This window comes from Haemaphysalis longicornis, unplaced genomic scaffold, assembly GCF_048455015.1.
Source record: "Haemaphysalis longicornis isolate Haplotype H1 unplaced genomic scaffold, Haemaphysalis longicornis Haplotype H1 scaffold_3, whole genome shotgun sequence".
Classification (NCBI taxonomy): domain Eukaryota; kingdom Metazoa; phylum Arthropoda; class Arachnida; order Ixodida; family Ixodidae; genus Haemaphysalis; species Haemaphysalis longicornis.
This window is the reverse complement of record NW_027526335.1, coordinates 121340381-121484243: the sequence shown is the minus strand read 5'-3', so window position 1 is coordinate 121484243 and position 143863 is coordinate 121340381. Positions and strand designations below refer to the sequence as shown.

The 143863-nt window shown below is 48.5% G+C and overlaps 3 protein-coding genes across 3 annotated transcripts; 1 reads left to right on the top strand and 2 right to left on the bottom strand.

Moving 5' to 3' along the window:
- Positions 1-40521: 40521 nt before the first annotated feature.
- On the bottom strand, positions 40522-42596 carry LOC144175407 (uncharacterized). Its single transcript, XM_077704488.1, has 2 exons — positions 42456-42596; positions 40522-42105 (listed from the first exon to the last, which is right to left on the bottom strand). Exons 1-2 carry the CDS (start codon positions 42594-42596, stop codon positions 40822-40824), a joined length of 1425 nt encoding a protein of 474 aa, XP_077560614.1. The 3' UTR covers positions 40522-40821.
- Positions 42597-64673: 22077 nt separating this feature from the next.
- Positions 64674-135211, bottom strand: LOC144175061 (oxysterol-binding protein-related protein 1-like). Its single transcript, XM_077704105.1, has 25 exons — positions 134708-135211; positions 133388-133473; positions 131776-131850; positions 130842-130953; positions 130624-130709; positions 125060-125204; positions 123039-123151; positions 122216-122289; positions 121362-121425; positions 120651-120752; positions 119870-119998; positions 118574-118789; positions 115860-116052; positions 99416-99542; positions 93751-93826; positions 92540-92674; positions 88376-88473; positions 83812-83988; positions 83223-83301; positions 82920-83038; positions 77980-78259; positions 76520-76642; positions 72816-72939; positions 70291-70381; positions 64674-65683 (listed from the first exon to the last, which is right to left on the bottom strand). Exons 1-25 carry the CDS (start codon positions 134865-134867, stop codon positions 65587-65589), a joined length of 3081 nt encoding a protein of 1026 aa, XP_077560231.1. The 5' UTR covers positions 134868-135211; the 3' UTR covers positions 64674-65586.
- Positions 135212-135379: 168 nt separating this feature from the next.
- LOC144175062 (ATPase inhibitor mai-2, mitochondrial-like) lies at positions 135380-142691 on the top strand. Its single transcript, XM_077704106.1, has 4 exons — positions 135380-135503; positions 135915-135960; positions 139323-139412; positions 142386-142691. Exons 1-4 carry the CDS (start codon positions 135445-135447, stop codon positions 142515-142517), a joined length of 327 nt encoding a protein of 108 aa, XP_077560232.1. The 5' UTR covers positions 135380-135444; the 3' UTR covers positions 142518-142691.
- Positions 142692-143863: the final 1172 nt, after the last annotated feature.

Sequence of the window (143863 nt, the reverse complement as noted above, 5' to 3'; positions counted from 1 at the left end):
CGACGCATAGGGGGTTCACGTTGCAGCGTTGGACAGCGGAGGAACGGCGCTGGAACGATGGAGCGGAGCGGCGCAGGCACCGCGTTTTATTGGCGGTGAGCTCGACCACGGGCGGCGCTGCGAAGCGCACCTCTGTGACGTCGGCTTAGGGATTCTCGCATTTTTCGTCTGCTTCACTCGGCTCGCTCTCCCTGCTGTTTCTTTGCGCTCGATTGACGTCTGATGCTTGTCCGCACCAGATTTTGGGTGTGCGTAACTTTTTATCATAATAATAGACTTAAAATCGCATACACTAGCTCAAGGCGCGAGTTAAAATATAGTTTTGGATACCGGTACGGAAGAAACATTGCCAGAGTCGCCCCATTCCTTGCGAAGCCGGTCCTGTGTGGAGCGCGAGGAGTCGGAGCTAGGCATCAGTTTCTGTATCGAGCAATCTTTCGAACGAAGAAAACAGCCAGATGCTAGTAACTGACAACAGCGAAAATACAAGACCAAAACAAATTCCAGGCTTTCGGGGCTGTCGGCTTTGGCCGAAGGCGTTACGATTCCCAGTAATCATATGTAAGGTAAAACAGTTTTTGCAACCTTGCCGAATGCTCGAAAGTATTGTATCTCATCTCTTTATGTTGTCATGGTATGAAAGTATGCCGACATGCACTATGGGCTGCAAAAACTGTAGGTTGAGTTCCAAATAACCCACTGTGTGTACAGGCGCGTGCTGGTTTTATACCAGGCTTCTAACTAGCAAGGATATTTATTGAGCAAAAGACACACGTCTATACATTAACACTATTTTGTTCAGACCTGGTGGGATATTTGGGTACATTTCCCACCGCGATATCTTCCCAAAATTCAGATATGCTTTACAGGAAAACTGCACTCAAGAGGAGGAGGTGAAGGAGGAGGAGCAAACTTTATTTAGCCGTAAAATCGAACTGATTAGTGGGCCGGGTCCTCATTCCAGGACCACAGAGTAAGAGTAATTTTCTTCAATTCATAGAACGCCATCCCGAGTAGACCAGAAGTTGTTCTTTATGCCTGGAAGGGTTGGAAAACAATGAAGAGCTGCTTGGAAATAGTCATTGGTTCGATTCTTGTAATATATGCACGTATACCCTTTATTGCGTTCGCTAGCGAGTATATCAAGCCTTCAACACCGTAATGATGTCCTAATTGTTCGGGTTGAGAGTGAGTTCATTATGACAACGATGGTTACTATAGAAATTCGGAGCACAAAAGCCGCCTTCGAGTACTCTAGATAACGTTGTCTGGGGCGCGATCACGCTGGCGTAGCACAAACCTTCTCATTGTATTTGCATGCGAATAAACAATGCATGCTGCGGATATGCACCCTCTTGCACGCAGACATAACGAAAGCCAATTTGTGAAGAAGGGAATGTATGCCATACAGCCCGAAGAAAATATCCACACGATCTTTGTGAGCCTCCTAAACATCCCCTAACCTACTAATGATAATTAATGCGTTAGGCACAGAAAAAAAAAACATTCATGTGTTACAAGTCAACGAAAACGAAAAAAATAGGACAGCTGCTTTATTTCCTGCTGTGCGATGCGCTTGTAGGGGCCCGCTGCTTGGTACGTAGCATTAGAATGTTCAGTCTTCATAAGAGCATCTCAAAAATACTGTAGGGAAGCCCACGCATTTTGAATATTTACCGAGAAGCCCTGAGCGCTGAACCTCGCGCATAAGCCAGAAATGACGAGTTACACACGATCTTCTGACCGATGCTCCTAAGAAAGTTGTTCTCTCTCTCCTCGTATGTTGCAAACCTGTCGGGGACACAGCTTGAAATTGTTCAGAGGTGTCAGAAGCTAGCAAAAATAACTGAATTACTAGAAATACGCTTTTTAACGCATTAAAGCATCAAAGCGGGCGATTTCTAGCACAGGTCTGCTGCCCCTCACGAGCGGAGCGTAGCAGACGACAGCGGCGCCAGTCCCTAAGCTGACGTCAGAGCCAGGGGGCGCCACGCAAACATCTCATCGCCAATAGCGCACATAACGGTGAGGGGACGCGCCGGCGCCAGTGCGTCTGCCGCGGCTATGACGCAACACAATCCAACACAATTCACTTTAATCCAATCCAATCCTAATCCAATCCAATCCAAATCCAAATCCAATCCAAACCAAGCCAAGCCAATCCAATCCAATCGAATCCAATCCAATGCCCCTCGCGAGAGAGTGTTCGCTATCGGATAGGAGAGGGGGTGAGCGGCGGAGAGCGCAAATGGCGCGGCGAGGAGAATGGGGGAGGGGTGGACGCCGACAACGCCAGGATGGATGCAGGGACAAGGCGAGTGAATGAGATGCGTTCGCATCTAAAAATTCAGGGGCTCACTTCAGATGCTCCGTAGTCGAAAAATTTAAGGCCAGGGGATCACATTCACCCTAAATTCTTTTTCAACAGCGGATCTGTTTTAAGTCGAGCCTTGTCGAGTCGAGGGGTAGGTTCCCGAACCCACCGATAGAGTGAGCCCCAGTCTCACCGGGATATTTTAGGCGCCTTAACCGGATAGGTAAAGAAACCTTGTAGGCAACGAAATTTAAGGTAGTAGCGAATTCAAGGTAGGTAACGAAATCTTAGAAACAGCAAACGATTACGTCTACCTTGGGAAATCCATAGGTCCTGATCTTTATCATGAAAAGGATATTACCCACATAATAAGCATGGAATGGGCTGCTTTTGGTAGGAATTGTGATACTATTCTGATAGTAACCTTCCTCTGCCACTCAAAAAGCTATTATATAACGAATGTGTTCCTCCAGTAATGACACATGGTGCAGAAACTCGCGGTCTCCCTGGACGACTTGAAAGGCAATTTGAGTCGGCCCAATGAACTATGGTAAGGAGAATGCTAGGGGTCACATTTCGGGATAGGGAAACAGCCGCGTAGATTGGGGAACAGACTAAGGTGGAAGACATTCTAGCTGAAATTAAGCTAATAAAATGGGCATGGCCGGGTCACGTCATCCGCGTGAGGGTCAACAGGTGGACTATCCGTTTAACGGAGTGGCTGCCAATACACCGCAAACACAATAGGGGTCGGACGAGGACTCGATGGAGGGATAAGCAAAGAAAATTTGGGGGGACAGGGTGGACTCAGCTAGCGATCAATAGATGTGGCTGGAGATCTTTCGGAGAGGCCTTCGTCCTGCAGTGGGCGCAGCTAGGTTGATTATGACGAACCTGGATGGGAACGGACCAATCAGAGCGCGCGCCAGAGAAAACACGGTATCGGCGCGCGTACTTTCGCCCCATGCACTCCGGGCGGCGCAAGCAGCAGCGGAAGCTCGCCAGAGAAAGGCGGCGCCGAAGATGCACAAATCCTGAGTTTCGAGTGCAGGAGCCGAAGCTAAGCGGCAAAATTGAGCCGTATCGACAAATGTCGCGTCGACAAAATTGAGCCTTGCGGCTAAGACAGCTGTTTGGAAAATGCTCTGTATATATCTCGATCTAATTTAGGTATTTTGAAAAAAAAAATACTGAAATTATCCGCTGGGACGACTCTGTCCTCACACTGTTTCTACTACGTGTTTTTTTTTTTCGTTTACTTTTTTATGTGCGTCCAGCTCCGCTGGCCATCTCTCATCACGAAGTGAAAAGGCGCTTTTTTTCCCCTCTGGTTGTGCCGCTTCCACATTTCCGTGCTGCCCAAACACCAATACTCCTCCGTGTCCGACTCAAATCTAAATCAGCGTCCCGAAAGCATACGAGCACTCAGCAACGCAACACCAGAAACAGATTAGTGTCGGATTAAGATGTATACTACCAACTGACGGTGATTACTCGTCGCAAACTGACCTCGTTACCATGGCCGACGACAGCCAGAATCCAACGCGCCGTGTATAGTATATATACGAGGCTCTCGCAAGCAGACGACTTTGTCTGCTGCTTTGTCTCCATTGTGATGGGCATCCCAGCAGCCGCTTGCAGCAACTTCGAGGCCTTCTGCCGACCGTCAGGAGGCGGGGGGGAAGAAGCATTAGCCAGCGGACTTGCATTACCGCGCGGTCGACGGAAGCGAAGAAGGATTGGGACGTGCCGTGTTCTGTAAGAAAGAACTGTGGAAAGACGCGGCGCCTGCAGAAGCGTGCAGAAGCCGGAAAGCGCGCCCGGCTGCTTGCAGGCGCGCCGTCTTTTCTCCCCCGCCATGGGAACAAGACGACTGGGAAAAATGCTCAGCACTCGTGCGTGCAGCATGGACCGGCAGTTTGTGTGCAAATCCTAGAATGCGTACGGACGCAACAATGGCAGCGTGCCTTCCCCTGCCGAAAACGGAGAGCGCTATTGCTCTGGCCAGTCTGGAGAGCCATAAACTTCTCTAATTAGCAAATAATAAAAAAAAAACTCCAACAGAAAACTCATCAGTCCTTCCACTTTGTGAAGAAGTACCAGCAGCGAAGCTCGCGAGTGACGATATGCGTTGACCGGCGCGCAGTCACGAAACGAAACACGTTTGCTTGTTGTAATTTGCGATTGAGCATACTTTGTAGGCAATTAGCTGAATGAAGCGTAGAGGAACGAATAGTTTGATCTATGGTACAAACATGAGGTTGTCTGTTTCGCTCCCGTAGAAGCCCAGGTATTCACAGCAGACGAGAATTCCACAACACTCCCAATCTCACGACGAATTACGTAATTACGAAAGGTAGATTAAACTAGAAGTAAAGTTAGAGATGGGTCAGCGACCAATTTCAGCGTACTTTTTTCTGGGATGTCTGCATTACATTGACATATTCAGTGCATTCTCGAGAAACTGCAGAAGAAAATGTTATCACGTCGACGAGACGCGCGGACGGATGAACATCAACCACCGCCGGAGGGTAGCTTTATACAGCTTTGTTGTAACAACAAAGAAAGCGTTTGAACGGCTGGTTTCCTCCGTTAAAATGCAAAAACAAGAAAATCAATGTCCCGAACGTTGGGCAAAGCAGATCCGAACATATCAGCAGATTCTGAGTTGAGCACATTTTTCGGCACTCCAGAGGGCGAACAAAGGCAGGTGTTCTGGCTCGTGCGTTTAAATATCCACGTTCGTTGCAGCTCAGATATGTGCCGCATTACGACTTGGGATGTGTTGGTGTCTTTGTAACTGAAAAAACAAACAAGAAAACACGCAGAGCTTAAGTGGGCAGCCTCGAAGACTGCCTCGACCAATTTTATCGGAAACTTCAAACAAATAATCCAAATATCAGAGAAAACATATGAAGCAGTCGTGACTCCGCAGCCACGGTCCAGCTAATTCTCTACGACGTCACAGAACCTTGTTTATACAGTCATGTTTCGTTAATATGGATGCCTCCGTTCCCCTGGAACGTGAGTCGACCATAATAACGTATCAAGGTCCAAAATACAAACATTAAGGAATAGCCGCTCCAGAAAAGAACGCGATTTATTCCGCCAAAAAGGAGGTGATGTGGGTTTGCACTGATGCCTTCGATCCCACTGTACTGTCCGGAAAGCGCACCACATCGGCTACTTCAACTGCGCGTTCTGCGTGTCCCTTCTGTTCAAGGTATGCGATAGTCGCCTCAAGGCCACGGTGAGCTTCACGTCGAGTGACGGTTGGTCTACTTCATCGGCTGCTTCTGTCGGCGCAGAGCTTTCTTCGAGTGGATGTGACTGTTGAGTTGAGTGGATCTGCCGACAAGCTCCGTGATCTTCTCGTCCTTCACATGTAGGCAGGCTCCCAGACGTTGGTCTCTTCCTTTATTTCCAAGGAGGCCAATATTGCTTTATCTGGGTATTTTGCACCAGAGCTTCCCGAAGCGCCGTGAGTGGGAGGTCATCCCTCGGACAGTCCTCTTCTATAGCAGAGCTGTAGACAAGAATACCTGCGTGCCGGCAGCAGTTCACAATTTTTTGAGGCATCACCACGTCCCATGCTTTCTTTCCTACCCTGCATCCATAATAACGGTACAAAAAAGCCTGTATTTTCCCGTTTCGTCCCCCAAAATAGCTGTCCATACTCCGACTCCGAACCGCGGGTTTATATATTAACGGGGCAGAACTGCGTGGTGAGAGACCAGTCGCCGAAAATTTCGGCCATTTGCGGGGTGTCCATATTAACGGGGTCCATATTAACGAGACATGACTGAACGATTGGCGGCCACCAAGCAAAGCCACCGCCAAGAAGCATGGCCTCTACATCACATCACTTGTATACTATTTGAAGTTAACACAATGATAAATATGTTTTTAGTGGGCATTCTCGATTTACCAGTCCTGGACGGTCCGCGGGAGTCCCAGGACTGCGTTCGGACCGGAACTCCCATAGGAATACACAGGAAAATCGAGCTCCGGATCGCGTCTCGGGCAGTCCGCAGACGATCCGGGATTGATAATCGAGGAGGCCCAGTGCTGGCCCTTTACGCCCCTCCTGCTCCCATTACGTCACTGTAGCGCGAAATTTGAATTTTTTTTTCAATATTTCTTGCTGTTATTTTTTTTACGGCTAAGAAACGTCTTGCGTAGCTGGACTGGAGCTGAGTGAGTTATTGAGTGCTAGTTCTTTCAAGCTGAACGGGGTTGTATTTTGTCTTCATGGGCCCTTTAAAAAAGAGGAGGGAAGGTTCAGGGGACAGGATGACTTTAGAGAAATTCCGAACATTTCTCACTTCGTCAAGGCACCTGCCACCGGCTCTAAACCTGTCACGTTTTGTGCACTCAGTTGTATGCGAGAGGATGTGTAAAAAGTGGCCCGGCGAGGCGTGTGCGAAACTGCCCTTCTGTTTTACGGCCAGCGGTAGAGATAAGCCACTTTCCCGAGAAAAAGAGCCAGAGAAGCAGTCGGTTGATGCTCCACGTTTGCCGTAATTAATGCCCTCAGGAAGCGGTGGAGCCCGCCGTGCAGTCGTCTCCTGCAACGCGCGGACCCTGTGAGAAACTCGGGAAAAGTGTATTCGCGTGCCCTTGCTTGCTCATCCTCCGGCGCCGCTTCGTTTCGCTGGAAGCGCGCAACTTTCCCACAGAAGGCTGTTTCCGTGACCAATGCGTGGGGAAATCGCGAGAGATCGCGCTTCTCTCGGTTCTTTGTGGTAGGAGTTGATTTGATTCCAACTGAGTATTCGCTTGTTTTGCTCTCTCGTTTTTGCGCACGGGATATTATATAAGTATGTATGCATGTGTGTGCATGTATGTATGTATGTATGTATGTATGTATGTATGTATGTATGTATGTATGTATGTATGTATGTATGTATGTATGTATGTATGTATGTATGTATGTATGTATATACGTATGCATGTGTGTATGTACGTACGTCATAATCATCATCATCACCACCCTATCTACGCCCACTGTAGGGCAAAGGCCTCTCCCATTATTCTCCAATTACCTCGGTCCTGTGCCAACTGTGACCAATTTATCCCCGCAAACTTCTTGATCTCATCTGCCCATCTAACTTTCTGCCGCCCCCTGCAACGCTTGCCTTCTCTAGGGATCCACTCTGTTACCCATAATGACCAGCCGTTATCTTGCCTTCGCATTACATGCCCTGCCCACGTCCATTTCTTCTTCTTAATTTCTACTAATATGTCTTTAACACCAGTTTGCTCCCTGACCCACTCCGCTCTCTTCTTGTCCCTTAATGTTACACCTATCATTTTCCGTTCCATTGCCCGCTGAGTCGTTCTCAATTTAAGTTGAACCCTCTTAGTCAGCCTCCAAGTTTCTGCCCCGTAGGTGAGTACCGGTAAGATGCAGCTGTCATACACTTTCTTCTTCAGCGACAATGCTAGGCAGGCTGCTATTCATTATCTGAGAATGTCTGCCATATGCACCCCACCCCATTCTGATCCTTCTAATTATCTCTGCCTCATGATTGGGATCTGGGGTCACAACTTGGCCTAAGTAGATATATTCGCTTACCACTTCCACTGCCTCGCCACCTATCTCAAACTGCTGTGCTGTCCCGAGGTTATTGATCATTACTTTAGTTTTATGCATATTAATTTTCAGGCCCACGGTTCTACTCTGTTCGCCCAGTGCGGAAAGCATGCTTTGCAATTCATCCCCCGAGTTACTTAGCCAGGCAACGTCATCAGCAAATCTGAGGTTACTGAGGTATTCTCCATTAACCCTTACTCCCACCTGTTCCCAATCCAACGTTCTGAATACTTCTTGTGAGCATGCTGTGAATAACATTGGAGAGATTGTGTCTCCCTGTCTGACACCCTTCCTTATAGGTATTTTACTGCTCTCCCTATGGAGGATGATGGTAGCTGTAGACCCATTGTATATATCCTCTAGTATTCTTACATAATGCTCATCTACCCCCTGGTTCCGTAATGCCTGAATGACTGCTAGGGTTTCGACCGAGTCAAATGCTTTCTCATAATCTATGAAGGCTATATATAGGGGTTCAGTATACTCAGCGCACTTCTCTATCACCTGATTGATCGTGTGAATATGGTGCATTGTTGAATAACCTTTACGGAACCCTGCTTGTTCTTTAGGTTGACTGAAATCTAAGGTTGCAGAGATTCGGTTAGCGATTACCTTGGTAAATACCTTGTAGACGACTGACAGTAAGCTGATCGGCCTGTAATTTTTCAAGTCCGTCATGTCGCCTTTCTTATGGATTAGGATGATGTTCGCGTTCTTCCAATATTCCGGAATGCGTGCATGCATGCGTACGTACGTATGCATGCATGAATGCATGTATGTGTATACATATGCCTGTGTATACACAGACCCGTGCCTCCTTGGTGAGAGCGTCGCACGAGTTATCGGAAAGTTGGAGATGCCGGGTTCCTACTCGAAATACATATTTTTTGCATTTCAATTTTTTTTATTTTGACGCTCAGAACGAAACGAACAGACTAACGACGTCCCCGACACCTCCCTTGGCGTTCATGACTGTTACAGCGGCTCCACGCACACGCACGCTCACCCACACTTACTGAAGCTGTCCCAGAGCCCACACACCGCAACGTCGCTCACCATTCCATCACGTTTCCACGTTCGAGGCCCTGCTCAACATCAAGTGGGTTAAAGCTTCATCTCAACAACATGGAGAGTGGACCTGGAGATGGGTTGCTCTCTCTCTCTCTCTCTCTGTCTTTCTGCAAGTTTCAGTTTCAGTTCAGTTTCTCAGTTTCAGTTTATTGTCATGTTGAAAATACACTGTGAAAAAAGACATATACAGGTTATGTCATATAAGTTGTGCTTACTTTCAGCGCCGAAGTAATACGGTTCCTCTCAGCGAGGTTACATCATTACGTACTGGCGCCTTGAAACGCCTGACAAGACGCAATTCTGACACGAGATGCGCATCTCGTGCCACTGACCGTACATGGGCTAAACAGGCCATGGTATTAAGGACCGGTTTGCTTTCATATTTTTATCCTTCCCAATACACTCAAAAAAAAAAAAACATGCGCGGGCAAATCATTTTTCTGGGATGGGGCCCGTTCCTTTATTTTCTGGTGCAGGTCTTGGTTTTCATTTTCTTTCAAAGGTAATCTTCCTATGCCTCACTGATGGCGAACGTCCCGTCACGGAAAGCACTGCAGGAGAGCCCACTTAACATAATGGATTCAACACGAAGCTTTTTCTTTTCTTTAATGCATGGAAATTTTAGAAAAAAAACTCAGTTCCTTCTGACGGCGACCGTCCACTATCTAAAACTCTAAGAACCCCTACAACCTCAACCACCGCGAACGAATCCCTCACGTTAAGAAAGCTGAGTGTTTCAACCATCGTCGCCGAAGAGGCGTTTGATCTTTTATTTCTTCGTGCGGTACTTTTTGAAGATGACGTCCAAACTGTTCTATTGGTAACTATTTTATGCGAAAGCACTAAATGACCTTTTGAGCGGTAAGGCCGGTGTCCAGCGTCTAGTACAGTTTTTTTCCGGTGCAGGGTACCCATAGAAGTGCATTTTTATGCTTGTATGTCATCCCGTTATTTCTCTCTCTGTTGTATCGCCCACACCTGCTCAAAGTCTGGCATCCAAGCTAGAAGTACCCTGTAAATAAATAAATAAATAAATAAATAAATAAATAAATAAATAAATAAATAAATAAATAGTAGCCACACCGCTCCTACCCTCTTATTGTGTCCAGTGAGTAACCCAGACCCGCAGAAGCGTGTTGGTCAACGCTAGCGAAAGCATTAAATGTCGAATTGAAGGGAAAAGACGATGGACAGCGTCTGTAGCAGCAAAGCGGCTCTAAAACCTCCTATTGGATAACCTCGGCAGTAGTGTAAAGCGACCGTCCACGCAAGTACGCCTCAGATACCCCGCAGCGGAAAATTCGAAGTAGCTCACACGGCCGGGTTCAAGTGGACACTATGGTTTTCGCCCTCACAACTCATAAGACGTGCCTTGGTGTCGTCGAATTTTTTTTTTGCTTTTGTTCGAGTACACGCAGTTAACTCCTAACCTTTCCGTATTTATAAGACTTGCTGCAACATTCCTTAATCCACATACTGCCATGGTTATCAGTTACACTCGGCAGCGTTTATTGCCTGCGGAGGGGTTCGCGGATGCGCACAGAAGAGGAACGTCAATACAGCATTGGAAGCTTTTCTGCGCCTGTTTTCCTGTCACGTATTTGTAATCGAGAAATATATTTCTCGATTACAAATGTTTCCCACATTACAAAAGCAGGGCAACCATTATGTCCACGTTCCCTCGTGATCGAGAACACGCTGCTGTTTGATGCAGAATCAACGCGCCGGCGAAGCATAGAGTGTCCTTCCGTGTCATCAAACCCACAAAGACACATTTGCGTCTGCTTTCTGTGTCGATTGCACAGCACCTCAAGTGCTAGGGCACACTGCCGACGAGATTGAGATAGGCCAGGCCAGAGACGGGGCAGTGCTGCGGACCAGCCCATACAACACCCTGTTGGGCCCTCTCCCATCTGTCGTGCTCTCAAGAATCGAATGAGAGAGTCCTCTCATGCGGAACGGCCGTATGGTGACACTCCCGCCCTGCAGCGCTGTCGACGGCAAGGGCCGTTCCTTCTGACCTCACGGTACAAGCACGCGCATAAGGTTCGCTGTCGCAACACCGCCCCCCCCCCCCCCCCCCCCCCCGCACATCACTCGACTCGGGCGATCTAGTTGTGGTTCTGAGAGTGACCTCCAAGCACACAGCTGAGTGCGCCGTGAGGGAGAGAGCGAGGGCGTATTATGAAAAGAGAGCCTTGTGGATTGAGCCCTGTTCCGCATCAAAATGCAGCTGCTCTTCGTACTTTCCTTTCTTCCCGCCTTTCCCCCTCGCAGGAGGAGGATATCGCGGTCATATCGCCGCCGCAGCGACGCAGAACGGCCTCCACGGTTCCACGGGTACAATGACTTCTTTCAGCGCGGACCACGACGGCGATGTCTGCCGAGAGCGGTTCCCCTCGAGCGAGCAAGATCGCCGCTGCCTCCTCCTGGCTCACCGGCGGTGAAAGTGCCTCTGCTCATGGCAAACTGCCGCCATCTCTCTATGCCTACCTTTCTACTTTCAAAATGAGAACGGCGACAGTGGTTACTCTTATTTTTAGAGCACCGCCCCACGGAAGAGGGCCGCAGGACCGTTGTAATGACCACATGTCCCACGAAATTCTCGCTCCCAAACGGCGGCTATGCCTCCTCCGGCACCTTCTGGCCACAGCGATAGTCGGCACTCTCACCCCGGAAGGAAACGAGTCCATATAAAGGCGACCTCCGCGGCAATTCGCTTTTAATTCGGGTCGGCTTTGTGCTCGCGGGCGATTGTCCATTCCGGTCTGCGCCTCGTCAAAGCGGAAGAAGTCCACCCACCAGGCACATCTCTATTGTGGTCTTGCACATGCGTTGTTTGAGCGTACGAGTATGCTTCCGCAAGCCGTGACGCCTCCTGGAAGCAGCGCGTGAAAGGTGTTCCTCGACAACCACTTTAGTTTACTGAGCTCATTTTAATTTACAGAACTTTAGTTTTCAATTTTTGGTCATAAACACCTTAAGAAGCGGTGGTTCTCTACAACCATTTTAGTTTACTGAGCTAATTTTAGTTTCCAGACCTTTCATTTGCAATTTCTTGCCATAAATACCTTCAGAAGCGGTGGTCTTCGAATTTTAGTTTACAGACCTCTCATTTGCAATTTTTTGCCACAAAGACCTTAAGAAGCGGTGGTTCTCGACAACCATTTTAGTTTGCTGAGCTAATTTTAGTTTCCAGACCTTTCATTCGCAATTTTTCGCCATAAAGACCTTCAGAAGCGGTGGTCCTCGACAAACATTGTAGTTTACTGAGCTAATTTTTGTTTCCAGACCTTTAGTTTCCAATTTTTTTGCCATAAAGGCCTTCAGAAGCGTAAGATCACCATGATCACCGCAGAACATCTATCTGGCCTGAAAGCTATCCATTGCACGATGAGCAATGACGTAAGAAGTTGACAGACAACCGTTTACGCGCTGACGCAGTGCTTTTATATACCTGCTCTGGTGTGCGTTTTGCGATAAACGAAAGGCAAAACAATGGACAAAAATGTTTTGGCCCTTGGCCTTTTTTAACAGGCCAGTTTATTGAACGTAATAATTTCGACCTAACTACGGCATAACCAAAGTTTCAAGCGCAAGTCCTGCTCTGTGGAATTCCTGTTCCCCATAAAATAGGCATATCGAAAACAAGTTTGGGAAGCTGCTGCTGTCAATGGTAAAACTGCGGTTAATATTGGCGACCTCCTGCCGAGAGGCAGTATGTTTGAACTCCCTCCTGTATAAATCATCATCATCAGTCCACTTGTGAATTTTAGGAAATATAAAACCATAAAATGAACATTCGTGCAATGAGCCTAATCAATCAGTCGTTTCAGAAAAAAAAAAACTTTTTTAAAGAGGCTCATTTATTGTTGCCACACCCTGCATGACATCTCTAAGAGAGCTTGGACGTATTGAGGGCGAAGCAAACAGCGGACAGTCAATATATGCTGACCACACACCAACCATAGCGTAAACGAGATAAATGAAAGGCCAATGTTAGATCCGTTGCTGCTTCACACGATAAAGCCCAGATACGAATTACTCGACTGGAGCTTGACCAAAATTCTTAATGCTCTACTAAGAAAGATAGGGCGGTAGGAGCTGCTGGCACTTTTCTCGGCGTTAATCGGTGTAAATGCCACCAAGCATATCTCATTGTTAGAAAAACCACTCAGAGATGGCATCCCGCTGTGAGCATAGAAGTTTTTGCGACCAAGTCATTAATAACTTCTGTAAGCTTTCACATCCCGACCATTTTTGGGCTACAGCCCTCAATACGATATAGGAGGAGGAGGAATGCCTTTAATGATGAAGAAAAGTCAGCCTGGCAGCGAGCTGCACATGAACATGAGATGCACGAAAGTGAAAGGAAACGAAGACACAAAAACTCATACAGACACTACAAAAGCAAATAAGCACGCAAACTGACAAACGCAGGATCACGCACACAGCGCACAAACAGAAGTGAAGTTAAGGCAAACATTCACAGAGTTTCGTTCAGGCCGGAGTCACGGATAAATGACACCAAGGCCCGTGTACTCCGTGTTGCCGCGGCAGTTGAGTGCCATGGACCAATGACGTCGCAAAGCTTCAATGGTGCATCAGCACGCAGTCCCAAAGTTTTCTTCAAGGTTATCCGCGGTGTGTCATAACTGGGACACACACGCAGTGCATGTTCTATGTCCTCACGAACACTGCATACTTGACAGTGAGGGGTGGCAACTCGGCGCGTCTTGTGCAAGTGGTGGCTGGTAAAAGCGACGTTGAGGCGAATGCGGTGAACGACTGCTTCGTCATGCTTTTCCAGGCCACACGGCATTCGAAAAGTGCAGGCGGGACCAATTCTGTATCATCATCATCATCACCACCATCATCATCATCAACAGCCTATCTACGCCCACTGCAGGGCAAAGGCCTCTCCCATTATTCTCCAATTACCTCGGTCCTGTGCCAACTGTGACCAATTTATCCCCGCAAACTTCTTGATCTCATCTGCCCATCTAGCTTTCTGCCGCCCCCTGCAACGCTTGCCTTCTCTAGGGATCCAGTCTGTTACCCTTAATGACCAGCGGTTATCTTGCCTTCGCATTACATGCCCTGCCCACGTCCATTTCTTCTTCTTAATTTCTACTAATATGTCTTTAACACCAGTTTGCTCCCTGACCCACTCCGCTCTCTTCTTGTCCCTTAATGTTACACCTATCATTTTCCGTTCCATTGCCCGCTGAGTCGTTCTCAATTTAAGTTGAACCCTCTTAGTGAGCCTCCAAGTTTCTGCCCCGTAGGTGAGTACCGGTAAGATGCAGCTGTCATACACTTTCGTCTTCAGCGACAATGGTAGGCTGCTATTCATTATCTGAGAATGTCTGCCATATGCACCCCACCCCATTCTGATCCTTCTAATTATCTCTGCCTGATGGTTGGGATCTGGGGTCACAACTTGGCCTAAATAGATATATTCGCTTACCACTTCCACTGCCTCGCCACCTATCTCAAACTGCTGTGCTGTCCCGAGGTTATTGATCATTACTTTAGTATTGATCATTACTTTAGTATTGATCATTGATCATTATTTTAGTATTGATGATTACATTGCAATTCTGTATAATGGCTGATAATTTTTTGTTCCGTCCGTCCATATGGAGAGTTGTGACTGCCGCGTCGCGGAGTACGCAAGTGTCGTGGCGTCACGTCAAGAGAAAGGAATCGGGATGATGACTCTAGATTGGGTGTGGGCTGCGCAAGCTGTTTCGTCGGCCACCACATTCCCATTCACCCCACAATGTCCAGGTAGCCACTGTAACACTACCTCGTGAAGCATGCTGGCAGCCTGTGTATGCAGGGTGTGTATTTCGAAGCTGCTCCTCTTTCACCAGTACACTGGGTAAGAAGCGCCTAGACTGTCGTATGGTCCCCAGCTTTGGGAGACCCAGATAAAACCGCAGAGCTCGGGCCTGCATACTTTCTGACAGCCTTGTATTGGTCTTGGAAAGAAGGCCGAGTACTGGAACGCTGTATCGGAGCAGTCCTTCGCAGAGTGCTGTGTAGAGACATACGAGGGGCCCAGCAGAACAGCCTCCTGAGCCGCTGGTCAGCACGCGTAACACCTGAGCAAAGGAGCCCAGTTTCTCCTTCAGGAGACGAACGTGAGTGGACCACGTCATCGACCTATCAAGTGTTACGCCCAGGAATCGGTGTGAGTCCAGGAAGGGTATGGGGACCCCTGCCGCTGAAAGATGATAGCGGGAGACATCACGCCTGGTGAAGGCGTGATGTCTCCCGCACATTTCCTAGAAAGCCGCACATTTCCTAGCCGAGATTTCGAGGCCACGTCTTGTCAAAAAGTCCGCTATAGAAGTGATGGCTTTTTGAAGGCGAGCTCGTAAAACTTGCCTGTTGCGGCCAGAGCTCCAGATGCAGATATCGTCAGCATAGAGCGATATTTCAACAGTGCGTGGCACGCACTTCTCAATTCCAATGAGGCGGATATTAAATAATGTTTTTTTTTAATGTTTAATACGATATAATGTTTTTCCTTCGTGCTCATCGCCTTTCGTGTCTACTAATCCATTCCAAAGCTGTTTATCTCGCTAGGGCACATACTGCCGTCCACCATTCTTAATTTTCTCTTCAAACATCTACGGACAGGAATGATCTGCCTTCTGACGTCGTGCACCACTCCTGCATCACCCGGTTCAAAGACGCCATCGCATGCACAAATCATCCTTCAGCGACTTGTTTACTCCTTCTAGTAACGCCCTTAGCTGGCCCTTATATGTATAATGAATAAACAAACAAAGAAATAAACAAATTATTAATTAAATAATTAATTCAATGTTTTCACGACTTAGCATGTGAGTTCAAGCGTATGCGTTCCCGCTTGAGGCCGTGTCAGTGCGCCGGAGGCTCGTAGCGGTTGTCTATATCGTTCGCAGGGGTAAAGATGGGCTTGGAATAAATAATTCACGACGGAACACTATAAGGCAAAGCGACGGTCTCCAAAGGTTGCAATAAGTTGCCATGGCCGACGGCACAGCTGACGCCATGCTTACATTATTTCGAAACTGAACGACCGTCAACTCACATTGGATTTGGGTCCTATTGGCATATATATACGTATATAATATTGCCGCGAACCATGCATTGGATTTGTTTATTTTTGCTTTTACAGCCCGGCTGCGCCGGGCTGTGTTATCTGTTTCCAGAGTGAAGCGCATGTTCCATTCTTTCTTTATGCCGTACGGATTATCTCATTTGATTGGAACAATGTTTCACCGTAACGCCACTATCATACAATAGTTTCGTTTTAACTACAGTTTCGTTCTCGATGTAATTCGACGGTTCGAGAAACACTCGCGCCGAAAGACAAATGCCTGCCGAGCAGACGTCGCCGCATTCCATTCTCACTCGCCTGCGCACGCCACTTTGACTGCTGCTTCACCGCCTGCGTATTCTTTGAGTTAGGGGAGCACAAGTTCGCTCCAATAAACTTGTTTTTTACTTCAAGACAAATATGTCGTCTTGGCTTCGTGACAACATTATATGGGGCGAGCTTCATTCGGCAAGAACTCTGAGATACTGAGAAGTAAGCTTCTTCTGTCTGAAAAAACTGGAAAGCAACCAATGCGTTCTTCCAATGTGAGACCCCAGTGAGGCCCCAAGTAGTGAGACCCCAATTTCCTTCTCCGTAGGTCATTACCTACGGAGCAGGAACTTGGGGTCTCACTGAGCAACTCGAGAGCATGGATCGACCCGACGGGTCATAGAAAGATGAATGCGAAGGGTCACACTTAGGGATAAGTAAACAGAAGCGTCAATCAGTCAAACAACTTTAATGTAAGACGTTCTAGTTCAGATTAGGAGAAAGTGGTGGGAACGGGCGGGACACGTCATGCGTAGGGGGACCACAGGTGGAGCACCCGTTCCACGGAGTGGCTGCCAATAGACCTTAAACGCAATAGAGGGAGGCTTAGAACTCGATGGAGTGATGATGACGATGAAGACTTTTGTTGATGGACTACGAAAGTTCTGGGAGAAAGGATGGACTCGGTTAGCTCACGACAGGCGTGGGTTGGCAAATATTTGGGAAAGGCATTCGTCCTGAAGTGGACACGAACAGGCTGGCGATGGTTACGAATGCATTTTCGCATTTCACCAGAGTCTGCTGCTCACCCTGGTAGCCATCGGATCCGCAGCCTTTTTTGGAGCAAATATGTTTTGATACGTTATGCACTCTCATGGCAGAAGAAACGCATATACTGGCGTATGCAGATGACACAGTTAGTGTCATCCATGCCGCAAGCGCCGGAAGCACGAGGCCTTCACTCTCGAAGTGCCCGCCAAGATTACTGCTATGGCTAGAACAGCGAAACTAAAGCTAAACCCATCGAAATGTTCCTGCCTCTTGTCTCAAAGTGACCGAGGTGCGATGCTAAAGCCAAAACTCAAGCTCTACAGAGTAACCTTGAAGCAAGTCACTGAAATGAAACTCCTTGGAGAGAGAGAGAGAGAGAGAGAGAGAGAGAGAGAGAGAGAGAGAGAGAGAGAGAGAGAGAGAGAGAGAGAGAGAGAGAGAGAGAGAGAGAGCAGTTTAATGGTGCGGACGAGGTCTGTCCAGCAGATAGCCTAACATGCTACGTCAGGTGAATAATGACACAAATGAAAAAAAAAAAACGACATGACGTCTGTAGACAGAGTTTAGTAGTTCGAGGTGAAAAATCAAAGAAGTGTTAAAACACACTAGAGAAATGTTCTAACGCACTGGAGAAATGTTCGCTTTCAATTTTAGCAGAGTTCAGGCAACCGCGGAGCGGCTACAGGCGGTCATGAGATCACTAGGTCAGGTTAAAAATAAAGGAAGTGGTAGCAGAAAAATATAGCTGAATATAGCTGAATATAACTGAAACTCCTTGGAGTGATCATTGACAACCATCTGACCTTCGTCGCCCACACCAATCATTTAAAATCAAAACTCGAGAAAATTGCGGTTTTGCTAAAAATATTTGCACGCAAGCATACTTTATCAACCGTTTTCACCTGCATCAACTGCATCATCCCGTTTTCCTCCCCGAAATTTCCTTTACCGCACCCGCTTGGTGGCACACAAATCAGCCCCATGCTCTAAAAGCTCTAGTTCCCTCATAACTTCGACCTTCACTGTTCGCAATCACCGGGGCGCACACTACGGCGCGAACAGCAGCACTTTAGGTCACCGCAAACGCTCGCTCCCCTTGCCAAATTCGCCTCGAAACCACTGTACGCATCTTTTTACTGTTCCATCGCCGGCGACCCCTCACGTTTCACTTGCCTCATTCAAACCTACCGACGTAGACTTCCTTATCGATTTTGCCTATTATCCTGCGCGACGCCTTCGTGTTCGAAGTGAGCGCCTCACCAGCACGGAGGCGAACCAGCGGTGCTCTCCGTGCCTTCAAAGACGGCTCCCACACATCTACTGTGGTTGGAGCAGCTTTTGTCATTCTGAACGTACCGGACCGCGTACACGCCGCGCTACGTTTCCGTCTAGTTTCTCCCACCATATCTTTTGAGGTAACATCCCTGCAGAAACTGATGCAGTTCTGCGGACAAACAGGCTCCCTGATCACGTAATCTGGGGATGCAGTCACAACCCAGACTTGCCACCCCCTTTTTCTATCCCTAACCTCGAGCAGTGGGAGACTGCGCTGTTCAGCGAGCACCTCGCCGACCAGGTCATGCTGACGGAGAGGGCGGAACGTGCGAAGACAGCGTTTGGACTTCTGGACTGAGAAGCCACTCCTACGCATAAATAAGGTAAATAAAAGTTGCTCTCTCTCTCTCTCTCTCTCTCTCTCTCTCTCTCTCTCTCTCTCTCTCTCTCTCTCTCTCTCTCTCTCTCTCTCTCTCTACCTGTCAATATATATTCTTACAGTTTTTCGGTTCTACTTGCACTCAACAATCCTTTCAATCAGTGCGCCACCATTCACCAACTGAAACAGGACATTCGCTTGCTCTCGAGCTCACTCCCCGTGTCGTTGTACAAAGTGCCGGCGAATTCAGGTCTATGGGGGAACAAGGACGCAGACACCGCTGCGCGAAGCGCTGCTGCGAAAGGAGAGGATGTGTGCGGAAAAATATTAAAAACATGGCGCGCTCGTAGCTACTGAGCGTTGGTCGCCTACAGCAGGAGACGTGGTCGACTAACAACTGTGGCACAGAAATATTCCGCTGGACACCGAGTGCCCCAATCCGCCTGCTACTTTCCCACCCTTTAAGAAACTCACCTACGTTATAACTGTACACGACGATTCCCTCACTATGTCCACCGTCTCGAACTTCCCTCGGGCTGCCTGTGCTTCTGTGGTGCGGCCGCCCCTTCCGCCTCTTATTATTTTGACGCACTGCTCGAACACTTCTTCGTACACTCAGTGACTGCATCGCAATTGGTGGCCACCACTTGAACCGCCCAACCTTCGGCATCTGCTGGATGACTCTCAAGCTGTCCCACGCCCGAGGTGTGATGCCTGTCGCGTGGCCTTTTATCTGTACCTTGCCAGTGCCACTTGCAAGTACTCTGCAAGTGATAAGGGCAAGCCCCTGCATATCTGCGACCACTGCGACCAGTAATTTGCGCGGTTGCCCACTATGCATGCGCGTTTTGTTTGTTTCTATTTTGTTTTATTTTTGTCAAGTCATATTTTGCGTGCGCCAGACAGGAAACGCATGTTCTCATTGGTGACCCATTGTTTGTGCCTATTCATGTCTTTCTCAAGCGTGGTTTCTGTGTTGTTGTTTTTTTTAGTGTTCGACTTTCTAGTGGTGGCTACAGTTTTTAACGCCAGATCTAGGTACGTCTTTATTTATTAACTTTAAGGTGCATGGACCGCGCCTCTTTCTATTGCGTAAATAGTGTACGCAGTGTATATCATGTGTGCGGAGCTTCTACAGAGACTTGCCGTTTAGGTACTTTTTTTTTTTCAGGCTAGAACTGCTACTTCTGGGTGAACACTTGCGGCACACTCCTATTTTTGAAGCGTATTTTGTATACTCTTCGCTCGTTATCTGCTTCCTGGACGTTTTCTTTTTTTTCATTGTAACCAGACTTTTCGTACTGCACTCAGCAAATAAGGACATTTTCTTGTTTTTTTCTTTCTATCCGTCTTTCTATCCGTCATATCCGTCATTTTAGGCTCTTTTCCCAGGCACAACGCGCCTGTGGCCCGAACTTGGGGATAGTAGAATTTTTTTTTTACCCCGCAAGTTAGCTTTTCTTTAAAACAATTGATTTTTAAACACGTTCCTTTATTTGACGTGGACTTTGAACCGGTAATAGCTTTGCTGGAGCAAGTAGAAACCCCGTGTGTTCGAGATTTCGGCGCACGTTAAAGATCCCCAGGTGGTCAAAATTAATCTGGAGCCCTCCACTACGGCGCGCCTCATCGCCTGTGTAGAGTCGGCGCGTTAAAACTCATAGTCAACTCATAATCCACACTTTATTATTGTTCTTTTTTATGGGGGAGTGGGAAACACGGAATTTTTAAAGGGACTTAAAGACCTTCCATAGCCCCCCTATGCACGTAGTGTGGACGCGCGTTCGTGCCAGCGTTCGCCCCTTCTTCGCAGGTTAATCATGCAGAAAATGGTCGCAGTCGCCCTTAATGGCATTTTAAAAACGCACTACGGGAGCAGCCGGCGCCCTTTCAGCCTGGTAGTTCTATTTACGGCGCGAAACTTCCAACGCGGGTTGGCCCCGAGGTTAGCCCGCATGCTTGCCGCTCTAAACGCCGCTGGAAAAGAACAGCTCGCTGGTGAACACTAGTCTTTGACCCGCAATTACTGGAAGCCAAAAGAGCTTAGGGCTCTGAGGCGACGAGTTGGGTAACTGGGAAGACGTTTTTTTCTGGCGCACTGTGGCTAGAAGCCTTTCAAGTGTTCATGTTGATCTGTGTCACGTTTAAATCTCCCACAGTGACTTACTTATTCGGTGCGTTTCATTGATCGATTGGGTTTAACGCGCCGACGCAACACAGGCGATATGGCGCGCTGTAATAGAGGGCTCCGCATTAATTTCGACATGGGGATCTTTGACCTGCGCCGAAATCTCGTGCACACGGGCGTTTTTGCTTTTCGCCTCCATCAGAAAACCGCCGGCCGCGGCTGGGAATCGAACCCGCGTCATCATGCTCAGCAGCGCAACGCCTTAGCAACTGAGCCGCCACCGCGGCGGGTTCGATACGTTTCAAGGCAGTGTTAAACAACCAATCACTTTCTCTATGCGAACCCATGCTAATGTCGCTGGATCAAAGCTTTCTCTTCGATAACACGGTTGCCTTGCCTGTGGGAACCTGCGCGGTAATGTTGTCGGCCTAATTGGTCATTTCTCCCACACCTGTACTATCCCGAGCTAAACAATGCCACCTCTTCTTTGAAGCGAAAGGTGGGAGTCCACGGCCATGGTTCCGAATGGGAGACACCGAAATGCACGGGGGTCGTTCACTTTCGACGGTCCGGTGATTCGAGTGACACAAAGGTGCATGATAGACGGTTCGTAAAAAAAAAAAAAAAAGAAAGAAAAAAACAACAACCTTGCAGCCGTTATTGCGAAGCTTGGAAGGTTGTTGTGTTTTCCCTGAACCACCTGTGACTGTCAAACACGGTGACCAGTGGGCCACTGCATCGGCCTCGGTATATATTGACAGCCCGCTACCGGTTCAGCTCAAAACCAAATGCAGTGGTCGAGTGCGACATCAGCTCAGCAGCACAGCGCCTTGTCTACTGAGCCACCACAGCTGGTCGACAAAGCGATTTCAATATTTCCGATTGGCTAAAATTAAGAATATACTGACAACAACGACGAATATATCGGTACCTATATAAAAAAAAATTGGCCGCCTACCTGCTACTGTCGTGGCAAATGTCGACAAAAGACGACAGTCTTTCGTCGACATTGGCGAAGTAAATCCCTCTCTTCGCTTTCCCGCTCAGCTCTCATGCTGTTCCTCTTCCGTCGTGCTCCTCCCAAAGCAAACACGAAAAAGGTTTGCTCAAGTCAATCCAAATTTATCGCGTTCCACTGCACCAGTCCGGGTGCCTCGATGCCAGCGCTGCCAGCGCCTCGATGCTAGCGCGGAGACGCGCGTGAATCGAGGCGCCTTACTTCCACGTTTATAGAACCACGTTGCCCTACTTCATGTGCGTTCCAAGCAGAACGCGCTATCTATCCAGTGGAACCTTTCGTAGCAGTTCCCGCTTGATTTCTTAAAATGCCGCCAGAAGCTATAGAGGCGCGGGCCACAACAAGTGACAGTGTATATAGCATTTCATTTCGCAAAAATCAAGCGTCCATAAATGTTTTATAAAGGAGCACTGTAAATATCACTTATTTGTTTATTTTCTGCCTTGTATTTGCGTAATGTCTTGTTCTTTTTCAACAATATTGACAAGCATGAACACTGACACCGGACTTTGACGTTTAGATTTGACTGTGAGAATATCAGACTATTGCGTAAATTATGCTTCACTTTGGCCGGGTGGCTGAATCGAGTCACAGTTTTTGTATCCTTGTTTCCCCCGCATGCTAATCTTTTGGTTGTAAGCAACTCTAAATTGTTTGTATGTTAATCTTTTGTCTACAATCAACTTGAAGCTGTTTATGTGTTTCTGTAAGTGTCTGTAACTGGCAGCCTTCGGGCTCTACTAGTTTTGTAGTAACAGGCGCGGAACTTGTTTAATTGTTTCTGGTTGTTACGTTGTATCATTGATACCGGGATTTTTTTATAATAAATTTATCCTTTCAAGGCATACAGGCAGACCAACATTTCTGCATTTCAGTAGCCCAAGAAAGACTAACGTCTTTTGAAAAGTTTGCTGTGGTTGAACGCGGTTAAACCAAGTGTGTCGAGCGATAGCTCGGTTTTCGCGCCGAGTGCGCACAGCGAACACGCATACAATTGTCCGGCAAGACAAAACGCAGACGCCGGGTCGGAGCTCTAGGCGCGAACGCGCAGTGGACTTGGATGCAGCCAACGCCTCCTTGTATCACCTTCTGATGGCACACACCCTTACTCTTTCCCCCTATCCCGCTCTCCACACCCCTGCCCTTGAAACGAACGAGCGATTAGAAGCTTTCACTCCGCAACCACACGAGGCGCTAGCTTGATCTCGGCTGAGCTTGAAGGTCAGACAGACGCTACGAGGGCCGTTTCCTGGCTCTGTAAGTGGAGAAATAGAGCTTTTACGCCAAAATAAAAAAAAAGTATTGGCCTTCAGTTATTAGTGGTTACGGTGATGTGTATTGGAGCGAATTATTCAGGTGGTTTAATGCGACATAATAGAACACAGCATAGAGAGAGAGACAAAACTTTATTAAACTGAACTTGTTTTTAGCGTGAGAAGTTGGTGGTCGTTGTTATCAGCCCAACGACGACAGAGGCAGCCCTTGCGATCAGGGAGGTCTGTACCTCCCCGTCGTGGGATGCCAGTGCTTCTCTCCACTGCTCAGCTGTGGTGATTCGGGGATAGGGGTTTTTGGGGCAGGCCCACAGAATGTGGGGTAGGGTGGCTGGGGCTGTGCAGAGGGTGCAGTTCGGGGATGGGGCTTGTGTTGGGTGGATTAGGTGCAGGCGGGTTGGGTGTGGGTATGTGTTTGTATGTATGAGCCTCCTGTCTTGCTCTTGGGCTCTTGTGAGTTCCGGGTGCGGGGGTGCTAGCTTTCGGCGGCAGAGGCGGTAATGTCCCGTAATATCGGTATAGTTAAGGAGAATGTCTCTGGATGACCTTGCCCCGTGGGATGGGTCGGGCGTCACTCCAGCTCGGAGGGTAAGATCTCGAGCCTGAGAGTGTGCGGTTTCGTTCCCTTCCTGTCTCGCGTGGGCCGGTGTCCAGAGTATGTCTACTGGGATGAAGGGGGATTCTTCTCAAGAATTTTGAGAACAATAGCGCAAAACGCAGGGACACTGAGTATAACAAGACGTAAGCGCTGCTCACTTTAAGCCGGACTGTTTCGCGGTGTAGTCGTATGAATGCCTTCAACGCTACTACTGCAGACTCTCGATAAACGGAACTTCAAGGGACCGAAAAAATTAGTTCCATTTAACAGGTGTTCCGTTTACTGCGAGAGATGTACTATAGCGCAAATTTATGTGCGTACACACTCTTAATACCATTTCATGGAACTCTAAGCCCTAGAATGTATAGTTTTTCGGAAAGCAAGAAAACTACAAGAGATTTAGACACAACATTCACAAAGTTTATTTATTAACAATTAGTCACTGTGCACTAAAAATGCATCATTTTTTTTTTTGCTAGCGTCCTTTCAACCAGAGTAACTCTGCTTGCAACTGCGTAATCAGGATCAGGATCTTCAGCAGCTGATGCTCATGGCAACGGGTCTGACAAGAAGTTTCATTTTCGGTTCCGTTTACATAATGACGCGGAAACTTCAGTTCAGATTACCGAAATTTTTCTTTTACGTTATCTGAATACAAAACCAACCAACTTACCGGCTACTGTTCCGTTTAAGCGGCGATTCCGTTAAAGCGATTTCCGTTTCTCGAAATTCTACTGTAGCTTGTCGTGCTCCTGTAAACCGACGATACTGTATATAGCACCGAAATCTGGCGCTTCACTACTAAGCTTTCGCGCTAAATGTTGCAGCCACGCGGCCAAAATTAGGGGGAAATTAATGTGAGCCGTCAGTCGCACACTCCCGCATCGGGTACTCCGATTGCCACTTACAGTGACGAAACCCATAGATATCTACCTTATATTAAAAGCTACAGAGCATTTTACACTAGCTCTGTAGTGAGCGCGTGGCACTGAAAGGACCGCGTGCGATTGTTTTATGATGCGACTTTGTACACGGACGCTATATGGGGAAACCGAGGCATATACAGCTTCGCTGTAGAAACGCAAAACCAGCACAAGCCTCTTCTGGCTTCACAAGCACGCACGACTTATGGCTCCGCAGTGCGCCAGAGGAACCCGTCAGTCTGCCTGGTTTTCGGCGCTGCCAAGAAGAGAAATAACAAAATTAAAGCCGTTCCACTCTGTGAAAGCTGTCGGAAGTGCAGAGCAGTGATTCGCCATAATGCGCTGTAGCGCCGTTATCCACTCACTGCTACCATCCATCACGCTCTTGGCCACTCCTCTCTTGATTAATGGAACGGAGGTTTGTCCAATGCAATTCAAATTTCCCGCCTTCGCAGTGCTCGCGCGCCCCCTGCCTGAAACTGTGCCAGTGGGAGTTCTGTTCTTTTTGTGCTTGCTTTTCCTCCCGCACGTGCCGGCGCTGCAACTTTTTTTTTTTTTTGCTTAGTATCGTAAAAACCAACCCAACGAGCGTTCCTAACTAAATGAACGCGGGCGCTGCCGGTTAATTACATATATTTTGCCTTAAATGTACCTGCAGTTTTGTTTGCGCTAAGCAACAGGGAGATGTATGACAAGCGCGAGCGGTTTACTAGTTTAGAACAATTATGTTTATTTAGACCGTTTGGTTTTCGAAGCCTCTGCGGGATTCTCGGATGACGGCAGAGAGAGAGAGAGAGAACAGACTTTATTTACAGATCCTGCGTGGGGTTGCCAACCGGCCGCGCAGGGCTCGGGGCTTCCCTTCTAATGCCCTAGTCTATTAAAAGTCCTAGGGCACTGGGCCTAGATCTCGGGGTGTGCTCCTGGCAGGGCGTCCGGTACTGGGGTCCCACGGCACCCGGTAACCGGGTCCTTGGTCCCCTTTCCCTTCTGCCTAGCCAGGGCCTCCTCGAGCCGCTGGATCGCCCATCTCTGTGATGATGAGTCTATGGAGCGCAACCAGCGTTCCACTTGCTCGGGGTACGTGGCATCCAGGGACTGCCCGTCCCCATCGCGCACTTCACCGCCGCACTTCATGATGTGGCCGAGTGTCGCTAGTTCCCTTTCACAGACGCTACACACTGGGTCTGCGAACACCTCGGGGCAGATGTGGCGCGCCAACGCCGGGGTTAGCACGCATTCCACTTGCATCTGACGAAGCATCACCGACTCCGCACGGGATAGTTCGTGGTGCGGGGCCGGGTACTCCCTCCTCTCGCCCCTGAATCGCTTTAGGATCTCTCCGTAGTCCGTCAGGGGCTCGAGGTCTTCCTCGGCGTTGGTTTCGCCTGCGTCCGCGGAGAGGCTGGTGCTGGCGTCCCGGCATCTGACGAGTTCACGGGCCGCCGCGTCCGCCTCCTCGTTGCGGTTGTCGACGCTCGGCAGCTCCCCCATGTGTGCGGGGAACCACTTGATAACGGTAGTCGGGCTAGCGGGGGTGCTCCCTGCAGCCCGCGAGGCCCTGGCGAGCCCCACAAGCCGCTCGGCATCCCGCCAGACCGTGCTCCTGGCGAAATTCTTTACCGCCGTCTTTGAGTCACTTAGCACCGTGCGGGTGCCCGGTACCCCCATCGCCAGGCCTATCGCCGCCTCCTCTGCCTGGCCGGGCGTACTGGCCCGCACGGTGCCTGCGTTGAGTAGATCCCCCGTAGATGCCTGGACGACTGCGACCGCGTAGGCGTCTCTCCTTCCAGGGTACTTGGCTACGTCCACGTACGCAGCGCCCCCGTCGTGTTGGTATTGCCTGGCCAGAGCTGCCGCCCTCGCCCTGCGTCGGTCCAGGTCCCTCTCCGGGTCCATGTTCTTGGGCAGCGGGAACACAATGATGCCCCTCGCCGCCTCGTCGCTCAGGGGGACTTGCTCTTCTAGCACCCCGTCGCTGCTTGCTCGATCTCCCGGTGGCTTGAGCCCCGCGCGGTCGAGGACTCTCCTGCCCGTTGTCGTGCCGTTCAGCCGGGTCAGCTGCGATATTCGTTGGGCCTCGCTGATCTCCGAGAGCGTGTTATGTACTCCCAGAGACAGCAAGGCCGACGTTCTCGTACTGGGTAGTAGGCCCAGGGCACTCTTGTAGGCCTTTCTGATGGCGGCGTCGATCTTGCCTTCTTCCGCCTTGGTCCAGCGGTGGAAGGCTCCCGCGTATGTTGCTTGGCTAACGACGAAGGCCTGCAGCAAACGCAGGAGCCCCCTCTCGTTCATGCCTCGGTGTCTTGTCGACACCCGCTTCACGAGGCGGGTGGCGATCCCGATCTTTGTCACGATGTTCTTCAGAGCCGTGGTGTTCGTCTGGACCCCGTCCACGAACATCCCCAGGATCCTCAGCCCGGGCACGTGCGGGATCGGTGCACCGTCGCTCGTCCGCACCACGATGCTCCTTGCGGCCTCCTGGCTTGCCGCCTTCCGGTGCCTCCCCGGGGGCGGCAGGATGAGAAGCTGCGATTTTTGCGGCGAGCACCGCAGGCCCGTGCTCGAGAGCGCGGACTCCACAGCGTCCACCGCGGCTTGGAGATTCGACTCGATCTCCCCGTTGCTGCCGCCCGTGACCCAGATGGTGACGTCGTCGGTGTATAGGCAGTGTCGGACCCCCGGGTTCAGCGTCTCCAGGCGCCTCGCCACCTCGACCATGACGATGTTGAAGAGAAGTGGCGAGATGACCGAACCCTGCGGGGTCCCGACACTGCCCAGCTTCCGCTCCTCCAGCTTCTTGCCTCCCACTTCCAGCCGGGCCGTGCGGTCCGACAGGAAGGCTCGAACGTAGTTGTAGGACCTCGCCCCCAGGCCCAGGCGGGAGACCTGCTCCAGGATCGCCGAGTGCCTCACGTTGTCGAAGGCACCCTGCAGGTCCAAGCCCAGGATTGCCCGGTTGTCCTTCCCGGGCAGCCCGCCCGGAGGGTCGAGGATCTCCCTCTGGATCAGCAACATGGCGTCCTGGGTCGCCAGGCGTGCCCGGAACCCGAGCATGGAGTCCGGGTAGATGCCGTGTCGCTCCAGGTAGTCGTTCCACCGGGTGTTGAGTACGTGCTCCAGCACCTTGCCCACGCAGGACGTGAGCGAGATGGGGCGCAGGCCCTCTATTCCCGGTGGCTTGTTAGGTTTGGGTAGCAGGATCGTCTTCGACGTTCTCCACGCTTTCGGTAGAGTGCCGCTCCTCCAGCACTCGTTGTAGTACTTTGTTAGCGCCGCAATCGCCGAGTCGTTCAGGTTGCGGAGCGTCTTGTTGGAGATCTTGTCCGGCCCTGCGGCCGAACGGCAGTTGAGGTTCTGCGTTGCGAGCCTCACCTCCCACTCTTCGATATCTCTGTCCAAGTGGGAGTTGGGCCGCCCCTCGTAGTCTCGGTGGTCTTCCCTGCTGGTCTCTGGTAGGTAACGGTCGTTGAGACGTTTGTGCATCTCTTCTTCCCCCATCTGGCGCGCCGTGGTGTGGAGGATTTGCGCCATTCGGGTGTGTTGGAACTCGTGGCTCTTGGTTTCGTCCATCAGTTGTCTGAGGATCTTCCAGGGGCCGCTGCGGTGTAGTTGTCCGTCGACCTGGTTACATAGGGCGAACCACTGTTGGGCGCAGAGTTGCTTGCTGTACCGCTCGATCTCGCGGCCCAGCTCGGCTATCTTCTTACGAAGCTTTCTGTTGTGTCGTTGTCTTCGCCATCGCCGCTGAAGCGATCGTCTGGCGTCGAGGAGGTGTGCGAGCCTCGAGTCCATCGTTTCGATGTCTCCGGTAGCTTCCACCTCTTTCGTGGCTTTGTTCGTGGCTTCTTTTAACCTCGCGGACCATTCGTCTATGTCGGCTGTTTCGCCCAGCTCGGACTTTCTGAACTCGTCCCAGTTTACGAGTCTGTGCCTCTTTAAATTGTCCCTGCTCTGGTCCCCGTTCGTGTGGGCCAGCGGGATCTCTATTTCGATTATAAAGTGATCGCTGCCCAGGTTGATCCCGGTGTTTCTCCACCTCGCGGTACCACCGCTGGGTAGCAACGCGAAGGCAAGATCCGGGTTCGTATCCCGGGCAGTGGACGTCCCTATTCTTGATGGCTGTGCTGGGTTCGTTAGTAGCGTGAAACCCGCTTCGGCGGCGTCTTCTAACAGGTCTTTCCCTTTTGCTGTGGTTACCGTGTATCCTAGCTCGAGGTGCTGCGCATTGAAGTCCCCGCAGACTATCGCCGCGGCGTCTCCCATCTTGGCCATTTCTCGCTTCGCTTTGGTCGTGGCGTCTTTGACTTTGTTGAAGAGGGTCTTGAACTTTTGTCCGCTGTGCCTTGGATTGCTGTAGATGTTGGCGAGAAGAAGCGACGTCGACGTCTTCTGCCTTCTACCCCGCGATCTGCCTCCCTTGCCGATGAACGCTAGTTCGGTTACGCACATTTCGATCGCGGTGCTTGAGTTGCCCAGAAATTGCTGGTGTTTCACATGGGCTAGCCCCTTGCGGATCAGCGTACACACCCCCTGCGCCGCCCCCTTCCCGCATGTGCGAGCCGAGGGCGGGCAGTCGTGCGCCCGGTAACCCGAGAGTTTCGGGGTTTCCTCCAAGTGAGTCTCTTGTATCGCTATTATGTCGGGCCTTTTCGCTGGCTCCAACGATCTGATATGTTGCTGTAGGACAGCTTTGCGGCATCTGAAACCGTTTGAGTTCCAGTGCCATATTCTGATCTTATTGTTGCTGGCCATCTTGAGGTTTGGGTTCGCAACGGTGTTGCTGTAGCATGTTAGCAAATTGCTGCAGCATCTGCTTTTGTAGCTGCTCGAACTGTTGAGCTATCTGTTGTTGCACTAGCTGGGAGCATCTTTGGATGATCCTCTGCTCCATGGCTTCTAGATTCTTATCCCATTTCTTGTACGTATGTTCTAGCCTCGTAAGTCTATTACTAAGGCCTGCGTACCCTACGGGTTTCGGTGCTTTCTCCCTGCATTCTAATCCGGTGGCCGTTGATAGTGCGTCGTCGTCGTCTTCTTCTGCCTCTTCGACTTCGCTTTCGCTGACGTTCTCGTCGTCGGATTGTAGCTCGATCCCCCTGGACGCCGCTATGGCCGCCGCCCTGGATTGGAGTCTACCTCTAACCGTGTGCGTCGCTTTCTGGCTGGAGCCGGCTGCCGCCCGCTGCCTGCGGTCCTGCTCCCTCCATCTCGACGGGATCTTCCGTCGCCATCTTCTCTTCGGCTTCTTGCTTCTGCCCGCGCTCGGGCCCGCCGCCATTCTGGAACCTTTTTATGATGTTGTCTTGCTTGGCGATGTGTTCGCGTTGTTGCTTAATGGTAAGCTGTAAAGCCGCCATTACTGTCTGCAGGTCTTGAAAGTCCTTTTGCATCTTTCTAACCGTCGCTTTGAGTTCGCGAGTTTCTGCTTTGCATTGTTCGCCGCAACCGCTCTCGCCGCTGCCGCTCTCTTCGCTTTTGCCGGGCCCTCGCTCCGTTGTCTTGGCAACGCTCTGTGGATCGGGTTTCGCCGGCGCCGGCCTGGCGCTGACGTTAGACTTGTTTTTCGACTCCGGTCTTTTCTTGGAAACCGAGCGGCGCCGCGATGCGGACCTTCCGCTCGACTTCGAGCGCCTTCGCTGCTCTTTACCGGATGTGACGTCTGCCCACGTCAGCCCTTCTGGCCTATCCCTGCTTTTACTCCTCGCCGCCTTATGTGACGTAGGAGCTTCTCGAACCTTCTGTGCGAGAAAATCGCTCTTTCTAGAAGGTCTGATGGCCGGGCGGGAAACCGGCGCCATCTTGTTCGGCGCCATCTTGCCTTCTATAGTTTCGTTTTTCAGTTTTGCCGCCATCCGCTTCTTTATTTGCGGTGGCACTTTGAATTTGTTTATGCAGCTCCCTGCCCCTGTGACATGGGAGCCGCCACACAGTTTGCAGCGTGGCCTGCAGTGATTTACGTGTTCTTCGTCGGGATTTTTACGCCCGCATGCAAAGCACACGCTCACGTTGGGCGTTGGGCACACATCTCTCCTGTGCCCGACTTGCCCGCACGTACTACACACCTCACGGTGCTGCCTGTATAGCGTGCATTTCGTTACGAAGCCGCCATATTTCACGTAGTACGGAACTTTCTCTCCGTCAAACAGGATTACTACCGACTCTGTTCTACCGAGTCGGTGGGCCGCCATGATCGTAGGATTTTGCTTGTTAACTAAGCACCGGGTGATTTCTTCTTCGGTCTCGTCAAGCCCTACCCCGCTAATTACTCCTCGCGAAGTGTTCTCCGGGGTGCTCTTATACGCGAACGCTTCATACGTTCGGTCTCCGATGACGATGCTCTTGATCGATCCGTAGCGGAAAGACCTTCCCTCGTTCGGGGTGCTAAGCACGATAATGTTTTGGGCAGCGTTTGGGGCGAACGAGTCGTCCTGCGCTTCCTCTCTGGGTATCTTGGCTGCAGCAATGATTGCTTCGCGCAGCACAGACATCCTCACGTTGTTTACTGCGAGCCCCCCGCGAGGCCTAACTACCACCCGGTGCTCGTCTTTCCTAGCGAAAGTCGGCATTCTCGCCGCTTTTGCCATATTGGCGTTAACCCGAGCCACGTACTGAGCTCTCAGCTCCTTCTGACGCTCTTCCTTGCTTTTAGCGTTCGAAGCCGAGGCTGCGCTGCCTGGCTTACCTGTAGACGGCGATCCTCGCTGCGATGAGGCCTCCGTTTCTAGAAGTTTCTTCCCGCGCCGACGTGGAGTCACTACAGTCCACCCCGCACACGAGCTCACTGGATCACAGTCACTATCCGCACCGAAAATGTCCTGTCCGGCTTCGTTGGCGGTGCGCAGACCGCTTCCGACGCTCGTCGAGGCACCTCCGCTGTAGTCGTGGCCGTTCTCCCTCGCCGGTTGAGTCGCTCGCTTCTTCGCGGCGGTTAGGCCTAGCTGGCCCGGCCGCCGTTTGCGATCCGATTCCGCTCCAAAATCGGTTGACGAGGTATCCATGACTTGCAGGTCATCGCTAGTCACTTCTACTTCCACTCCGCTAACCTCAATTAGCTCCGGTGAGGCTCCGAGAGCCTTAACAGGCGCCACGTCGACCGAGCACATGGTCGGCGCTCGGTGCGTTCCAAGGTTAGCTCGAACTCCTCCGGGGCCCCATCTTCAGTCACTCAGAGCTTGCTCAAAAATGTGCCCACCTTGATAAGCGTGGTATCCGCGTGTGCCGCTGAGCTTCGCGAAGACGCTGACGCCAAAATTTCGACGTCCGAGTTGAATTTGGCTACAAAAATGGAAAAATTTGCGGAGCCCACCGAACAGGCGACTGTTCCATGCACGTGCCGGCACGTGCCCTCTGATGACGGCACGTCGGCCTCTACTTGTTACCACCGCTGTGGCGTGTCCGGTCGATTCTCATGAGTCATTTGGAACATGAGTTGGCAGCTCTAGGAGAAGAAGCCTTCCTTTTGCGTTGGTCTACGCGCTTTATAGTGGTCAGGAGCAACATCCTGAGCGTTTCTCTAGTGCCGTACTGAGTTCAATATAGTTTACGAACCCTTTCTTTGAACGCTGGTGAACTTTGTGTGACTTGATTTGTGGTAGCTTGTTGCCAACCCAAACATTTTTGTGCAGTGTGTAGAATGGCCATGTTATGTGAAAACTGATTGGATAATTTTCTGTTCTTAGGGCAGCTCTGTAACCCTTTGTCACTGCGCCCTGATATGTGGATAAAATTGTGGTTGATTCCTCTGTCATAGGAATCGGTAAAACACGAATGTGAAATTTGCTGCGAAATCTGCAGCTGAACATGATTTGCGGGTCGGCGGCTGTTTTGTAGGTGTACTTGGCGGGCGACGTCCTGCTTGCGGGTTGCTTCGACAAAGGTGTACTGGCGGCATTTTCGTGGCGGATATGACGTCAGTGAAATCTTGATGTGTTCCGGAATAAAATACTTTCGTGTTAAAATATAAAACCTGAAAAGGAACAACCGCAAGTATAACGTACTCTTTAGTACTAAAGGTTGCTTCCCCGCAAGAAAACCCTGTGTACAGGGGTGCACCCTTTACAGGCCACTTGCTTTGTTGTGCTGGCGTCACTCCGTGACGGATATGGCGTCAGTCAAATGTTTGTGTATCCCGATATAAAACACTTTCGGGTTAATAATAAATTCTCTTTACACCCCCCCCCCCCCCCCTTGGGTCCATTATCTCGCTGCGCCGCCTGATCCCGGCAGTCGCTTGACATCGACCCAACCACATGCAGCGTACTTTAGGCGTTTTCACGTGCCGACGTCGTCCCGCGTCGACGGGCGTCAGCGCGCGTCGCCGAAAATGCATGGCGACGCGAGCTGACACCCGAGCGACGCCGGTGTCCACGCTCGCCAGATATCGGCGTCGGCGCAGCGCGAGAGAGCATCGGAAAGCGGGCGGCAGCGTCCGGGTTCCCTGTCCTTCTCGTAGTTTGGGGTCATTCCTTTCAGCAGAAAACAATCAATTTCTTTTAACTTGCGGTAATCGGTTGCCTTGAGACAAATTGCAAGCTATTTCTGTTCGCAAGCGCTCATCCATTTGTGGCTTGTTCGGCTTTCATCGGGGAGATCGCGGATCTGCGATAGCTGTGCGTGAGTTAAATAAGGGAGCTCTGGCTAGTACATCGCTTCCAGTATTAGCATAATGTGGCTTGTCTACAAGATCGGTGCGTGACGAGCAAGTGTTCACAACACCAAAATTGTAGCGGCGCATTCCATTCCATTCGTAGCTACCGTGGCTTGCGCAGGGGAGATGTACGATAGCTTTTCTTGACTCAAATAAGGGAGCTGTGGTTACATCGCTTGTAGCACTACCGTTATTGTCCTCGTATTTAAGATCGGTGCTCAAGAAAACAGCGTTATACTGCTCAAATGTCTCAAATACGACCAAAACAAAGCACACCCGAGACTATCGTGGGCAGCCTCGGTTACTATACCAAATTCTTTGAGACCACGCCTTACAAAAAAAAAAAAAAAAGTCTCCTGGCGTGGTCGAGCGATTGAATGCCGGACTTCTGTTTTGAAAGTCCGTGGTTCGGATCCTCGAAAACCCTCGATGGGTTTTTTTTTTTTTTTTTTTTTTTGCGGTGAGGGTTTGATTAGTTTTTTTTACGGGGTACAGACAGGGTGCCAGAGTTTGCCTTTTAACCTACAAATGATGTTCGACGGTAACCTCAGTATCAAGGCAGCGCTGAAATTTGTTTTGCTTCCACTTTCAATTCATGAAAGTGCAGTCGGTACATAACATGAAGGTTAAATGAAGTAGCAAGTAAAGCAGTTGTATGAAGTGCGTCTTCACTTATCATCCTATCTTATTTTGTTCAGATTTGACCGTGCTGACTAGAGATACATTTCGCAGCATTTCTATATTTGCCCACCGACATACAGTAATACCTCGTTAACTCGAAGTAGTAAAAACCACGAAAAAATTCGAGATAAGCGGATTTTCGAGATAAGAAAATTTGTGCGAATTCCATGAAATATCAAGTTCTTTGGAAAAATTGCCCTACTGCTTACCAGCTGTTCAACAGCAGCTTCCAATCTTGCTTTTTCAGAAAGGTTTGACACAGAAAAAAAACATACAAGAGACGTTCACCGACTGGGCTTTGTGGCACTGAAATTTTACTTAGCAGAAAAGAACTGCGTAAGGCTGGTCTGCTTTGCGGTCGCACTCGGGCCTAAGGAGTCCTCTATCTGCTTGACGCATTGCATGAGCCGATCTTCACCGCCGCTGCATTCAACCTTATTTCGCCTGCGCTCCACGCAATTTTTGTCATCGCAAAAGGGACCCGCGCTCTCCAATGGGTTTTTCCCCGCACGACATACCTCTTTCTTCTAGTGCACTGTACCTCTGCGCATGTCTCTACCGTCACAAAACGTGCCACAGGGTGGCTTGACGATGTGGATATGCCTGTAGGCTCAGACTTCAAGTTCGGGGAAAACATCGGCTTTGTAGAAGGCGCGGCTAAACGAGAAAAAATTCAGGGACTTCGGCGCGGCAGCACCGCGCAAATCTTGGGAAACGGTGCGCGGCGGCGAAATTTTCGTTCTACTTTCAGCCAAGATTTCGAGATATCCGCAGTTTGGCCCAAACATACTTCGAAATAAAGGGCAACAAATACATGGGGCATATAGGAAATGGTTCCCAGGCAGCACAGGACTGTTCGGCCTAAAACAGGCCGGTGTACTTTGGCCGGTGATTTTCTGTCCGGCCGTTTTCCGGCAGCCATGTTCGGCCCATGTCCAAATGTGGGCCTTTTGGCCGTATACGGCCGTACTCCGATGGCTGTCCAACGGCCAGTGTCCGTCGGCCAGTCGACCGGCTTACGGTCATACGGCCAGATTCCAGCCGCAGGACTCCGGCCATTCCAAAGCCACCCGTGTACGGCCGAAGTACGTCCGCCGGAGTACAGCCGAGATGCGGTCGTCGGACTCCAGCCGGACTACAGCTACCGGAAATACGGCCGTGCTACGGGCATTGGAGTTCAGCCACAGTACGTTAGCTGTACTGAGGCCGGTCACTGCATGTCGCGCAAGCAGATGACTCATTCGCGCAGTGCAGAAGCAGCACAAACCCAGCATTTTGGGTCCGATGCAGCCACATCAAAGTGAGTTCGCGCGCAAGCACCAGCCGTCAAGCTTTCAGCGCAGCTTTGCTTAATTACTAGCCTCAGTTGACAGCAAAATTCATTTATTAAACAGTGCTCACAAATTGTCGGTCCTTTAATTGCTGTGCCTCTTTTACTGCCGAACACAGAAAATATTCAGTTCTTTGTAGAGCTTGAATAGATGTATTGTCCAGATCCTGATATCCTCTGTGGGGCGGCTTACCTGTAATAAACGGGGAAAGAGAAGGGGGGGGGGGGCGGCGGAGGGCGCATACTTTAGTGGGTTGAATTTCAGAGAGATAAATTGCGCCGCTTTTAGCCAATTTCTTTTAGGGCAATATTCCGGAACACTTTCATGCTATGACTACATAAACTATTTTTATAACAGTTGCTTGACCAATTTTGATGTATATAAAACCGGCGTGAATGCCTTTACGAAGCGTTTTGGTTCTCAACAAAACACTCAGGAGCATTTAATATAACTCCTTCACAAAAAAGTATGTCCAGTTTTTTGCCCATTTTTCTTGCAAAGACATTTTCTTCTCGATCAACTTTTCTGATGATCTTGCGCAGGGCTGATCCTAAGAAGGAGCGAACAGGTACTTTCATTTTCAATCTATTTTAATGTTGTTTTCATGAGTGTACGTCCACATTTAAATAGTCCAAAAGAACTTAATTTTCTTCTAATGTCATACTACGTTCAAAAAATTCTAGACGCGTCGCGAATGACGCCCTGCTTCAGGTGGCTGCAGTTGTATCCCTTTGTGTTCACGCAAGGAAAGGCGTAAAATTAGAGTTACATAATTTGTTTCAAACCAATAACATAGCAATGGTAGCATGTATACAGGAAACCTTGCATACTGCAACGAATAGGGCAATAAATATTTTATTGGTCAAGGTTGAATGCGTAGGGTTCTCAACCCGTCGGAGGCAAATTTGCACCTCTGGAAGTTTATTTATTTATTTATTTATTTATTTATTTATTTATTGTTTTTATTTGTTTATTTATTTATTTATTCATTTTTATTCATTTATTTATTCCTTGTTTTATTTATTTATTTATTTATTTATTTATATGTTTATTTGATACCTGCTTTCCTTTGCATGCATTACAGAAGGGAGATACATAACACTAAGCATTAAATATGAGACAAAATAACAAAATAATTCTACAAAGCGCGCTGAAAATCGTCAATATAAACAGTTAATGCAATCATACGTCGAAGATAATTACACTGCAGCATTGATGTAAAATAAAAGGAATCGCGCAAGGCGTCACCTTTAAAGAAAAGTTAATACTTTGCTTTAGGCTAGCGGTCCCACTTTGAGATATGTAGAATGGCGCTTGGACATACTTCTCCCCTTCTACAACAGTTTTCGAATAATAGATATTACGAAAAAAGTTAAACCTGTGGTTTCGTCTGTAATCTTTCACGTCCTGCCATTTCAGTTTACTTTTACTTTCTCTCATGCTAAGTTGAGCGTGCCAATTACCTAATACGAATTGCACTGACATATTCTGTATGTTTTCGAGCGTATCAACGAGCTCTTTGGTGTAGGGATCCACGAAAACACATGCATACTCCAAGATTGAGCGCACATGAGTGAAATACGGTTGTTCTTTTCAGTTAGATGAAGGTTCACTGAAATTTCGTCTCAGAAAGCCAAAAACATATGCAGCCGTAACTTTTGTGGTGTGAACCTGCCTATTTAGCCTCTAACCGCTCCCTAAATAAACTCCTACGTATTTATATTCCTCGGCTGTTGTCACAGCAGCATAATTTACGGTATACGTATCCAATTGGAATGAAGGTTTTCTTGTAAAGGTGCCGTTAACACACTGTTTAACATCCAAAAACTTTTCTGATTCAGCACACCAGGATGTTATTAAATGCGAATAAAGCTACAGGTATACGGAATCACGTTCATTCGCTATAGTCCGGTTAACTACACAGTACTTTTGAACAAAGCTATAGGGCCAATAGTAATAACAATGCAAAAACCGATTCATTCAGTTCATAGGATGAAATGTACTACGCAGAAGGTGATATGCAACACCATCATTTGCTTTTCTGCAGTCCAAGAATATACAGTCAACCACTTTAAGCTTATCTACTGCAAGAGCCAAATCGTGCGTGAACTCAACAATCTGCGTTGAGCAAGAAAATCCTGACAAAATCCGTGTTTGCTAGGATGTTGGCGATTATGTTTACCCAAATGAGTCATATCCCAAGAGTAGCTAAGCTCACCTTCAAACATCGGAACTAAATTAACAGCTAGGCTTCGTCAGTGACAAGGCTCTGTTGTTATCGCAAACTTAAAATAATTTTTTTTCTAAATAGGCAGTCGTAAAATCCCCTGAAGTAACATAGTGCAGGGCATGAAGTTGATCCTACCAATGCACGAGCGAGTCTCTTCTACGTTTATCACCAACAACATAGTGCAACATTGCTTGTCGCAGTTTAATTGTAAGCAGAACAACTTGCGCTTTTGCTCGCACTTGCCTTTCTTTGGTGGGGAGTCCTTGACATGGTGGCGGTTTAGCTCCTGCGTGGTTGCCGCTTGCTCGACGCCCTTGAAGGCCAGTTATTTTGGTCAACCATCCCCATCTCGGATCGGACATCTCTGGTGGATCGATGTCTCCAATGCTCTCCGTTTCTTGAGCGGGCGAATAGCCTCGAGATGATGCTTCGACGAAGCCGGAGGCAGAAGCGTGGTAGCGGCGATGACTGGCGAGGCTTAGCTCACCCGTCGGTGTGGCACAGTCTTCTTGTGGCAATAAATGACATTTCGATGGCCTAAAAGGTTCCCTGCTAATGCCCAGTGAGTCCTTGTACCTTGCCCTTTCACCGAGAACACTCATTACTGTTTGACAAACGATGTTCGTTCATTTAAAACGTAGAAACGCGGAGCGGATGAAAAACGCGTCCCCGTCGTTCGGCTCCCTAAGGGCTCTTTGTCCCCCCAGAAAAAAACCGGTCGGTCTCCTTCCAAACACGTCTGTGCATGAATTCTCGGCGCCCAGGCGCGAGCCGTTGTTCGGCTGGATGCCGTTTGCCGAAAAAAGGACGTATAACCAGATACCTTACGTAGGCCGGTCTCCTCTTGAACACCGGTTGCCAAATATTCTGTGGCCATTCGCTGGCCGTAATTCGGCCGAAGACAGCTAACGGAATGCAAAACGTATATTCTGGGGCCGTACGTCCGCCGGACGCGCGGTTCACCGTTGAAACAACGAATGCACGGCAGCCGCGCTCCGGCCGGTCTCCTTTCGAACACCAACTGCCGCAAGAATACGCATATTCTGTGGCCGGTCACCTGCCGTGCTTCGGCCGATTACCGCTTCCCGAAGAAAAAACGGATGCCCTAAGGCCGTACTTCGGCCGTTCTCTTTCTCAACATCGGCATCCGTAAGAGAACTGAATATCTGGCAGCCGGTTAGCTGCCGTTGTGCGTCCGGACACCGGCGGACGGAAAAATGCCGAAGCGCTGGTTGCCGAATATTGGCCGTTCAACGCATGATAAGTGGCTGCCAGAACCTGGATGCTGGCCGGACATGCCAGAAAGCGGCCATAGACGGGCCGGTCTTGGGGCACACTTTCTGCGCCGCCTGGGTTCGGTGCCGCAGAAAATTTCGACGTAGCCGATTTTTCGAGATATGCGAGTTCGAGTTAACGAGGTATTACTGTACTTCGCAATGAATAAAGACGCCAAGTATTTTATTTATTTTTTTTTTTTTTGCTAAAGCTAGGGCCTTGATAATTGCAGTTCAAGAATCGACAATACCTGCTCATGAACGACTTCAGCAGGATGGCATACGCGTCCAGCAACGCCTGCCGACGCAGCGACTGGCGCACGACTTCGCCGGTCTCATGCCGTTACTCGCCCTCTCCTGCAGGTCGGCGCGTTGCCGCCGAACGACGCCGACGCCCACACGACGCGTGATTTCGCGTGCATGTGGTTACGGCTGCGACGGCAAGGCGAGCCCCTAAAGTGCTCTGCATTCAACACTAGCGCGAACCCCTTGTGGTTCCACGAGCGAGCGCGACTCCTGTCTTCATAGTGCGCCAAGGGATGCCGTCAGTCTACCTGGTGTATACTTCGCAGCTGCCGGGTTGACTCACATCGTGTCTGGTAATGGCAAGTATATGTACTCACCACTCCTTGTACTCAGCAACCGCGGTGACTGAGCGGCCGAAGCGCCAGGCTCTAGACGAGATCTTGGTTTTCAGTCATGACTGGGGAAACCGAATTTTCGATAAAGGTAAAACCCCACAACATCGGGGCTGAATTGCAGCGATACGTTGCGGTAGCACGGCGACAGCTGCCGTAGCTGGCCACCTATTAGAAAAAGTTCAATATTAAGGGCCGACAAGTTGCATTGTCATTGCGTTGTGGTCACTTTCTATTTAACGTTACTCTGGCCTATGGAGCCAGTTCCACTACGTTGTGACGTCTCCTGCCGGGAATTTTTTCGGAGACCGTTGCATTGCCATGGTGTTCCGCCGTTGATCCTTTCGGGATTAATGAGACTACCGTGAATCGCTGCTGGCAAATCGTCCAGCCACCACGGTGTTAAAGGGTACTCACCTGATGCCAGTTCTATGGCACTTGCTAATTGATGACCCACGGGATTAAAGGGCATCATGTACCGATACTAGAGGTTTTACAAATTCATAGAAATGTTCCTGACAACCTAGTTTGCCTCCTTTAGAAATATATGATTTTGTTACTGAGATAAAAAAATAGACAAGAAACGCATTTTGGTTTACCTAGTTTTCACTAGATGGTGTCAGCTGTACAGCAAGCAAGGATGTTATTTTTTTATCTCTGTCCACAAGTGACATATCTCTAAAATCAGCAAACTGGGTTGTTGTGAAGACTGATATGTATTTGTAGAGCTTTTCTTGTGTATTGGTGCACGATGGTTTTTAAGTCCGTGGGTCACGAAGCAGTAAGCCCCGTGGTAATGCTAACAGGTGAGTCCCCCTTAAGTGCACCAGCTTGTACAAGCACGCTCGCGTTGTACCATTAACTTTAGTGGATTAATTTGATAGTTCAGCCTACCGCAATCCCTTCTTATTTCCCTATTGCGTTCGGCCTTGCAACAAGGCGCACCCACTGGCAAGGCGAGAGGCAAAAGAATTTGGACTGAGTTCGATGAATGCGCGCACGCATTTATTTGGAGGACAAAAATGGTTGAACAGAATTACAAAGGTGAGGACCAAAGGTGAGGAGTCCTCCACTGACTGGACGCCGAAGCGAATGTTATGTACACAGATCACGTATCCTGCTCACTGTCCCAAGCACTTCACGATGCCGCTGGACACACCCGCGCAACACCTGCAGGCATGCACAATGTCCGTCGCATGGAGCAAGCATCACAACTGAAGAACGGCGTCTGGGTTAACTCGCATGTCCGTACACACGTTGGAAGACGGTAGCAGGCGCGTTGAGAGTAGACCGCTTAACGCCGATCACTCCTCCACGTAGAGCTTGTGGCGCCTCCTGGTGGTCCCTCCGGCGTTGGCCTTCATGTCGACCGAGGACGGGATGAGCATGATGGAGCGCACCCACTTGGGTCGCTTGGTGGTCCCCCCTTGCGGCGTGCCCTTCATGGACAGGTGCAGGACCACGGGCTGCATTCCCCGGTAGGTGCGTCCCCGGTGCTCCACGTTGGCGGGCCACTTTCCCGAGCTCGTGGTGATCCCGCGGCCGGCCTGCAGTGGCGCCGATGCAGGGAACGCCCCGACCGTCTTCCACTTGGACTTCTTGGACAAGGCGCGGTTGCCGTAGGCGGCACTTGACGTGATTCGTTGGCTACGCATCTGTGGAGAGTGCTGCCTGGGCCGCTGCTGCGCGACCGGCTGTGGTGCGGCGGCGTGCGGTGCGGCGGCCTCCAGGCGACTGATGAAGTCCAGTGGGTCCTGACCCGCCAGCGCGGCGCTCAGCTTTTCGATGGGGAAGCGTTTGATGGTTAGCCGCGGCGACTTGGAGCCCCTGGCGGTCGTGATGCGGGCCACGCCGATGTTAGGCCTGCCTTTGGGCTGCTTGCGATAACTGCCCCCTGTTTTGCCACCTGCCGACACCAGGCGAGCAAAGCCCGCGGCTCTCGGATCAGGCAAGTCGTCTTCGAACTCGGCGTCGTCGGTTTGTAAGGCGGGAGACCGTCCGTAGATATCCACCGGAACGTCGCCGCCGTCTTCTGCATCAAACGCTTCCGTTTCGTCCGCATCGAAGGTCTCGGGGCCCCCTCCGTACCCACCAGTTGGTCGCGATGGTTTTCTGGGAGCGCCGTAGCTCGGGGGAGGCGGTGGTTCTTCGACAGGTGGCGGCGGCGGTAGAACTGGTACTTGAGCGGGGGGAGGCGGCGGCGCCACCCTGGTGACCTGGGGCGCTGTTCCTGGTTCTATGCTAAACTGGGCGCCTTCAGGGCCACCTTGCACGAGCACGTTGCCGTCAATGTCGGTGGTGCCGACAGTTTCAACGACGTCGACGATGTTGCTCACGCCGAATATGCCCGTGGTCATGCCACCGCCGCCGCCCCCGCCGTAGTCGTAATCCATGCCGCCTCCGCCACCAAATCCACCGCCACCTCCGCGACCACCACCGCCTCCTCCTCCTCCTCCGCCACCAAATCCACCGCTTCCTCCGCGACCACCACCGCCTCCTTGCCAACCTCCCCCACCGCCTCCAAACTTCCAACTGTGGACCGAGCAAACCGCCGAGAACAGCACGAGCAGGCAGCGGCCCTGGTACCTCTGAAATAAAAAGACGAAGAAATCACAGCACACATTGTTAGCTTCACCGCTGTACCTCACACTGTTCAGCTATAAAACGTTAACCTGAATTGGAAGGACACAAAAGAACCGCTGAGGACAATCGGATGCTTCTTTCGTTAGACACAGTTGTCGTAGCCTTGGAGTAGTTGGCATGCGAAGCCCTTTCGCGAGTATACTCAAGGACGTTCTGTATTTAAGACGAATCCTGTCCACAGGTCCGAATGCAAGGCAGTAGGCCGGCAACTGCGTATCCAAGAGGTCCTCGAGCCATGAGCGAGTCTCTGAGAGTCCAAAGTGTTCCTTAGAGCCGCAAGAAACGTTGTACCTACCGCTCCCATGATCTCAGAGGAGGCTGCTCTGCTTGGAACGGAGGAGCTGAGACGACTGACGACCAGAAAGGTGCCGCTGGGTGCCTTATACTCGGCGACCCAGGAATGCGGACGCCTTGCAACAAGGCACGACCCGGCCATGGCATTGGCAGCGTGTGGGGTGCTGTCGTGACGAGCCGCATTGGACGCGGCCGCAGGAAAACCGCAAGCTGACACGTCGTCCGAGGACAAAAGCAACAGAGTTCTAAAACTGCGCGTCGCTTCGTGATTTTTTTGAGGACGTGAAAGTGCAAATAACGTTCCAGAGGAGAGCTGCGAGGAAGAAAAGAAGAGACGGCCGCCTCCACTTTTGGCACCCAACGCGGCGTGTCTATATTTCCTCGCTTTATTATAAACTGGCCGCCGTCGGCGAGAGCGAGGGTCATCGGAAAAGGGCGCTCTTTGAATTCCTTCCCTCCTCCTTGCGAGCGTCTTGAAAGCGGTTGTTACGCCGCTTGTTCGGCTCTCACCAGCGAGCGGGCAACTTTCGGAATGTACCCCCGGCCCACCCGCTTCGACGTCGGCTGTAGTACGTCCCAGCAGTTCGGTGCAGCTCGCTGAAAGGAGTAGCTCCTGGGCTGTTCCTTTTGGCGGCACGTTAATGACGCCGCGCGAACTTGAATCTCATCGCGTTCCATCAACTGGCAGTCGTTGCCGAGGAAATTCTGTTCAGCGAAGTGTACTTTCTGCAGCTGTGAGATTTCTTTGTGTAAGCTGCTGCGCTAATAGTGGCCCCTGCCGATCAGTGCACGCGGTCATCTATATCGCCATGGACGTCCAAGAAAAGCATGGGATTAGGCTGCGGAGGAAGGCAGTGCAACCTTCGCCTGTGAATGCGCCGTTCGAAGCGGTGCACGGAATTACGCCGCGTCCGTCCGACGAGATCGGCGCGGCGTCGTGCATCCGAGGTGGTTTCCGAACGGCGCTCGGCGCGAAGCAACCCTCGCCGCCGTCGACAGGAGAACTGGGTGGTCTTCCTGGCTCGGCGCGGCTGCGGCACGTGGTGCCATTATAGTTGGGAGGCGCGTCCTGAGGGGACAGGTACGGCCATCGCTCGTTGTCATCGTTCAGGCGCCCGGTCTCCGTGACTTTAACGTCTCTCTTTGGGAGACGTCGCTGACGGCGGCATGTGCGGAGCGAGAGATCCCGCGGGGCGGGCAGACGAGAACGCCTCTTCAAGGTCGTTGTGCGCCGTTGTGCGCGATGAGCGAAAGCGGAGTTCTTTTCTGGACCACCGTGGCGGCCCGGGACGGGTCACCCAAGCGGCGCTGAAAGTGAGTCAGTCAGGCCTCGTTGGCAACGCTATGGTCGCTTGGGTTCAGTGCATAAGCAGACGTGTGTGTGAACTGTGATTAACTCCCGCGACCGGAACGCGCGGGACATTTGAGTGTCAGAGTTGGACCCCCGCAGGAATCGGGGCACACATTCGCGTGTAAGTGTTGTCGTCGTTTCACCGTGTGAACCACGTTTCTTACTAATGGTACAGGTGTCTGGAAAAACGGGACCGCTTCAACTTTTGGAACGCCAGTCACTAAGCTGTAACAACGAGAGGGACGTCTTTACGGAGCGGTGCGATTGTCACTATGTTTGGCTAGTTGCAAGTATGTTTAGTGATGTTTCTGCAACAATCTGTACCAGCGCTAGTTGTCTGGATTCTTGGCCGCGTCCGTGTCCATTAGGCATACCTGCCCATCATATTGTGGGCCGTGGGAAGGGACATTTTTCACTAGTCAACGCGTGTTAGCTATGCATACAAATGCAGAAGACTTCAATGAAACATAGACGAAAATTTGGAATAGCAGCATAAATTATTCAATATTCCTAAACTTTCCTAATTCCTAGAAATTATTCAATATTCCTAATAACGACTCCGACATCCTTTGTCCTCCTCGTTATTGGAATCGAACAGACGCACTTTTTTACTCAAATGAACCCTGGATCTTTGACGTCGGCTACGGGGGAAGCTACTGAAAGCACTCGAAATGGTTTCGCAGAATACCCGCAGTGTGAAGTTTTTAAACTACCTTCCACTTAGCGCAATGCATACAACTGGCTGCTATTTTTAAGGGTTCATTTACAGGCTCATTCCCAACCTTTATCGTTGCATTTTTCCAGCATGGTTTGATTTCCATCCTCGTTAAACGGCCTATACGTTCTCCTATTGTCGTAAATGATGCTTATTAGTTTGGAACTTGAAGATGTCCATCTTAGTCAGTTTGTACACATATAGATGATGCAAAAAAATGTATTATGATTGTTGACATGCGCACTGCAGGATTTCCGGGTAGATAGTCGGGAGATTTTTCGCACCATTCGTTTCTGTATCTCTATTTAGTTACTTTAGTTATTTGTCTTTTCATCTTCCAGTTTCATTTTTCACGCCGTGTTCTTGTTCGTTTATTACAATCTCTCACTTCGCTTACTGTTCCTTTTTTTATGCGACTTCACACGAATTCGCGAGTTAGCACACCGGAGCCGCACTGAAGCATTTAAACAAGGATTGAAGGGTAACGTTGTTGTTTGCGGTGTTCCGAGAACCTAGTCTCCGAATCAAATATTTTAGTGTGCGGCTTCACCGTATACACGCGAGGTTTTTCGCAACTACACACTTGAAGCAAGGGACTTTTTTTTTGGTACCGTCCATTCCAAAGTCTCAAACCGAACCTTTTCAATAGTACTACCTTTTAGAAATCAGAAGCCTGTAGCAGTATCAAGCACCTTTTCAATTTGAGCGTCCGTGTGTGGACGCGCTCAGCCAGGATTTATGCCAGTGGGTAAGCTGGAATCCAGACCACTTCAGTTGCGTAGCGGGATCCATACCACTCGCAACGGTTTCTTTTTTTTTTTTTTTTACAGGGAAGCTATCTATGGCCGGTTTCTCAAAATTCCTTGCGTCCGTCCGCGGACAGAGTGGCGCCGACAAAGAATTTCGAATCTTGCGGCAAAGCCAAATTTCTGGTGAACGCTCTGCCTCTCTATATCTAAAATAGGCATCTCAAAAAAAAATTATGTTGAAATTGGCCGCCAAGGCGACTCTATCATTACCCCAAGTTTCATTTACGTGTCTTAATTGAGTGAGTGTTTGTGAGTGTTTGTGGAACCAAATACCACTGATAGCTTTGTGAAACACTTGGAAATATTTCTAAAATAATATGAGTTCTTTTCTTGTCCTTCGTTTGCACTGTGACTTGAGCAGTTTTTGTGCGTGTGAATGTTGTTTATGATGTACTTGCCCACTCCTGTAATAGCCCGTGAGGGCTAACAGTATCTGAAATAAATAAATAAATAAATTAGTTACTTCACAGTAAAGCTGTAAATGCTACAGAATTCCCGGCTGCCGTATACATGGCCACATATGAAGGGAAGGTGCAGAAAACTGGAGTCTTGTTCTATTGAACCTATCCCGGAACAATTATATGACGATTAACCGCTACGACGACTCTAACACTACATTTCCTTATCATAATTTAAGTAGTTCACAGTGACGTTGTGAATAAAAAACCATGCGCCCCTCGGTCTAACGCCGACGATGGTTGAACTCGAAGCTTTGTCGTGATGGATTCTTTGGTTGGCCAATTCCACACTGCGAGTATGTGGTATACTCTGGAGGTATGCACCATTTTTTCTAGAATACCCACAACAACTCTCGGGTGTGCACTCCGTAGGCCTAACGTTTGTGTTTGGGGTGTATACGGCGCGAATCGGTACCTGCTGCTTGGCGTTCGATTCGACCATGTCTAAATTTATCTCATGTGCCGGGGAAGAAATTGTATAAGGATCTCGTGGATACGGTTTTGTTGATCCCACTGTACAGGTCCCTATACCGTGTGGGGCCGGACAAGATGTTCTTCGGCGTGTGAAAAGAATGCCAGCTCCTGGCTATGTTAAATCGTTTTTCTTTAAATTGCATGTCGGTGTACTACCTGTAAAAACCTGGATGATTGAGAAAGGTTTATTTGTGCCTTGGGGCGCTGATTGCTTCCCATGCAAAAAACCAGAGACCATCGAACACGTGTTCATAGATTGTTGGGACGGGGTATTCCTATGGGACGTGTTACAGCGTAACTTAAAGAAAGATTTTCCTGTGGATAGTCATGGAATTCGGTTTTTAGCCATAGAAAATGAAGGGGGTGTTCCATACGACTTCATAATGTTACTGGCCCTACACGGTATATGGAAGGCTCGCATGGCCCGTCGGTACAATTGTGTCGATGCGAGGCCAGGGAGGGAATATTTTTGTGAAAATGTCCGCTACATAGTAGAGGTGTTGAAAGCCGAGCCTAGTCCACCCGAGTGGCTGACCGTGCTGGAGAGTGTGGCGAGACTACCGCCTGTTTAAACCTGACACAATAGCAAGGTATGTGTTAGTGCCTTGTCACGTGGTGTAATTTTGTTGATGTTTTGCATGTATGTAAACAAGGCAATAAAAAAAAGTCTAAATGGAGCAATCAGGTAGACGCCGGCTCCATAACGCGAAGGACCGAGGTTCGATTCCAGCCGTTGGAAGCGTTCCTTTCTTTCACTCAACCGTGCACGATCATTCATCATCATCGTCAAAAAAAGTTAATTTGGTTTTCCTGCAGGGCGTATTGGCATACAACGGCGTCAGTGAGGACACCAAAGCTTCGACGCGTAATTGTGGAATTCCCGTCTGCTGCTAATACAGTGGTTTCTACGGGAGCGAAACAGACATGACCATGTGTGTCTGCTACAGAATAAAACTCTAGTCCTTGCAGGTTTCATTCAGCTAACTAACTAGAAAATGTTTCAGCTAACTAATTTCAGCTAACTAACTAGAAATACAAACGTGTGTGTTTCGTCCAGTCCTTGGACTGCGCCCGGCTTCGCAGGTCGTCCTTCTTCACAATTAAAGCAAAAGAGCACTAAATTTTTCGAATTTTTTGCGCGATTTCGCGGTTCCCTGCAGGCCCCTCCTGTATGGTCCCGACACACGCGTTTAATATATGATGCCGATGCTCTGCTCCACGTGAAAACTCGGGGCTTAAAGAGACACGTAACAGAAATATTTTTGCCACTATTGTTTTGGATAGGACAGGTGCATAGTGAACTACAATCGAAAATAAGAGTATTTGCGCCGCGAGACACATTTTGAACGCGAGGCTCGCAACCGATATCTGCGACTCTTTTAAAATTTTGTTCCGTACAGTCTCCTTGGGCCAGACATGGAAGGGGCATGATGGAGAAAAGGGGAGAGGGGCCATCACCACTACGGGCCACGTGAGCATGACGTTATCCTTGCACGATATTGCGCCTTAAACTTCAATTTTAGGTCTTACGTTACGTATCTTCCGCCACGTTATTCATCCAGCCACACACGTAGACTGGAGTTAATGACTGTTGGAAAAGTCGTCGAGACATCATGGATAGGATTATGTCCCGTCAACGTCTGCATGTGATCAAGCGCTCAACGTGCTCTTGTCTAGCATCGAGACGTCTGTGCCAGTATACTGATGCACATTCCCACCGGCGGGTTGTTCATGATAGGTAAAGTGCCACCAGTTAAGCGTAGAAAGCACTTTGTCACGCTAACCTTGACAATTCGTTTGCCTTGTTGGCGCGCCGGTCCTCTCCGACTCCTTAACTCTGGCACCTCCTCACTGCTTCGGGCGGATTGTGATTATGTATCAGCGTAATATAACGTGAAGGCTGAAAGGGTCCCCTAATGGACCCTTTCATAGTACCGACGTGTACAAACGTGGACTGACGGTACGCCATTCTCGGCCAGTATTTGCTGGAAGCGAGCCCCACGAACAAAGCTTTCGAACTCATTGAGTAGTAGAATGACTCTATACCGCTCGCTACCCCTGCAGGCTGGCAAATGCTGCACTGACACTGCTGTGCCTAGCTAACAAGCTGTGATGTCGAAGGAACTTTCTCCTGGCTGAGGTACGTTCAACGATCGGGCAGGTCCCGAACGGAGCCCGACATGTTGCGCATTCAGATGATAATGTATGTAAACAAGGATGTGTAAAATATCCATGACCAGCTTTTAGATGCGACTGCATCTCATTCACTCACCTTGTCCATGCAGCGTCGTCCGCGTGGTTGTCGGCGTCCGCCCCTCCCCCATTCTCCTCGCCGAGCGAGCTGCGCTCTCCGCCGCTCACCCCCTCTCCTCTCCGATGCCCCTCTCTCGCGAAGGGCATTGGATTGGATTCGAATGGATTGGCTTGGCTTGGATTGAATTTGGATTGGATTAAAGTGGATTGTGTTGGATTGTGTTGCGTCATAGCCCCGGCAGACGGGTGAGCCTCATTTCACACCCGATCTCTATGACACCCCCTCGCGCTCCTGTCACGTGATCATAAAGGTCGTGACGTCAAGACCGGACGTCACGTGACAAAGATCGTTTCGTCACTTTCTTGTTTAACCCAAAACAAATCGTGCCATGCGCGTTTTCTCTACGTCGGCGTCGGCCGGTTATTTAAAACAAGTGCAGCGTCGATCTGCAAACGTTTCTGTCAGGTTAATAAGCGAGCGAGCGAGAAGGAAGGAAGGAAGTAAACTTTATTTTCCTGAGCACCCTTAGTCCAGGGCGCCGTCTTGGGAAGCCGTGGCCATGGCTTCCTCCGCTCTGTACGTCAGCAGGAGCTGTGTCGCAGCGCTGGGGTCAGCCAGACTTGCGAGCTATTTTTCCCTTGTTTCCGTCGTGTCGTGGTTTCGGGCGTAGCGTTCGTGCGTGGTTTTTATAAGTGGGCACGAAATTTAGACGAAATATCAGAAGGGAAGATATTGAAGTAGGATGTTTTATCTCAATAACTGATTAATATGTGAAATCCTGGATGACAAATATGACACATCAAACGGACGCCTTGATGAGACCGAACTGAGAATATACAACCCTCATCTGCATCGACCGCTTCTTACGGGCTGCGAGCAGTTGACGGACACTCACGCGCGTACACGGTGAGTGTCAGGCGACTGTCGTAGCACCTCCTTTTTTTGGATGGACGAACACGTGACTGTTTGCTTAGCGCTCGCTTGCCTGCCATGGCATGAAGGTCGGGAGCATTATTTTTTTCGCTGATACTAGCGCACACCAACAAAACGAGAAAAACCCTGACGGTTTGCCCGAATGATAAAACAGGTCCGAATGAAAAAACTGGAGTCATATTATTTCGGCACCCTCAGCAACGTACTCGCGACCAAGCTTGCTTTTGTCAATAGCATTGCAGGCACACTCAAATTTTATGGCGTAAATCAGAGGTGCCAGGCGTACATTTCACTTCAAATTATTGTGTAAAAGTTATTGCATGTGAAAATGCAGAAGGTTCCACAACTATATTGTGGTAGAGGGCATTCAAGGTAACTTCAGAGTGCTCCAGACATTCATTTAATAGTAAGAGCCTCAATGTCCAACGAGATGAAAGATCCTCCGAGACGGAAGGTCCAATTGAGCCTGAATGTCCACCGAGACGGAATATCCACTATTAAACCTTTTGTCTCGTTGGACCTTTCGTCTCGTTGGACCTTTAGATGCTGAATCCACTGAAACAAAGTTAACGTAGTGACTTGCATAGTTTCACAGTGTTTTAGTAAGCGTATTCCGAGTTCGTAACCAATTTTACAAATTGTGAAACCGCCACAGTTCTACTGCACTATTGTTAGTCGCAACGTTACCAAAGCCTGAAAGGAACTTTACATTTTTTTGTGTGTGTCAGCAGCAGCTGAAAATGCCTTGCTGTAAACTAACTTTGTACCAAACATTATGCTTGCATTATGGCGCACACAGTTGGGATGTTTCGTTGCCGCTGCTGTACATCACAACTTTACATTAATCAGGCAGAGTTAGAATGACAGCAAGCATACCCCACATTTTTTTATGGCGACAGTATGCCCGTTGGCATAAATACTATGTCACAGGTATGTAAAACAAAATATATAAAATATAAAATCAGCAAATGTACAAAAAGGACATTAACTGCGAAATTAAAATTAGAATTCAATAAGTACACTTGAAACACAAGAAAAACAATATTTTTATGCAAAAAGTGCAATAAAAGCAATATCTTGCAGGTAGGTAGTTTATTGTTTATGTGACTGACTTCTTGTTTGTACCTGTAATTCTGCCTTAACAGTGTGAAGCATTCATTACGTCTGTATAAGGTGTAGCTTATAAGCCACTTAACTGCTCCCAGCCATGCTGCAGATATGTGAGACAGGATAGTTGAGCAGACACCAATTTATTTGAGAGCAGGCGTCAGGTACGTGTCGGTGTACAAACATTCAAATTCAAATAACATACTAAAAGACAAACTAATATATACACAGGTAAACAATCCAATGTGGAGTAATAATATGGAAATCAAAGATCACAAGACCACTCGCACTTTGTTGTACAGATACCAGGACACTGCACCTTTGTGCAGTTATAACTCACGGGCATTGCACAAAGCATTTGCGCGCCGCAATCGCAAACGAATACGCCTCGTTACACGACAGTTAACGTGCCCGTTAACGCAATGGGCGCGCTAAAGTGGTGCTTTCCGCTGTACTAAAACTCTCTACTGTCTGTACAGTGACGACTGCCTCATCGTCGACTCATGGAACCTTTTCTCGTCCGAAAGGTAGCTACGAACAACGGCTGCGATCAGAGACTTCAGTGACTGCTTTCCACTCGCACTTTTGACATAGTGGGCCTTGAGCACCCTGTTTTGGGCATCAATGCCGTTATTTGTCGTTAGAACAACGTCAAATCCAAGCCTGTGAAACATTACCCACAGCTCCTTCACACTTAGCCACACCGCTTCAAAGTAGCTGCAAAATTTCTCGTTGTTACAGTGATCTGAGCTAGAAGCAAGAACAGGTAAGGTGAGGTTAATAACTACCACATGTGGGGGTCAGCTTCCCGACGCGCAAGGCCAGCCGCGCACTCTGAACGATCGACCACCACGCACGAACGCGACGCCCGAAACCACGACACGACGGAAACAAGGGATCGCTCGCTTATTAACCTGACAGAAACGTTTGCAGATCGACGCTGCACTTGTTTTAAATAACCGGCCGACGCCGACGTAGAGAAAACGCGCATGGCACGATTTGTTTTGGGTTAAACAAGAAAGTGACGAAACGATCTTTGTCACGTGACGTCCGGTCTTGACGTCACGACCTTTATGATCACGTGACAGGAGCGCGAGGGGGTGTCATAGAAATCGGGTGTGAAATGAGGCTCACCCCCCATAGAGTTTCATACTAATATGTTTCATTAGTATGAAACTCTATGTCACCCCCGGCAGACGCACTGGCGCCGGCGCATGTGCAGTACTCTCTCTTCCGCGGTCTCCTCTCCTTCGGGCGCGCTGCGTAGCTCTCCGGCGGCCTTTCGGCCGACGGTTGCTCTCCGCTTGCACTTGAACCCCCCTCAGCGTCGCATCACACCAGGGTTCCCGCGAGGGTGAGGTGGGCGTAATTTTTATGAGTAAAATGTTTCATTTCTTAGAAGCTATCAAAGCTCTTTACTGTCATCATTAGTGATTCACTTTTAAACAAATGCCAAATTTTGGAGAGTATACCCGATTACCCGCTTGAAACAAACACGAATTTTAAAGGAGCCATGAAGAGAAAATGCAAGTTGGTTTTATTCGAAAGATTTCGTGTTTTATAGTGCCCCCAGCGCTTGTACGGATACAAACGGTGCTTTATTCACTGAGAAATTAAACAATTTAGGTTAAAATTTTGATTTTCCCGCTCAATCGTGCGTTTTCGTGGTCCCAAATGACATCACAGGAACCGACCGCTCTGCAGCCTAGAATACCTTCATTCACGCATCCGCCGTACAGGGTAGAGACACGTATACGCTGGCGCCGCCATTTTCAGTTGCTCGCTCGCCGCCGAAGCAAGTCATTAAACCGCTCTAAAATTATCGCCGCAACGCGGTTTACTGAAGAAGTTTGAATCATATTGTCTGTTTCGCGTTGCTAGGTCTCGTGGGAAACGAAAAGAATAACGCGTTGAGCCCGTTGGCCCAATTGCGGCGGCACGGGACCGTTCAAAGGTTGTCTCCACCCTGTACAGCGGTGTTGGTTTGTTCCCGAGTTTCTTTACGTTCCGTAACCTAGATGGCGCCAACATACCGTGGCAAGCGTTTGGTTTGTTTTTGCCCACATTTAAACCTGGCTTGTTTTTGTTCTGGGAGAAAATATTAGTTCCCTGAAACAGTGCTCGCTCGACAAATGGGGTCACGTAAGACACCGTTGCTTGCGTCAATCGGCCACTGTCGTCTGAGACAACCCCAAGCCCCGTAGTGCTGTGCAGCTAAACCAAGCATGCTGTGCGCAGTACGAACAGCAGAACGCATCAGTACTTCTATGTTTACATGTGCTTTCGTAACTTCCACTGTTTGTCCCATCATTCTTATTGCTTTGTAAAGAATGTGCCCTAAATTTAAGCGCAAATCGCTCGTTCGTCTAGTTTGTAAGCTCTACCTAATTTGCGTCTGCTTCTGCCAGCCTCCGCCAATCGCAGAGCTTAGCTCATGTGACATCATAGGTTCTGTTGCGGGAAATGAGCTGGTGGGTCGCATGACCATTCCCGTTTTTCGTAATTATGTAGCTTATTTGAGCGAAGTTTACGTTAAAAGTGGTGTCAGTATGATTCTAACGAGACAATCTTTTGAATGAACCAAACTTGTGTTTTCTCTTCATGGCTCCTTTAACGCGTTAGAGGAGCTCGTGACGCCTTCTAATAAAATAAACTGTGTATTACATTGCACATCTGTAGATTTACAACTGATAAGCCCAAATTTCGGAATGCTCTTGCAAAAATACTCCATTTCTCCCCGATTATCAGTTTGCAAAAAAAAAAAACACACACGATTTTTAGCCCCCCATTTTAAAGACATAAAACGCGAAACGAACAATCCTACTCATGACGTAGTGAATGAGAAAGCTACAGTGTTAGATTTTGGAACGCATATTCCGGTATTACGTGCGCCGCCATGTTTCACAGCTGCGATTACAGCAGACGGTTCTGATATTAATCCGAATCCTTATACACCGAACGGATGAAATTTGTACAGCATGTGTCATGCGTAAATGGCGGGGTGCATACAGTCGCACGTGTCAACTGGTGCGCACATGCTCTCTCATTATAATTATCCTCATAATTTATTCGTGACGTTCCCTATGATCATTCGGTTACTGTCACTGAGAAGCTCGGGCAATCGTCCTTGTCAGATTCAAATATATGGTAATGTGTGAACGTGCGTTGATACTCAACTATTGCTATACTTTTGTAATTACCATAATTTCCCCTGTACTACTGAGTTCAGGTTTCTAACACACGCTTGGAAGTCGCAGGCCACAACCATTCACTGGATTCACTTTTCGTCGCCTAGAATCATAGAGCTTGCTTACGTCCTGCAAGTCCTCCACTGTGCTAGGACTAAAGTGCAAACCCTGCATATGGTACTCGCTGCCTTTGTGTGGAGTTCGCGCTTACGCGCACAGATAATCGGGTCCCTCCCCAGAGCATTGGGAGATATACCCAGCTCCCTTCTTTGCGATCAGCTCCTGATGGTTGAGAACCTGTGAGAAGGCTCCACTCCAACAAGGATCTGCTGAATAAAGAAGTTCTCTCTCTCTCTTTCTCTCTCTCTTTCTCTTCTTAGAATCTGGAGGTCTTGGACTTGTCCACATTTTTGTGCACCAACTGGGTGCACGCAGAAATGTTTGACTTTATGAAAAGAGTATTACAAAACCACATATCAGCGCGACTGGTGATGTCGTGACTCGATTCAGCCACCCGGCCAAAGTGAAACTGAAGCTGCACAATAGGTTTATCCACAGCTAAATCAAAACGTCTAAGTTCGGTGTCAATGCTCATAATTGTCAATATTGTTGAACACGGACAGGACATGACGCAAATATAAGGCAGAAAATCAATACATCATTGATATTTGCAGTATTCCTCTATTACAAAATTTATGGATGCTTATTTTTTTGCGATAGCAAATGAAATACTACATCAACGGCAGAAAACCGTCGCCTGCTGTTGCCCGCGCTACTGTAGCTCCTGGCGGAATTTTAAAAAAATCAAACGGCAAAATCAATGAAAGGTTCCACTAGAACAATAAGTTTCACGTTACTCTTGAAACGCTCCTGGAGTAGGGTAACGTGGTTCCTAGATTCACGCGCGTCTCCGCCGTACGGCAGCGCTGGCACCGAGGCACCCGACTTGGAGCAGTGGAACACGGTAAATTTAAATTGACTTGAGCAAACCCCTAGTGCTCGTGAGGAGCGAGACACGAGAGGAACAGCATGAAGTGAGCGGAAAAAGAAGGGAGTCATTTACTTGGCAGGAGCGCCAGTCTACTATCGCCTTTCGTCGACATTTGCAACGAAAAAAAAAAAAAAGCAGATGCGCGGCCATTTTTTAAAGCACATTTCTCACTGGAATACTTGTTTGCCCTCTCCAGGAAGCAGGTAACACGTGTATTACTTAAAAACTTGTTCCCTGTATCGTCAGACATACTTGAATGTTAAAGACAGGGGTGGATTCAGGCTTTTTGTTAGGGGCGGGGGGGGGGGGGGGTCAGCTTCTATTAGGGATGATGATGATAACGAGAAGAATAGTAGCCTTTTTTACAATTTTGGAAAACCACAAATACAAGGAATAAAAAAAATCATCAACTAGACTTTTTCTACAACTTCAGTGGTCATCTTCTTAAAAAAATTAAGGAGGGGGTTAGGGATCAGTACATCCAGACCCCCCTCTGGATCCGCCAATGGTTTGGGATGACACTGTTCTATCCCGTGTCCGACGTATGTGCATTCAACCAGCTGCGGAGACGTTCCAAGGGATTTTTCGTACCATGGTCTGTGAACTGTCGGCTCTGTAATAAACATGAAACTGTGGACCCTTGTTTTGTGCTCTGTAGAGACGCAGTGTTCTTCTGGGACATTCTTGAACTGACACTGAAGACAGAGATCAGCCCGTATGTTACTCGATTTCTTCTAGTGGACAGAGACAGTGCAGTTCCGTATGATCTCTTCCTGTACTTATGGCGCTGTTCAGCTTATGGAAGTGCCACGTGATCGATCGTCATGCGGATCGTCCCCGTTCGACGAAACCGCTTTTTGGCGGCAATGTGCGTGAATAGGAAGCGTGAATGCTGCCCAAAGTAGGCCTACACAACGGCTTTACCTTCTTAATGTGCGTGTGTGCTTTCCAGACTTTTAGTTAGAACTTCTGGCGCTGGTTCCGTTTCTTAAACTGCGAATGTTCTTTTTTTATATAGAGTATGCCTTGCAAGTGCATATGATTACCATGTAATTAAAAAAAGTTGTGGTGGTCCAGGGGTCCCATGCTCGTATCGCATTCTGGAGGACCGTAGTTCGAATTCCCCCTCCCCCCCCCCCCCCCCCCCCCCCAAGCAAGAACTCATTGATTGTTTGTGGGGTTTAACGCGCCGACGCTACACACGAGTTGATGAGGCGCGCCGTAGTGGAGGGCTCCGGATTAATTTTGACCACCCGGGGATCTTTATCGTGCGCCGAAATCTCGTACACACGGGCGTTTTTGCTTTTCGCCTCCATCAGAAAAGCGGCCGCCGCGGTCGGTAATCTAACCCGCGTCCTTGTGCTTAGCAGCACAACACCATAGCCACTGAGCAAACGCGGCGGGTCCCAAGCAAGAGCTCCTGAATTTTGTTTTCAATGCAATTAGTTGCCTTTTATTGTTTATTGGAGCTTCCCTTAGAATTATGGCGTCATTCAGGGCATTTATTGACCTGTATTTTATCATTTGAGCTGAGGGCCATTTTGTGCGTCATCCGCGGGCCATTTTGTTTGGACACCAGATTTTTGACCAGCAGAGGTAAGTAATGCTATCGCATTAAAATGCAGCATCGGGGATCAGTATTCGGGCCGTAAGGGGGGCTGCTCCACTGAATTGATTGATTGATTGATTGTAGGGTTTAACGCGCCGACGCAACGCAGGCGATGAGGCGCGCCGTAGTGGAGGGCTCCGGATTAATTTCGACCACCTGGGGATCTTTAACGTGCACCGAAATCTCGCACACACGGGCGTTTTTGCTTTTCGCCTCCATCAGAAAAGCGGCCGCCGCGGCCGGGAATCGAACCCGCGACCTCGTGCTCAGCAGCGCAACGCCTTAGCCACTGAGCCACCGCGGCGGGTCTCCACTGAATTGGAGGGATGTTGGGCATGATCGATACTTTACGATAATTAGTTGCTTTGAGGAAATGTACTATATATAATGCGCCCTGCCTATGTTTGCAGAACACTTGGAGGAGTTAAGAGGAGTTAAGGGCGTTTACAAGAGGCAGAAAGAGGCTAGATGCACTAACATCGCCGCTGGAAAGGGGTTTCTGATTATGAGAAGTCGCACAAGTGTGCGGTGTTTTCTTTGTTTTACAGCGAAGCAGTGTATGCCTCGGTTACAGTGCGTAGATAAATTGGCGTAGAACGGAAATGTTTCGTACCCAAGAGCTAGCGTTTTGTGTGGCTCCTAAAGTGACGTTTTGGCCGGTGTTATCCCGTCCCGACATGATCGCCTCGAAAGGCTTCGGAAGCGACGTTTTGGTCGGTGTATTTCCCGTTTAAACACGCGCACATCACCTAAGGTAAGGTAAGGTAAGGTAAGTGACTTTTTGAAATAGAAAGTGGAAAAGAAGTGTACTGGGGATATTTTGAACTCAAGTGGGAGTTCACCAGCATACAACCCAGTCAGGGGGAAGAGGAGAGGGGGAATGAAAGGGGATAGGTGAGAAAAAATGGGGATAGAGAAAGAGTGAGAGAGAAAGAGATAAGGAGTGCGTAAGGCTGGCCGGCAGACATTGGGTTAGAGCCGTTTGATGAGGTCGGCCTCCTCGAGGAAAGCCAGGACAAGTCGGAATGCTTCCCGCCGGTTGGAGTTGGGGCCCGTCGAAAAAGCAGGTCCATAAGGGTGTGGCTGGGCAGCCCGAGACGCTGGAATGCGGCCCGAAGCTAGCCCTGCTCTCGGGGCATCGTGCTGGCGGCAGGAGCAGAGCAGGTGCTTCAGGATCTCGGGCTCTGGGTATATCACCACATGTGGGTGGCGACCAGCGGTCTTGTCAGTGCAAGCGGTCCGCGCACAACACCGGTAGTCGTTGCGCTGGCATGCACGCGTAGCCAGATCTCGACTTCACGCGCTCACCCGTTGTGCTAATTGTAGATTTCACGTAGACGTCTCACGTCCCCTAGAGTAAAACCAACTCCTTCCAAGTTTCGTTCAGATAATCAACTAGAAATTAACGTCAGTTGGAAATGACAAACAAGCGTACGTGTTTTGTTTCGTGCACTTCTTGAACCGTGCGCCCAGCTTCGGTGGTCATCGATCCTTCTCCCCAGGTGCTGATATTTTTTTTTTTTTTTTAACGCCAGGGTATTTCGTCGGGAAGGAAAATCTGGCAAGTTATGGACTGGCGCTATGTTCTCCAACAAACAAAGCAGAAATGAGGGTTTCCAAAGAAAATTGTCGTTTGACCTAACAGTCGTAAAAAAAATCAAAATCAGCGCACGGCGTGCAGTTCAGAATCCTCGGTCGATATCAAAACGAACGGCTGAAGGGGAATGTAAGGATATATTCTTCGAGCACACGGAGCACAGGCGCTGCCTGCAAGTCGGAGTATGTCAGATATTGCCACTAGAACAACTTCGATGCACGCTCCCAATGCAGAAATGGAAACCACGAACCACGACGAAGGAAACGGGATTTTCCCTTATTTACAGATTCAAAGCGAAGACCAAGCTGCGCGGTTTGACTGTCACTGCGCTGCAGCAAGCGTGGTGGGCGCGATCTCTGTAACCTGCAGACCCACAACGGTGACCATTTGTTCGGGAATTTCTGGCGGAGCATCGGTAATTCAGCAACCGATCGCCCCAACAGCGGCCACACGCAAGCGAAGAAAAGGCAGTTAGAGGACAACCGCCCGCTGGAAATAAAGCCGTCCATTGAGTGTGCACGACCGTGGCAGGATTTCCCTTTCATCCTCTGCCTTAAGATGACCGCTAACATGTATTTTTGCCGAGCGCGCGTGGGACGTGACTTGGATTCTCCACAATTGAAGCGAGCACGGATAGAGGAGGAGGCTAAAGTCACGCGTAGCGGGGATGCCTACGAAGTCAGAAGGATAGTGCCGGCTCCAGGCATTGTCTGCAAGCGCGCGTGCGTGCCTGCGTAATGCATGCAGATTCGATAAGGACCCGTCCAGCGAGCGACAAAAGTGGCTCACAACACCTTCAGGAGGGGTATATGGTGACACGGTATAAGGAAAATGTGTATGGTGGTAACGCAAACACGCGTTAAAGAAGTATTCCCGGTTATACGTTTTATTTCTCGTGGTTCTGTCTGCCTGTTAATATTTTACGCTGAATTTAAGCTCCCCACCGGCACAGCAATAAGGTGTATTTTATAAATGCGAAATTTGCAAACGCCGAGGGTTCGATGCACGTGACAGAGATATATATATATATATATATATATATATATATATATATATATATATATATATATATATATATATATATATATATATATATATATATATATATATATATATATATATATATATATATATATTTATATATATATATATATATATATATATATATATATATATATAACTTTGTTGGCTGAGGCAATGGGTCAAGGAGAATTGAAGTTGTGATGTTGGTGGCGGGGAAGGAAGGGGCTGAAGGTCCGCCTCTCCAGGACGCTCTTTGGCGGATCCAGAGGGGGGGTCCGGATGTCCTGACCCCTCCCTTAATTTTTGAACTTATACCCCCGATACGATGACCGCTCAGGTAGTAGAAGTCTAGTTAACGATTTTTTTATATTTCTTAAATGTTTGCTTTTACGAAATATTTGCAAATAAAAAAGACTCCTCCCGTGCCTCCTCCTCCTCATGATCATCATCATCATCATCACTTATTGAAGCTGATCCCCCCCCCCCCCTTCTCAGAAAAAACCTGGATCCGCCCCTGAGGACGCTTTCTCCTTGAATTAGCTGGGCAAGCTCGTGGTGATCGTAGGCTGGTGCCTTTGGGCGACCTCTTCCTCCCTCTCGACCAGGCGACGCCTGTAGGTCGGGGTCGGAGCTGTGAAGAGAGACGTCCGACCTCTACACAGAAGGAATTTCAGGGAAAGGGTCCTGGGGCATGCCCAGAGGATGTGGGCCAGATTGGCATCGGCCGAAGGAAGCGGGACACGCTGAGGTTGGTTAAAGGCTCTGGTGGAAATGGGAAATAATGGCCGGATTGGGGAGGCCTCCAGCCGGGAGTTGGCACCATATGTTGGCACCATATATTAATTGCTCAGATGTGAGGGATTTACATGCCTGAGTGTAAATCCATTGGGAGGTAAAGTAATACAGTTAAACCTGGATATAACGAAGTTGATAAAAATTTGCAATTTTTCGTTACATGCAGGTTTTGAGTTAAGGCTTGCGTGAATAAAGTAGAAAAGCAACCAAAATGCTAGACATCAGTGACGGTGAACTCACCATTCAAGGATTATTTTACAGTGAAAATCTGCGTGATTTCCGCTTACTGCTTTCCCACGAGCTCAGTCGTTGCAACGCACTCCAAAGGAGCGAGGTCATTTACCCCCGTATTCACAAACATCAGAGTCCTTCAATGCCTTTCTGGTCATAAAACTTCGCCATCACGCTATGGAACAGCTTCGTACGCTGCCGCGCCGCGGCGCTGGTGTTGATCGGAGGGCAGCCGGGGGCGTGGTCAGAGCGCGTTTGGCAGGGTACGGACCACGGAGTAAGATAAAACAGACGCTCGCCGCCTTATCAGCAGTGCGCTTTCGCTTTACGTGTCGTGGGACGCTCAAATGTACTTGTCCTTTTGTGAGTGGCGAAAAAATTTGGTGCGAACGGGCATGCTGCTTCTGCGTTCCTGCCTGTCGGTCTGGCTGGCCCGATGCCCTCCGATCTGCGGTGGCGCCCCCCGCGGTAGCCTTTGTCCCCGTACGAAACTTGGCCGGGAGTTTCATGACCAGAGAAGCATTGCAGGACCCTGGTATCGCTTTTGCTTTTGACACTTCTCGGTAGCTTAATGCGTCTCAACTACCAAACTTACGCGTAAAGGACGCCTTTTCCTGAACTAGATGCTCTTTTCCGAACTGAACATTCGCGAGAGGGTGCTAGCTGGGATGCTGCACCGTGCGGCAATGTTCTTCTTTCTTGCCGGCGAAGACACCATTTAAAATTGGAGCTTGGAAAGAGAAAACTTTTCGGTGTCTGGCAGCAGAAATCATCACTGACAAACCGACGCTACAAATAGCAGAGGAGACACGCGACTACACACCGCCAGGCAGGCCTAGCACTTAACCAACACTGCACTCACTTGTGGAAACACACGGTAGCCAGCGGTGCGGACAAACTTCGCTAAATCACTGCACTTCTCCAGTGGAATTTTCAGAAAAAGAGCAAAACACAGTAGCTAATCAGCATAGCGAATTCGTTATATCAAGGTTAACCGTCGCAACGCCTTCGTTACATAGAGGTCATGAACACGTGGGTTTTAATGGGGATGGCAATGGGGAATTCGTTAAAGTCAGGGATTTGTTACATCCAGGTTTAACCGTACAGTTAAACCTGCATATAACGAAGTTGACGAGAATTCGCAATATTTCGTTGCATGCAAGGTTCACAATCAGGAACGCAGGCAGGCAAGGGCGAAAGCCCTGCACAAACGATTCGGAAATTCGGTGGACGTGCTGTACGTGGACGCGGCCGACTATCCGGGTCGCAATGCTATGGCAATTGCAATAGTCAATCACCAGGGCAATTCCATCAGCTCCGGGTCGGTCCGCACGAGCGAGCCGGAGGTGGGCGAAGAGGCGGCCATTGCCCTGGCAATGACGGCATCCGCAAAAATCAAATACGTGGTGAGCGACTCAAAGTCTGCTATTATAAATTACGCAAGGGGGCGCATCTCCCCAGAGGCATCTGCAATTCTAAGGATTGGGCTCAACAACATTCAGCGTTCGGGCAAGATATGTCTAATATGGGCACCTGCACACTCTGGCCTGGCTGGGAATGAATGTGCGCACGACGCCGCTCGAGGATTTTCTGACCGAGCTGGTGACGACAACAACGCTCATTCACTTCGCTGTTCGGGTAGGGATCGCCTTGTGTCCTACAGGGACATAACTAATCATTACAGGCTAGAGCGGACCCGCTTCCCCCCGGCTCATCCTACCCTCAGTAAATGGCAATCCGTGGCTTGGAGACTTCTACAGACCAACTCGTATCCCAACCTGGTTGCGTACAGTCACTGTTACCCTGGGCAATATTCTGACAAGTGCCACCGGTGTAAGGACAGGGCAGACTTAGCCCACATGCTGTGGGCTTGTCCACAGGCGACAACGTTAGGTCGCAACATCGCTACTGTAGAGCAATGGGAGACCGTATTGCTCAGCTCCGACCCAGCTGATCAAGTCTGGGCCATTCAGCTGGCCGAAGACGCTGCTAGAGCCCAAGGGCTCTTGGCCGACGTCTAGGACTACTGGCTGTTATGCAATAAAGTTTTCACTCACTCACTCACTCGTTGCATGCAGGTTTCGGGTTAAGGCTTGCGTGAATAGAGCAGAAACGAAACCAAAATGTTAGACATCAGTGAATGTGAACTTGCCCTTCAGATTTATTTTTGCCGGCTTCATTCACATGAACTTTATACGGCGCTCCAAAGCGAGGTCACTTAATTACCCCCATTTCTACAAACGCAATGCAAGTATTGCTTTTGCGCTTTGTCACTTTTTTGGCGCCCTAATGCAGTTTCAAGCATTAAACTTAAGCTGAAAGGGCGTCTTTTTGCAAACCTCATGCTCTTTCCCACAATCAAAATTGTAGAGAGGGTGCTAGCTGGCATACTGTACCTGGTGGCAGCGACATTCTCTTTCACCAGCGGAGACGGCATTTAAAATTGCGAGCTCGTCTTGCAAAGATAAAACTTTTCGTTTCCTAGAAGCAGAACTCATCACCAACGAACCGACACCACAGATGGCAGTGGAGACACGCGACTACACGCCGACAAGCAGGCCTAGCACCTAACCGACCCCGCACTCACACGTGAAAATGCACGGTAGTTTGCGGTGCGGGCAAAATTCGTTAAGTTAGTGCATTTCTCCAACGGATCTTTGAGTTTGTTACATTTTCTTGCTGCGAGATGCTGGCACGTTTCGACAAGGTGGAGTACCAATATTAAAAAGAATGAATGCCTAACCTGCACAGGCGACGCGAAATAAATGTTTTGACAAAGCGATCAGCATAGCCACCTGCCGCCAGTTTGACCCCGACAAGCTTGGTCGTATGGGAGGATCTGTTCAAGATGAACAAATTCATTAATTGTAAGAGCGATAAATTTATTACTTGATCAATTATATTATGCCTTAAGGATGCGGCGAAAATGCGATGCATGCTGTGCTCACATGTAGCACCGTGACTTCACGCGAGATGGGCCGCTCGAAAAATCAGTTTGCCCTAAGCGAACGGACTCGGTGAATGTATACCTTTTGTTGAGGCCTCCCGACGCTGGCGTATGCAGTGGGCATGCAAGGCCACTAACTTTAACTATCATGAAATAATGACTAGCGATGGTTTAGTAATTTCAGTGCCACTGCCGCAAGCTATACACACTAACCATATGTGGCTGCTATGTGTGCTCTCACAATGAAACTGTTTTGCGATTTCACCGGGGAAAACAGTAACGAAACAATCGGCCCCTTACGTAGGGCAAGACATTGCAAAATTTTTATTGGGATAAGTTTTGGTTTTGGCTTTTCACATAATTGTTTTGTTGCCGAGTATTTCATTTTTTAGTCCTTGCATGCTTTACCTGTACTTTTTCTTCTCTACGTGAAATTGTGCGTGCACCACTGCCTCCGGGCGACGCAGAGAGACCAAGAACAGGGAGCGTATGTATACGCTGCCTGAGGCACCGTGCTCAGCTTACGCGGACCTCAAAAACAACAATAAATGAGTTTTCCTTGGTATGTATCCGCACACAAAACATCTTAAAAGCACTAACCACATGGAGCGATTTTGCAAGCAACTAGGGGAGTGATGCGACTAGCAACAAACTACTTTTCGCCACGGACCAAGTCGCTCATCGAATCGCTCGGTTCTGGGTCGCCAGAAACAGTTGCTCGCCTCCTGGAAGTGGCCTCGCCGACTAGCCAATAGCAGAGCCCCTACTCAAGCACGCAACCTCTGGTTTTGGAAGAGAACAAGGGGGAGATATGGCGCGCGCGCAAAATCCGGGCAGACGGCTTTTGCGATGGAGTGGCAAAGAAAGCTATGCATGGTAAAGCTTGTGTACATGCTGAAGCAGAAGCAAGAAGGCTCCCGCACACACTGGGCAGCTCGAAACTTATTTTAATGCAATCATCACAGCATGCACGGATTGAATTCTGCTACAGCAATGCATACAGTAGAGAATTTCCTTTTTTTTCTGTTTGCTTTGCGGGATGCAGGCAAGCCGTTGTTTACGATGAATTCTTGCTCACCAGTCGATCCAAGGTGTTCGGCGACACGACGCCACATCGGCTGGTTTGGATGCGTCGCTTTGTGCTTTTTATCAGTGACGTTCCACAGAAACTCATGCTTTTGAACTTCTGCAATGAGCTTCGCGTTGAAAATTTGCTTTTCGTCGGCGTTCATGTTGGAGCCGAGAGACGAGGAGCAAAAGAAAAAGCGCGGGCTATTGCAAACCCAAACCAGTTTTAAGGATGCAATGAAGTGCGAAAAGCAAGGTAGAAAGGCGTAACACATTTTAGCCATGTTTTCTTCAGGACAAATGAACAAATAATCTCTTGCTGTGGCACTTATATTTGGTATTAAATGTTTGTACACAACCAGCGTACCAAGTGCGTTACCATGCGCAGTGCGGCAACATTGAAATCGCTGTCCTCAGTCGCTCGAGCCATCGCTGTCATGCGGTTGCCTCGGCGAGCGACTTCAGATCAGCGACTGCGGATCCTAGTCGGATCGCTCGTCGTGTCGCCGGAAAAATAGCTGCACGTGGTTAGCGCTTTAGAAAAAACATTCTTGGAACGTGCCGCAACAGCACCAACCTTCAGAATGGCTCGTTTAAGTCTGTAAAATCACACCCGCTGTCCCTAAAATTGAACGTGCAGAGCTCCCAAAGCAGCACCACAACACCAAAGAGGAACAAATTGGCTTTTAATTTGAAAAACATATAAAACAGTTTGCACAAACATTTCGTACTTCAGATTTGTTGTGGCTGTGCCCCAGGTGCACCTTTGTCCCTAGTGTCGTTGGCTGCCTGAGGCGTGAAAGCAAAACTTGACTAGCTGCTGACACCGCGCAGCCGGTAGCAGTGGTACGCACGTCCCCAGACGCCTCCTCTTAAATACAGTATTGCAGGCTACCGGGGGGTGGGGGGGAGAGAGAGAGCAGCAAACAGCACACAGAGGGACAACCAGGAACTTACACATGCTAAAAACTATCCTAAAAGTAACAACAACTGAGACGCGAGCCCCCTAAAAACAATCTGGTGGCCCCTCTACGAAACCTGTACACTAGCCATCATCACACTTGACAACACACGCGACAGTTCAGCCCTCTGCGACGGGAGAAAGTACCACAGGTTATCATTCGAGAGCTCTTCACAATGGTTACGAGTGAAGTTGCTCTCGCAAAACAACGCCACAGATCTAGTATGTTCCTCGGCCTTTAAAACTATCGCATGCCAGCGGCGTACACGTGCAACGAGGCGTGCACTACAGCTACATAACAGACATCATGCACCGGCAAAGGTTCTCGGACCCGGAGGTGAAAATGCTGCTCGGCAGTAGCTGCTCACTAGCCAAGACGAGCCGAGCCGGTCCGCCTAACCTTGAGCACCCTGTCTAAGAACAACAACAGCGAGTCTTCTTCAAATGCTAGGAAGATGCTGGGCGCATCAATGACGACATAACCAGCTGTCTTTGCTCCAAAGGGCCCACAGCGGCCTCCGTTTGGATGCGGCCAGAAGGGAGGGGACACTTTGCTGCTGGTCGATGGCTGAAAGTCCTGACGCCCGCGTGTGTGTGTCGTCAGGGTTGGGTAGCGAGATTTCAAAAGATGTCCGGACATGAGCTGAAGTTCCGGTCCCAGTAGCTGCCGGTGAACTGCCAGTCGTCACCGTGGGAGTGCTTCACGTGGCGAAACCACCTGGAGAAGCGTAAAGAAAATAATCGCGCTACTCAGGGTGATTTCAGAATGGTGGCTACAGCACACCTTCATTCTTCAGTTAAACTTTTCTCAAACGCTGCCTGAAATAGTCCTATAAATTAAACGGTAAGTGTAGAAACAAGTTTGCTTCTTTCGGTAGAAAACAGTGCCACACATTCTAAGCATATGTGTACAGTAGGATCTCGACGATATGAATCTCGCGGGACCGCGAAAAATATTCGTATCACCCAAAATTCGTATGAAACAACAAAGACAAAAAAATTGAGCACGAAAAAACTTTACGTGTACTTTTCTTTTCTTGTGCGTGATACTTTTCTGCTTTTTTTAACCTCCGTGCCGCCGAGCAGTCCTTTCTGGAGCACGTACAACTTCGCACTGATCTCTTTACTCGCAATGCCAATCACTACACACCACAACAGTCAGCGCGATTCATGTGCATCGGCGTTTCGCGTGCGATTTTTTCACGCCCGCAGCAGCTTCTGCCTTGGTCAGAAAATAACGAACGACGCGCGCAGCAGTCGGAGTGGGATGACTTGCACCACAAGGGGGAGGCGCGCGCCTCATGGAGGCAGTTTAGAAGCGCTCGAGACAGCCAGCTGGCTCCGCTGGAGATGTTTAGGCTTACCATCTCTGCAGATATTTCATGGGCGCGTTCACTAGCGGCGCGGATGATGTTTTACAGTACTGTTTTTGCCCACATTATCAGCTCCTTTAGCACACAAGCGACTTCGTGCGTGCCTTGAGTGGCATTTTAGAGTGGTTTCGCGGCAGCGTCCGCGCACCTGTGGTGCGCGCGGCGCATTTTCACGAGCAGAAAAACAACAGCAAGGTCAATCTCGGAGAAAGAAAGAGAGCCTGCACGTTGCCATCACTTGCTCGCTCGGCAATCGGTCGCCTTGCCGGCTCTTTCGTATCATCCGATGGGCCACGCAGGTCCATTCGTAACAGCCGAAATTTTGCCCATTGCAAACAATGCAATTTCGCCGGGACTTCTCAGAAATTTGTATCATCCCGAAAGTCATATCACCCAGAATCACATCATCGCGATTCCACTGTAATTACGCGATTCTAGCGCGCTCCATTTTTTCCCTGGGAAAATGCCTTCAAAAAGTGCATGCGCACTTAGAATTAAGTACTAGCCTAAACAGCACTAGCGGTTGCTTGTCGTGATCGATGTAATGGCACAATTGTGATTCAGGGGTGGGACGGCTAGAACTGCTTTAGGAGAACTTTTTGGAGCACAAAAGCTGCATTTTAAAGCACAAAACCCACTTTTGCAGCAGCTTGCACGGATGAAAAATATCCTTTTAGAGCAGCCCAGGAGCAGAGTACCATAAAAAAAAACTTGTCTTAGAGGGCAAATTATGTCTTGGGTGAAGGCACAGGTGACGGTTTCACTTACCCGTGTTTTAGGTCAAAAGCTGTAAATTTAGGCCGGGCAAATAAACAATTCAAACTGCATGCTCAAACAGATTTCCTGCTGGCATTACATCAATGCCACACTTATTTGCTTTCTTATCAAACTCTGCAAGCTCTTGAAGAGCCTGCTTTAGGGCTGTGTTGCCTTTTTGAACTACACTTAAACCTCGATATAACGAAGTCGTACTTGCAGGCGAAAATTTCGATAAATCGAGAATTTCGTAAAATCGAGGTTTCGATTTTACAGTTAATTAACCAGTTATTGAGGTTTCAAAACCTTGCCCATCGCTCAGAAACAACTGCTATGTAGTTACCTCGCCATTTAAAGCGAAATTTGTACTAAAACTGGCCGTGTAACTTGTGTGAATTAAGATCTTCAACACTTAGGCAATGGAATTCAGATACCCGACAGTAGTTCGTGTCGTCGTAAAACCGGTGCTTTTTCCGCAACGCCTCATTAAATATGATAGCAGACTAGGTTTCCACTGTTTCTTTTTTTCATTTCGGTAACTACTAAACGCCGCTGTTTGTCAATTGAATCCGCGTCCATGCCCCGTGAACTTCACACCGGCGAGGTGCTGGTTCGAAGTTACGCCCCTTTTCGTCCGTTCAGTGGTAGGCTTATGCGCGGCGTTGAGGGGTGCGGCGGGCCAACAGCGGAAGGGTGCTATAAAGCTTTCGAAAGACTTTTTTCATGCACAAAGGCTCTGCAGTATGGGCGCGTGATGCAACCACGACACTCGAGATAAAGCCATGATTGAGAGTTGAGCGTACACACGGACCGCTTCACTTTGTGGAGCAGCGCTTACGTGCTCCCGCTAAAGCGGAAAGCGTACATTAAATATCTTCTGGCCAAATTTGATTAAGCAATTACTTTTATGCTAGCTGAGCCCTAAAGAAACCGATTTCTCCGCATCGCAGCTGTCTAATGAACACGTTTTGACCTCGTTCGGAGAGCAATTTATTGCCACCAGCTCGGAATTTTACGGTAGGTAGGAAGTTTTCAGTGTGTGCCTTCTGGCCTCCAACTGCACTTCGGGTAACCGGGGCGCCCTGCTAGGCTGCAAACCAGCAAAGCTGTTCACGCTGCTAGCGATGCAGCATGTCTTTGTTCATTATCTCGTAAACACAGAAAAGAAAAAAAAAAAAAAAAAAAAAAACTAACGTTGCATTATGCACGGAGCTTTGCACTGCTGTCGAGACGAACGGAGAAAGATAAGTGGGTGAGAAAAGCGAACAGGGATCACAACAGCGACTGGAACGCATAACTCGATCGAGAGAGGCTTTAGCCGAAAATCACCAGAAATTCGCCATGCCACTATCCATAAATTTAGGTCGCCACAGGCCTCTCTCAAATTCTCCAACTTGGTGAAAAGTAGCCAGCAGGGGCAACCCTGGCAGGTAATTTCGCCGGCAACCGGTGGGAGCAACGTTACTAGAACAACTCTTGCGTGGAACGACATTATACGGTCGCCGCGCCCCCTGACATGCTGAACATAAAACTTACAAACCACAGGTTGCTTTCACAGCTGTAACTTCCCGCTAAAACTAGCGTAGGCTCAAAAAAGGTTGTCGAATCTCCTGCTTTGACGCAGCGCGGCAGCAATTTGGGTCAATTTTGTGGTTCTGGCGCATCTGTACCATCAAGTCGCAAATGTAGCATGCTGACGCAATTGGCGCAGCTGCACCACCCCTTCTTCTCTTGCAGATAGCAAGAGCCCCTACTTACCCCCTAAAAGGAAGAAATGGTAGTACCTAGCAGTATGCACCTTTCCACAAGTAAAATGGTTGACGCCTCGCACCGCAGCAGCCTCGCACTCAACGTTTTTAACAAGAAAGTGTTTTATGCCGTTTTCCCTGTGCTTCACTGATGTCATTTCCATTACGGAAATGATGCCAGTGAACCACAGGAAAAACGGCAGAAAAAGATTAATTGACACGGATGGTGCTGCCGTCTAGGAGAGGTGAAGTGAAGTAGTGCATCATGACCCATCATTTACTGTTGTTTTCTTTTTACAATTCATATTTTTATGCCCACATGGCTAACTAAGGCTGCAGGTATAAATGAACAACAAACAATGAACAATGAACAATAAGCTCATTGAAGTCAACCCTGTGATGTGTACCTCTCTCGAACTTGTTGGGTTGCTTGGTTTGATTTCATTCTTATATTTTGACCGTTTTGTTGCTCCCCATTTTAGCGTAGTTGGCTTGGCAGTCTTCCATGGACAAGCTCAAACAAAGTAATCTATGTTGTTTCCTGGATAGCTGCGTTGTACGCAAACGTGACATAAGGGAGAATTTCGTCCCACATCGTATGTTCAACGTCGATGTACCACATAGACAGCATATTCACAATGATCTCGTTTGCTCTTTCGGTAAGTCAGTTTGTTTGGCAGTGGTACGCTGTGGTCTTTCGGAGACCCGTCTTGCTGTAGCTTAATACCCCTTGAATTAGCTCTACAGTAGGGGCATTTTTTTTACATGAACTGGTGCAGACCAGTGCAGAGTGCTACTGGGGATATCAATTAGTAAAAAAAATGAACATATGCTGCACTGCTTGCACCAGGTTGCACCAGTGCAGCCAGTTCAGGTAAAAAAAATGCCTCTAGTGAAGACCGTTCTGCAGACCATGATTACAACTTCAGGGGCTCTTTTGCTGGTGTGTCCCTCTTCTTGTTTGCTTTTCGGTTTGCATAGTTTCCCTTTTAATTTTCCCCATTTCCATCATACATCAACTGAAAACTTTTCCCTTAAAGTGGTCAGTCCAAATTATTGGAAATTTCCCCCTAATGACAGGCTATCTACAATTTGCTGTGTTTCCTGTACCTAGAACAGGACAGTTTTTCAAGTCTTTGCTAATCAATCGATTGATTGATTGATTGATTGATTGATTGATTGATTGATTGATTGATTGATTGATTGATTGATTGTAGGGTTTAACGCGCCGACGAGGCGATAGGCGCGCTGTAGTGGAGGGCTCTGGATTAATTTTGACTGCCCGGGGATCTTTAACGTGCGCCAAAATCTCGAACACACGGCTCTTTGCTAATCAAACTGGTGTTATTCGCCACAACTGCCCTCAAGCTAAATCTGCGTGCCCGTTTAGCATGCGATATTACACTCCACAGTGAAAAAGATGGCAGGAGAGAGGGAACGCAGCTCACTTGGGTTCCCAGACATCCTTATGTTTTTTACGGTGCTTGCGTGCCTCCCTCTGTTTCTCCTCCAGGCGGTTCTTCTCTCCCGCGGCCCCGTCTGCAAAGGCAAGGGCAGTACGCATTTTTCAAGCATTTCTAAGTGGAACTGCATAATAACGCTATCCGACAACATGAATCGCTGCTCCGTGGCAAGTAAACACGGCAATTCAAGTCCAAAGGAAAGGGTTACAAACTTTGCAGCAAAACAGTAAGCTTAGCACTGCACGTAGAAAAGTTGTACAGTAGAATCTCGATGATACGATTCTGGGTGATACGAATTTCAGGATGATACGAATTTCTGAAAAGTCCCGGCAAAATTGCATTGTTTGCAATGGGAAAAATTTCGGCTGTTACGAACGGACCTGCGCGGCCCAGCGGATGATACGAATGAGCCGGCGAGGCGCCCGACTACCGAACAAGCAAGTGACGGCTCTCTCTCCCCATTTGTCACTCTTCTTTCTCCAGAAACGGCCGGTTGTTGTTTTCTGCTCGCGAAAACGCGCCCCGCATGCCCCATGCGCGCCGCGAAACCTCTCGCACGCTGCGCACGCTGCGGCCGGCGGCGGCAACATGGCGGCGGCTTCGGCCGCGAAGTGGCACGGCCGCTCGAGCGGCCGCTTCTAGTCGCTCTTTAAAATGCCGCTCAAGGCAGACACGAAGTTGCTTGTGCAGTAAAGGAGCTGATAACGTTGGCGAAAACGGTACTATAAAACATCATCCGCGCCGCTAGTGAAAGCACCCATAAAATATCTGCCGGAGTGCTAAGCCTAAACATCTCGGGCGGAGCCAGCCGGCTGTCTCTAGCGTTTCGCAAGTCGTCAGCGTCATTTTCTGACCGAGGTAGGAGATACCGCGGGCGCGAAATCGTCAATGCGGCTGTGAAAATACAGTGCGCGCAAAGCCGAGGCGTGCGAATCGCGTGCAAAAACGCACCATGCTGTTCACGCTTGACTGTTGCTGCGTGTGCGAGCTTGGACACCGTGAGTGAGGAGACAAGCGCGAAGCTAGGCGAAGCGTTACGCGCTCCAGAAAGGACTGCTTTGTGACATGGGGGTTTAAAAGAAACAGAAAAAATCACGGATTTGTTCACGCGAAAGTAAGAAAAGAAATAAACGAAAGCTTTTTTCAGCACTCAATTTTTTGGTCTGTGTTGGTTCATACGAATTTCGGATGATACGAATATTTTTCGCGGTCCCGCGAGATTCGTATCATCGAGATTCTACTGTACTAGGCTCGGATGCCAGTGACCACGTAGCCTAACGTGTGCGACGTTCATTTTGCCGCGTTCAAAACGTGCCTCAGAACTTCTTTAAAGGGGCCATGCAGACAAAATGAAAGTTTGTTTCGTTCGAAAGATTTGGTGTTTTACGGTGCCCTCGGCACTTTTCCAGCAGCAAGTGATGGTTTATTCACTGAAATTAATCGAAGTTAAAATTTCGATTCTCCTGCCACATTGTGTGTTTCGTGAAGTCTGCCATGACGTAACAAGGACGGGTCTTCAAGTGCTGCAGTGTTCAGTCTGCAGCGGACTGCAGAGACTTGTTTACTATCACTCAGTCCCCCTAGATGGTGCCAGCATACTTGCTCCCCACCGCTGTCCGCCTTTGCCTTGTTTTTGAATGTTTTTGGCCTGGATTGTTTTTGTTACGGTGGGTAGTAATTGTATGGGGTACGTACGGCAAACAGGGTCATGTAAGACAACGTTCATCTACTGCGTAGGCCTCGGCTAGTGATTGCTACGATTCCAAGCTGACCTGGGAGGCCTATCTTAGGCATTTTACAGCCGACAACATCGCACAAGCGTGGTATGAAAATTACTGAGATATCGAAAATGCTCATCCAACGATAATGTCAGATGTCAAGCATGTTTTACAGAACCGAAACCAAAACTTGTTTGAATGCTAGTCTTGGACATCGTCCAATCACAGTGCACCTCCTCCCGATGTCACAGCCTTTAGTTGGTGCGGCCGCCGCAGACCGCACATGGTAGTTTTTCTTCTTTCAGGCTTTATAAAATAATTACCCACTTATCAATTGGATAAACGATGAAAAGTGTGTTAATTTGAGCCTGCCTACACAGTGCAAGCACAAAGGGGAGCTTGACAAATTCACTTCAGTTTCCCTTTAAGCACTATCATTCCCCGCTCCAAATCTCATCTCCACCATATATCCTGTGGAATATAATGTTCTATAAAACGAGCCTCACTTCCCCACATCATTTAGTCATGCCCAGTCATACCGAAATCCCGTAGAAAAAGCTCATCCCATCCTTCACAACATACCATTGCCTCTAGCCCAGCTCCCCTTCTTCAAGATGCTCTCAACCAGTTGGCTTTTTTAAAAACACTGAGCTCCCAAAACATCGGGAGCCACGCTGTCTAGATGACTGAGTGAACAACTCAGTGGTGCAATCACCGCAACTTTTGGGCAAAATAAAGTTACTACTACTACAGGGCCACTACCCAAAGGAGAGAAAGAAGCCAAGGTCGTACCAAGGTCACCCGCCTCCAGGCGTCGCATGTCTGGCCGTAGCCGGCAGTCTGTGCTCGGCAGGCTCTTCTCCATGCCTTCCTCCATCTCATTCAGGGCCATGGCAAACAGCGTGAAGTTGTAGTACTGCAATTTCAAAGGGGGGGGGGGCAATCACGTTTTGCAACTAAGTCACCATCACACTTACGTCTGAGTTCTCGTCCTTTTTGTTTTTTCCTACGATGGACGATTTTGAGGTGCTCACGACAAAAACTTTGCCTGGCAACTGCGGCACCAGGCAGGTCGCTTTGCACTTTCGTTGCTACAGTGGCTGGAAGCAGTTGAGGTTCTTTGATAATTACTGCATTTACATAGATTTCCCGATGTGCAAACTTCCCTGCTGGTGAGAGCTACGATTGTAGTAGGACTACCAAGCTGCTATAGCGGTCAAATCTTAATGCACCAAAGTTCACTGCGCTGATGGTGATAGCTTGTACTTGCAAAATTTCCTTGGGAAAATAAGGGGGAGGGACTGGTACAACAGTCTTCTCTTTTGTCAAAGTTGTTTCTCTGTTTCCTCAGAAGCGCCATCATCTGTATCAGATCTTTGAGCCGAATTGGGAGCACAAAAAAATTCAGGGAAGCTTCCACTTCCGCACAAGATTTGCAGGCAAGCACTACCGGACACATAGTAAAGTTTCGGTATCGTTGTTTATTTGCATAGCTGCGTGCGGTGCTAGTACTCGTCGTCATATGCATCGAAAAGGTCATCGTTGTCTTCGCGGCGAGCGGTGGATGCAAAGTCATCCTCAACATTGTAGACTTCCACCAGCTCTTCGTAATTGACTCAAGGTAGCAGTGGCGGTATCTGCAAGTTTACTCGGGAAGACTTGGCACACTCGTAGCCATGTCTTCAATTATTCATTGTAAGAGTTCCAGGCGTCAGCAACGCTGCAAAGTCGAACGCGTGGGAAGCGGCGGTTCCCTGAAGGGCACATGAATGACTTTATGGCAGCCAGCTCGTTAAGAGCAAGCGGTCTCTGGGTCATGCCGCTCGCGGGAGGACACATTGTCTGGGGTAGCAGCTGCGCTGTCGCGTTGTTTTGGCCGGAGTGCGTGGTGTAGCCGTGGGAAAACATTGGTAGCCTGGCGACTCAAATGGCATCCCGAGGGCATGGCGGCCGTTGGCTCGGGGCCCACCGCGGTTTCCATTAGCAGGTTGTAAAACCATTTGGTCCGTCGAGCGGCTGGAGACGGGGAGCGTGGAGCTGTCAACTGTGGTTAGACAGTGGCCGATTTATGGCGGTAGCTTTCCTTTTGTTGGCCAGTGTGCGCGCGGAGTGAAGGCGTGCGCGGGTGCGCACGTTGCGGCCCGGGATGGGCGCGGCAGAGGCGACGCCCGAGCCGGCCGCCGTGTCCTTTTGTCCCTACGCGCTGTTTCTGGCCCACAGTCCAATTAACGGGGCATGGCCTGTCAACGGCGGAGAATCTTGGGGACGCGCCGGGTCGTTAAGACGGATATTTATGGGTTTCAGCTGGCTTGAGTAGCTGTCCTGTTTCGAGGTAACATGGTGGTATTTTGCCATCACCGCCTTCCGAGTCTCCTCCACATTGCCCTTGTGTGATTTTAGGGCCCAGCCGTAATACCGGCTCAACTTGGTGATGAGCTCTCCTGTCAGCCGTCCTTTTCCACCAAGGCTCTCCGCACCACCACTCTTTGACTTCAGTGTACGCAGGTTAGTTCCCATGCGTTTCTCAACATGGTTGATGCAGTCTTCTTTTACGATTTTTATGTAGCCGTAAACACCAGCTTCCGAAAGAGCGAGGTACGTGCGGCAATCCCCGTCACACAAGATTGTTGTGTACCTCAGCCCATACTTCGCGAGCGACCTCTCAAAAAGAACGAGTGCTGCCTGCACCTCCATCTCCCCTGCCTTCTTGTCGGTGTTTTTCTAACACACGTGGCTTTCCTTCCATGACTGGTAGGCAGGATCATTTTTGTCCGACGCACGTTCACAGCCGGCACAGATTTTGCTCAGGACCACGTAGTCCAGCACGAGCCCCGTAAAAAGTTCGATCACGGTCCCGACGCCGATGTGGGACGTGTGTCCGCGGGTCATCTATGAACCGTCGTAGGAAACGGCAATATTTCCCGGATTGTCGATGTCGAGCTCGCGGTAAAGTTCACAAACGGACTGCGCGGACTCGGTCGTGACACTGTCGGCTGCACGAGTAGCAGCAGGGGTCAGCTTTGTTTTTACGTAGTGCTGCCACGTCTTCGTATGCAGCCCACGATGGGAAATGTTCATCTCGGCAAAGACGTCGTTTAGCGCTGTTTGACGATTTCCGTACGACTGCATCGCGCGTGCAGCCAGTACGTTCACTACGAAGGGGTTCACCTTTTGTTCCCCTTCAACACGCGGAGAACTTCACGTCGACGACACGACTCCACAGTTCGCGCATTCAAGGCACAATTTCACCGCAAGGCCGTATTCGCGTTCACCAGTGGAGACGCTAACGTTCCCGCCGCACGTTTTACACTTTACACCATTCATCAAGTCGTTCAACGAGTCCAGGCTCGCAATGACGAAGTTTGTATCGTCAACGGGGCCGGTCGCAAAGTCGGGGCTTTCAGAAGCAAAGCAATCCATCTTTCTCTTCATTGCTGGTTTTGACGCAAGGTCATGTAGGCGCTTTTCACCTTTCGCTTTTTTCTCGCGCACTTCAGACGGCTGCAGCATCGCTGTATCTAGTCGAATGCGCTGGCTCGGTCCCGGCGGACCCGTCGGGGCTGCTAGGCCTATCTGGCTGTCAGGCACATCGGCGGCTCCGTCGGCTCCAGCATTACGCTCAGGGTCGCGTGCAGTCTCTTCAGTTTCCACTGATGCGGAACACTTCTTGAAGTTGTTCACTTGGGACTTCTTCCTTTTCTTGCCATACTTCTTCCGCGTATGATGTTTTTTTGCCGAACCAGGCATCGCTTTGTGTTTTCGCTGACGTTCGCACACAAGAGAGATGGCGGCGGCACACCAGGGCAACCGATGTGCCCGCGCGCGAAGCAGACGGCCCGCGCCGCACTCGGCCAATCCAATCGCGCCGTGGCACCACGTGCGCCCAACGTCCAATCAGGCCTCGAGTTTTACTTTTTTTCAATGCTTATTTTCTCTTCGCCGAGTGGGCGAAGCGGGACAGCAGTGGCGGGAGATTGAAGCGGGAAGAGCGCTCTTTCAAATGACACCGCGATGGCGCCTGTCGCTCCAGGGGGAAAACGGCTGCGCGCAGTGACAAAAGTACCGTTTTAGCGTTCGCTTTTGCGCGCATTGGGCTCGCGCAAATGTTTTGAATTGTTATTGCGAGTAAAATACTAGTTCCCGAGATTTGAAACTTAGCAGACTTAGGCAGAAAGACTTGAGGATTCCGAAAATGCCACTTTCAAAAAATCGATTTTTTTTCGGCAATTTTTGGTCCCAAAGACCCGTGTCCCCCCTTAAGATAAATGTAAGGATCTTATGTTTTGAAGGGCCGCCTCCACTAGTAAGTGATAGAAATTAGGCGAAGTTCAAAAGGCTGCCTAGAGGTGTTTATATACTGCTGCATAAACAAGCGGGCTCTAGGTATTACTACTCATGCTACCCCGGGTCACCAAGGCAGAATTAGCTGGATCTGTCAGCCCAACCGCAACAGCAGCATCCACACGGCCACTTTAGCCGACAGCCAATGCACGTACCTGTGCAGCATAGTCCGGTCGTGGAGTGGCTCTCCAGAGGAGGCGAGAGTTGGGAATGTCCAGCGAGTATGTTGAGTCACTCTTGGGAATCTCCCCATCGTCCACCTCACACGGTTCGGGACTCTGCGCAACAATGTGAGGTGGGGACAAAAATTACAGGGTCACCCAAGCACTGTCTGTGATGCAGTGCAACAACAAAAGCATTAGTGTCTGATTACCGAACCTCTCATCATCATCATTAGCCTTTCCCATTTGCACTTTTTTCTTCCTCTATGTATACACACCTTTTTATCCCTATCCCACCTAGGCTATCATTTTCATAATAAAGTTTATTCAATTCAGGTTGCCACATTTGCACTGCTTGAAAGCCATCTGATGGCACAGTGCAAGTCTTTCTTCATCTTTTGTTTTTGTTGTGTTTGGAGCAGGTCGAGCCATCGTCTGCCAATGACAAAATTGTCCATGTTACCAGGGCTGTTTGTTGACTAAGAAGTGTGTGTTCCTGGCAAGTGATGCATTACCGCATCAGCTGCTTCACTGGTGCAGGGGATTGGAACACCCTTCCACTTTATTTCATCAATGTACCAGTGAAGCATTCGATTGTACTTACAGGATGCAAACTTGCTGCCTGATGAAGCACAAATAACCTCAAATTTGAATACATTTATCATGACTTTAAGTTTATTAGCCTTCGACATTTATAACAAGTGTGCCAAATTGAACTGAATGGGGCAAAATTTTAAGCAACCAAACACGTAACATTAAATCACAGCTGTGCATGGGATATTGAAGCGTTTCAACAAGTGTAAACGCTAAACGACAAAGAAAAAATCATGTCCTCTCAAAAACAGCCTACCTGGAGAAAGTTAATGGCTCTAGTGGCTAGTTTCGGGGGACAAGACTCAATGCACCCAAGTCTAAAACTGCAATTTCCTGCTCAGGGCAATGCTGTCCATGATGCCGGCAATGTGCAACTGAGTCAATCCTGAAACCACAGCAACTCCACACCCACGAAAAAAAAGGCCCACCCGACGACATTCCAATGCAAGTCGTGCTCTGCAACTGAACTGCGAACACCAGTGGTGACAAGATTTTTCACTCGTTTCCTTAAAAGCAGCCGTTTGGAGGCTTCTTAACCTTCACTTGGATAATTACAAGCCTTTTCGCGTTGCTCACAGATTACAGAAGGCTCAAATGAATGGCCACGCAGAAGAATGGGCTTTCTATTCCGAAAGCATCCACGGTAGAACCATCAATTTTGAGCACACACTTGTGGCAGGGATAGTCACCGCATGAAACAGGCTGCCCCCCCCCTCCCTTTGGGCACCCCCACATCTGGGCTTATGTCTCTTTTTGGCTCGAAAGAAGCGTCTCCCCAGCAGACCCAGCCACAGTATGAGCTAGCGGGACAAACAGAGAGGGAGAGGTCGCAGGCAGAAGAGGGTGCAGGCAGCACCCACCTTGGGTCCCGGCGGGTCCCCTCCGGCCGAACCGCCCGTGAGCGAGCGGGTGAGGCTGTTGAGCTTGGCGTACATGCGCTTGGGCGTGTGGGCGGGGCTGGCGCCCGCACTCGCCGAGTGGCCGCCCGTCTGCAGTGTGGTGCCGCCACCGCTGCTCAGGTGTGGCTGGTCGGGGGGCGCCCGGAAGTTGTGCGTCTGCATGTACTCCTCGTACTCGGCCACGGGTGCCGACTTCAGGTAGTCGGTCCACTTGCCGTACAGGAAGCGCAGCCGGGACTTCCTGCCGGGAGAAACGGGGAGGAGCCGAGACAGATTGGCGACAAGTTTTCGGTGCAGCAAATCCTTGATTTTGGAGTACAAGATGCTTGATTCAGACCAGTTACCAACATTTAATACTAGGAGCTTGATTAAAAATTGAAGCCGTTCCACTCAATGTGAAAGCTGTCGGAAGGGCAGAACAGTGATTCGCCATAATGGGCTGTAGCACCGTTATCCGCTCACTGCTACCACCCAATGCAATTAAAATTTCCCACCTTCGCAGCGCTCGCGCGCCCCCTGCCTGAAACTGCACCAGCAGGAGTGCTTTCTTTTTGTGCTTGCTTTTCCTACCGCACATGCCGGCGTTGCACACTGCCACTTATCACAAAAACTAACCAGACGAGCATTCCTAACTAAATTAACGCGGGCGCTACCAGTTATGTAGGTATATTTTGCCTCAAATGTACCTATAGTTTTCTTTGCGCTAACCAACAGGGAGATGTAGGACAAGCGCCAGCAGTTCACGAGTTTCGAACGCCTATAACTATATAAACCGCTTTGCTTTTGAAGCCTCTAGGTTACACCGCGACAACGGAACATTGTGCCGCTTTAATTGGATCCAGCGAGCGAGCTACGACAAGGCAAGCCCCTGAAGTGCTCTGCACTTAAAAACAAATGTTTAGCAAGTTCGGCGGACAACACCACTTTTGAATCACCTTGAAATTCGCACAACACCGAAACAGCCTTTCGAGAAAGTGTTTTCAACATAGCATCACTATAAGTTAAAAGCTTTTTCACAAAGGTTCATAATACTCTGAACATTTCTCGATTACCTGGTTAATTTGGAAACCTTTTCTAGATCTCGCCTGCTTCTTTGGCCATTGGTAAATCTAAGGTCGCACTTATGGTCGAGAATCATTCACAAAGCACGACCTGCACTACCTTCTTAAAAACTTTTTGATTCTATTGAGGCAGCGTGCATAGATATTGTAAAGTGCTGTTAAAAATACAAAATTGAAGAATGCAGCAACCATAAGGTGTTTTTTCTTTTACCATTTCAATGCTGAAATTATTATTTTTGTAATTAGACAGTGTTGTACAAACGAGTGTAGCGACATGGCAAAAGTTGCGCAAGGCGAGGTGGCGGTCGTTGCATTCCCTCAGCTCTTCCATTTCAACCCCCATGACTCACATTCACTCAGATCAATAAAGACTAACGTTGCTATGGTTACCCACATCGCACTGAGCATCAAATTTCACATTATGTACATAATTATCAATACCCACGTGCAATTGTAACCAGTCCTGCTATTGGGCGCTGCCCAAACACGTCGCGGCGATGCAGCACAGGCTGCAACTTGCATTCAACCGTTCTATTCCTGAGGCTCGCGGGCTCGTTGTCCAACACAGCAATATTAACTCAGCATTTTATAACATTGCAATAAGCTCAAAAGTTCACTTCACGAACCCTGATAACAGATGCAGGCACCACATATCGCACTCAAGGATGAATTGCGGCAAAGTTGTGGGCACCACATTATTTTCAGTGAACTCTGTCAACGAGCCGTGCAACTTCCCATAATCTGGCAAGCATTATTCCCCCGTTAATGTAACTGTTCCGTACCACAACAGCTAAAATCGATGCCCCATCGAGAATTCCATTACAGCGAATCTGGCCGGAGAGCCAACTATGCTATAGAAGCTATCATTTGCTTCGTTTCACTTGTCTGCTGTTTGTGTGTTTGCAAGTGAGCAATGATAAAAGAGATGACCGAGAGGCACAACACAAGGGCTCGGCTGACCTAACGATAGCAGGATCCCATCACCACGTCCCCACTAAAAACAGCACCACACATGGAAAGTCATGTAGCCAATTCCACCTTTTCCCCCTTTGAAATTGGCATGAGCATCAAAATCCAAGCTTTTCAGGCTGTTTTGGAGCAGTTGGGTGCAATTTTTGCAAAAATTATGCTTTAGGAGCAGCTTGGCGCAAGAAAACGAGATTGTACCAAAAGTGCACAATATGCGCAGCTGTCTCGCCCTTTGCCATTGTCTAGAGGTACGCTTCACCATTGGATACCAGAGTACCACTCCGCATTTTCAACCTTCACGACAAAACTGGTACCCAACTTAAGACAGGGGCCAAGTAAATGCTTGCCCTTATGATGGGGCACTTAAAGTGATGCAGAACGAGAACAAACAGGCTGTCAACCTTTTGGTTGAAACGATGAGACAAACAGCTGCTCACTGCAGCCAAAATTTTCCACACACAATCTCCGACATTCTGATAAGAATACCCGGACGTAGGCATGTTTGTATGACCCTCACATATTTGTAGAATACCTAAACTTGCCGTAATGCTACGTCTTGCTATGTTTCTCATGACTAACCTGCGGCTCAAAAAAAAAAAGGGGGGGGGGGAGGGGGGAAGAAGAGCTAGCACCAGCTTGTCACGGCGCTTGGTTGTGGCACCAAGCAAGGCTCACTGAAAGATGTTTTCCACTGGAATTGTTACATTATTTTCACTCTAGTGAAGTAGCAAGAGATGCTCCTAGCAGGGCAGGCCTCCCCAGAATTTCTTCAAGTCTCTTCCTCTCTCAAAACTTTAGAGCGTCAATGCAGATAATGTCATTGTTAATATCCAAATGGAGGGATAATGGATAGGCTTGTGCGAATAGTGATATTTTAGTTCGAAGCAAATTCGAAGCGAATAGTCCTAGGGGTCGAATACTTTCGAACCAAATTCGAATAGCTGTCAGGTGTCACTGAGCTTCCTTTCACCGAGACATTCCGGTAAAAAAGTTCTACAGTAAAATCTCGATGATACGAATATCACGGGACCGCGAAAAATATTCGTATCATCCGAAATTCGTATGAACCAACACAGATCAAGAAATTGAGCACTGAAAAAAGTTCTCGTTTATTTCTTTTCTTACTTTCGCGTGGAGAAATCCGTGACGTTTTCCTGCTTGTTCTTAACCTCCATGTCGCCGAGCGGTAATTTCTGGACTTTCGTCTCCTCTTTCGTGGTGCCCAAGCTCACTACAGGAGTGTTTTTGCACTCGATTCATGCGCGTCGGTGTTGCGCGCGCGATTTTAACGCCCGCCTTGGCGATTCCGTGCTCGTGGTCGCCTGTGCCTCGGTCAGAAAATGACGCACGTGGCAGTGGAAAGAGCCTGACTATTTCCACCAATTGGAAGGCGTGCACCTCAGGGTGGCAGTTTCGAACGCTCGAGACAGCTGGCTGGCTCCACCGGAGATGTTTAGGCTTAGCACCCCGGCAGATATTTCATGGGCGCTTTCACTAGCGGCGCGGATGATTTTTTATAGCACCGTTTTCGCCCACATTATTAGCTCGTTAACCGCACAAGAAACTTCGTGTGTGCTTTGAGCGGGGTATCTTGTAGCGGTTAGAAGCGGTGGCTCGAGCGCCCCGCACCACTTCACGACAGAAGGTGCCGCCTGGTTGCCGCAGCCGGCCGCGCCCCGCACAGCGTGCGGGTGGTTTCACGGCGGTGTCAGCGCGCCTGTGGAGTCTGCGGCGCGTTTTCGCGAACAGAAAACAACAGCCCGGCTGTTCCTGGAGAAAGAGCCCGTACGTCGCCATCTCTCGCTCGTTCGTATCATCCGCCGGGCCGCGCAGGCCAGTTCGTGAGAGCCGAAATTTTTCCCATTGTTGCAATGGGAACAATTTCAATGTTTGAAACAATGAAACAGGAGCCTCGACTACCCTGTCGAACGTGCGCGAAGGCTGCGACGATGCGGCAACGCTCTGAATGTGGCTTAGCTTGTCTCCTTGTCTTGGCTCCACATGTAGTCAAGATGTAGGACTGATGTCAATGGCACTGCGGCTTGCCTAACAAAACCGAAACTTGAACGAAGTTTTGATATTCGTTCATCCCGAATACTTCAAAATATCGAAAATTTTAAATTCGAGTCGAAGCGAATTCGAATACTGTAATATTCGTTTGAATATTCGAAATGCCCGAATATTCGCACAAGCCTAATAATGGAGATCATTGTAGTATGGCTTTAGTCCCCCAATCCCTTAATTCCAAGTCGAAGCTTCAAAATCTGAAGAAAATCACGGCAGCCCCGATTACAATGACTGGCGAGGAGGAGTATATACAAACTTTCTTAGGGACATTTTCAAGACCATCTTCGCCAAAGCTGTCAATGAGGGAAGTCTAGTCACTTAGCTTGCAATCAATTGGCAGACACTTTCACAACTTCACCTGATCTTGTCAATTAGTAGCCTTCGATGTGGACATTTGCAGCCTTGAAAGCAACAGTTGAGTGTACAAGTTGTGCACCAACCTGTCCTAAGAGTTGTGCTGTTTCCGGTATTGTACTAAACAAAGGCACAACCTTCCACACCTGCACTAATAGTCTTGTCCTATTTGTTCCCCATTTAGAGGACAGGCCCATTAGCTAGTGGTCGTCTGGCAAGTTTACCCACTGCAGCAGGAAGCTGCCGACCACCGGATTGCTGGTTAATAACAAGCCTGGGAGAAGCCGTTTGCAGTGCCCTTCCTTACACATGCTTGTAAACTGTGACACTTAGGTACACTTGGAAATGGCACATCAGTTCCTGTAGATGAAGACGAATGAAAACGGCTCTGCAACGCGCAACCACATGTGCTGTGCCCCCCCCTTTCTCCCCCTGGACTCGAGCACTCACTGCTTGTCGTAGACGAAGCCCTCTATCCGGTGGAGGTCCTTGTAGAACCAGCCAGCCTGCTTGAAGGTCAGCGCCGACGTCAGGCCAGACTTTTGGCACACTATCTCCATGAGCCCGTACTGCAGTGATTATAACCGCATGGGAGTCAAGGAGAGCTCGGTGAGGCCTGTCCAGGCAAGGGGGGAAGAGAGAGAGAGAGAGAGAGAGAGAGAGAGAGAGAGAGAGAGAGAGAGAGAGAGAGAGAGAGAGAGAGAGAGAGAGAGAGAGAGAGAGAGAGGAGGAGGAGGGGGGGGGGGCACGCACCTGTTCAAACCAGAGCTTGCCCACAATGATGTTGTGGATGCAGCAGTTGACATTGGTCCACGTGTACGTCTCGCCGTGCCTGAAAGCGGCAATGGAGGAAGGAGAGAAGAGCAATGTGGGCCTTCTCGCTAAACGATGCAATATGTAGGAGCAGCTGCACTTCCATTTGAAGAACAGAGAAAAGAAAAACAGGCCATTTTTAGCTGGTGACTCAACTCAACAAATCCCTACTACCAGCGCAAATCACGATACAACTGTTACAAGAATCAATTGTTTCCTGCTTCCAGATCGTGTGGGGTCTAATAAGGATGCTCTCTGACAAATGGCTCAATGATCCCATATATTTCCCATGTGGCTGGGTACTAGGCTGGTTCAAAAAGTTTGCTACTGACCCCCTAACTCTTTTCTCGCACATTCTGAAAGAATCTTTCCTCTCACCACTATCAGCACAGTCACCCCAAGGGTCTACAATATATTGCACCCTGTGAGGCTCCGTTATCTTCATTTGCCGTCAGGGGCGACCATTCCAGCATGGCCTCGTCATGTCAAGGTCAACGAGGAGGCGACAGTGCCCCGCTGCTGTACTTACGAGCGGAGCTCGACGCTCAGGTGTCCCTCCGGCTTGATCTCGATGGACTTGCCCCAGAACTTGAGCTTGGGGTAGACGGATCCGTGCACCTTGAAGTGGGGGGACTCGGCGTGGAACGCACTCACGGGCGGGTGGTGGCTCACCTGCTCGCACACCATCCGGAAGCCCACGTCCTCCCTGCACCGCCACCAGGGGAGAAAAAAAGGGAACTGCAGAACACATCCTTTCTGGGTGCACAAGCACGCCTCATGTGGTACATTAGCATCACTAAGCGTGCCCGAATGGATCTTGCTCGCTCGCTCAGATGAGTGTGCCTCAGATTGTTTTCTTTATGCACCTACAGCCCTTTCCCCCCAACAGCACAGCGCACCTTCTCAAGCCACTTACTAGATCTCACCTGCCCTCCCCACAGCAAAGCTTGCTGACATCCCGCACACTCTTTTTTTCTCCACTGCAGTCTTATTTGTTTTCCCACGTCTGCTCACTCTTGCACAGGCTTTACAGTACGCGCAGAGACTTCTCACAGCCTACCCTCCTAGCGCTCGCACATTTCAAACGAACAAGATGGGAGCAAGAGGCAGTCCTTAGGGCACACCCAAGCAGAAAACAGGCCCCCCACAGTTGCACCCACAGTTCCTCGATGGAAGCAAGTCTGGATGCCATTGCCCTCTCACCAAGCTATGTCATGCCTGCCCGTAATAACCATGCGAGTAACCAGTTTGCTCAAGGTATAGAAACACCTGTACCAATTGCCCTTTTACTTTTTAGTTTAAAAGTTTCCTCAAGCACACATTTTCCGCTACCTCCTGTTTCCTATCAGTTTTATAACGCATTAGTCAGCCAAGTTTTAGGAAGAAAAGCAAAATCAAATTAAAGTAACGTATTCATTCCAAACAAAAGGTTCACAAAAATTTTGCCCCAAGTGTAAGGAAACAGGGACATGCCTTCTGTGGACCACCCCCCAAATTGCTCTGACATAAAGCTGCTTTTATTGATGTATTTTTTATGAATTCAAGCATGTGGCAGCATAAAAAACTGATTCTCAGCATGCCGTTAAACAAAAAGGCTCTTCAAAACAGCTACAATATTGAGGTGCATCACAACATTTTCAAACATCAGAAGAGCAATTAAAGCCTGTGAAAGGTCACTACCAAAAAAATATCACACACACAATTTTGATCCTCACTGAACTACCATCTTTGAAGCTGATACCACATGGAACGTATTGGCTTATCTTCTGAACTGAACAGCCCCTCCCCACGCACAAAAATTAAATAAAAAGACGGCTTTAGATATTCACAGCCCAAACTCAAGCACACACCCATATCACCACAATCAGCAAAGCAGGTGTGCAGTTTTGATCCCCATCAAAGAGTGATAAAGACGTATGAATGCCGTAACATTTCTCGATGTGGCTGAGGCTGAGGTCAGACACGGCACAATTTACTGTTGTTTTTTTAATGCGTAGCATTCTTTGCAGAGTACCGCCACAGCGAGGACCGTGTGACACCCTGTATTTCCACAAAAATGCAGATATCGCGGAAGTTCCACCTGAAATCACTACAATGGCGCAAATGGAGATAACTGGTTGCACGAAATTTTGAAAAGCTGAGAAATAATAAAAATATTAAAAAATTACGGAAAATGGCAAAACGTGTAACGCATGGCATTTCCACAACAATGCAGATTCGGCAAAAGTTTCACCTGTAATTGTTATAACATCGTAAATGGAGATAATTGGTCACAAGATATTTTGAAACTCTAAAAATCACAAAAAATATAAGAAAGTTACAGAAAATGGCGAACCCTGTAACGCCCTGCATTTCAACACTAACGCAGATTTTTTTCTTTTCTGTTGTTCATTCATTCAGAGCTTCATGCTGTTCAGAATGGACCGGTACGTATACCACCACTTCCAGCTCAACAGGTGCTTGAATGAACCGGTCACATTGCAATGTTGATGCTTTGTGACTGCCCCCATTCATTGTGGGGAAAAAAAGGGGGGGGGGGATTATTGTTGCAGTTGACAGGTGCCTTGACACACACCTGGGCCCACGGGCATTTGAAACCTGACCTAAAAAAAGGGGCTGACAGTATCTGTAAATTGTACTCTTAAATGAAGAGCTCAAATTGAACAGCGGATAACGGAACAGCTGGCCTGTGATGCATGCCGCAGCGGGCTTTGAATGAATTCGTAACACATCGGATTTCTTGTTAAACCTGACCCACATTTGAGGCTAGGGTTTGAACAATAGAATTGAACTGTGTGTTGTTCAAGTGGTGCGCACAGACTGTTTGGGTCACGGCTGAAAAGTCAAACATGTGTCTCCAGCATCACAAAATTCTTAATTAAAAAAAAAAAAAAAAGAAAGAAACACAGCTTCAACTTACAAACCACACGCTAAAATGGAGTGCGATGTCAGAAAATTAATCCATTCAGCCCCATTTTTTTTTTCGGGCACAAAAATGTTTTCTCTGTTTTGCTAAATTATACGGCTCCTCGAAGCCTGCGAGCGAAAAATACAGATGGTAGTGCAAGTAATTACTGATTTATTAATGAGGCAAATAATTAAGACATCTGGCAATTAAAAATGCTACATTGAGCGGAAAAAAAATTTCCCCTGTTCTCCTAAATTTTAAGACAACATGAGCCACCAAGCCCAAAATTGAACCTGCTGTGCACATATTTACAGATTTACAAGCCCGAGAATACAACTAGGGCTCTTCGTTTTTTTAACCTCGACATCGTAATTTCGTGTTCACTGGAGCTTTTTCTTCTTTCTAGCGTTCGGCTCTGCTAAAGCGCTACAATGGTGATGTATATCGTAAAACTCATCATTGAAGGACAATCCCCCCAAAAACTATCAGTTTTGGTTTTCTTCTCTATGTGCTACAGCGACTAGAGCAATGTGATCCCATTTGGAATCACCGGGACAGAAAGGATTAGGTAAGGGGTGTCCAAATATCCGAAATTTTAAGCATGAACTGAATAGTTCTCGGTTAATGACTTACGTTCATTTCCAGAATTTGATATTTAACATCTTCAAGCATTCGGTTTTGCATAATTATTCAGGCACATTATGACTTGTGTCCAAGAAGACAGACATAACTTTGCAGGGTTCGTACAGGCTTGAAAAGCAAAAATTCAAGGGTTTTCAAGGACTTTCAAGGACCAGAAAACACATTTTCAAGGTCCCCATCTAACGTTTTATATGGGATTATTTATAACTTTTCCAACACAATGCAAAAGTTTTTTATTGCACAATACCTAAGCAGATTAGTGCACAATTAGATAGTTGCTAATGGGTTCGTAAATGCTTCCCCAGCTTTATTTTTTATTTCATGGCTGGTATTTAGAGGTTTTTCTTTTTCCTTTGTGTTTGCTGAGGCTGTTTGATTTTAAAACTTAGTTAATGTTGCCTGCATCTCCTCCTTTGTGAGCAAGAGTATCAGCTAAAATTAAATCCGCAAGTGTTGCTGCAAGGCAGGATGAACAATGTGCACGTCCACCATTTGCACGAAAAAGCAAACGCAGATGGAGCGTATGAGGCACAGGAAACATGCAAGGAGCATGCGTCCACAGACTATATGGAAGATGCAAGATAGAGAACAGAAGCTGGCTTTCACTGGATTATATCGTGACATGGATTGGATTGACAAGTGTCTGCTCCCACCAAACTTGTAATTTCACGCAATACACTGAAACTTGATTGTTACGATGTTTCTTTACATTTGTTAGCACCTAAAATCCACGACAAACACTTTGAATTCTTGTGAAAAGACAGGGCCATTGATTCTCTCCGGAAAAATCAAGGGTTTTCAAGGACCATTTAAAAATTCCAGGACTTTCCAGGCCTTGAAATTGACACTTCTAAATTCAAGGGTTTTCAAGGTTTTCAAGGACCTGTGCGAACCCTGCTTTGGGAGTAAAAAGTTGCTTTAACGTAGTTGACCCTGCACTTCGAAAATTTAATTACCCCCAAATGATGCAATGAAATTTACGAAGCGTGTAAGAAAACTCCCCGCGGAAGCTTTGCTCTGGTGAGCCAGGCAAATAAATTAGAATCGAGAGAAAATGCCAAAGCTTCACCCCTAAGTACGCAGGGCATGCAAGTTCTTCGCTCATTTGACAGAAGTGTCACTAAAGATGCTCAGCAAATAACACTCGGTAGTCAGCTGCACAAAAACAGTGCCCACACCGTGCGCCTTGTGAAAGACTACACCAGGCACACCACAGTACCTGGGGTGAGATTAACTTGTGCATTCTTCAACCAAAAACATACCACCGGGCTGAGCACTTTTCAACATCTCACAAGCATTCAGGAAACTTCCGTTTTTTATGCCTACTTGACAGTGTTGCGCTTACGAGTCAAAAAGCCAAAATCAGTACTATCATGTAAAACCTGTGACTGAGGAAATAAAATCTTTCGAATTTCGCAGAAGGATTTGACTGCACTAGAAAATATGCGCTGCAAATAGCTCAAGTAACACATCTACAGGCCCACGGTAGGTGTGCCTGGTCAACTTCCAGCCAAGTGAGAGCAAGCCCAGTCACGTGACCCACCTGACCAGCTCGTACGTCTCCCCGAGCAGAGGGTTGAAGGGCTTGCTCAGACGCTCAAGGTTGGAGGCAAGCGCCGACACCGCAAACGCAGTCACCAGCTGAAATTAAAGACGACGTTCTGTTTCTTTGGTTTCACGTAGAAATGCATTTGCCAAAGCTGCGCCAAACAAATTCACCGTCACCTCGTTCAGTACAAACTGTAACAAGCTTGTACAAGCTGCAGGCGATATAGTGGGAAGTTGGTTCCTCAAAGTGCAAGTGTATTTCAACAACACCCTGGAGATGTGCTGATGAGACGAGGCGAAAGTGAGTGACACTAATGAGTAAAAGTCAATAACCCCAACTTGGTGGCTTAAAGGGGGCACACTGGTCTTAAACCAAAAATGTTTATTTCACAGTTATGATGACAAAAATTTGAGGACATATGTAGTTTTTCATTCTGACTGCAGATATAAGATTGGTTTTTCTGTAAAAAGACTACATTCAAGTTTATTTGGATTTTTACGTTTTATTTTCTGACAGCTTTTGTAAAAAAACTGCTGGAGCGATGCAGCTGAACAAGGGGTAGTAGAGAACTGTGCACAAATAACGGAGTCCAATAAGGCTAAGTGCCATAAGCTTTTGTAAAACAGCATCATTCTCTCTGGTTTGTAGCAGAAGTTACGACTGTTTGAAGTTTGGGCTTAGAAGGCAAAACCGGTTTTTCTGGTTCCCATGTTCCAGGCCCAAACTTCAAATGGGCATAACTTGTGCTACAGACCCAATAGAATGATGCTATTAGTCTTATTGCACTCCTTGATTTGTGCACAGTTCACTACTACCCCTTGTTCAGCTGCATCACTCCAGCAGTTCTTTTTACAAAAGCTGTCAAATCAAATATAAAAATCCAAATAAACTTGAATGTAGTCGCTTTACACAAAAGCAAATTTAAAATTTGCAATCAGAATGAAAAACTGCATATGTCCTGCAATTTTTATCACCATAACTGTAAAAATAAAGTATTTGATCAAAGACCCATGTGCCAGGATACCGCACATTGCAGCAGCAATGCCTGATTAACGACACCAAGCTTCAAAATTATGACGTGTTGTCCACACCAACTAATCATTCAAGCAAGCAGGCTTGGCCATGGTGGTGCTTGATCTCGCAGGCTGCAAGTTACAAGCAAGTGGTGAATTGTGCTACAGACATAAGACATGCTGACACTGAAAATAGTACACAGCAGAAACGATTTTTGTTTCAACTTGCATTTATAACTGCTGATGCATCTTACGAATGTCACAGTGATCATCAGGAAAGCAGAAGTCCAACTACTACACACTTCCATTATGACAGGTTCTGTGCGACCACCAGATTAAATATAAATTGGCTCAGTGGAACACAATAGAGGAGGCTGGGAAACAAACAAACAAACAAAAAAATTACGCCCACCTTTCCTCGCGGGAACCCTGGTGTGATGCAACGCATCTCATGGGGGGTTCCATTGGCATTTTCCATCGTATTGATTATGCTTATAGCAGGGATGCTCACGCTAAGGGGAGGTGGGCGTAATTTTTCATTTTCACCATGCAATGCACATGCAGTACACGTATGCTCAGGGACGGTCTTTATTGCAGACGAGATGATGAGTGCCTTGTGGCCGGCAAAGTGCACAGTTAGGCGCTCGACGTCGTCGAGTCGTCGAGTACTGCAAGAGAGGGCAAGCGTAACGCGGACGACTGTCGACTGAGACCGTCGGAGCGCGGCATGCCGCTTTATATTCACAGCGCCCGAAGGAGAGGAGAGCGCGGAGAGAGAGAGTACTGCACATGCGCAGCGCCGCCCACCGGCGCCTAGCAACGGAGTGAGAGCGCGCTGCGCCAACCCGCAGCTGTTCGGGAGATAGTGTTCGCTATCGGAGAGAGTAGAGGAGGAGAGGCGCAGCTGTGCGGACAACGCCGGACAGACGCAGGAAGGACAGAGGGGCGAGCATGAGATGCGTTGCATCTAAAACAGCATGCATGCAAGTCAGATGCCGGGACATGTAGCAGTATAGCTGTCACTGGCTGCTTCAATCAAGACATCTAAACACCTGTCAAGCAGAGGTAATGAACACTGCATGCCTTCTCAAAGTAATACTACTTTCATGTCCATACAATGAGCCCCAAGCCCCCAAAGCCCCTAACCAAACTAAACATGCTTAAACATAGTTTACTGCCCCGATGCATCGGCCCTGCACGATACAATCGAATTTTAGTTTTTTTTTTACTAAGAGTACACATTCCCCAGCAGAGAAAAAGTTTGAAGAGAAATACCCAAGTATTGTGGGAAAAAAGGAGGACGAAGACAAGGAGACTCGACAAGCGAAGACTTTGCGGTACGTAGTCACGCCATGCCTGACATGGGTGTTCAAGGTAAAGTTTCTCGGTTGTTCTCACTGCGATGCGCCTGCGTCTTTTGTATACCTGATGCGCCATCTCTTGAGGGGTAAGTGAACCTTGTTTGTTGTAGTTTTCTTTCAGCAATAGGGTGCAGCACAACGTTCAGCATGGTCTTTATGGATTCTAAAGCATGTTTTTACATGCGCGCTGTTTGCTGAGAAGGATGGGCACTTTCTCGTCGCAAGTGTTCTACGGGTATACACTAAGCGAAAGTGATGATAACTTAAGTGAGGACGAGAACCTCCAACAGTTAGTGATGACAGTGATTCGAAAGAAGGGAGTGAGGAAGACCATGAAAGCAGTAGAGACAACACCAAGCGGATCATTACTCTTTGAGCTTGTGAGAATCGTGGAGAACCGCGGCCTGCGATCCCGAGCCGGCTCGCGCTTCGGGAGAGACGCGTTGCGCTGAAGCCGGTCTGGCGCTCCACTGGTTCGTCGGCGTTCCCCGAGAGATGGCATCACCAACCCATGCGGGGCATAGGCGCGCGGGCGGCGCGAACGTGTGCGCGCGGGAGACCGGGAGAGTCTCGCAGGAGGCCCGGTCGGGGCAAGATTGGCTGAACAGCGCGGCAGTGGTGGATACACGTATCTCAGGTGGGAACTGTTTGTCGCGCGCCGTGAGTGCTGCCTTCCGTTCGCGGTCACGACCTGGACGGCATGATTCGTGAATGCCGTCGAGCCTAGTGCTCGCACTCTTTGGGATTCCCCAAATAAACGGCTGAGCTTCGGCACTGCTGTCTACTGTGTTCTCGTATCGGCGAACCTTGCTGGGCTGCTGTAGGCTCGGGAGCCCACGCGGTTGAAACACCCGGAGCTAGCGTGGTGGCCGACGCCGTAGTACTGGCTAGGTCGCCCCGAAGAACCCCACGATATTCCACAAGCCACAGATTTCGTCGAAAGACAATGAACTGGTGGCGAAAGCTTCTTTACTGGCATCTACAGGTTTCCAATGTCAATAGTTTTATTTACAGGCACACACAGCTGCAGAATCATGGGGAAAAAGAGCAGGGAAACCAGCAGAGCCACCGCAACCTCATCCAACAGCTGGTGGGTGATCTGCGGGCTCGAGCCAAAACTCAGCGCCTGTCTGCACGTATGGAGTGCGAGTAAAAGCTAGTTGAGATTAGCCACTTCATCTAGAAGCCCCCAGATTGATGCAACCAGGACTGTGCTGTTTGTAATGATAGAAAAAGAAAAGGAGGCAGGAGGAAAACTATGTTGTTCTGCAAACACTGCACTAAAAACCCTGGCCTGCACTCAGGAGAACGCTTCGAGCGGTTTCACACGCTGCTCGGATTGCAGTAAAGGATTTGCAAGCAGAATGCAAAAGAAAAAATAGATATCCTGTGAGTTCTCAACGCACAGTGGGTGGTTTTTTTTCAGGGTGGTGGGAAACTGATAAAATAGCTGCGGACCAGATCAACTCTCGATATTGGTAAAAGGCCCAGACCACAAAGGGTTAAACAAATGTGTTTAAAAATGTAATCTTGACTACAGCGCAAGGGGTGGTGGGGTAGTTGATTCACTTGCAGGTGGTACTGGCGAGAGGTATATATGTGCGTTGTCGTTTCATGCAAAAATAAAAATGGAAATCTACGCTCTCTCGTCTTCGTCCTCATTCATGAAGCATTTATTTCTTTGTCAGTCATAAACCAACTACCCAGCAGACGAGTCTTAATACGAAAAAAAAAAAAAAAACATTTGTTTGGGACATTTGAGCCACGCTAATGAACACACGCACCTCGATCCTGTCCACGGGGTCTGTGGCCTCGTCTGCTTGGACCAGCAGTTGGCTGTACTCCATGTTCTCCGAGATGCGCTGCAAGAAGCTCAGTGGCTCGTTGAACACCACAGGCATTGTGATCTTGGACAGTTCCTGCACACGTCGGCAGAGCGGGCAGCATCTCAATCTCCGATCACAAAGCATGTTCCATTTGCTGCGCTGACCCACAAATACAACCACTCTCCAGTGAGTCCCACTGACATACACGCAACTTTGCTGGGCAAACTTTTTTTTTTTTTTTTCACCAAGTTCAACCTGTCTAATTTGCAACAATTAGGGTAGTCACCATTTCTGGTGTGCGATACTGTCCGTGTTGTGCTAATATTCCCGTTTCTGTGGCACACACTAGTAATTCTGTGGCACACACTAGTAAGGTAGGTGTTTCGGCCCATGAATAGATTTAATCTGTTTCCCACAACCATTCTATGAAATTGCCCATTCTTGAGGGGTCTAAAAAAATTTTGCCACAAATAGCAGATTGGCATATAATACAGCATACTCAAACTTGTATCACTGAATTCTTTCATAATGTCAGTCAAACTTGCTTGGACAAATAATAACTGCAAAGCATTCACAAAATACAATTATCCGTGAAGCCTTCAAGAGTAAATATAGACAGAAGTCCAATTCTAACAACTGAGTGATCATAGCACTATGCATTTTAGATACACATTACAAAAGTACATAGAAAAATTATTAATCTGCATATAATAGTTTTTGAAATGCACACGCAAAAAAAATTTTAGCGCTCACTGGTGCATGTGCCATGCAGCAAAGCAGTTTATTAACCAATTTTTTCATTGCATTTTTGAAAAAAGAAAAAGATTTTTCGTGCTGTCAATGTTAACAAATCATGCCCGTTAGATGCAAAAACCCAACCAACACCTCATTTTTAATTTGTGTCCAACAAAAGATGCCAGAATAAGCACGCCCCATGTCGCCTGTTATTTCTCAACCATCAGTAGCCACAACCTTGCATTGAAAGTCCCGTTCTTGCCAAATAATTGAAAATGAAACTGATTCTGAGTGAGGCATTTTCCCTGAGATAACCACTAGACGGCTTTAATCGTCTCAGAAGGGCCTCAAACATGGGCTAGATCGTTGATAAAAATGATCTATCTGAAAAGACACGGCAATGAACGAAGAATGCGCGTAACCTGCGAACGTACCTTTCCTATGCATTGTTTCAGTATACTCCACAGGCTGAAGTCATTCTTTGAGAACATGGGCACTGGAAGACGTGTTCTGGAAAGACACAGAAGCACAACATGGCCCAGTGAATCAAAGCTTTGCAGCCTGCAAAGGAATTTCCCCTCCCACGGCATCCTACCAGCAGTATGTTCATAGGATAGTATTTTGTTTAGGAAGGTACTTTCTTGGCAGTTTAGCAGTGCCCGCATAGTACTGAATTTATCACTTCAAAGAGAGCGGACAGATGTAAGTAAAATTGGTGTAACTGCGCTTCCACAGGCAGGGTTCGTACGAGCTTCAAAAGCAAAAATTCAAGGGTTTTCAAGGACCAGAAAACACATTTTCAAGGACGCCGTCTAATGTTTTATCTGCGATTATTTACAACTTTTTCAACACAGTGCGAAATTTCGATATTGCCCAATACCCAAGCACATTAGTGCACATTTAGATAGGCGCTAACGGGTTCGTGAATGCTCCCCCAGTTTTATTTTTTATTTGACAGCTGGCATTTAGAGGTCTTTCTTTTTTCTTGGTGTTTTGCTGAGGCTGTTTGATTTCAAAACTTCATAATGTTGCCTGCATCTTCTGCTTTGTCAGCAAGAATATGAGCTGAAATTAAATCAGCAAGTGTTGCTGCAAGGCAGGAATAACTATGTACACGTCCACCATTTGCACGTAAAAGCAAACGCAGATGGAGCGTATGAGGCACAGCAAACATGCAATGAGCGGCCGTCCACAGACTAAATAGAACATGCAAGATAGAGAAGAGAAGCCGGCCTTCACTGGATTGTATCATGACATGGATTCTATTGAGGAATGCTGTTCCCAATGTTGCCTCGTAATAATGACACTCCACCAAACTCGTAATTTCATGCAATACACTGAAACTTGATTGTTACAATGTTTCTTTGCATTTTTAACACCTAAAATCCACGACAAACACTTTAAATTCTTGTGAAAAGATAGGGCCATTGCTTCTCTCCAGAAAAATCAAGGGTTTTCAAGGACCGTTTAAAAATTCCAGGACTTTCCAGGCCTTGAAATTGACACTTCTAAATTCAAGGGTTTTCAAGGTTTTCAAGGACCTGTGCGAACCCTGACAGGGCATTACCGCAATAAATGAGTGCCTTCACAGAATTATTTTTGCAAAATAGCCGGGTTCACATTCAGGGTTGCCACCTTTCCCGAAAAAAAAAAAAAAAAAAAAAAAAAAAAAAAAAAACGGCTCTTTGGGGGGGTATATAGATGGTTTAATTTGTGTTGAAAAAAAGATGCAATGTTTTTGACATGCAGTGCCATTTATTGTAGTGTTTTCTTATAGAGAAATCAACAACGTTTGTACTGAAAGTGATTTCACTGAAAAGTAACCACAATTGCTGACCGTGGCGGTAGCATTTCGTTTTGTTGCTCCCTTAGGTCCCCCTCCATCTCAGGCAGCGCGCTCGCCCGCGTATTTTCTCTGCTCGCGTGTTTTTGCGCAGCTTGTAGACACATATTCATCATCTTAGTTGCTGCATTGACGCTTATAAAACACCAAGACGGATAATCACGGCACAAGAGCCAAAAAACCGGCCAATGACGACCGGTTTTAGATATGAACTGGCAACCGGCCCGCTGTTTAAAAAAAAAAACCGGCCGGGCCGGCCCAAAACCGGGCAGGTGGCAACCCTATTCACATTGCAATGTTCAATGCAATGCAGACATAGTGCTGAAAATTTAAACAAAGGTGCTATTTCGTGATCTATTTTTTTCAGTGAAAATACAGGCACCCGTAATGCCCTAGGTTTTTAACATCCTGAGAGAAACCTGCTCTTGTCTATGGGAACAGGCTAAGCTTATTTAGGTTTTGCTTGGGTGTGTATCCCCGTAAGGAATGTTTTTGCAGCAGATCTTTGCCCACTGGTGAACACTGGTTTTTAATCATTGCTAAAACGACAAGACTGATGCCACCTGCGTTATTTTTTAATGGAATTAAGACGTACCTTCGTGCAAAATTGCAGTGCGAGTGAATTCAGCAATTTAGGAACGGAAATTGTTTGAAGACGACAATTTGTTGTAACGTCCTGTACTAAAAAAAACGACCCCTTCGAAATTAAACAGTACAGGGAAAGAAAACTCCCCAAAAAAGGCAGCAAAGAATTAAAGGACGTTATGCAATGACAAAGATAAAAAATGGCTGCTTTTAGTTGCAAAGCATGAAAGGACGTTATGCAATGACAAAGATAAACAAGGGCTGATTTTAGTTGCAAACAAACAGCACAGCCGGGGAAACACTTTTAACACTTCTGCTCGCTCTGACTAACGCAATTCGCTACAAAAAACAACGCCGTCAACACAGAAGAAAGGCTTTGTGCGTTTCCATACATATACGCGCAATCCCAACAGCAGCAGCAGCGCACGCGAGCGGCCGAGGAAAAAACAAAAAACAAAAACAGGAAAAAACTTCTACGACGAAACGCGTTGTTTTCCCCTTGGGTCCCGCGAGCCTGACGGCGAAGCAGCAGGCGCGCGCGCAGCTGTCAATGCCGTGCTCCGCGGCTCAAAAAAGAAAAAGAAAAAAAAAAAAAAACTCTGCAAACAAAACCGTCACAAGGAGCGGTTTTATTCTACAGAATCCCGGCGATACTTTCTCCTCTTATCGACCAGACTACCCCGCTCGCCCCCGGATCACCGCTGGTGAGTTTCCTTATCCGCGGCTCAATCAAACGAACGCCGACGACCTTCGCGAGAGTTGCCGGCAGCAACCGCCAAGGCGTCGTCGGCGTGGGCCCGCGGAGAAGCATACCATGACTACTCCCCGTCGATGATGGGGTGCGCCGACGTGCACGCGAGCGGTAGTCACGGCGAAATTCGCCGCCGCACGCACAACTCTGCGTGCACCCTTATCATTCATCCCACGAGGTAAAATACTGAGAAGATACAACGCATACTTCAGCCGGACACAAAGTATTCGCATAGTCCACGCACACACGGGAGACATTCGGTAGGCGGAAGATCTGATCGATATTTCACGCTAGCGAACGCTAAGAACAAACAAATACAGCTACGCGCGGGACGGAAGAGCGTACGGATTGGTAGACGAACGTGCACCCTTCCTGCCAGCAGTTGATATGCTGTTGGCGAGATCTATTTAGCCCTTTTTGAGTTTGGCTGCCAATATCCATTTCAGGCCTGGATTGATCACTCAGGGAGCCAAATATTGGCAAAACCCAGCGAAATCAACGTTAACGCGGGATACCGACTGCGGTTATCACTGAGGGGAAACAGCCCACGCGGCCTGCTGTCATCGGGGGAAGCCAGCTTTACAAGGTCAACGCATGTGCACACAGCCGAGATAAATCGCCAGACGGCAAACTTAACGCGGAACAAGGTTTCAACAGGGGGATAAGAAAAGGGGATAAATGAACACCTGTGCGTTGGAGCCATGTCGTTGTTCGTGGAGGCGGTGTTGACACGCACAGTGAAGGGAAAAAAGCGTCGAGCGAAGCGACAGGACCCAAAGCGGAGCTTCGAGCTGCGTCGATGCAGCAGGTAACTGTGCCCGCCTCGCGTCACAGAGCTTCGAGCTGCATCATCAACTGCGCGACACTGCTCCGCAAAAAGTCAGCTGCTTCCTTCGGCTCTCAATCACTGTCACAGTGCGCGCACACCACCCCAGAGGCACAGTCGAAAAATGCCGGGGGCACGGCAGGTAATCGTTGTCGTTGTCAATGCTACGTCGTCACCGCACTCCTTTTTTCCGTTCTTCGGAGTAAAAAAAAAAGGCGCTCCAGTATGTTCGCGAGGAGGGAAAAAAAAAAAAAAAAACCGACAACGGTCCGAGGTAAGGAAGGAAGAAGGGCGGCGGAGCGGGCCGCTGCTCAGCGGAGCGGGAGTCGCGCGCGAAGAACGGCGTTCAGCCAGTCTCCAGAGCGGCGGTGATCGTGTCGTCGTCTGCCGACGGAGAGTAATTGCACATATCACACTCGGCCTAGCCGCGTCCTGCACCGGAGAAGCGTCGGGGCGGCTCGCGGATGAGCATCTCTTCCTCCAAGGGTGTGCGAGACGGCAGGTGTCTTAATCAAAAACAGACCGCCGGCGGGAGTTATTACCACCGGCCGGGTGTGGTCTGTGTTCTTCCCCTTCGTAGTCCGTGCGTCGTCGTAGCGAGAGTTGATTAGCTAGCGGTCGAGAAAGGGGTTCGTCCGTCGTGGCGTCTGCTGCTGCGTCGAGGCGGCGCCGTCCACGGGGTGCGATCGCGACCGGCGGCGACGCACTCCCTCGCCGCGTAGCGCCGGGGTTTGGGAAGTGGCCGCGACACCCCGCCACCACCACCGAAATCAGAAAGAACAAACGCGGGGCGGCCAATCGATGCTCGGACAGCTGATGCACACACACGGCGCTCGCAGCGCGAAACTACCGCCGCCGGCTGCTAGCGCGCGAACTGCGCTGCCGACGACGACGACGGCGATGATGATGATAGCCGGCTCGGAGTCGAAAGCGAAACTTCCCGCGCTGGCGTTCGCCGATATGTTCAACACGCACGGGCAAACCGCACGCGCGAAATACGAGCTCTTGGCGACGAATTCTAATCGCTTGGCGCCATTCGAAAAAAAAACAAAAAAACTTTAGAGCCCTTCCACTACTTTGAAGACGATGGATTTATAGATTGTGGGGTTTAACGCGCCGAAACTTCACAGACGCTGAGGCGCGCCGCAGTGGAGGGCTCCGGCTTAATTTCGACCACCTGGAAATCTTTAATGTGTGCCGAAATCTCGTACACACAGGCATTTTTGCTCTTCGCCTCCATCAGAAAAGCGGCCGCCGTGGCCAAGATTAAAACCCACGTCCTCGTGCTCCGCAGCAGAATGCCTTAGGCACTGAGCCACCACGGCGGGCACTTAGAAGACGGAAGACTGTATTGGGTTATGAATGGCAAGTTATTCATCAAATAAACACACATACACATAGCTTCCTCAGAATTTTTCTCATGTATTTTGCTTTGGGATCGTTTCGATTAAACAAGGGCTACAGCCGCTTTCAGCAAACATGCTCCCTCTGTAGCTGACCATGCACTAACAGCAGACGGAAGTCCTGTTATGTTCACAGCTTCACTGTGACCTAACTATGACAAGTAAAGGAAACTCGGCAAAATAATAGAGCGGTTGGTCTTAGTGACCAATTTCAGTACAATTTTTTCCAAGCTACCTATACCACACTGAGAGCTACACAGCCATTAACATTAGCTCTGGAGCAAGCACGGGTGATTCTTTGTCAACGCAACCCAATAGATGCATGCAATTTTGCTCAGAACCTAGCGCAAGACCACTTCGCTGTAAAGAAATACATTGTCATGCGTTGTTTTTTTTACAAACTAAAGACAAACTAAGTGATACCATAGGCTCCTTTTGCCATAGGCGGGATCAATATAACGAGCGTTCTAACAGTCAGGCTTTCAAACCATGCGTGCTGCCTGCACAAGAAACACATGTGCCCTGCTCAGTCATCTGGTGCCTGAATGCACTGCCAGCCCACACACAACCCCCCTACTCAACAAATGAATTGCAGAGGACCATGCAAATTCTGTAACAACATTTCCCTTCCACAAAATTGTAGTCGCAAAGGATAGTTCCAAAGAGAACATAAACTGCAAATGTGACTCACCTGCCCCAAAACCCTCTACTGTCTTCCTCCTTTTGCAATGCTGCACAAGGTTTCTCCGGCATGTTGTCTTCTTTGGCTGCTTCCAATTCTAGTGATGTCTGCTTTTCGCTTCCTGGAGAACCACCCTCTGCAGAACAGAAAATAGGATGGCTATATGGCAGGGAAGTTGGCATAGCAACACTTTCTGCGACAGAACTGCACATGACACTGGACTCTGAACACCTAAACACCACGCACATACTGCCCAAGAGAACACACTGTCAACCGTCATCTTCTGCCTGGCTGTCTAGCCTAACAGGCATTCCCTCAGCTGGGAACCTGTGAAGCACAAAGGCGCAATAACTACGGAAGAACTTCCGTAGCGATGAAAACCTTCAAACAACATGCAGAAGCCCGCAACCATATATCTCGTACAGAGGTAGGAAAAGCTAAATAAAGCAGTCGGCAATGTATTGCAGATAGAAGGATAACCCTTGAGTTCTTAGCATTGTCTAAGCAAACCCAACATCTAACAGCTTCCAATGAGATTAAACTCCGTCCTTTGCTGCTTTGTTTTACAAGCTGTCTTGCCTCCAAGTGCAAGTCAATACTCATTATGACAGCACTCCTACATTAACCAAGAAGGTGTTGTAATAGATTAAAAAATGTGTGCGCAAGTCACTGGTACTTTCAAACACAGGCTGTTTATAGCTTTTAACAGACTATAAAGGATCTTTGTGTTAAGTTCTACGACAGGACATGACCTACCGAAAATGTGGTTGAGCAAGAAATCTTAACGCCTAAGCGGCAAATCTTAACGGCAGCATCTGCTAAACGAAGCTTCCTACTTCTAGCAGGATACAGCCTGGGTATTTGGGTAACATAGATATGCCGTATCCTGTTAGAAGCTGCACAGTTTTTGGATACACAAACAGCAAAGAGGTATGCAAACAATGCCAGCGACATGCACGAACTACCACACAGTACAAAACTAACAGGGCCATAAGCATCAATGAAACAAACACACGAGGAAGTCTTTTCTTTGCATCCTGTTAAATTAACCCTTCCCAGTGCTGAAGACAAACTTCAGAAGGCTAAAAGTGGGATGGTTGCAGCAAATGCCGATTTGTCGGCAACAAAAGCCAACACCACTCGGTTTAAAACGCCGCAAGGACAACCAGTAATTGGAATTCTATGCACTGAACCTACACCAGGACTGCAAAGGGAGGGCTACAAATTTATTCAGACCAATCTCAATCAAGCGCCAAAATCTCAACACACAGGCGTTTTCGCATTTCTCCTACGTCAAAAAAAATGACCGCCACGGCAGCCCAACTTGGGGTGCACCCAGTGAACCATGCAACCAAGTTCGTTCAGCTGCCCCGTCCTCAACATACTGGTGCCAACCCTCCAATAAAACATGACCAGTCACGACTAGCAAGTGTGCATGATGTTGCTGCTGCATTGTTTATGCAAGCCAACTTCTTGAGCCCAGAATTACCCTACACCGCATTGAACTTGTAGTAGACAACGGCTCCTTTTAGGAGAAATGTGGCCAGTAAGAATTCACAGCCCAAACCAGCTCTTTAGAGAAAGGGAATTAAGGAACCAGGATCAGTGCTGATAATACAAGGGAAAGTCGTCACATGATGTGGTTACTAATAACCCGCTCCAATTTTTTAACTAAACATTTAAACGAGCTTTTAACAAAATACAACTTCTGTTTCTTGCAATAAACATGTTTATTCTCTCTCTCTCTCCAGCCCCAAAAGATGTTTCTTCAAAGGAAACAGACATTGAAAAGCTTTCGTATTTCGTGCTACAAGTAGTTAGGACATGATGCAATTGGTGTAAAATCATAAAAGCAGTTAGCAGTGTGCTAACTACATGTTGGCATTGTAGTAGTAATACAATGAAAACAGAACTAGTTGCACTACCACAATTAGTCATGTTTCTTGGTGTTGGCCTTGCTCGGCGACTGCCAATCACACACGGAAGATCTTGTGACGTCATAAGGACCAGGCGAGTGAATCACCACTGCTTTATCTGGTTTCCTCAATGTCTAGATTAGTCGTTCGAGGTTCGCGTTAAAACTGGTGTCATTGTTATTGCATCAGTGCAGACTTTTGAACGATCCAGACTTGCATTTTGTCTTTGTAAACTACGGACACCGACATAGAAACGGGAAGTGTCCCTCATGCATGGGTCAGACAGCTTGAGGAGATGAACGCAGGCCTTGGGGGCAAAAAAAAAAAAAAAACGCACATACGAAAAAGGGAGAACTACCGGCATTCAACCGAAGAGAGCCAGGTTTGATTAGAAAACACGTGTGCTCGCCGAGTCGTGCAACACGGCGCGCCGCATCAGCGCACTTCTTGCGGAAGCGTGCACGCGATAACGAACGAGGCGACCTTTGAGGATTTCGCAACGCTCGTACGGCCGCCAGTACGGAACATTTAAGATATACATGCCGCACGCCGTGTTACGAAGGGTCATTAGTCGGAATTCCGGTGGCGAGGGAATTAAAAAAAAAATGCTGATTACAATGCCAAATGAGCACGGGAATTTAAAACAAATACACCAGTCGTCTCGGCAGAGAGTGAATAGATTACGAAGCGGGTCACAGAGAAACACCTCAAACGCAAAATCAGCGGGAAATGCAAGCTTAAAAAAAAAAAAACCCGCATGCCACCGCAAAAAGTGAAAGGCGCGAGTCGCGGAAAACAGCGGAGTTTCCTGCTTCTAGGTGCAGTGCCGTTTTTAGCGGGAATGCAGGGTACAGGGAAAACTATCCGAGAAGCTGCTAGCAGCACTCGGCCAAGACGCAGGAAAGCCACGAGATTTCTTGTTTGTTTTCGATTGCCAGCCGTGTCCGGGGCTACTAAGCGTTGTCTTCCGCTTCGCGCACGGCGCGGTCTTCCCAGCCGTCATCGATTAGGCGAAGGGGTGCATGAACTCCGGGTGCACGCGCACTCAGAGCGAAACTCGTCAGACGACACTCGCCCGCGCATCAGCTGGCGTGAATCACGCGCCGCGTTCGACGTACTCGAAAATGCCTGCACTAGCAGCAGCAGCTGCTGCGAGTGCCCCGTGAAGGCGGCGCTTGCCCGACTCGAGCGATGCTTCGGTACGTACCTTGGCCGCGGCAGCTGTTTCTGCGCTGCTCCGTAGCACACTCGCCGCTGCGACCACTACCGCCATACGAGTAGAGGTACTCCGCAATTGACGCTAGCATCAACGCACCAAACGGAGGGGCAGCCGCAACAGTTGGACGAGGGTTTGCCGATGCGCAGCGCGAATTCAAACTCGCGCTAACTCACAACACTGAGTCACAGAAACGCGACTGTACGGGTACTGATACGCCACCGTTCACCGCTGGTTGAATGGCAATCGGTGAAGCCGCAAGTCCGCTGGTAACGGGGAGAAGAGGAAGTCGAGAGCTGTTGCTAGCCGGTCACAGGTTGTTCGCAGCACACGGGATCACCTTCAGACGGCACGACGGCGTCGCTCGACGACCTGGCGCGGTGTTGCGGACATGCGAGCGACCAGCGCGAAAGCGAAACACGCTCCCCCGGGCCAGGAACTACAGCTGACTGCAGCAGCGCGCGGAGACGAGGGTAACGAAAAGTGTCACAAACAAAACAGAACGGTCCCGCGCTGCCCGAGAAGTCGACGACGACGGCTCGGCGCAACAAGTACGGAGTAATAAAAGCGGACTTCCGAGGATCCGCCGTGGGCGAAAACAAAGAAAAGCGCGAAAGACCAAAACAGAACAGCGCACGCCGCCGCCGCAACATGACGTGGCGCCACCTGTGAATCATCGTCGGAGTCTATTGCATGCCCTACGAGGCGACCCTTGACTGGAGCGAAATGAAACTGATGAAACCTTTGAGAGCGGCGGTTTGTCGGCCACGTCACCGTCAAAGCGCTTATGCACGAGGAAGCGCGTGTTCCTTGCGTCCAGCGAACGTATTCTATTCGGAGCTATTCTTGCTTCCCCGCGAACAGTGGCCAACGAAATAAGCCTCCTCGCGCATTTGGCGTGGGTTCACCCAGCGCGTCAAATCCTAGTTAGCATTTAGCTGCTTGGATAAATAACTACTGCAACTGCGATGGCAAGCGATAGCAACAGCTTTGAAACACAAAAACAAAACCTAGCTCAAGGCTGCGCAATCAAATATCGAATTCCTTCACGGGAGTTGGAGATGAGGCATTGATGCAAAAAAGAAGAGCAGCAACAAGTTGACAAGACAATGCTTTTTTTTTTGAGGGGCGCAAACCAAACGCAATTTCAATTGTGGTTGGAACTTAACTGGTATACTTTAACTGTACTTGACCGATGGTCCCTTCAATGATGCTTTTTTGTTGTTGTTCAAGGCAAAGCCTTTACACTATCTATTTTTTTATGAAATAGATAGCAGTCATCACTTATAAAATAGATAGTAGTCATCATCAAGAAATCACTTCTAATTTTATGAGGTGATTTCTGGTAGAACTACATTAAAGGTGCCGTTTTTGTGTCACTTCCTTTTTGTTTTGTTTTTCTTTTTCATGAGAAACAATAGCTCGTGAGCACGCACAAATGGGGGGCTTCTCGCTTTTGCTCTTCGACAAATGATGTAAGGAGGAGGAATAAATGTTTATTTCACGAGCGCTGATGCTGCTGTTAGGGCACCTGCCCGGTGGGGGGCATCCCTAGTCCGAATGCCCTGGCCTTGGCTGGCAGTCCAGCCCTCTTCACCAGTATGCGCTAGCTCCCAGGGTCCGGAATTTTCAGGCAGGCCATCCACTGCTTGTAACAGGGGGAAGGGTTGGGGGCTAGGCCTGGGGTTTGCCCACACTCCCATACTTGGTGGTATAGCGTGCCGGGCAAGCGACAGAAATTACAGGTGGCCAGGTATATGGTGGGGTAGATGGTGTGAAGAAGGGTGCGATGAGGATAGGAGTTTGTTTGTATTCTTCTCAGGCTGGTGGCTTCTTGTCTCGATAACTGGGGATGTGGAGCGGGGAATATTCTTCTGCTTTGGCGATAGTGGGCCAGAGTATCTCCACATTTTATGAGAGGTTCTGTTTTTGGAGCAGCAGGCAAATGATGTAATATTCCACAAACCTTGGTGGTTCTGTCCCGGAATAATGCACTCTGAGCTCAAGTCAAACGCCACCACTCGGCGTCGCGCCTTTGGAAGCAGCAGCGTTAGGCAAAGTGGGAAATGAGTACTCACACCCATTTTAGATTTTTCGGGAAAAAATTTACGGGGGATGTTCAGAACTTCTTAAGAATGTGAAAGCTAAAGCGTAGTAGTTGGACCTCCTCTTGATCTTCTCTTGAAGTTTCTTCTGAACGTTGCAGTTGTGCACTTCTCCACTTGACCAGCCCCCTGGTCGACACATTCCGAAGATTGTTGCACTCGCTCATCACTGCTGGGAGCTTCCTGACATCTTCATAAGGCGGCTCGTATTACGCACGCGGAAGCAGCATACCCTTCTCTAGCAGGGCTGTTCCCCAAATTAAATCGCAAAACTCTTCGCCTCTAATGGTAGATGCCACATGGTATGTATGTAGAAAGCGCGACACTCAAGAAGGTATCTCTGTCATTTTTTTGTCCTTTGTGGAAGCTCCTGTGACAAAGCCCAACCAAGCATTGATAGTCACCCGCGCCAGCGCATTCATGGGTGAACAACACACAGTATTTAGAGTTCCCTACCCAAATGCTCTGAACATGTAATCCAGGGGTAAATCTTAATTAAATGAGGCTGAAATCGCACGTTCCACACAGTTGTGGCCGGGAAGTTACAGTTATCAGGGATTCCAGCAATGTTGCCGCAATTTTTACGATCGCAGTTGAGAAGACTACCCCACCACTACACGATGCTTAGGAATGGGAAAACAAGGAAACTGTGCCACCCACCTCGTATGAGCAAAGCACTGTCAGCGCACTTCCTGACGTAGGGCATTCCTGAAGTAATGGTGTCTTGACGACAGACACGCACATTTCCCTTTGTTTCAGAACGCTACAAGCGTCTCTAGAACATCTTTGACTCAAGCGAAGGCCGCTAGATGTGAGACGTTGTCGCTTCTTCATGCTTCAACATGACCTTGCAATTTGGCAGGAAGATGATAGGTGTAACATTAAGGGACAAGAAGACAAGAAGAGAGCAGAGCGAGTCAGGGAACAAACGCGCGTTAAGGACATGTTAGTAGAAATTAAGAAGAAGAAATTGACGTGGGCAGGGCATGTAATGCGAAGGCAAAATAGCTGTTGGTCATTAAGGGTGACAGAGTGGATCCCTAGAGAAGGCAAGTGTGGCAGAAAGTTAGATGGGCAGATGGGATCAAGAAGTTTGCGGGGATAAATTGGTCGCAGTTAGCACAGGACCGGGATAATTGGAGATCTATGGGAGAGGCCTTTGCCCTGCAGTGGGCGTAGATAGGCTGACGATGATGGTTTCCTTTTCAGGGAGTTGAAGTAAAGTGCGAGCCTTCAGATGTACCCAAGTCTTTCAAACTTTGGTTTCCACCATTGTAGATGAAAACGCAGCCTTTCTTCCAGATGTACCCTCTAGCTGGATTCTCATGGTCATCCAGACTATTTCTAGCTTTTTTCCATGAAACAGCACGTGAGACGGCCTTGCTTAGAATCTGCACCATGTGTTTTCGAAATGTTACAGCACAGGAACCACACACCTTCCCAAAACTTCTGAAATGAAAGACGTCCGCACAGATTGCCCTGCTTCGACTGCAACTAAGGCTTGTGAGGACAACAGTGCCTCCAGGCCCGTCAAGCCTCTTGACCCTACTAACATACTGCACCTGTTTACTGTTACTTCCTGCTTTTGCTTTTCACCCAAAAAGGAACGTCGCTACAAGCGGAGGAAGCTCGAGAAAGACTTCCACCGATGGAAAAATGGTGCACGGAATGAAAGAAAAGGAAGGGTGCCCAAACCAAGAGTTCCAAATGCAAAACACGCGGCATGAATATTCTTTGTCCATTTCTTCTGCAGTCTCTGTTTTTCTAGCCTGTGCAGCTCAGGACAGGTGAAAAGTGCAGCTGGTACAGAAGCGCCGGGCCGACTTCTGTACAGGAGCACGTACCGCAGTCAAGCCATGCAGCCATTCCGGGTGAGCGCTTGCGCCTCAAGGTTCTTGTATTCTTCCGCGCTCGAGTTGCCCTCTTCGCTTCGTCCTCATCCAAGTTGCACTGTTGAAGTGGAAATGAACTCTCATCTTCTTCCCCTCAAAGGCTAGGGACACAATCAAAGGACGAACCATTCCCTCTCTAGCTGTGTCAACGTGATACACTGACGCAGCTTATACAGTCGAATCCCGCTACAACGAAATTGACGGGACGCGCGAAAAATTTCGTTGAAGCGAAAATTCGTTGAGGCGAAATCCGCCCCAACACACCACGGAAAGGCCCTAAAAATAGCCCCGTATGTTTCCGCATCATTGGCAGCAAAAAAACAACGTTTAGAAAAAGGAGTGACGCGCAATAACGTCTTGTTTATTCGGATAACAAACATACCAATGGTTATCTGTGTTCACTGCACGCAAAGAATGCGTTACGGCGGGGGTGAAGAAATGCAGGCGGAAAACGTATTGCTGCACAACAAGACGTGCCCACCGAGCTGATTACTTTCAGATAGCTGCTAGGCCGTCGGAAGCCCCCCTCGCTTGTGGCAGGAGCAGTGGCGTTATCTTATCCTCTGACGGCACGGCAGCTGACCTTGGCAGGCGAGACGCGCGCGCTTGCATTAAACATGACCGCTATTGGTGCGTTCCAATTTACCGTTTAGACAGCTTCGTTGCCGTCTTCGCGGACAGTACGCCATGTTAAGCCCCGTTCCAATTCGAACGAAGCAGTCAACGAAGACTGCTTCGAGGAGACAGCATCGAGCTCACCATGTGCCGGGCCGGCGAAACGCAAGTCACCGCGGATCCTGACGAAGAAGCAACGAGCGCCGTCCTGACGGACTACGGGGATATCCTCAGAAGACATCGGGAGGCGAGGAGGGAGTACCCGAACCCGCATCGAGACCTCTCTCGAGCGGAGACGGTGCTCCTAAGACACCTGCAAGTGAAGTGTGCTTTGACTCCCGCGTGGGCCAGGCACGCGTGTCCCGAACTTTTCGTGAGTGCTGTGTGCAGTGTATGTGACAGTGAACTCGCGACTCTGTGCCACATCACTAGGTGTGGAAGAACTGCTAACACGGGCGATCCCGCACGGGGCGAGGAAGCCGAAGACTGCGAGGCGGGAGCCGGGGTGCCAGGAGACCGGCTCCCGGAGGGACTAGAGCGGTGCATTCGCTCGGACAATTACCACCAGCAAAAGTGGGCGATCCAGCAACTCGAGGAGGCTCTGGCAAGACAGAGGAGAACGGGAGACCACACGCCGGACTCACCGGCAGCGGGACCCAAATACCCCTGTCAAGGCACCCCCCTCCCTCGAGTCCAAGGCCCGGTGTGACAAGAGACTTTATTCGAATCACACTAGAGTCGTAGTGCGAGCCCTGCGTGGCCGCTGACTACATCTTGCCGGATCTATAAATAAAGTTCTTCTCTCTCTCTCTCAAGTCAGCAACGATGCAGGCTACCTTCCTGTCTAAACTGAAAAGCGACGCCAGCGCCACCTTTTTGCGTTTTTATGTTGAACCAAAAGCACTTGTTCCTTTATTTAAATATTTAATGAAATTTACTAGTCATGAAGGTGACTTTGCCTAGTTTTTAAATTACGTAACGTTTGTAATAACAACGGTAATATTAGTTACGAAACTTGCGGCTTGCTCAACTCAACATGTCTGCAACGATGCTGTCGTCTGCTGGTCGTCTGCGCTGGTGTTGCGTTTGCGACCGAGGCGCCGTTCCAATTTCATTCCTTTAGACGTCTAGTTAGACTGCTTCGTAGACTGTCTACCAAGCTGTCTGCGAATTGGAACGCAGCATAAGATAGGATGGCTTGGCTTCAAGACCATGTCTACCAAGCTGTCTGCGAATTGGAACGCAGCATAAGATAGGATGGCTTGGCTTCAAGACCAAACACGCAAACATGATTTTTGCTCTTGGCTATGAAGAATGGTAGAAGGAAAACGGCAAGGACAGCTGCTCACGAGCCACAGCGCATACATGACGGCGCCGCGCCAGGCGCCGCCAGCAGCGGAGCACATTCGTGCGATTTCAATTGGATACAGATTGGCTGTAGCTCCGGCTTGGCGAACCGGGCCTGTGCCTCATGTAAAGACGGCCAGCCACATCGTTATCACCATCAAACAATGGCGTCCGCCTATGAGTTTTTTTTTTTTTTTTTTTGGGGGGGGGGGGGGGGGGGTGGCGGTGTGGGCGCACCGCGCATGTTTTCGGTGAAACTAAGCGTCCTGAATGTTTAAAAAGTTACAAATAGCTGGCGCTATGCTTATTTTATTGTGAAATAATTGTTCAAACCCAGCCCAATTCATCGAAAATTTCGTTGAAGCGAAAGCAAGCCAGACAAATGGTTCGTTGTGACGAGGACTTTGTTGCATTGACTTCAATGGCTAGCTGACGGGGAATTGGAAATATTTCGTTGAAGCGGACTTCGTTGTAGCGGGATTAGACTGTACATATCAATGACGGTGATATGTATAAGATTTTCAGCAGGACAGTAAATAATTAATTTATTTCACACTAGAAGTGCATTTTAATCAAAGACATGCACACTGATTCCTGATGCTTGCGAAGTTACATCTTCACGGACGAAATAACAAATCACTACCTCTGGTGTTAGCGTTATATTTGGGGAAAGATTCCCGTTTCGGGGGTGCAGTCTACTTGCAAAAGCAAAAAGGTGTTTCAATTGTTTTTCTCACATACTGTTACGGGCAATACAATGGACATTGCGAAGTAGGGCTGAACCTTGATATAACGAACCTCGATGTCACCAATTGTCTTATTTCCCCTTTTTTTTTTGCCTTTATTCAAATGCGTGCATTGTTTTCTTTGCTTTATTAAAACAGTTCTCTGCTACATGTTCAGTTCAGAGAGATTTTAGTGCCGTTCTATACACAAACTTGAGCCTCCACAAGTAGCAAAACCATTTTCATTCAGGATTCTAGACGCACAAACTGGAAAACAAATTTACTTTCTGCAAATGCATGAAGGCCTTTCGTAAAATCAAATAATATAATGCAAAGGCAGTTGTCTTTGTGGCAGTTTGGATACGGGCATCTAAACAGCCTGTCGCATATTTCGACACCTGCGAGGCAAACCAGCGTGAAAATGTTTTCATCACAGTGCTGGTGCTTTTGTGAACTGCAAGTAGTGCTTCACATACGATTTCTTTTCAGAGAGGAAAAAGTTGTTGCAGGAAGGCACAAAAAAATTGGCGCAGCTTGCACTAGTGGGGCAAGGCTGGAGAAACAGCAGAGCTGGTGGCCCTCTCCCTTCGTTGGAGACCCGGTTGTTACACCTCACATTTATTTCCAAACTTGCCATTGAAAGTTCTACATGACTGGCAGGCCCGGATTGCTTTGTTCGCAGGCTTTCACATCTCTACCAAAGTGGCCAGTGTTAGCATGCGCTAGAACCAGCGGCAACCGGCTTTGCGAACTCGGTGTTTGTAGCGCCAGCTTTTCTGTGCATATGAATTGGTGAGGAGAAGAGCCCGCGAGAGATCACACCACGAACGCTGGGCAGTGTGTTTTCGAAGGTCGAGCAGTGCGAGCACGCACGATTGCGCATTGCTAGGCGAGGCTTGGCTCAACCTACGCGGCTGGGCGAAGGCCAGGCCGGGTAGCTCGCGCCGGAAAAGTTTTTTTTTTTTTTTTTTGAACGCCAATGGCCAAGCTCGAGCATAAACAGCTCTGCTGTTAGAAGGTAACCAAACAAAGGGATCTGAACGTAGGTAGGCAACATTTTGACGACTGCATGTGCGGCTTCAACATGGCCCATAAAAACATTTCCTCATCGAATAGCACTAACCTGTGTAGGTTGGTGTGCAACTGAAGCAAAGCAGCTTGAACCCTGACAAATACGGGCAAGAAAGCAATATGGGACACGCCCCTCACATCACAATTTGTACTCCACAGTATGCAGATATACACACAAGGCACCAACTATGGTGTCTTCCTTGCCCAACAAGGCTTAAACCACATGCCGTCAAGTGAAAAATCATGCCGAGTGCCAAGTTTTCAACAGGAGCCACACCACCAAATGCACTGAATCAACAACACATGCCGGTTTGTTCCAAGGAACCCTGGCTGGCAATATCATCCATCAATAAAATCTCCCTCATTTCCCCAGATGTTCACTGAGTCTCGAAATGTTTCCCCATAGTTAAGCGGATGTTTTTAGCAGCAGTGTCTCCACAAGATGACACTTCATGGGCAAACCCTGGACTTTCTTTGCAGCCTATGAAATGAATACTACCAACCTTAGTAGATCTAATTGATGATAGTACAGTGGAGCCCCGATGATACAACTTCCAAGGAACCGTGTGGAAGCATTGTATGGCTGGGGTGCCGTATGACCAGGGTACAGGTAAATGTTGGCCTCAGGGGTGGTACATGGGTTTGGGAGTAGTCCAGGGAGCAGGCAAAAGTGCCTTTTGTAGCAGGCTTGGAGCCGCCAGAAAAGCCGTTTGGAGCAGACGTAACACCATTTCATGGCATTATGGTGTTTCCCTAACCTTTCTACAGCCCACTGCGCCAGCCCCCTGGCAATTAAGTTTTATCTATCTACGTGTTATCAGGTGTTTTACAATGCACTAGAACCTCCTCTGAACCAGGAACGCAGTTCTTGTACTATATGTGGAGGTTCACAACATGCGCAGTTTTCTACCTTCGGCATCAGGCTCGGACCTGGATATCACAGTTCACAGGTAAAATCTCATGCACAGAGTCAAAGGGCATCAGATAAAAGGCTTTGCTTTGTGTCCGGTTAATGGAGGTGTTAAGTGAACTCGCGACGGCACTTCGTAAAACAAGGTGTTCGCTTGCATTTTTTCTATCAAACGGCAGATTCACAGCATAGCTTTGCATAACGAAGTTGTTGCTAGAGTCGACAAACCTACACCATAGACTAGGTAACTCGAGCGTGAAGTGCATAATTATAGTTAGATCATCCTCCACATAAACAAAAGGCTAACCCCAAAGTTCACAGGCGAAAATGAGTACCGTATTTACTCGCGTAATCCTCGCACTCGCGTAATCCTCGCACCCCTAATGTGAGCCACCAAAACTTGAATTTTTTGGTTCCTCGCATAATCCTCGCACCCCCAACTTTGCAGCGGCGAAAGTTGCCTGCTCGCGAAACCCGCATGGTGCACGCGCTCTCCAACGCGCGCCCTCCCCCGCCGCCTCTCCGTCCGGCGGAGAGCGCTGTGTATCCAAGGCCATCCAGGCGCCCTAACAACCTGCATGGCTACTCCCTAATTAGGCGCCCTAACACGCTACTCAGGGTCTATTCGTTTCACCTGCACCGCGTGAACCAGTTCAGGCGGTGCCGCACTTCGCCGTTCGTTTCAGCGGTGCAGCTCACGGCACCTGAACCGCGCCGTTCGATTCACCGGTGGTGCCGACGGGTGCAGGACGGGTTCACGGCTTTGCCTGCACTCCCTGCCGAGGAGGTGCAGAAGCAGACGAAAAAAGTGCAGGGCTGGTTCCGCCGATGGCGGAACCCACTTTGCACCGCTGTGAACTGGTTCAAGAGGTGCAGGCTGAATCGAATAGACCCTCACACTGTCCTTGAACCCATTTCGCGCATATTTCGCGTGCGCGCAACTAGGCGGTGTTCGCGCAGCCCGCTGTCGTGTCGTCGTGTCGCCGTCGTGGTCCCGCCGTTGAGCGGCAGTGAGTCACTCGCGTCAGTGGTGGATAGCTCGCTGCCGTTTTGAGAACTTTTCGATCTAATTGTTTTGTGCTTGGTGCCGCTTCGCCATGGGGAGGAACGCCAGCTACACTGCCGCTTTCAAATTGAAAGCGAAAGAGTACGCGATCGAACACGGCAACCGTGCCGCAGGCAGGCACTTCGGCGTCACCGACTTCAACGTGCGTTACTGGAGTAGGGCACGCACATACGACGACGAGATAGAGCGCGCGCCAGAAAGCAAAGGCGGCAATTTCATGATCGCTGATCGACGGGAGACTGTTAATAATAAAATAAAAAGAAATAGCTGCTGTTGGCAACACTGAGCTTACCTATACAAAAATGACCGCTACATTTAGCGGGATTGGCATACGAAAATTGGCAACACTGTGCACCGGATTTTTTTTTTTTTTCCCCGCATAATTCTCGCACCCCTAACTTTGCATTGACTTTTCCGAAAAAAAAGTGCGAGGATTATGCGAGTAAATACGGTAATTACCTCATAGCAGAAGCAAAGCGAATTAAAAAGCAAGGGCCAAGCGTCCAAGACCCTACTTGTTAAATACATACAGCTATGGAAAGTTGCAGGCCGTGAAGCGTGGCTCGTCAAAAATGGTCGACTAAATTGAAGTTCTTCTCCAATAGACTACAACCTTTCATGCGAATATTATTCTGTTCTCTATCTTTACAATGAGACAGGAGAACATTTTACTTTTTTGGGGGGTCATTCTGCACTGATTATGGTGCAGCGGCCAGCACCAACAAACAAAACTGTGCAAATGCGACACAACCAAACATAAGGTAGTGCCTGTGGCCTTGCGGCTACGCCAAAGCCATCTTCAATAGCCGCTCATAGCTTTGATGAAACCGAAACCATGACTGCCATGATAAAACCAAAAGTGTGGTTTCAGCCAAGTTTTTTAACATGGGGGTTCATGGCGGTCGTATCTCGTGGCTCAATTCCGGCGCTGCGGCACAGGACGGCGCTCATAAACGAGTTTGGTGCAATAGGGGCGGTTCGGCGCAGGATGGTGCAGGTAAGCAAGTTTGGCGCTCAATGGCGCAAATGGCGCAGCTGTCACGCCCCTGCAGCCTAGTAGACGGTATCCCGCGACAGGTGGGCCGAGAACTTAAACTACTATATTTAAAGTATTCTTGGGTAATTTACAAACCTTTAGCTAAAATCCCAAGATCCTAAAACAACGACGCTTATTTTGCGCCCGCCTCCTCTCCACGGTGTCTGTGCAAGCCCGCCAACACTGCACCGCATGCCATGCGACCCCCATACCGCCCCCAGTGCTGGCCCGCCAGCCCTGCGACTTTCGTGTGCGAGGTGGAAGGCCATCGAAGCCAAGCAAATTGAGAGGGGAAAGGCGAGAGTGAACTGCCATGGCCAAGCGAAACGAAAGATAGTACAAGGTGGCAATAGAAAAAAAAGGCGGGAAAGAAAGAAACAGAGCGATGACGCGGCTTTGAAAGACACTGATAAGCAGAAAGCGGGGAAGAGAGAGCGTCGTGAAAGGAAGAAACTTGGATCGAGCGGGTGAGGAAAGTGGGAGTTCAGTCATTGCCGCGGAGTTGCATTGTATGTGTTTTCACATTCGTCGGCTCAATGGGGGCTTCAAATTCACAGTCCGCTCGCCACCTGGACTTTGACTTTTTGCGGTTGGAGTGTTGGCATTCCGCTACCATGTGGGGCCATCGAAGGTTAACTCCCGCCCACCAGTACCCGCTTGCTTGCTTGCATCTTCGCAGCAAGCGGTCTGGCCTGCCTGCAGACCATTGCACATCAAGCAGTGTCAAATGGGGGTTAAGAATAAAGAAAGGTTGGGACGAGGAAGCCAGGTGGTGTAAAAGTTGAGAAAAATGCAGGTTTACACCGCCAGGGTCCATTGTATGAAGCGGACCGCATGCACCCGAGAATTGTATAATTGGGGTTTTTAATGCATTGTTTGTATGAGGAGTTTGCACGTACTGCAGTAATCTGTTGTAAGAAGCAAGTTGTCGTAAGACCGAATGACATGTCATCGGGGTTTCACAGTATTACCGTATTTACACGATTGTAGGTTGACCCTTTTTTTTAAATTTGACAATCCAATGTTGGGAGGTCGACTTAGAATCGAAATCGAACCGTCTACCATTAGTAACGGCAAGAGAAACGAGAAATCAGGGGTGCTACGAGGTGGGGACAGCTTTGCACCCTCGTTCCCATGGTTATGGTCTAAAGTGTGAACCGCATGGGGCATTTTCTGCTCGCGAAAATGCACCGCACTGACACTGCCGCGAATGCCACCCGCACGCGCTACGCGATCAGCGACGGCAACATGGCAGCGTCACCAGCCGCGAAGAGGTGCGCGTAGCTCCAGCGACCGCTTCTAACCGCTCTTTAAGATATCACTGAAGGCACAAACGAAGGCATTTTTGCAGGAAAGGAGCTGATAATGTGGTCGAAAACGACACTATAATGCATCATTCACGCCGCTAGGGAAAGCGCCAATCAAATATCCGCCACCGTGGTAAGCCTAAACATCTCCGGCGGTGCCAGCCGGCTGTCCCGAGCGCTTTCAAACTGACGACATGAAGAGCGCGCCTCCCCATTTGGGCAAGTCGTCAGGCTCCTCCCACTGCCGCGCTCGTCACGCGTCATACCGTGGTAGTGGGTAGAACTGAGAAGCAGTAGAAGCTGCTGCACGCGCGGAATCGTTGATGCGGGCATCAAGAAGTCGCCCGCACAACGCCGACGCGCACGAATCGCGTGCAAAAACGTGTCAAGAAGCGTTTTATTCATCTCTCATAAACAAAATTAGCATTAGCGAATCCCTTGATTCAATTCGCGGCGCTAACGTAGCCGCCATGTTTGTTTTGGTATTGCGCGGCAGTGAGTGGCCGCTGCCGGTTGTTTCGATGGTTGTCATTTCGCAGCGAATGTATTCTTCCCGCTCAACGGTTATTCCGGGTGCTAAAATCTTTTCTTTTTAACATCTACCGTGCATACCGCGAGCGCACGGTTCTTATGGAGAGCCGCCGTGTGGGTTGACCGAAGAGCACCTCTTTGTGATAAGATTTTCTAGGCAGCGCTCACATTTTTTTTTTTTTTTTAAGAGATGCAATTTGGGGGTCGACCTACATTCGAGTCGACTCACAATTGTGTAAATACGGTACAGTATTACCGCTGAGTCCTGTCACCCTGTCTATTGATAGTTTTTCTTTTTTAATACAGATGGTTCTATTGCAAGTCAACTACTGGTAGTACTGATAACACCATTGGCAAATTTCAAAGTTTAGGAGAGTTCATGAGCCAAATCTACACCTGGGCTATAAGGCGTGCTGTAGTAGAGTTCTCTGGATTAATTTTGACCACTTGGGGATCGCTGACGTGAACCAAAACCTCGACACACCAACGTCTTTGCTTTCCACCTCCAACGTCTTTGCTTGAGCCCAAGAACCCGTGTTCTCGGGCTCATCAGTGCAACACCACGGCCACTACCCTATAGACAGCTTTATATCACAACATAGCTGCAACATCTCACATAACAGAGTGCTTGAGCCTCCACTTCACCTGTACTCACAGTAGATACATGCACAGTAGGGACGGGGAGGAGCCAATGGGGAGAGAGGCCAGAAGCTCACCCCCTTCGTAGGCATCGAAGAACTCCTCCTCGTCATCCCCATCTTCATCCTCCTCCTCTTCCCCTGGAATGTGGTTGAGGCGTGGGTTGCTCAGTGTGCACTCCAGCTGATGGTGCTCCCTGGCCAGGACGCCCAGGCTCTCCTGGAGCACGCGCGACCGCTCGCGCTCGTGCGCCAGCTCGGCTGCCCGTGACTGCACGGGGGAGGAAGAACATGCGAGCAGCAATCCCTCTATTAACAGCGAAACGTTCAGCAAAATTGTAATTTTTTGTGTCGGCAGCTAAAAAAAGTAAGGAATTGCCAAATGCGCGCACGGGAACGCGGGCCTCGCTGCGACCGCCCGGCAGTTAACAAGACCAAGAAAATGCATAGCGATCGTGCGTGTGCGCCTCGCGACGACCGCCCGGCATCCCCGGAGCACATTCAAGACAAGCATACCCACTCAGAGAGATTGGCAAAGATAGCAAAAAAACAAACAAACAAAACAAAACAAACAAAAAAAAAACCTCGAGCATTCGCCTTAATCATGGCAACACTAGCTCGGAATGAGAAAGACACGCCATAGCGTACGCCCCTCCAAGGTGATGTCGAGTGATTATTACTTCCAAGCACAATGAAGGAAGCTCACACTTATAGCAACAATGATTGAGTAAAGGTCGTTGTGGCAATGAAGAAGCAAATCGGCCGCAATCGTGGACTTAAACCTTCGTGATGGTCGTAAAGGTTGCGTACAGCTTCACTACCTTCAAGTCTTACGTATTAGTGTGTTACTTTTGCCCTTCGGAGCTTTGCTACTGAAACTGCCACAAGTATTGCCCATAGGATGTAACTTCGGCACTGCACGCACTTTTACACAGCTGCACAGCCAGTACTACACTTAATTAAATTGAGGCCCGTGGAGATGCACTGGCAAGCAAGTCTGGAAACTGCTCCATAGTGTCCCAGCCATCACGAGACCAACCTGCTTTGATTTAGAATGGTGTTTTTTACCTTGATGTTAATTGCTTGCCCCCTCTGTCCAGCACCACCCGACAAAAGGGCTGAATAAAATGATGACACAACAAACACTGGAGTTTGCCAGCCTGGCCCCTTTGTGGTGAATGCAGCAGCCAATCCCTTACACTGCCTCGATCACCTCTCATCCAGTTTGACATTGTGCACAGAGGGTCTTTTCTTTCATGTGTCTGTATCGTAGCAACCTTCATGTTAAACAAAAAGAAGGGGGGGTGGGGGAAACGGGGGGTGGTATACTCGGGGACAACTTAAGAACGGCAATGGAAGTTGCCCTTGCGCTTCATCACCGCACCTGGCTGTTACTCCGCACGGCACAAAAAGTGCATTACTGCGAGTATTTTGAACATGACATGAGTCGTTTCCGTGATTTTTCACACTTACTCTGCTTTTAAATTCCTGCACCAACTGCAAAAACACTAGGTGCAAGAAAGAAGACAATGTTACACATTAAGCGCAATCCCGTTTCAAAATGCCCACGCACGTTGACATCCGGGTTCGTCGCTTCGACAGAGTGATACACTACCTGAACTATGTATTGCCGTTCTTAAAGTTGTCGTTCTTTTAACTCACATCCCAACCAAACAGGGGATTACAACCACACAGGTTTACGGAACAGCTTTTGCCAATGCACTGAAGTTGAAGAGAAACATTCATCCTGGTTTCAAACTGCGAATTTCTCAAAAAAGCTGTTCTGGTTTCCACTTGGTACAGTCAAACCCGTTTATAGCGAACTGCAATATGCACCGTGATTTGTTCGATATATCCAATAGTTCGATATAGCCAAACCCGCCTCTAACGAGCTTATTGTAACGAGTTCGCATTGCGCGGTAGCCCTCCCCCCTCCTCAACTCCACCATCCCCGCATGCAGAAACGAACACAGTAAACTAGCCATTAACCATACCCAAAATAATCCATTTATTGCAATTAATAAAGCTTCTTTCCGCCTTAAATGCCTACTTTGCAAACAAAAGCGGTGATTTTTGTTTTCACTTTCATTTTGTCGGCTACAATGAGCATAGGATTCTCTACACGAAACATTGTTTGTAGCAGTACGTGTCTGCGTTCTCCAAAATCGAAGATGCATTGGCGGAGCACATCGACTGCCGAAAGCGCTTCACTATAAGCATCGGACAACTTTCACTCGCGACATCATCGGGAACGTTGGCGAGCTCTTCTCACAGTTCACCGATGCTGCTGTCTTGGTCCGGACTCGCTGACAGGGCGGGTTCCGTAGTAAGTCCCACACGTCGGAAATAGTTACGGAAAAGGTCGGCCGTCCCGTCGCTCCGTGCAAGGTGCAATGTCCCAGTCGCGGCTATTGCTCTGTGGTCGGGGCCAATCCACATCTCAATCGCCGCTCCGATACCATGCATTTCGGTGGCCGTTCCAGGCGCGCGGAGTTCGATATATCGAATGTGAACTTCGTTATAAGGAATATGTTTCCCATGTATTTCCGTAACTGAATTTTTTTTGTTCGATATATAGCATAACTCGCTCTATCCGGGTTCGTTACAGCCGGGTTTGACTGTAGTTGTTGCAAAACTGCCAGTTTGTTATTTAACCATCCAGATTTGACTAGTTTGTGGGTAGTCCCAAACTCCTCTCGCTAATATAAATCCTATGAGGAAACAGAAAATTGCAGAGCAGCTCTCTTCCACCAGAGAGTGAATGAGAGGGAGGATGAGGGTCCTGTGCATACCTGTTCCTGCTGCTGCAGGAGGAGGGTGCAGCTCCCGAGGCTGGCAGCCACTGAGCGGGAGAGCAGCAGCAGCTCGCGCCACTGGGAGAGCAGCTCCTGGCAGGGGGCCCCCAGCAGGGAGTGCCGCTGGGCATCCAGCAGCTGCACCAGGGTGGCGTGCAGCGAGGCCGCCCGCTCAACGCCCCGCTCCAGCAGCTGCTGCTGGGCCTGGGCCGTCTGGAGAAGGAGGGGGGAAAGGGAAGGGCGCTCCCGGTGAGGGAGGGGGCAGAACCGCTCTACAAAAATTAGAGCCGTTTTATTCAACGTGAAGGCTGTCAGAAGTGCACAGCAGTGATTCGTCATAATGGGCTGTAGTGCCGTTATCCGCTCACTGCTACCACCCAATGCATTTCAAATTTCCTGCCTTCGCAGTGCTCACGCAACCCCTGCCTAACTGCACCAATGGGAGTTCTGTTCTTTTTGTGCTTGCTTTTCCTCCCGCACGTGCCAGCATTGCGCTGCCACTTTTTTTCACTTACTACCGTAAAAACCAATGCAACGAACGTTTCTAACTAAATGGATGTGAGCGCTGCCAGTTAAATGCGTATACTTTGTCTCAAATGTGCGTACCGTTTTCTTTGCACTAAACAACGGGGAGATGTATGACAAGTGCCAGCGGTTCACGAGTTTTGAATGCTTATGAATATATAAACCGCTTGACCTTCGAACCCCCTGGGTTACGCTGCGATGATGGAACGCCGTGCGGCTCTACTTGGGTCCAGCAAGCAAGCTACGCAACAATGCAAGCCCGTAAAGTGCTCTGCACTTAATTAAAAAAGCAAGGAAGGGGGCTGGCCAACTAACGGCACACCAGTCTTTCCACTTCGATTCCACCTTAGTGCAGGAAACAGTGCAGCTCATCCAAACACCAAGCAGCCCCTGCCGAATGCGTGGCCCCAGAGCTCCCGTTATCACCGAAGTTCACATTAGAACCACCCAATGTGCAGCACCACAAACGCGTCCCCTCTTTAAACACGGATACATGATTGAAATGTCTGCTTTTGGTCAACAGAATGTGCTTGCAGTGCCCATGCAGCCTCCCCACCAGTCCCGTGGAAGGGTCACAGCTGCAAGCAACCACACCGACGAGATTTTCTATAAAGGCACCGTCACGAAACTGCCTCTGGTTCCACCACACCACCCCATCCGTGGCAATAAAGTCGGCTCCCCTCCATTACACACACACCTGCAGCAAAGCAAAGCCCCCATGTTCTCGTGCACGTATTTAGGTAGGAGGAAAAGGCCAGCAGCACTCACGGCCAGGGCGTCCTGCACGGATCCCAACACGGGCATGGGCTCGTCCTCCTCGCTGTCCGACGCCCGCATCCCCTGGTGGGTGTAGTGGCGGCTGAACTCGATGTGCTCCTTCAGCCGTGCCACCCACTTCTGCAACGACAGAGGCGGTGGAGTGAGCGACAAGCCACCTCACAAAGACGCTCAGGTGGGGGCAAGAAAGGGAAAAGGAGGGGAACGAAAGTGGTGGCATGGCGGCACATTTTCCTTGTAATGCTGCAGCCACAAAGTTTGGCTCTGGTTTGCACATTGGTGCTGGACAACTTGAAGTCCAGGCACAGAGGAAGAGTAAGTACTACCCACACGGTTTCCACCCCTTTCCTAGACGGCTAAGCGATGGGATGAAAATTAGCAGGCATCAACATTTCAAGGCACCAAAATTTCAAGCATCAACAAGCTAGCAAACTGCCATTTCCGGTTATGGCTCGCTTTTACCACTTGCCTTTTTCCCCTAGCGTAGGTACATTTTCAGGGCCCTCTTCATGATGTCATGTCCAGTGCCGTTAATTATATCAATTGCCCTTCATTTACATTGTGCCAAAAACTATGGGCCTGAGATAAAAATGATATTGTTCAAATAGTTTCAATTCGAAGACAATACTGCATTTACTTGATTCTAAAGCTGAACACCAAATCCTTGCCACATGTTTCAGTGCATACGGCCCACTTACCAACTATTCACCAGGAAAGGTGAGCTGAACAGAAGGCTGATGCGTTTTGGGATGAATAAATAAGTCACACTCACCATGCGGTCAACCTTGTCGTTCTCGTCCGGTGGGACTGCCAGCCGTTCAGGAGGGTCATCGGGGAACATCACCGTGAAACCTGCCTCGTCGGCCGCATCACACTGCACGATAAAAGTGCACAATTTCAGTTTTCTTATTCCCCCAATGTTCAGGCAACCTCAACACTGTCTCAAGCGACACTTTCAGCAAGGTGGAATTGTTTGCCGACTAGGGGCAGCTAAGTATGTCTTTTTTTATCTACGTGACATCCCTTTACGAAGCATCAAGCACTTACTTTTATTTATTTATCTAATGACTTAATTCAGCTCTCTTTTAACTTGGTTCAACATCGACTAATTTAACTACTGAAGGCTGAAAATTGTGCCCGCTAGGGAGCAGAGCAAATATTTATTCCATCTCTAATAGCAGACATCCAGTATTTGAAAAACTCCAACACCGCAAACAGTAAGAGCGCGGTGCAAATCAAATGCACTAGTCGTGACGCATTTCAAGTTCAGTACATTTACGAATCGAACAGCAAACACCACTCGCGAAGTGTTTGAAGTTTAGAACATTTGCACACCTTTACTTATTTAAAGATAGAGGAAGGAAGGGAGTGGGGGTAGGGGCGAGAACAGCATACAACTATTTCACCTTGCGTATACTTCAGCACTCGCACAGAAACAAAAGTTTGCGATTAGCACAGAGAGGACAAGACAAACAGTTCGCACCTCCACTCGCGCAGCATCCAAGTAGTAGAAGCGTTTCCGGCGCATGCCCGATGCTGCATCGCCGCTGTGGAAGAAAAACAGATTGCAAGTTGTACTGCCATGCCAACTGTGCTATGCCAACACACTGCTGCACGAAGCACTCTGTTCCGTCATGCAGTTTCGTCCCTGAGAGTGCTATGGTTGCAATGACGCTGTCTCAGCAGCCAGCTTTGCCATGCACAATTTCACAGGTCTGAGCTGCATATCAATACAACGCGTGTAAATCTCCACCATAAAAAGTCGCTATAACTTCAGTGCAGTAACTTTGCAACACTGCTCTGAATCGAGGTTTTTCGCTGCCATAAATGGATGCAATTGAACCATCGATGACACGACAGCTGTATCAGTCAACGTTTGAAAAGGTGGTGTGAAGGTGGGACAGGAGTTTAAATGGCTCCTTGAATCTCCAGAACAAAAAAAAGACAGTATTTGCTTCCACTAGCTTGCAACTGCTCTTTTAACTGCACTATGTGCAGACTGCATGTCACCTCATGCAGTTAGTGCCATGTGTGATGCCACGTGTATTAGTACCATGTGTATTAGTACCTGGGACAAGCAGTGCTATAGCAAGCAAAAACTAAACAAAGAGGGGCAACAAGAGAAGAAACTGAAAACCAACATTCAGCTGCTCAACACTGTCCAAACATCCAACCCATTTCAATCTGAGGTCACTACAAGTGATACAGTTCGGGAATTATTCAATTCCCAAGTGGTAGCTCTGCAACACTGCTCTGAATCAAGGACCAAGCTTCAGTGTTGAGATTTTTCACAAAGCAAGCACTTATACTCACACTTGTGCTCACACTCGCACTTACCGTGACCGGAAGAAGGAGAGCACTCCTCGGTCAAGGACTGCCCAGACTAGACGGGGCCCCAGGAACCTCTTCCTCTGCAGTGTTCATTGCCATACATTATTCTCTAGGAGAAATATTCACACAAAAAGCTTGGGGCTTGGTGTACAGGGGCATGCAGCATCAGAATGCTAGAAACTTCCTCGACCTTCAGCAATCTCTGCAGCCTTTTCAGCCAACAGATGTGCCCATACACCGCCTCCTCTCTATGCATCACTGCACCATTTAAGGCGCCACAGACACAGCGGCATCAACACGTGAAATGTGTGCGTAAGCATTCCGCCTCTATTCATGCAACCTTTGGAACCATCCTGACGACCCCATATTTGTGCATTCCTTTGATTTGTGTCCCTTGGTTATGCGCAGAAACAAAGCATCCTTGAAGTGATCCTCTGACTGTTCGCATCATTCACTTGGAGGGTCCCGCGCACACGGCTTTTCTGCTCCCTTCAAATCTGAACCGTCAGGTGGGAGTTTTGTACCAATAAGCAAGCCTGCACGTCAGTTTTATCACAGTTTTCGATAACAAAAACACAATACACATTGCAAATCCCTGCCATATGCCGGTACGTTGTTTTGTGTTCCGTTATACGCGGAAGGTCACGCTGATGTCCATTAGCTGCATGACGCTCCCTGAGTTGTTCCGTCGGGGCGTTCAGTTAATGCAATCAAATTTAAATGTGTTCCAACGAGCGAAGAAAGCAAACTGTTTTACGGTCTTAAAGCAGGTGCAAACAAAATGTTTCACACAATAACAGGCTCGGCATTGAACAGCAGCTGCACCCACCCGAAGCAAAGGTCCCTCGTGTCTGGTGGCACTCTTGCGCAGCTGGCGGATCGGCTCCACGTCCAAGATCTGCCTCATCTCATCCGTGCGAGCCAGGTCCGAGGCCAGCTGCTCTGTGAACGCAGGGCAGCAACACTCGCACGGAATGTTCCACAAAAAGCCGGCGCCAACAGTGCATTGCCAGTAGACACGCGTGGTTAGCGGCACGTCACTGACCCAGGGGCCTGCCTATGGTTAGAATAAAAAGAATACCTCGACGTGCTACTTCCTGCCAAAAGACCCAAAGTCATTCACTCACCCATGTTTAGTTACCTGCTGCTTCTGTGACTTCTCACCACCAATAAGCAGGCTGGTCAAAAATTTAAATTTTGTGGGTTTGACATGCCGAAGCTACAACTGGGCTATAACGCATGCCATACAGCAGGGCTCGGGATTAATTTCGACAACCTGGGGATTTTTAACGAGCACTAAAATCTTGACACGCAGGCGTTCTCACTTTCCGCCTCCATCTGGAGAGCAGACACCGCATCTGGGATTGAACCCGCGTCCTTGGGCTCAGCTGCACAACGCCTCAGCCACTGTGGCGGGCAATGGGCAGACTAGTCAATGAAGTAGTCATAGCAACTGTTGGTCAGTTTTCTCACGAGTCTTCAGAAATAAACAAGAGTGCGGTGCTCTGAAACTTGTACACGAAGGTGGACACTGACATCAACTGCAACATAAGTTTCTCAAACACTACGGACTTTCCTTGTTAATGACAATCACTCGGGCATTTCAGCGTTTGGAAGTGGCTAGATCTTGTAGGTGAAGATTCACAGCAATCAGAACTGCTAATGAACAGAACTTCCCACAAAAAATTGGCCGTGTATCTGCTCCTTTCGTCGCAACTGCCAACGAAAGATAGTGGTCTTTCGTCGACACTTGCGAAGTAAATGCCTCCCTTCGCTTTCCCACTCACCTTTCATGCTGTTTCTCTCCTGTCACACTCCTCCCAAGACAAACACGCTAGAGGTTTGCTCAATTCAATTTAAATTTACCACGTTCCCCTGTTCCAGGAAAGGTGCCTCGATGCCAGCACTGCCGTACGGCAGAGACGTGCGTGAATTGAGGCGCACTACTTCAACGTTTATAGAACCACGTTTCTTTACTTCACGTGTGTTCCAAGTGGAACATGGAACCTATCTAGTGGAACCTTTTGTAACAGTTGCCGTTTGACTTCTTAAGATGCTGCCAGAAGTTATAGCGGCGCGGGCGACAGCAGACGACAGAGTGAATTTTTTTTTTTCTGCAGTGGACATAGTATATTTCATTTGCTATCACAAAAATCAAGCATCCATAAAGGAAGACTGGAAACATCCTTTGTGTATTGACTTTCTGCCTCATATTCGCGTAATGTCTTGTTCTTATTCAACAATGTTGACAAGTATGAACATTGCCACCGGACCTGGACGATTAGATTTGTCTGCAGGTATATAGGACTATTGCGCAGCTTCTGTTCCACTTTGGCCAAGTGGCTGAATCGAGTTACAGACAGACCAAAATTTTCCCATTCAAGTATCCTAAGAAAGACTATCGTCTTTAAAACAACACAAAACCCTTACCATGAAATGCCCAGAGATGCCCTGCCACACACACACAAAAAAAAAACACTCGCCGTTGCTGGGCACGATTTTCGCTCTTTTTTTTTTTAGCAAACACTATCAGCAGTGGCCAGCAGTGCATTGGATGATAATCCATCACCACGCTAATCCCAGACTCACTGCCCTTCTCTGGTGAGCTGGCCGGCAGGATTTTGTGATACCTGTTGAGCCCCTATTCAAGGAAATTACACTCCATTTCAAGGTTACTACTATAGATGCTGGATTGTGATAGGACTCCACTTCATGAAGCACTTTGTTTCAGATCAGGAGACACATGCAAGATCAAAAATTACAGATGTGAGAAGTTAGCGCCGTTAGCCCGCAGATCCCCCAACCCCTGAAACTTGGAGGAGTGTTGACTGACAAGACCGGTAGGCCTACCTTTGTGATTGCGGATGGTGGAGTCTATGCCACACTGAAGTAGAAAGACCGCCACCTGCTTGTTGTCGCAGTACGCCGCACAGTGAAGCGCGGTGTTGCCGAAGCCGTCAACGCTGTTGATGCTCGGTGGATGCCTTCTGCGGAGCTGCTCAGGCATTGGAATTGAGGGGAAAAGAAGAAAAACAAAAAAAAATAAATAAAGAGCAACTTAACGAAGTTGGCATGAAAGATGCCGCCTTCACACGAAAGTTATTATTCCTATTACCAAATTCACGGGGCTCAACTAAGCAAGATTTTACTGTGCTTTCTGCAAGCAAGGATCAATAAATGACCCGAGAGTTTCCCGATTGCCGTATTTTCGCATGCATGCATAATACCCCTGTCACACGGGCACTTTCAATCCGGATTGAAGCGAAGCACGATTGACTTTTCGAGCGCGCTTGACGCATCGCCGCTGCTACATGGCACGTTTCAATCCTGACTGAAAAGTTACACAGCTTGCCGTTGCGTACGCCAGATGGCACTAAGAATGTACTTCGCGACCGGCATCTGGTAACTTTGCTCGGTCGTAGTTATACAGAGCTATATACGCCTCGAGCTTCGCAATCGCTGCGCCGCCTGCCGCCACTTTTCCGCGGTGCTTATGGGATGTCTGCTGCGCAGCTGATAGCGGCTCATGCAGTCTTTTGGTTCTCTTTCGCTTCTTTTTGCCTTTCCGCGCCCTAAACAACTTGTTATGGTGATGTCTGTAAGCAAATAGTACGTTTGGGGCACTTCAAAAAACAGCTGCATCCTGATTAGAGTGCTCGAACGCCAACAAGAGCTAACCGGGGAGGCTGTACTGCGCGCTTCTTTGCCGCTCTTACGGGCGTCGGCAACGGCAGCGGCATATGTATCATCACTGTCACCTCCGAATATCTCCGGCGCTAGTGAATTTTATTGACACCTCGGTTAGACCTGATATTGGCACAGTGAGAGGTAGGTTTCGTTTTGCAGCGCGGACAAAGAATTCGGCCTTATTTTGAATGTATACCTCGTAGAAAAATATCATTCGGAGAGGTTATTACCTAATACGTGACAATACCTTGTGCCTTTAATAGAAGCAGAGGCCACGCGAGCATGTTAAGTATATTCCAAGTCTGTGGGTCATTAAAGGGACACTGAAGTGATTTGTAAACATTGCGGGATTACGAGCGCAAATTGTAGTCCGGAGTCCCTAGGCCCTGTTTCGACCCCTCTGAGCGCGTTTACGCGAATTTACTTAGTAGAAAAATCAATTTGAAAATGCTGTCCTCCTCTCTGCACCTTCGCCTATTTTCTGTGGCGTTTACCTGTGACGTCGGGAGGAGATGAGCTGGCAATTGGCTGCGCTACTGCACGGCTCCCCCGGCTTCAGACAGAGTCAGTCGGCCCAGCGTTTCGTCCGCCGGTCGCCGACGGGTCGTCGCAATTCGTTCGCTCAGTTGAAACGAAGCCAGGACATGTTTGTGAATGGAAGAATGTGCCTTTCTTTACTTCGTTAGTTTGTACGCTGTATCTAGCTCCAAGTCAAGGTCGCTTCACACAAGCGCTGCACAAGCGCACATGTGACGCTTCGCTAACTGGTGCGCCAGTAGGAAAATATAAGGCCTCTTGAAGGAGGGAGAATAGTCAGCGAAGTCAATATAGGTACTAAGGAAATAAAATCAACTGATATTTTTACCGTACAGCGTAAAACTAGGGTGCGGGAAGCACTTTCTTGCGCTGGGCGAACAAGCATAGCGGTCAGCAGCACGACTACGCATCTGCGAACGCTTTTCCGTCTAAGAAATGCAATTGCTAGATGCGAGATATTGTGGAAACTTGGGTGACACTTACTGCACGAGCGCAATACAACAAATAGTTGCCTAAGCTGCTTGAAATGCTAAAACGAAACAAAAGGGTAAATTGGTTATACATTATATACCTTATATTTCCATGGTCGCTAGCGCTCGCCCGTGGCCGAGTGGTCTGGAGCACTATAGGTATGTCATTGCCAGTGTTTTGCAAGTCACGAGTTCGAATCTTCGTGGGTACATTCTTTTTTTTTTTCATAAGTTAACTTTTTCGTTTTCCACCGATGTTTTCCGTGCCGAGTTCACCTTTTTTTGGGCCGCAACGTTCATTGCTCCAAGAATTAGTTCCCAGAACGTCCGCAGGCTGACACTCGCGCGCTAGCGAGTTCTCGTTGGCGTGCTGTTGCCATAAGCACCAACTGCTTGCGGGCTGTGGGCACAGGCCAGAATCCACAGACCCTTGGCCTAGTGCGAACACGCTTTTTACAATACAGGCATGAGTGAGGCAAGCTCCAAATATGGGAGAAAAGTGCATGGCATTTGAGCGTCTGCGGGGACGCGGAAGGCGTTCATCCACTGCGCAGGCCACAGCTAGTGATTGCTACGATTCCAAGCCATCCTGGGAGGCCTATCTTATGCATTTTACAGCCGAGAACATGGCAGAAGCGCGGGACGACGATTACTGAGGTATTGAGAATGCCCATCCAACGATGCCGTCGGATGTCAAGCACGTTGTTTTACAGAACCGAAACCGAAACTTGTTTGGTTGCTAAACTTGGGCATCGTCCAGTCATGGTGAGTCTCCTCCCGTCTTCACAGCCTTTAGTTGGCGCGGCCGCTGCAAACCGCGCATGGTAGTTTTTCTTCTTTCGCGCTTTGTAAAATAATTACCGACTTGTCAACCGGATAAATGATGAAAAGTGTGCTAATTTGAGCCAGTCTACGCAGTGCAAGCAAAAACGGGAGCTTGACAAATTCACTTCAGTGTCCCTTTAAATACCTGCCCACTCCCGCCTGATAGCGTGGACCAAAGAGCGTTAATGAAACCACGGAAAAACAAATGGTCTGCCCAAGTCTGGAAGCAATAGGTCTCCTCGATTTGGCTACACTTTCTGCACTAGTTCACAAAAGTGTCGTGCAAGTGCAGCGCCCGTTCTTTCAGTGCGAGTGCAACCGTACACTCGCGCTTTCCATGCAGCGGCTGAATCGAGGGCAAAAGTGCACAAACGTTGTCTGCTGCAATCCGTGTTTCCGCGCTTGTTGTTTTTTTTTTTTTTCCCCGAAATGGCGTCCCCCTGCACTCACCTTGTGTTTCGTACACAAATGCAGTATCTTGTTGCACGTGACGACCATCCTTGTCTAAAACGGGAAACGCTGTTGTTTCTACTCCGTTTACTGACACACGTATCATGCTGGAGCCGTCTGCTACGATGCGCACCACAGAACGTGCCAAAGCACACTGCACCTTGCACGAGACGAGAACTCGCACACAGGCTAGTGAAGAAGTGTAGAAGAACTCATGCAGCACAGCGTCAAATTGAGGGCCGAAGTGCAGATGGCGCTAGCTGCACTGGCAAATCGAGTGCGAGAGTGCTGCACCGCCTCCACTGGTGCAGAAAGTGTAGCCAAATCGAGGAGACCAAAAGTAATAGCTCGTGAGGGAATGAAAAAACCCAGTGCAGCTTCGGAAATCCTAGAGACGTTCGTCTTACCTTAAGAAAGGTTGAACTCACTAGACCAAACTAGATGCGAAATGCACTGATATTTTTCCAAGACAGGGAGGGGGAGGAGGGGGGCACTTAATGATCGTTATGTTCAAATGCGGAGCGAAATCAAGGAATAGCCGTGTAGTAATCACACACAAGCTGCACGTTCACCTATATTTTGTTTTTCGACTTTAACGAACAGCTGATCAATCAGCGGACACATTTTTTGAAGTATACAGAAAGGAAGTTCACAAGCGATTAAAGGTGTCCTTAAAAGAGTGTGGTATCTGATAAGGCCCTCTTATTTCTCTTTCGTGCTAAATTCTGCAGGCTCCCTGTGTCATTTGATGATGTTTCGAAGAAGCGTTTAGTCACGGCCGCGGATATAAGCGGAGGATATATGTAACCAATGACTGTTTGGGAAAGCTCACCTCGCGACAAGACGACCCAGCCGTAAATTCTTTGTGCTGACTCCCGCACGTAATTTTGCATTATCCATCATACTTATTGCGTAGAACGTCCGTGAAATTTATGCCAAATTGGCTTGTTCAGGGTAGCGATCAATATCCGAGATATGAAGCGCAACTGGCGGGATGTCAGTTATGAGTGCTCCACTAGATTATGAAAGCACGCGAAACCGATTTACATCGCACTGTATAGCCGTAGCATGAGCATCTGAACGAACGCTGCTTACGGAGGTACTGTAAGTAAGTTTCAGGGCAGTGGAATTAAAATAAGCTCCATGCATATATGCCGGTTTCGTGACGCCTGCTTGTGACACACACCTGGCGCTCATGCGGACCGAATGTACCACAGTAAGATCGTGTCAGATGCATTTACACTTTCGTATATACACCACATTTGCAAACAGAAATATGTATTTCCAACACATTCAAACGGAAAATATCAGCCGCGAACGTGCCTCAAAAGCAACGGCGACAGTGGTGAGCGGGCCGGCGACTCCCGCGACTGCTTTCGGAACGGGCCGCTAGGGGGATTTCAGTGGCGCCCCTACAGGCAGCGCTCGAGGCGTATAAATGTTACCGCGTGTTTATCTGGGTGAAGTTATGTGACACAATTTGTGGTGTTAGTTGAAGTTTTCAACTTCTGCGCCATTGGTCAGCGGGGAAGAGAGTACCACCGCTTTCGTCCAATCGTGCTTGAGAAACCAGGATTGAGTTCGAGTGGGATCGGGCTCGATCACGATTGAAACTGCCGTGTAGCAGCGCCCAATCCGGATTGAGCTCGATCCAGATTGACTCAATCACGATTGAAAGAGCCCATGTGACAGTGGTATAACCTGCCCCTGCATATAATCTGCACCCCCACTTTCATCCCACCGAAAAAGAAGGGAAAAAAAAAAAAAAAACCCTCGTGTATTGTTTACACATTTCATACAGAAAATGCTGCACCAAGATTTGATTGATTGTAGGGTTTAACGCGCCGACGCAACGCAGGCAATGAGGCGCGCCGTAGTGGAGGGCTCCGGATTAATTTTGACCACCTGGGGATCTTTATCGTGCGCCGAAATCTCGTACACACGGGCGTTTTTGCTTTTCGCCTCCATCAGAAAAGCGGCCGCCGTGGCCGGGAATCGAACCCGCGACCTCGTGCTCAGCAGCGCAACGCCTTAGCCACTGAGCCACCGCAGCGGGTTGCCGCACCAAGCCCAAGCAACACATCACATACTATGTACACAGAAAATGAGTATATTTAGCGAGTAGAGTACACTGACTGAAAGGCGAAAGTCACAATTCACTGAGTGTCACTGCTCTCGCTAGAGCTATCATTTGAGCCGCAGTCCTCACTGTTGTACACAAGGTCGTCTTCCCGGCACAGCACGCCGTGCAGCTTCACCGCACAACACGCATCGCCGTGAAGCTGCACTAAACGAAAAACCCCACCTATTATCCCCACCCCTACTTTTCCACTGAAATTATCGCATTTTTGGTGCGGGTTATGCGCGCGAGAATACGGTACGTGAAGCACTCTTAAAATCTCGTCAAACGTGGCTCATCATAACACGACACATTTTCACACATACCAGGCTTTGTATGGCCGGCACGTTTCCCTCTTTGGCCGCAGCAAAGAGGCTGTCTGCTTTCTTCCTCGCATCAGCCATCTCAGCAGCTGCAAAAAACAGTGCCAAAAAAAAAAAAAAACAAGTGGTCACAGTTTAGAAAAATAGCACCGCCTAAAGCAATAGAGTTGGTAGTCCCGGTTGCAACGGTTTGACCAGCTTTGCGCGGAAACCCAACCAACCTTCCAAAATACGCTTGATGTCTTCATCCTTGGCCACCTGCCGTGGAGACTGCCCTTCGCAGTTGATGATGAAGACGTCGGCATTGTGCTTCAGAAGCAGCATCACCAGTCCCTGCAAGCAAAGCAGAGTTTCGGGCTTAAGAGCAGCCACAAAGGCATCGTTGGAGGCGATACCGTTAGTCACTGGGGTAACAGATCTTTACAGTTCAGGGGTCACATCAGGAATTTTTTCGCGGCGCATTTTCGAAATATTGCAGCCAAGACATAGTTGTGATGCTCTTCCGACTGCTCTATGTTCAACAAGTAACGACATAACAAAAAGCTACTTAAAGCTTGGTGAAATTACTTAAAGAAAGAAGAAAACGTAGTGCAAAGTAGACGTGGGCAAAGAAGACAAGGTAAGACAGATGTATCTGTCTTATCTTGTCTTCTTCATCCACGTCTACTTTGCGCCGCGTTTCTGTCTTACGTTGTCTTTTTTTTCCACGTCTAGTTTGCATCACGTTTTCTTCTTTCTTTAAGTATGTACCAACTAGCTCCCCAACAAGTTTTGTTAAATTGGTGAAATTAAATGGCACTTTGCTCATGAGTAGAATAGTTGGAGCAAATCCAAACAAAGATGGAGAACTCTTGTACTCGTTTGTCTCAAAGTTCCTATTGTCAGAGTATGATAACTACTCCGCACAAGAACTGCTGTACTTATTCAAATATAAGAAAAGTTTTTTTTTTCCAAAATCCATACTCTCAAAGTCTCACCCCGCCTTATATTTGAAACTCAGTATATATATACATATGGCAAATTTTTGTACTCTCCAAACTGCACCCTCGCCTTATAATCATGACCGCCTTATAATCAAATAAATACAGTACTCCAGAAATATACTGCGCCAGAACTACACTGGGGTCACACTGCCGGTGTTCCACCAATGCCTACCTCTCGTCCCGTGTAGGCAGCCTTGTGCAGAGGAGTGTCCCCCTCGCGGTTGATGACGTCCACATAAGCGCCGTGCTGCATGTTCGGGCAACGTTCTGCTGAAGACACTCAAGACAAACGCCTGACTCGCCATTGCCATAAAGCAATAACCCCCGATTATGCCAATCAAGGGCAGACAACACTAACACAGTCAGTCAGAAATGGCTCAATATAATAACACAGGACGGCCGATATGAAAAGGCTCCTTTTCGAGGTCCTTCCAACATAAGTAAGTTATTATGATAGAAGGTTCCCGGTGTTTTCTTATTCAATTAAAACACAGGAGCGCAAACACAAAATGTAGAAACATAAATTATGCGTATTTACGACTAAATCGTGCTTTACCTTCAAGCACTTTACCTTGACAGCCATTGCTCTACTTAACTACAATAACTCGTGGTTTTCCAGAAGTAACAATGTTTTACTATTCAAAGCCACACCAAACTATGGTCAAATGGTCAATTTACGGTTACTTCATGGGCATTTCAATATGGAATCACCTTCCTAGCCATCTAAAATCTGTTCACACGTCAGCACAGTTCAGTCAAAGGGTGAAACAATATTTCATTACACTCTTATTAGAGACGATTGACAATTTCACAGGAGTTCTCAAATTTCATTTGTTTTCATAGTTCCTGAGTGATTTGTCATTACTTTATTATGCTTACTTGTACGCAGTTTTTGCATCAGCTTTGAGTTGGCAGCTAACCTCTGAATTATGCTCTGGGTAATGTTGATGATTGTATTGATCAAAATTTCTTGTGACGTATTACTTTTGTACAGTGCGCAAGCTAATTTGTCTACGAATTATTTTTTCGTACTAACGAGGTTGCTTTATTCAGTAGTGTATAATCGCCGCTGCTTTTCCCGTGTAACAGTGCTTGACAACTTTTCATGGGAGGTCCACTGAACAGTTCTTGGAACATTGGGACTTCTTCCTGTATTGCGCTTGAACAATAAACAATGCACTGTGGAGCATTCAAATTTGTTTTTCAAGAGCCTCGAGGAAGGCGTACTGACGCACTTGCTGAACTTTCCAGGAAACAGAGCCCACTTTTATAATTTTTCGTCTTCGTGAATTGCTGTTACGGCCCAAAAGTACTGTGTTCTTAAATTGTGTTGAATGGCCCAAAGATGGAGAACAAATTTTTTCGCAGCAATCATGCATGGACAAATAACAAACAAGACACACTGGGTGCCAAGTGTACGATGGTTCATCCGTGCTCTATGAGTCAAAACATCGTCACGTGTAACCATGCACAGTAGCAATCGTCATAGGCGTTTACAGTTGCCATTCTAGAAGCTAGACAGAAATTTAAAAATGTCCCCTTCAAAGTATGTCAAGTCTGATTGAGAAAGCCGAAAAACACTAGATGATATAATGTTGTGGCTGTACCATATGCTTGCTGTTGTGATGCGTAAACAATACGGCAATTCGTGCATGTACAATGTAAGAAACACGAGTCATTTAGGCGGAAATCATTCGCCCTCAGCTAAGCTCTGTGGTCGCAATATTACGATTTCGAATGAAACTTCCTTTGCCTCTACCATGACGTCCCATGCCCATACCAACCTCGAGGAGAAGCTCGGCCACATCGAAGTGTCCAAAGTAGCAGGCCAGGTGTAGGGGTGTCCAGCCTAAGTTGGCCTTCTGTGTTCCTGGAAAAGAGAAGCAGTGAATAATCTTCAGAAAACACCTACTTCATTGCCACCGCTGACTGAAAAAGGTGAAACAGTGAATAATCTTTAGAAAACATCTGCCTCATTGTTCCCGCTGAGAGGCTTATTGTGACATTGCTCTGTGTTGTTGGGACAAAGATACCAGCCTCAATGGGAAATGTGCAACTCTCCTCTTCCAAGTGTTCGAGAGTTTCCCATACATCTATCAGGCGCACCAATCAAGTTTTTGCTTAAGGCTTGTTCACACTTGCGACGAAAACGAGCAGAAGCGACGGGAATTCTGTCGCGCGATGAAAACTGGTCCCGAACATTCAACAAAAACAATCATCGTGCGACAAAGTGATGGAATTTTTGCCGCTTTCGCTCACTTGCATCGCAAGTGTGAACGGGCCTTTAGGGAACATGGTGGACTCCACAGTAGCACCTGATGTCTAGGTAGCAGATAGCATTACTACGAGACGGTGTTCCAAGCAAAATTGTGGAAGACTGTACAAGTGTCAACAGAGCGACGCCCACGCACGCAAGCTGAACATGTTTTCACACTGCGGTTTGTTTCTTGACAGTGTCTAACGTTCCGTCCTGACGGAACGATAAGGAGTGCTAAAGTGCAGTCCAGGCGAAACGAAAGCTGCCAGATACTGCTGGTCTAACACCCTCGGGCACAGTGGTTTTTAGTGTAGTGGTTATCTTCTCCTCTCGTTGGCGTTATGCCCCCAGGAGAACGTCTGCAGCCCCCCCCCCCCCCCCCCTCTTTTATTGTGTGGTCATGGCTAGCATTCCGTGAGAGCAGATTGTCTTGATTCTTACCCAACCAACCGGACCACCACCGCTCAATGAAGCAACGGTTGACGCAGCCATCGCTAGAGCTGTATTCTATCTGATTAAATAATTGATTAAATACTGGTCATACTAAATTTCTATCCATTCTATTTTAAATTGTTGATAGTACTCAACAATTGACAGTAACTTTGGCTAGTCAATGAGCAGTTTGTCCGGCTGGGTAAAAACCAAGAGAGACACCGTGAGGTAGCAGTCAGGTGCTCCGTCTGGGCGGAACTTCATCCACGGCCCTCTTTTCTTTCACGGCTGAATCGATTACATATTTGTCTCAGGGCCAACCGAGCATGACAACACGGCAAACAGCCAGCGCAAGCGGCTCGCGATCGTGACTCACGGCCAGCTGGCAAGCAGGCAAGAGACCAACGACACTCGCCTTTGCAATCGACGTTCGGGGCGACCTTGTTCGCCGCAGCATTGTTCAGGAGGTTCTCGACAACCGTGTACGATCCCGATCTTGCGGCCTGCAATAACTCATCCTCTGGAGACAGCTCCACAACACTCCCCGCATCTTCGTCGTCCGAAAGAACGTTCATGATCGGGAGGCTGGAGTAGACGCCACACGACGTTCTGTTCCCTCGGCGGGCACGTAGCAGATCTTCGTGATACTACGTCAAGCGCACACACAACGCCTCCTTCAGAAAGCACCGCCTCCTCCAACAGACACCACCACAGCAACAGCAAGACACTACCACGCGTTACGCGCGTAGTACTACAACGCGTTTTAACCGCCGCATTATTGAGATAAACGTGGAAGTAGTAACTCTTCTAGGTGCGCTAGGTTCACTGATACGGTTAATCGCGCCTCGTATGTTGCAACTTGCACGCCACAGACAGCTCCAATCACGTGTCAGAATGTTGTCAAAAAAATCGTGTGCTGATTTACTCGTATGTCGCATTCCGCAGTTTCCCAGTAAAACTTTACTAAAAGTTGTTCAGGCAGCTCAAAAAGTGAAAGTTAAAAAAAATAACATGCACAAACACATTTGTTTTATATGTAAAAGCATAATATTATTTTTGTTCAGTTCAAGGGCTTGCGCTTGGCTTGCGGTTACAGCAGTGCAGCAGCTCTCCGCACTTTCCCACTTTCGCCGCTTTCAGATCAGTGAGAAAATGGCGTTGCAGCAGTGCAGCCGGGTGGTGAGAAATTTCAAGCTCCTGCCGTGCTTGAGGTAATTCAGATTATGCGATTTTTGTCCCTGCATATGTGTAAAGGTTAGAGGTTACGTACTGAACAAGTAATTCGCATACTTAGCTTTTTCAGCGCCGCATGCAAGAGTTGGAGTAAACAGCACTGTAGCCCTAGACGACCTAGCCGGAGGAAAGGGTCAACATGTAATGCGTGCACATGAAATGCGTACTTCTCAAGTCTGTACTGTCATGCGTAGCATCGTATATTCGTAGTATAATGTGGCATGAACTAGTTACGATGGTTTGTTTGATACACGTTAAATTGTTGACGTAAAGGTTTTTTAAACACTGGAGTCCTTACTGCAATGTGCGGCGTGTCGATATCACATCGATTTCGTGTTTCGGCGTCTGTGATGAGGAATTGTAATTTTTCCTTTCGTGTATTTTTTCAGCCAAGCACGTTTCTGGTCCAGTGAATGGGGCAGTGGTTCCGGCAAGGTATGCATACATAATTGAACGGTGATCGGAATCAACGAATCAACAGTAAAACACGAGTTTAGTTGAAGTTTACACCAGCAAACAGGCGGAATTTTTCAAAAAGTGTGTTTTTTTTTCCTACGCAGCACGGCGTGAATGTGTTCATCTGGCCTTCATAAATTACCACTTGTCACCGAGTTCTGTGTCCTGTAAAAACTCGTTCGGACGAGTTGCTTCTCTTCGCATAATCCAATGACCACCAGCAAAAGTTGTCATGTGATAGCGCATCAAGGTCTGTCGAAACCACACACACACAAAAAAAATTTGTCCGCTGTAGGCTGTGGTCTTTGTAGCAGTTTTATAATAAAGTGGCACCACCCACACAGCACTAAGCGAACAAGGCAAAACTGCAGCCAAATCCGGCGTGTATGCATTGAGGCCAACAACATTGTTCCGTGCCATCTGTATTATACCCGTGCTACACGAGCGTTTCGAAGGCCTTTGAGTCGAATGTCCTTTGACTCAAATGACACCTTTGAGCTGCTACACGACGTTTTTCAAAGGCCTTTGGTTCAAATGCCATTTGAGTCAAAGGAGCACGACAACTGACCTTTGAGAGACTCAAAGGCCTTTGAAACACGAACGGTCGTACCCTCTGGCTCAGTTTCTGCAAGCCGTAATAACAAAACCAATTATTTCCGAGAAAAACTTTGTGTTTGGAGTGCAAGATCTTAATAATTTTTCACTTGTTCGCTTGTTTTCGTTCTTTGCCACTCGCCCTACGATTACGAGGTGACTTAATACTCTCAACACCGGCGGTGCGGAAAAAGACAAAACGAAGCTAGCTGCCTTGTGCATGTTTTGTTCACGCTTGTAGATAGTTATCAATTTGGTCTCTAATAATTACTTTTTTGCCCATTTTAACTCTAAAATTACATTTTCTCCAAGAACGAAACATGGCAGCAGTGGCGACACCAAAACATGGCGGGCGAATGCGGAAACTTTCAACTGCCTTTGAGAATCGCCGTGTAGATCGGCGAAACTCCTTCCAGTTCTGCAGCAGGATGGAAAGTTGGGCGAGTTGGTGTTGCGACATGGTGACTAAACAGCGCAGAAGACGAAACACAGAGAAGAGCAAAAACAGGACGAGCGCTCGTCCTGTTTTTGCTCTTCTCTGTGTTTCGTCTTCTGCGCTGTTTAGTCACCATGTCCTTCCAGTTCGAATGGCATTTGAAATTTCGAAGGTCCTTCGACTGAAATGTCCTTCCAAACGCTCGTGTAGCACGGGTATTATACCTGTGCTACACGAGCGTTTGGAAGGACATTTCAGTCGAATGACCTTCGAAATTTCAAATGTCATTTGAACTGGAAGGAGTTCAGTCAATCTACATGACCATTCTCAAAGGCAGTTGAAAGTTTCCGCGTTTGCCCGCCATGTTTCGTTCTTGTTGAAAATTTAGTTTTAGAGTTAAAATAGGCAACAAAGCAATTATTCGTGATCAAATTGATAACTCTCTACAAGCGCGCACAGAACATGCACAATGCAGCCAGTTTCTGTTTGTCTTTTTTCGCACCGCCGGTATTGAGAGTATTAAGTTTCTTCATAATCGCAGAGCGAGTGACAACGAATGAAAACAAGCGAAAAATTGTGAAGATCTTGCACTTCAAACAGCGAGGTTTACTCGTAAATAATTGTTTGTTATTAGGGCTTGCAGAAACTTAGCCCGAGGGTACGACCGTTTGCGTTTCAAAGGTCTTTGATACCCGTGCTACACGAGCGTTTCGAAGGCCTTCGAGTCGAATGTCATTTGACTCAAATGACACCTTTGAGCTGCTACACGACGTTTTTCAAAGGCCTTTGACTGAAATGCCATTTGAGTCAAAGGAGCATGACAACTGACCTTTGAGAGTCTCAAAGGCCTTTGAAACACGAACGGTCGTACCCTCGGGCTCAGTTTCTGCAAGCCGTAATAACAAAAACAATTATTTACAAGTAAAACTGTGTTTCAAGTGCAAGATCTTCATAATTTTTCACTTGTTCACTTGTTTTCGTTCTTTGCCACTCGCTCTACGATTACCCGGTAACTTGGTACTCTCAACACCGGCGGTGCGAAAAAAGACAAAAAGAAACTGGCTGCCTTATGCATGTTTTGTGCGCGCTTGTAGATAGTTATCAATTCGATCTCTAATAATTGCTTTTTTGCCCATTTTAACTCTAAAATTACATTTTCGCCAAGAACGAAACATGGCAGCAGTGGCGACACCAAAACATGGCGGGCGAACGCGGAAACTTTCAACTGCCTTTGAAAATCGTCGTGTAGATCGGTGGAACTCCTTCAAGTTCGAAGGACATTTGAAATTTCAAAGGCCCTTTGACTCAAATGTCCTTCCAAACGCTCGTGTAGCACGGGTATGAGTCTCTCAAAGGTCAGTTGTCGTGCTCCTTTGACTCAAATGCCATTTTAACCAAATGCCTTTGAAAAACGTCGTGTAGCAGCTCAAAGGTGTCATTTGAGTCAAATGACATTCGACTTGAAGGCCTTTGAAATGCTCGTGTAGCACGGGTATTAGAGGTTGCTGGAGGTCGAGTTGACCTCATCCTAGTAGATAAGGTGACCCGTGCTAGGCTGTTAGCGTATGCATTGCAGCTACTTGTACGTGCAGCGAGAGCCACTAGAACTTAACCACAAGACCCTTGAGGAGATAAGATCGCTGTCAATACACCACTGCAGATGCACATTTGTTGCTACAGCCGAGGAGCTGCCTTGTAATTGCTACATATTGCGACGTGCTGTGCTTTGGAGGGTAACAGCTTGCATGATGCCGTTTCAGTGCGGCGTGCTTGATTCTGGAAGATGAAACCTCATGGGTCACTCTGGCAGCCCACGAAATTGTTAAACCTTGCTGTCACAAAAGCCGCTGCGCTTGCTACTGTTTTAAGTGCAGAGCACTTTAGGGCTGCGCATTGTCGTCGTAGCTCGCCGGCTGGACCCAAGTAGAGCCGGCGTTCTGGCGTAGCCGCTGTTGTTATGGCGCAACCCAGAGGGTTCGAAAGCAAAGTGGTTTATATAGGCATCAGCGTTCGAAACTCGGGAGCCACTGGCGCTTGTCATACATCTCCACGCTGTTTAGCGAAAAGAAGACTGCAGGTACATTTGAGGCAAAGTATATGTAATTAACCGGCAATCAATCGGCAACTGGCAATTAAACCCTACAATCAATCAATCAGGAGCATCTGGGTTACGTTGCATATCTTACGGGGCACACGCAGATAACACAGTTAAACTTTGAGCACAAAAAGTATTCTACGGGGAAGTCTGCATGCGTGCGTGTGAAAAAGGGCGAAAGCGAGCGGGGTGTCAGTGGTGTCCTTCACTTTTCAGGGCGGCGGCACTGGCGGCAGCATCCGTGACGCTGGCGGCACCTTCGGCAAGATGGAGGCAGCTCGGGAAGAGGAGTACTTCCGCAAGCTGGTCAGTGACCCGAGCGTGTTGGTGATGCAGCCGCCATTAAGATTCCGAGAGCAAAGCCAGCAGCACCCCTCGTAAATGCTGGCTGTGATAGGGCAGCTCACACCCAGTGTTGCCAGAGCCCGTGGGAGGTTCAACGCCATTAGCAGAGAACATCGCAAAACTCGTATGTCGTTCGTAGGCTGCACGATTGTTAGTTTCAAAGCAGAAAGGCTAAAAAACTTTGGAGTTGCGGCGTTCGGTTTTTTTTTTTTTGCAGTCAACGTGTGCTGTAGTTTGCAAGCAACTACAACACGTGTGCGTTGGAAATTGTCGGGTGCTTGAGCTAGTGTTTGAACAGTTGGCATGCCTATTGTCACTGATGTGCACTCAACAGTGCAAAACGTTCATCCTGCCAGCGCTGTTGTCTCTCGAAGTAACTTGGCTGCCTTGAGGCTGCGGGCTAGATCAGCTGCCCGTGACAACCCAATGAGGTTGTAATGGTAAAGCGCACAAAGCTCTTGTAACCGTGCATTTTCCGTCATTCTAGTTCAGTGATATGTTTGCAAGTTATTCTGCCACAGTAATTTGTATCATGTTATTGCACTCGCGTGATTGCACGCGAGCACCCATAGAAGGGAAAAGCACTTGTGTGGTCCAACGCAGCAGGAACTAACACCATCTGGGTATTGAGTTCACATTTTTCTGTTCACTAGCTTGCATACTGGGACATGGAGGGCTTGACAGTGCCCTTAAGCTTATCAAATGCATCGTGTGCATTTCAACATGCTTATATTGAAGCTTAGTGTTTCTTTCAACCCGTTTATTCTGGTGTGGTTAAAAGGCTGAACTACCGATGTTGAAGCTGTACTCCAAACCTGTTTCCAGTGCACAATACAAAATTCAAACAGCCAGAAGGGCCAATGTTCAACCCTCTTGAATGGCGAGAAAAAAAGAACACTGCATCAAATGAAGCCAGCATTTAATTTTCCGGTGAATGTTAAAGCTTGTAGGCTTTGCAGACCTCAGACAAAAAGGTTACGACTTCCCGTCTCACTAAGCGTTAACAACTTCTGTGCTCCAATTTCTCTGGCAGGGTGCTATATTTTTGCTCGAGTTTGGGCTTAGCCACTTCTTGGGGCTCACTGAAAGGGTTCAACTTACATCGAGGACGAATCAGCGAGCAATGGAACGGAATGTGACAGGTGTAACGTTAAGGGACAAGAAGAGAGCGGAGTGGGTCAGGGAACAAACGCGTGTTAAGGACATATTAGTAGAAATTGAGAAGAAGAAATGGACGTGGGCAGGGCATGTAATGCGAAGGCAAGATAACCGTTGGTCATTAAAGGATTGATTTGATTGATTGATTGATTGTAGGGTTTAACGCGCCGACGCAACGCAGGCGATGAGGCGCGCCGTAGTGGAGGGCTCCGGGTTAATTTTGACCACCTGGGGATCTTTAACGTGCGCCGAAATCTCGTACACACGGGCGTTTTTGCTTTTCGCCTCCATCAGAAAAGCGGCCGCCGCGGCCGGGAATCGAACCCGCGACCTCGTGCTCAGCAGCGCAACGCCTTAGCCACTGAGCCACCGCGGCGGGTGGTCATTAAAGGAGCCATGAAGAGAAAACACAAGTTTGGTTCATTCAAAAGATTGTCTCGTTAGAATCATACCGACGCCACTTTTAACGTAAACTTCGCTCAAATAAGCTACATAATTAGGAAAAACGGGAATGGTCATGCGACCCACCAGCTCATTTCCCGCAACAGAACCTGTGATGTCACATGGGCTAAGCTCTGCGATTGGCGGAGGCTGGCAGAAGCAGACGCAAATTAGGTAGAGCTTACAAACTAGACGAACGAGCGATTTGCGCTTAAATTTAGGGCACATTCTTTACAAAGCAATAGGAATGATAGGACAAACAGTGGAAGTTACGAAAGCACATGTAAACATAGAAGTACTGATGCGTTCTGCTGTTCGTACTGCGCACAGCATGCTTTGGTTTAGCTGCACAGTACTACGGGGCTTGGGGTTGTCTCAGACGACACTGGCCGATTGACGCAAGCAACGGTGTCTTACGTGACCCCATTTGTCGAGCGAGCACTGTTTCAGGGAACGAATATTTTCTCCCAGAACAAAAACAAGCCAGGTTTAAATGCGGGCAAAAACAAACCAAACGCTTGCCACGGTATGGTGGCGCCATCTAGGTTACGGAACGTAAAGAAACACGGGAACAAACCAACACCGCTACAGGGTGGAGACAACCTTTGAACGGTCCCGTGCCGCCGCAATTGGGCCAACGGGCTCAACGCGTTATTCTTTTCGTTTCCCACGAGACCTAGCAACGCGAAACAGACAATATGATTCAGACTTCTTCAGTAAACCGCGTTGCGGCGATAATTTTAGCGCGGTTTTGACACAATGACTTGCTTCGGAGGCGAGCGAGCAACCGAACATGGCGGCGCCAGCGTTACGTGTCTCTACCCTGTACGGCGGATGCGTGAATGAAGGGACTCTAGGCTGCAGAGCGGTCGGTTCCCGTGATGTCACTTGGGGCCACGAAAACGCACGATTGAGCGGGAAAATCAAAATTTTAACCTAAATTGTTTAATTTCTTAGTGAATAAAGCACCGTTTGTATCCGGACAAGCGCTGGGGGCACTATAAAACACGAAATCTTTCGAATAAAACCAACTTGCATTTTCTCTTCATGGCTCCTTTAAGAACAACAGGGTGGATCCCTAGAGAAGGCAAGCGTGGCAGGGGGCGGCAGAAATTTAGGTGGGCAGATGAGATCAAGAAGTTTGCGGGGATAAATTGGTCACAGTTAGCGCAGGATCGGGATAGTTGGAGATTTGTGAGAGAGGCTTTAGCCCTGCAGTGGTCGTAGATAGGATGGCGATGGTGACTTCCTGGGTTCTTGGGGGGGTTCTGTTGCCAAAATCATTTTGTGGAATAACGGGCACATCTTTTTCTCTCTCTTGTTCTTCCCTTGCAGCAAGCCCAGCAGGTGGAGATGCTGAAGAACCACATTGAGGACGAGATTGCCTCGCACGAGAAGCTGATCAAGCAGCACCAGGAGGAGATTGACAGGCACAAGAAGAAGATCCAGAAGCTCAAGGAGCACTGAGCCGGGAACTTAGCCACTGTGGCCCTGATCCCAGACATGCACAATGTCCCCGTTCTGTTGCTTTCTTTCTGTTTCTTTTTCTGTTGCTCTCTGCGAGGGCAGTGAATGGCACTGCCAGGAGACAGAGAGGTTCTTTTTGTAGCTTAAGGTGGAGTAAAGAACTTGCAAAGTTTGTGCGTGGTATCTGTCTCACTTTCCGGGCTAACATGACAGCCGAGCCAGGGCAGTAGTGGCCCGCCCAATTAATCCGAGTGATTTTAAGAGGGCACGCTGGTCTTAAACCAAAAAAGTTAATTTTTGTAGTTATGATGATTAGAAATGGGGGGCCATATGTGGTTTTTGCCTTTCTGGCCCAGGCTTTGAACGGTTGAAACTTCTGCTACAGACCAGACAGAATGATAATGTTAGTCTTATTGCACTCCTTGATTTGTGCACGGTTCACTGGCACCTTGTTCAGCTGCATCCCCCCAGCAGTTTTTTTACAAACGCTGTCAAAAAATCAAATAGAAAAATCCGAATAAAATCGAATGTACCTAGTCTTTTTACACAAAAACAAATTTTATATCTACAATCGAAATGAAAAACTACATGGGCGCCCCAATTTTTATAACTAAGAGTTTTTGATGAAAAGACCTTTGTGCCCCCTCAATTTATACTCGCAGTGTGTCCGATGCAACACGGAGCAGTCGCCACCAACTCTTTGTATATCCAGATCGTCCCAGTTCCATCCCACGGAAATATCACACTCGCTTAATTATCAAAACCAGTCCAATTCCATCCTATCAGGTAATGCACTAATCCCATCTTGCAGTCTGTTGTAGCAACAATAGTGTAACAGTGGTGCCAGGCTATTTTAAATCGAAGTGATTTCAAACTGTGCACTTACTAACTCTAACTAGTGTGCAGTGCATCCTAACAACCCTGGCACCCACAGCAACGCCAGACGTGCAGCCATCCAACTCCTTGCATACAAGAATTTCCACTTCCGTGGCACAGCAGATAGCACGTTCGCTTGACATCCGTGTTTCGAAACTGGCCACTGGGGAAAGACAGATGGGACTTTGTTTGCATTCATCGATTAGATAATGGGGTTGAGACTTTTGTCTGGGCCGCCAATCATCATCCCTAAACATTGGCCGGGATCCCTTGGGACACGGAAGCCAACAGGGCGAGACCGGTGACTTGTTGCTGAGCGTATTCTTCCTGGTCGAGTAGCAAGGACTCGGAGGATCTATCTGGCTCATCATGGCTAGGACAGATTCATGCTGTGTAGACTAAAGAAATTTTGTAACTGCGAAGTTGTTGAGCAAATCGTAATTTCTTTCTGTCTGCAGTTAAAATACCAA

What these genes read in the sequence shown, in the direction of transcription:
- LOC144175407 (XM_077704488.1), bottom strand. Translation starts at nt 42,596, where the DNA reads ATGGCCGGGTCGTGCCTTGTTGCAAGGCGTCCGCATTCCTGGGTCGCC. An exon ending in CCTCTGAGATCATGGGAGCG is followed by an intron (nt 42,106 to 42,455) that starts GTAGGTACAACG and finishes TTTTTATTTCAG; the next exon opens with AGGTACCAGGGCCGCTGCCT.
- LOC144175061 (XM_077704105.1), bottom strand. Translation starts at nt 134,867, where the DNA reads ATGAACGTTCTTTCGGACGACGAAGATGCGGGGAGTGTTGTGGAGCTG. An exon ending in CTGCCTACACGGGACGAGAG is followed by an intron (nt 130,954 to 131,775) that starts GTAGGCATTGGT and finishes CTTTGCTTGCAG; the next exon opens with GGACTGGTGATGCTGCTTCT. An exon ending in CTCTCCTTCTTCCGGTCACG is followed by an intron (nt 121,426 to 122,215) that starts GTAAGTGCGAGT and finishes TTTCTTCCACAG; the next exon opens with CGGCGATGCAGCATCGGGCA.
- LOC144175062 (XM_077704106.1), top strand. Translation starts at nt 135,445, where the DNA reads ATGGCGTTGCAGCAGTGCAGCCGGGTGGTGAGAAATTTCAAGCTCCTG. An exon ending in AAGCTCCTGCCGTGCTTGAG is followed by an intron (nt 135,504 to 135,914) that starts GTAATTCAGATT and finishes GTATTTTTTCAG; the next exon opens with CCAAGCACGTTTCTGGTCCA. An exon ending in GGGGCAGTGGTTCCGGCAAG is followed by an intron (nt 135,961 to 139,322) that starts GTATGCATACAT and finishes TTCACTTTTCAG; the next exon opens with GGCGGCGGCACTGGCGGCAG.